Below are 144,179 nucleotides of genomic sequence, written 5' to 3'. Positions count from 1 at the left end.
TTTTTGCATGTGTGCATGTAAAGTATATGTGGTATGTGGTGTGTACGTGTATGTGTGTGTAGGTGTGCATGGCCCATGTACTGTGTGGAGGCCAGAGTAGAATGTTCGATGTTCTCTTACTGCTCATTTGTGTGTTTCTTTCCTTGAAAGGGGTCATTTCTTTAACCAGGAGTTTCTGTTCACCAGCCAGCCCCAGCTCTTCCCCCACAGACTGGTGTTACAGACATGAATGACCATGCCCAGCTCTTTATGGAGCTTCAGAGAGTTGAAACAGGTCATCTGGGGCCCAAGAGGCCCTCATGTTTAAGCAGCCAGCACTCTTAACTGCTTGGACCATTTCCCAACCCAATTATTGTTCTTTTGAAGGAAAAAAATATTTTCATAAGACTTTGATTTTTATGAGGGTAAGGTTCTGCATCTGTGATCATAAACTGTAGGATTTCCTATTATCTGCTTTCTCTGTGGCATCCATTGGCCATGAGACTCAGCGTGGGACCAGGATGCCAGAAGGAAAGAAAGAGAAGACTGGGGAAGCAGAGAAAGCTGGTGAGGAATTTGGCTATGTGGACTACAGTGATGTTAATAATAGTTGTGGTGGTAGCAAATACCTAAAAGCCAGGTCCTGTGTGTAGGCAGCATTCTAAGCATTTGTATGTTGGATCTCATTTTCCCTTTCATAATGACCATCAAAGGTAGGGACTATTTTATGCCCATTTTAAAGAAGAGCAAATGGAGTCTGTTGCCCACACAGTGGTATAAGTGGAACAATTTACCCCAAAGGAAAGATGAGGAACAGAAATATGGGTGGGAATAAATTCCTGCAGACAGATGCAGACTGATGTTGAGTGTTGAGCTCTTTCATTTGGATGGGATTGCATGACCAAGGAAGGCTAGAAACCCTGAGGTTAATGCCTCTGCCTGTTTGTCAGATGTCCACCATGTGTTCTCAGTCCTTGGACCTAAGCCAAGGCAGGGTCTCAGAGGAGTGTGGTGCTTAAATGTACTGATCCAATGCCAAGTTCATCCAGCTTGGGAGGTGGAGGAGAGTGTTTACTTTTAGTAGCTGACTCTCCATCTCAGACACCCAGGGTAGATACCTTCAACTTATTCTAGTTTTCAGGGAAGGAAGGAAGGACAATAGAGTTATGGTCTTCCCTATCTGCTGGGTTATATATTTAGGGAGTTCATCCAAGAGGACAAACAATGGGACATTAGAACTGAGATCATTTAAGAGGCAGAAAAGTTAATTCCCCTTCACCTTATCCTCTCTTCCTCTCTCTGACTCCAGAGCCAGAAAAGAAGGGAACAAGATATTGGGCAGCTGCCGGTGAATTGGAGCTGTGGTGGTTGCTACATGCAGCATACTGAGAACTATTCTTATAGGCAGAGTCCAAAATTTGAACTGGTATTTCAGAAATTTCCAATCCTTTTGGCTTTTTTCCCCTAGATAAAATGCGTAACTAAGCAAGAGGATAAAGATGTACCTTATTCAAATCTTTCAACTTGGTCATACAAGTAAGTTTTCTTTCACTTCTGATAATGTATCTGTTGAATTCACATTTCTATTATTTCTTATGTTAAAAGGTAACAAAATCACCTGATAAACTTTTTGTAATCACTTTAATTTTACTTCTCTCTCTCTTTTTTTGAAGCAAGCCCAACAAACTAGCCTTTTCTTAAATAAGAGAGAGAGAGAGAGAATTGGCACGCCAGGGCCACCAGCCACTGTAATGGAACTCCAGACGTGTGTGCCACCTTGTGAGCATGTATGACCTTACACACTTGTGTAACCTTTGTGCATTTGACTTATGTGGGATCTAAAGAGTTGAACATAAGTTCTTAGGCTTTGAAGACAAGTGCCTTAACTGCTAAGCCATCTCTCCAGAACTTGTTTCTTTTTTAAAGCAATCAGTCCTCCTTGTATATGCGTGTATCCATGTACATATGGGTTCATGTGTGGGAGTGTGCGCATGTGTGTGTCCCTGTATGATGGTGGAGGTCAGAGGAAACTTCTGGTCCAGCCAACTGTGTTACCTGACTCTGTTGCTATTGATCTTTTATATGGTTTATTCATTCCTCTGTCAGCTCTCCTTTACTTCAGAGGAATACGTGAAGGCAGACAGCACAGTTTTTCTCAATCTCTTTCTTTAAAGACACAGCTTTTAAAAATACAAAATACATTTCAGCTACCCTCTCTGTGGAGATTACTGGACTTCTTTGGAAATTCTATAGGAGCATCTTCCAATATTCTTCAGATTCTGCAGAAGAAATCATTTTGGCTTTCTTTGTTCTTGACTCTCAGAATTAATAATGGAGATTGGAAGCATTAGCAATAAAGACTTTGAAATTTATGAATTCTAATTAAGTGTAGGATGTCAGGGGTTGAAGTGTAGAGGTCAAGAGCATTTCAGATCTTGGAATAGAGGAGATGCAAGGTTAGGAGGTACAAGATGGGGCTTCGAGGGTGTGGCAGAAGGTGGATGACAAAGTCTAAGGAGTTATCAGCCTATGGCCATGTGCTGTTAGTGGTAAGGGACAGACATGGGTAAGAGCTGGGCATGACTGTGTGGCATGGGATGAAGGTAAATTTGAGGTGATTTCCCATCTTTGACTTCAGGTTGGGGCGGGCGTCTCATACTCATTTAGTTACACAACACTCAGCACCAGGTGCTCTGTGAGAATAAGAACCTCCTTCTACTACCTCATTCTCTTTCACATTAGCTAGCCCAGTACCCGTCGACTAAGTAAATGAGTGGATGAATAAAGCATATAAGACTCCTATATGCCAGCTTTATTTTTAACCTCATTGAATTCACTCCTTGAAAGTGTTCTTCACTGGTGCAGTTACACTGTGGGACACCTTCATATATGAAGGTGATTGGAAATAGACTGGATAGTGAAGACACTATTAAGGTATCTTGGAGCACACCCTTCTTCTGGGTTAATATGTTCTATTTTCTGAAATTAAAATATTAATTGAACCACTAAGCAGATAAGAATACCAGAGTTTATTTTTTCCTTTTGCCCAGGTTTAAGTCTTTTCCACAACAGTACATAAAAGGGCACTGGACATGACCATCAGTGCTCTCCATCTGAGCTCTTAAGAGGTCACCATGGCTCTTAAGACTCCTATTAATTTATCTACAGCCAGTGTTCTCTCTTTCCAGGTGACCACATTTGATCATTTACTTCCTTATCCCCTACATCTCTGATGCATAGCAGATGACTTTAACTTAAATCCAGACTTAACCAATGATTGGTCTTGGGAAATAAGCTTGAGCACATAACAAAATCTTCTCTTGGACCCAATTTCTTCATTGTAAAGGTGGCATCTCTTTTCTTAATTGATGTGGAGTTTGAATGAGATAAGGTATAAGGAGCTCAACTTAGAGTCTGATATCAATACACGCCTGTTTTCACTCTATAAAAAATAGCTCTCTGGTCCTTGTCCTTTCCAACTCTACTTGCCCCCAGCTTGTGATATGTCCAGGACTCCTAACAGCTGTATTACAACCTTGGAAGTAGTAAATTTTTTTAATTAGAGATTCAAGAGTACATCACCTAAATTAAGCAAGCCTTACTTATCTAAATGAGACTGAAGATGACCCTGTAATTTCAGACTTACAAACCAGCTGGAAAACAGAGTCACACTCAAAGGAGAGTGGGAAGAAAAGTATTAGCTACAAAGAATGGCCCTCACCCTGCACACTTCTCTATCTGGCTGCATCCACTATAACAAAGTAGTAAATGTAAGTAAATTTAGCAGCCAAAGCAAAATAGCAACCTGAAGAGAAATTTGTAGGAACTCTGGATTCAGTCACAGTGTGATTACCATGGGATTACTACTGTTGTCTGACGTTGGGAGCAGTCTTGTGCAATTGAGTCCTTAACTTGTGTAACTCAGGCTAACTGTGCATAAGAAGTGTCAGAACTGAAGTAAATGGTAGGATAGGAAACTGGTACCTGCAGAGAATTGGAGTACTGTTGAGTGTGGAATGCTCACACACTAGATATCAGAAGTGTTGTGAATGAAGAAATTATTTTTCCTTTTAGATGAAATTCTGTTTGACTACCAAATAACTTAGGAAATGAGGCTAAATTATCTATGAAGGGCAAAATAAACTTCCTTTTCAGTCTCATTATAGTGATGAAATAATAGTATGCATAGCCCAGTTCTAAGTCATGCATTCAAGTAGACCACTTAGATGGAGATAAAATTTTCTCCATTGGTTCCAACAGCTGTTTTGGTGAGAAACTACAAGTCTGGTAGCTGAGAGGGTGAGATTGGGCCACATTGATCACACACTACCTTACTTAGTGTTAATGCTTTTCAAAGGAGGAATATAATTTATAGAAAAACATAGATTATTATTAAATAACAGTGGTGGTAAAAAATGTTAATTAAGACCAAAATGATGAGCTCTAGAAAATCCACTGATGTCCATTAGTTACCATGCTATAAGAAACAAGTAATCTATCTATATATTTTTTTGGAGGTAGGGTTTCATTCTAGCTCAGGCTGACCTGGAATTCACTATGTAGTCTCAGGGTGGCCTCAAACTCATGGCAATCCTACTTCTGCCTCCCGAGTGCTGAGATTAAAGGCATGCACCACCACACCCAGCATTAGTAATCTATATTTTATGGTGGGTATCTAAATTGAAAATGCTCTCTGACAATTCATCTCAAAGGTATATTATCTGTACCATTTGCTCACCATATGCATCTGAGCATTATCTTAGGGATCCTTAAGTAACTTCTTACATGATGAGGTTCTTTGTAGTATTAAAAACAATGAGTCTTTGTTAATACGTATACAGGACAGAATAATATGCAATCATTGCAAACCATATTTTTAAAGAATTTATAGCAATATAGGAAAAATTTCATATTACAATATGGGTATAATAAATTCAATATATGATATGATTTACAGAGTATAAATGAGAAGTAAACAGAAGAAAGAAGAGCTGAAAAATATATTAGGAAGTTGTTTTTCTTTTATTGTAAAATAAAGTAAATTTTACCCTTTAAATGTTTCCTATGTTTTGTATTTATCTTTGCTATTTCATTTTCCCCCTTTGCCTGAAGTCTTATACTGATGTATAGCTTTAAAAAAGCCAGGACTATAAACTTAACCTTCCCTTGTGTTCCTTTTGCCCTCTCTGTGTTGAGTAATCTGGGGTCTAAGAGAAAATGGTGTGGTGTTGGAGGGGGATTCAGGCTGAGGAATCAGAAAGCATGAAGGCTAGAGTTATGACTTGGGCTAGCTACCTAATCTCTCTAGGTCAAAAGTTTACTATTTTAAAAGCAAAGGTATTACATAAGATTATCAGAAAAATCAACTGGAAGTGGTCATTTGAGAGGTCTCCTGTGGCTTATAAATGGATGGATCCTCTATCTGAGCTTTGAGAACAGATCATTCAGATTGTGACAGATTTCCAAGCCAGAGAAGAGATTTCCAAAGTATAGTGTCTCATTACATTTTTCTTCCTGTAGGAGAATGCCAAAGTATAGCTTCTCACTACATTTTTCTCATTGTGGCAACTTTCTTTAAACATATCTAGACATTTGACAAATGCAACACTCAGAGCAAAAGACTGGATGATGTAAGAGGATGGACAGGCAACCTATTAGCATTCATGTGGATTCTACCCGTCTACTGTGTCAGGATATAATAGAAATTGAGGTAAGAAACCAGTTCCAGTTTTTGTAAGTTGTCAATATCTACACTTTCACTTTTCATATCATTAGGCATGATTCAAGGTTTGGCAATAAGGATGTTAAATGCACAGAATTCCTGCTTTCAAGATGCTGTAAGGATACATTAGAGGATTGGAGGCAGACCTACCTAACGTAGGGTACAGAGAGCTAGAATGGAGTTATAAGCTGGATGCTACAGGAACACAGTGGAAGGCCTTATAACATAACCTAGGGCAGGGAAGAGATTGCACTCCTTACAGAGATGAAAGCTATCAGTGCTTAGCTTTGAAGGAATTCACTGGAAGAGACTGTTTAAGATGAAGGCCATTTTCCTAGTGTTTCCTGTAGAAAACTCGGTCATGAGTGAGTGAGCATGCTGGATCAGGAAATTTAGTTGGTAAAGTGATAGCACACAGTAGTGGAGAAGGATAGGCTCTGAAGAATGTAGATGAGTTGGCAATATCCTCATGATGATAATAAAATTCTTAGATTTTATTCTGGATGTAAAGGGAGCCTTGGGCATTTAGAAATGGGTAATGAGATGATTAGATGGTTGGCTTTTAAGCCACTAGGACTACTATGTATAAACAATAAATATATGGGTAAATATAAAGCAGAAGAGACTGGCTAGGAAGTAATGAGAACATAAACTTATTTTTTGAATTGACTCAAGTCTAGTGCTAAGAAAGGTGAATGAGGCACAGCTAGAGCTCAGAAAGGTTTTGGGAATGTTTGAATATAAATAAAAGAATGAGTGGATGACTATGGATCAATGCTAAGGAACAAGATTTGTTTAGAAATGGTGACTGATTTTGGGATTATGAAATGGACTACTAGGCTGAGGTGAGGTTTTAGTAAGTAGGGGAGGACATACAGAAAGTCAAGTAAGTTGGGATGGAAATAGAAAAGTTCAATTTTGAGGAAATGTCCATTTGAAATGAGAAGTCAAGAATTAGAAATATCACTAAAAAAAGTGCAGAAGGATTTCAAGGAAATTGTCTATAAGTAGTTATCTTTAAAGAAATGATGTACAATTAAAATAAATTGAAAAATAAAATATGCTGTTATGTATAATGTATGTTTATATTTTTTCCTATTTTCAAATTTTGATTAGCATATAATGATTGCACATAACAGGGCATAGTGTGACATTTCAACACATGCATACAGCAGGCACTGATCAACTCATGGTAATTAGCATGGTTATCTACTTGTCATTTCTTTGTTTGGAACCTTCAAAATCCGCTCTTCTTTTCTTTTAAATTAGTTTTGTATTCAGCAAATACAGTCAGTTTGGCACCATTATTAGGCTCATCTATGACCTACCCCCTCCCCATGGCCCCTCCTTGTTGAGGTATATGGGTCATGCATTGTGGAGTTAGCCCACAGTTATGGATAGGATAAATGTCTCTGCATATCATGACCCAACATGTGGCTCTGACATTCTTTCCACCCCCTCTTCCACAAATTTTCCCTGAGCCATGTTGGGTTCATTTTTGGTCTGCTTCAGTGATGAGGTGTTGGGGGACTCTGGGGCTCTGGCTCTCTGGTTTGGTAGGGGTTGATTTTTCTCTGTGTTGGTCTCCTTCCCCCTTGTGCTGGTATCTGGTTCATCAGGAAAACAGCACCCTTTCTTATTTTGCCAATTTTTCTTCATTTCAGCCAGGGCCCTTTTGAGTTATGATGGGGTGGCTCTCTCCTTATGTTCTACATCTATCTGAAAAAGAGAAGCAGAGAGCCGAGTGTGACAGCACACGCCTTTAATCCCAGCACTCGGGAGGCAGAGGTAGGAGGATCATCATGAGTTTGAGGCCACCCTGCACTCCCTAGTGAATTTCAAGTCAGCCTGAGATAGAGTGAGACCCTACCTCAAAAAACCAAAAAAAAAAAAAAAAAAGAGAGAGAGAGAGAGAGAGAGAGAGAGAGAGAGAAGCAGATTCTCCAACAGAGAGTAGGTTAGCACCAGGACAAATGAGATAACCCTTACTCTTTTTTTATAGAGAATTTAATACGTGTAGGCCCTCTTGTAGCCCATGATTGATGGTAGCTTGATAATGGAGAGTGGGGTTATGTTTGGATGTGGTTCTGACTTGTTTCCCAGCTCAAGCTATGGGTCCTGTACCACTGAGGGGATCAGTTAGTCAAATCAAGAGCAGTTGGTTCCCCACCATGGCTGTGTGCCACTATTTCACTTGTGTGGGCATCACAACAGGTTATTTACTGCTAAGTAGGTTAGACCATGAGTTGCTTAGACAGATATTGGTCATTTTCCCCCAATCGCCCATGTAGCACCTTCTGGCATAGACTCCCTGACTGTCTGGGGACTGACTGTCTTCCAACTTCCAGCCATGCCATTTCATTTTACATGTCAACAGCATAAGGTGTCTTCAGCAGTAAGGTCTTACCACTAACCTTTGGTGGGTCATCAGGTACTCTGACAGAAATCTGTCTTTTTTTAGGAAACCTTGTATGTCTCTCTGATCAAAAGCTCATTGTGGATGATGGCCACATTCTGGTACTGGGAATTACAGGGCAGTGCCCACTGACAGAAGGAGGTAAAAGATAAATAATATACAAGAGTTAGAGAGAAGAGAGAGAGAGAGAGGGAGGGAGGGAGGAAGGGAGGGAGGGAGGGACGATGTAGAAGATTAAGGTCAGTTTTCATCATACCCTCTCTGGTGTCTTGTGGTTCAGGTGTTCCCTGTAAGGGCCTGGTGAAGGTTCAGCCATTTCAAAATCCTCTCTTCTAAGTCTTTGTAAAATATATAATAGACTACCAAGAAGTATAATCAGAGAATTATGTTGTAAGACAGCATTATAAAATGTTTTCAAACTGAAAAATAGACCTATGGGCTAGGGAGATGGTTCAGTAATTATTATGTATTCATATCTTTCTGTATGAAATATATTAATACATATTTTAGGAAAGCAAGTGGTCAAGAATAAAGTACAAAAAATACAGGAAAAATTTTGTGCCAAATCCAAAAGTGTTCTTTGTACATTGAAATTCTGAGAACTGAGATGTGGCTCCTTACATCTTGAAATTTTTCCAATTGCCTGAAAAATATAGTGGAAATAAAGATTTATAAGAATTTTCAAAAAAAAGGGAAAATGTTTTGCTGTTTAAGCATGAGTGCCTGAGAGGGCTTGAAAGCACTTGAGAGTGATTTCCCAGAACCCACACGGGTGTGGCCATGCATATGCCTATGTGTAACCCCAGTCCGTACTGCAGGAGGAGAAGGGCAATAGGGAAAACTGGAGAATCACTGGTGTTTGCCGACTAAAAAAATGGAAGCTCTTGGTTCAGAGTGAGACTTGTTTGAAGTAAATGCATGAATTAAAGAGAAGGGCACTCAAAGTTCTTTGTGGTTTCTGCATGCGTGTGCAACATACATGCATCGGCACATACACACACGCACACACCACACATCACACACCACACCACATATATTTTATATACACATGTAGGAAAATATTGCTTTTCTAAAAAGGAGACATAAAGGGTAGAGAAAGGAAGGGAGGAGGATACTTAATAGGTTGATATTGTATATATGTAATTACAATGATTGTTATGGGGAGGTAATATGATGGAGAATGGAATTTCAAATGGGAAAGTGTGGGGGTGGGGAGGGAGGGAATTACCATGGGATATATTTTATAAGCATGGAAAATGTCAATAAAAATTTTAAAAAAAGAAAATATTGCTTTTATGGTTTAAAAAATAAACTATTATGTATCAAACAGTAAGATGTATTTTGATACGTACTTCTTTTATCTGTTACTTAACTCTGCTGCTGACCAGAAATGCAGAATAAGAACTGTATTAGTATTTTTGCTCCTTGTTTTGGGATTCCGGATTTAGTTAATCATATCTCATGAACACAATTCCCATACTACCAGTTCCAATGAATGTTTTGAAAGTGAAAGTAACAAAATGTTCTTGTGAACTCTCTTGCTGTAGGCCAGAATTCATGGACAGTCCACGAAATATCACAGAAATTTTCATGCTGGGACTCTCACAAAATCCCCAGGTACAAAGAGCTTTATTTTTGCTCTTTCTGTTTGTCTACCTGGTCTCTGTTGGGGGTAACCTTCTTATCATGATCACTATTATCTTTAGCCCCACCTTGGGCTCCCCTATGTATTTTTTCCTCTCATACTTGTCTTTTATTGATACCTGCTATTCCTCCTGCATGACTCCTAAACTCATTGCTGACTCCTTGCATGAGGGGAGAGCCATTTCTTTTGAGAGCTGCTTGGCCCAGTTCTTTGTTGCTCATTTATTGGGAGGAACTGAGATCATTCTGCTCACAGTGATGGCCTATGATCGCTACGTGGCCATCTGCAAGCCCCTGCACTACACGACCATCATGACCAGGCACCTCTGTGCCCTCCTGGTGGCGGTGGCTTGGCTAGGAGGCTTCCTGCACTCATTGGTTCAGCTCCTCCTGGTCCTTCAGCTGCCCTTCTGTGGGCCCAACGTGATCGATCACTTTGTGTGTGACTTATATCCTTTGCTGGAGCTGGCCTGTACCAACACCTATGTCATTGGTCTGCTGGTGGTGGCTAACAGTGGTGTGATCTGCCTGCTGAACTTCCTCATGCTGGTTGCCTCCTACATTGTCATCCTGCGCTCTTTGAGGTCCCACAGTGTGGAGGGGAGACGCAAAGCCCTGTCCACATGTGGGGCCCACTTCACTGTTGTTGCCTTGTTCTTTGTGCCTTGCATATTTATTTACATGAGGCCCTCAACTACGCTGTCCATAGACAAAATAGTGGCTGTGTTTTATTGTATTTTGACACCCATGTTCAACCCCCTGATTTATACTCTGAGAAATGCAGAGGTGAAAAATGCCATGAAGAATCTGTGGAAAAAGTGAAGAATCTGACTTAGGGAGACAGCTTGCCTGGCAAGAGTGCTTGCAAACATGAGGGGCTTCAGACCACCTTAGTTCGTCTATCACTTGTGTACATAGCTGGTATTAGCCACACATGCCAGTAATCCCCATCTTGTCAGAGCAGACACCAGAGGAGCACTGGGGTTTGCAAAATGAAAGCTCTTGGTTTAGATTCTGTTTTAAGGAAACATGTGGATTAGTAGTTGAGGACATCAGATACTGATATCTATGAGACCTGTGGGATTTTTTTAAAATTCAGGATAACACTGCTATGAATGTTTGAGTTTTTTCATAATATAGCCATGTCCAAAATTTTTTACCAGGAAAATGATTATATAAAAATCAGTTTAGGGCTGGAGAGATGGCTTAGCGGTTAAGCGCTTGCCTGTGAAGCCTAAGGACCCTGGTTCGAGGCTCGGTTCTCCAGGTCCCACGTCAGCCAGATGCACAAGGGGGCGCACGCGTCTGGAGTTCGTTTGCAGAGGCTGGAAGCCCTGGCGCGCCCATTCTCTCTCTCCCCCTCTATCTGTCTTTCTCTCTGTTTCTGTCGCTCTCAAATAAATAAATAAATTAAAAAAAATCAGTTTAGTTTCTTCTTATCAGTTTACCCTAAACTTAATAGCATGGAGGAACAATCTCTATCTTATTCACCCAAGTTTAAGAAGGAACTTCTTCAGTGGGGAATAGTGAGTGTCTGGTGAATGGAATCCTTTTGTTGAATATTAGTAACCTAGTTCTCCAAAGTGGGCACAGAATATGGATTCCATTAGTCACTGGTCATTCACTTTTATCTGTTTTGTATCTACTAGAGTATCAGAGGAATCGTTAGCTTGGGACATTGACAATATAGCATATTAAATTAGAAATGATAGACTAAATCATGGAACTATATAAAGGCTGTTCTACACTAAAATTAACATGTCTATATCTATAGTTATTATCTATCTATGTATCTATCTATCTATGTATCTATCTATCTATCTATCTATCTATCTATCTATCTATCTATCTACCTATCTAAATTATAACATAAAGTTGAGAAATAAATTCCTACACAGTGTGTACAGGTAACACCTCACCACACACAAATGATCAAACAGTGGTTTAGTGCTAGGCATTGCTCTTTTTTTGCATTGCTCACTTTTTGAACAAGATTGCGTATTATCCTCACAACAATTGGCATGCTTTCCTTTTTTTAATATAAAGAGACAGAAATAGAAACTGAGTTACTTAAGCAAGGTCAAGCTAGGATGTATATGCAGATTCTTATCTTTAAGTCTAATTTTGTCATATTACATATGCTTCATGATGTGCTGGTTTCTCCCCGGTTGCTCATGTTTTCCACTCTTGAGCTTCATTTTGTTCACAACTCTGTCAATTTTTGATATTCTTGTTCAGATTTAAAGTCCAGAGCCATTACTAAGCATATAACCAAGGAAGCATGGATTCTACTTAAGGTACTTGGCAAAGCATTCATCCTGATTACACGCTGGCCTGCAATCTGAATGTCTCACTATAACTTGAGCCTTCTGAGTTCTCTGATCAGCTGTCATAGGTCTTCTACTTGAGGTCTGGACTGAGTTGACACCATGATGAAAGGAGATTTTATTTCTTTTCAAAGGTTCCATTGGCTAAGATAATAAAGAAACAAAGTGAAAACACTCACTAGGTGCAACAACATCACTTATGTAATGACATTGGATAGTTTTCCTGGATTCGTTAGCTCACAATTTCACTGTTTTACACGTAATGCCAGAAAACTATGCTGATTTTCAGTTTTATGTCTCATTGTACACTAATTTAATCAATTTACTTAAACAGTATATTTGTCTCTGTTTGTTGTCATATAAATATTTTCAGTGTAAGACAGAAGTTAAAATGCAGCTTTGAAACAACAGGGCTGTAAATCCCAGTGCTGTAAAGTTCAGTATGTTATCTGTATATGTAGGCATAATCAGCTAACTGTTTAGAAGTAAGTCTGTCATAACAGTAGCAGTCACTAACTCTGTGGTTGGAATCTATTTTACTTGCTAAATTTTCATTTAGATTTTGTGTTATTTTTATTTGCAAGGGTGTGAGATTTTTTTTTGTTCAAATCAGTAAAGACATGTAAAAACAGAGCATGCTATAATTTGTAAGTCAACTGGCTTAGATCAAAATAAAAACATCAGATGCCCTCCTAGTTTCTGGGAATAAAGCACTGGATACAATCACACTAAAATCTCTGTTTTCAAGGAATGAATTACTATATGCAATTTCCTTGGTCTGGGAAATTTATGTGTGGGCAGAGGATTTGGCACAAGTATCAAAGGTCAATGCTTACTTAATTGCTTCCTGTTCTTATATGAGGTGACTTCTTATGTCAAAATAGATGCACCTCTCTGAAAACTATGTTCTGTAGAGCTTACTGTCAAGCACATTATGTGATTTTCTTCATACATTATATTAGAATATTTTTACAAATTATTATGACCCATGCTTCTGGTAATCACACCATTACACATCCTGGAGATAATTTAAAATGAAAAATACTTCTGGAAAACAAAGTTTTATGATGTTACATCATAAGTCACGTGAGAATAAAACAATGTCACATTCTAGCATGAACCAACTTAAATAGTGCTATCTCCAAGGTTGTATGACTGAATTTCTTCAGTATCTTTCAAGTTTCTCCCGTTCCTGCATCTCTGTAGCATAGTCGTGGGGCCGCTGTCCATGGTGCTTACTTTGGCTAGGCACTTTTTTTCTTTCAATTTTTCTCACTTAACCTCTACATCAAGCTATGTCTCTCAATGAAAGATAAAAGGATCAAAAATTCCTAGGGGGTTACATATTGAGAGGTGATTTTCCCTGACACCTTATATATATATCATTTACATCTATTCTTTCCTAAAATTGATAGATTGTATTGATGGTAGAAGAAATATATTTTACCAAATAAGGTCAGATACACTGAATGTGTTTAGACATAATATTAAAAATATCTAGGATACAATCCAGCCTTACTATAAAAAAGAACTGGGAAATATCAACTTGCAAAGGAAAATACAATCAATAGATGCTGATCTAGTTATGATGCAAATATTGGAATTACCAAACACTAAAGCAACTACTATAGCCATGCTACCAGTTATAAAGGGAAAACACACTTGAATTAATGGAAAGACAAAAAAGTGAATGAGGGCTGGAAAGCGGCTTCGTGGTTAAGGCATTTTCCTGCAAAGCCCAAGGACCCAGGCTTTACTCCCTAGCCCCCATGTAAGACAGATACACAAGGTGGTACATGTGTCTGGAGTTCATTTGTAGTGACTGAAGGCCTTGTCACACCCATTTTTTCTCTCTCTTTCTCTTCCTCCTTCTTAAATAAATATTTTAAAGAGATATTTTGAAAAGGATAATTAAATAAAAATAATAAGAAGAATCAAATTAAAATTTTGGAAGTGAAAGATAAAAATGAGGATAAAAATTTAGAGTGAAAATGGTAAAAGAATTAGTCACTTGAGGATAAATCAATAGAAATGATTGACTGTGCTCCACACATGGGAAAGATAAGATTAAGAAAAGGTGAACAGAGACTCAGAATTTCTGGAGCAATATCAAAATGTGTAATATTAATATCACGAGTCTCAGAAAAAGGGAAGAAATAATATAGTTCAGAAAAAACCCATTGGTTAAAATGTCATAAATTTGGTGTCAGATATATAATTATAGCTTCAAAAATCTTAGCAAACATCCAACTGAGGAAATTCTAGGGTTCCACCCCAGATACATTATAATGAAACTGGTAAAGACAAAGGCATTTCACAAGATTCCTCTTGTTAACTATTTTTAGTTTTGATGTCATTCTGGTCAGAAGAGATACTCTGTATAATCATGGTTTTCTTACATCCTCTGAGGCTTGCTTGTGGTTTCATGTATGATTAATCATGGAGAACGCTCTGTGTGAGCTGGAGAAGAAAGCACATGCTGCTACTGTGGCATCCAGTGTTGTCTGCCTGCCTGTTTCATCATTCTGGCCAGGGGCTTCCTTTCTTACTTATCATCTAGATGATCTGCCATTGTTGATACAGAACAGGGAAGCTCCCTGCCATCACTGTACTGAAATCTATGTTTTCACTCAGGTCTATTAATATTTGATTTATATATTGAGGTATGTTCATTGTGGTTGCATATATATATTTATAACGATCACATCCTCTTGATAAATGGACACCTTTGTCTTGATTCAATGATCTTCTTATATCTTGTCACAGTTTTTATACTTTGTTCTTTTTAATAATTTCATACATGTATATAATGTATTTTGAGAATTACCTCCCCTTTTCTTTTTATCCCCTCACACCCTATTGCGCCTCTTCTTTTCACCTAGCCCCCTTCCTACTTTTGCTTTTTTTTTTTTTTTTGTGCCCCAGTGAGTTTAGTTAGGGATGCTTGGGTGAGCATGGATTATTTATTGCAGTATAGACAACTTACCAGTGGCTGAACCACTGAACATGACTTTTCCTCTCCCAGCAACAATTAACTGCCAAGAGCTCCTTTGAGAAGAGTGGACCTCATGGGTCTCTCCTTCACCCAATGTGGAATGTTGTCTGGCTCAATTTTGTGCAGGAAGCCACAGATGTTGAAAGCTCATGAGTGTACAAGAGACAACATTCTACAGCATTTCTCCCCCTTTCTTTCTACTCTTACATTCTTTCTGCCCACTCTCCCATGTTATTCCTTGGAGGGAGTGAGAGACAATTAATGCATATTCTCTCTCATATGCCGATCCTAGCTTCCAATGTTTAGATTTGTGTGTTTAAGTTAGAACGATTGTCTGTAGAGTTCAGGAGGTTAGAAAAGAGCCATGGGGAAAGGAGAAGAAGTAGTCGAACACGTGCAGTGTGAAGGCCGAGTGGGGAACAGTGGGGAGGAAGACAGTTTGAACAGGAATCAGGGTGGAGGAATGGTGGCGAGGAGGCAGTGGAGGGAGCATTAACCAAAACTAAAGATGAATGAAAAACATTAGAATCTGAATACTCTGTAAACCAATTAAGGTGTAACTAAAAAAGAGACTGAATGAAGGTGCTCTTCATGTAGATAAAGCTGCACCCAGAAGTATACGTTATTAAAACAAAAAACCGAGAACTGAGTGTGAGACCCCCTCCCCGTGAGTCATTGATCAGTGACCACTAAAACAATACACGCTGATGTGGGATAAAACAATACTATCACTCTTGATTGCTCACCAAACTAAATGGTATGTCCATTACTAAATACACTATACATTTTATTTATTTATTTATTTGAGAGTGACAGGCAGAGAGAGAAAGAGGCAGATAGATAGATAGATTGAGAATGGGCACGCCAGGGCCTCCAGCCACTGCAAAGGAACTCCTGACACCTGCGCCCCTTGTGCATCTGGATAACGTGGGTCCTGCGGAATCGAGCCCCGAACTGGGGTCCTTAGGCTTGACAGACAAGTGCTTAACCGCTAAGCCATCTCTCTAGCCCACACTATACATTTTAGTTATAGGATGTAGAGAAGCGAAACTGGATCTGAGGTGTAAGTTGCCTCCATTCTGACCAGCTTTTGTGGCAGGAATGGAAGGAGCTGTGCTGGCTGCTGGATGAGAAGAGTCATCACAAGGCTTACCCAACTGGTGACCGTGGGTGCTCCACAACCAAACAGCCAGACAAGATGAGCCCACTGTCGCAACAGTGAATAACTATTATAGGGTAACTAACTACTTCTGATTGGATTAAAGGCCCATTCCACAAGAGGTAATTCATTCTGGTACTGTGAACCTGGACAAAACTACATGTCTAGGACAGTGACAGGTTCTAAGGGGAAACCTGTATTTTTGTTATGCTGAATGGACATGATGCTTCTAAGTGTTTATATTGATAGCCACAGAGTAATACTGTTTTGCCTTGATCAGAGAAATTTCTTTTTGTGCTGGGCAGTGCTTAATGCAGAGATGCAAAGTAAGAACAGTAAGTGACTATTGTCTGCTCAGCCCTAAACAAGACTACTTTCTTATTCTTCCCTTTTTTCTCCTACTTTTAAAAATAGTTTTTGAATAAAAGTTTAGTACTTTGGTTTTCATTTTCTTTTTAAAAATTTATTAGAGAAAAAGGTAGAGAGAGAAAGAATGGGCATACCAGGGCCTTCAGGTGCTGCAAATGAATGCCAGACACGTGCGCCCCCTTGTGCGCATGTATTGCATTGCAAAGCTTGCATCACTGACTATGTGGAACCTGGAGATTGGAATATGAATTCTTAGGCTTCACAGGCAAGAGCCTAGACCACTAAGCAATCTCTTCAGCTATTGGTTTTTATTTTCAAGGAACATCTTCTTCCATCCCTTTACTTCCAGTCTACAAATGTTCTTGAATATTTGAGGAGAGACTCCTGTAGGCAGCATACAAATAGGCCTTTTCCTAAACCATTCAGATATTCAGGACGATTTGATTGGACAACTTACAATTCAAAGGAATTATCAGAAGATTCATAAGTGTGTAAAAAATTAAGTAATGTATAGTGAACACCCAGTGGGTCAAAGTGATAATAAAACATATCCAGGAGGTGAGGACTTCTGATCAAAGTGGCAGACTCAGAACCACGCCACAGCTCCAGTGCTGAGATCAGAAAGCATCAAGAACTGAGGACAAGCACAATCTACCAACAAGACAAGAACAGATCGCTGACTTCTGGCAGATGAGCCGCCCCTCACACAGCAGCCAGGGCCCAGGTGAAACCACGGAGAACCTGGCCAGACAAGCGAGTACGCTGCATCCACAGAGAGCCTGATAATTGGGCCAGGGTGATGCAGATAGACACTGAGGACACTCAAAACACACCAGTGCAGAAATCCAGAAGCTTCTGAGAGCTCAACACTAAAGTAGAATGAAATCACACCCCCGGAGGATCAGGGAAGTTTGTGGAAGAGGAGGCAGAAAGAATGTAAGAGCCACAGGTGGGAAGGACTATCCAGAGACCCAGCCCTCCCCACAACGAGAGACTGCTGCTCTCACAGCTCATAACCTACAACTACATGGTGAATATCAGCAATCCCACTAAGAATGGCCCTTAGTGGAGTGGGAACAGGGAGAATGAAATGATCGGACCAACATATGATGTGTCCATACAAAGTTTCTACTTGATAAAAATGTAGGAAAAAATCATATTCAAAAAATAAAATTGGAAGCACAACATACCAACACTTTTGATTATGCTACATTATAATGACAGAAAATTTACATGTACTTACTAGGAACCATACCACAAATTCTAAATTTTGATCTTTGAAAAAAGAATTTTAATATTTTGTCACTTATTTATTTGAGAGAGAGTGAGACAGAGGGAGAGAGAGAGAGAGAGAGAGAGAGGGAATAAGAACGGGCACTCCAGGGCCTCTATGCACTACAAATAAACTCCAGACCCCTGCACCACCTTGTGCTTCTAATTTCTGTGGGTACTGGGGAATCAAAACTTGCTCCTTAGGCTTTGCAGCAAGTTCCCTAATATCTAAACTATCTCTCCAGTCCAATTTTGATCTGTTTTAAAATAATTTATTTATTTACAAGGAAATAGAAAGGAGAGAGCGAGAGTGAAAGAGAGAGAGAATGGGCACACCAAGGCATCCTGTCAGTACAAATGAACTCCACATACACCAGTTTGTGTGTGTGAATTTATGTGGACACTGGAGAACTGGACCCATGACTGCAGGCTTTGTTACCAATGCCTTTAACCACAAAGCCATCTCCCCAGCCCTAACTTTTGATCTTTTTTCTGAAATAATGATGGGTGCAGTGATTTGTAGCTTCTAGTTAGCCACTGTTCATGAGGTAAATGACCCGTGTTCTGTAGTGTGCTGTCCTTCCAGCCTAGTTAGATATTATGTCTTGTGATTTCACATTTGTCTACAAAATGATTGTGTATATATGCAATGCTAAACAATTTATTATGAAATAGTCTGTTTAGAAAACTTTTGCCCAACTCTAGGCTGCGTAAGTGTTCTGAGAATGCATAAGGCCATGGTTGTCATTGGAATATTTTTGACTTACAATGTTTTCAATTTATGATTGAATTCTTGGAACATAACCCAATTACAATTCTAGAAGCACCCTTATACATATGTCAAAGCACAACATGGCTTCATGGAGTTTTCTGAATCATTAGTTTCTACGCATATTTGACATAAGGAGACAACCATTAGCAGTTTCCAATATCCACTTAGAAAACCAATGTGTATCTCCACCCACTCCTCTGTTCTAACAACAGGAGTTGGCCATGTAGGAGGAGCACTGCAGTGGCATTTCACGGTGGCTGATGTGCTTTCCTGGTGACTAGAGCAGAGGACCTCTTCTGCTTCTTGTATGGCCAGTAGTCATGTTCTGTCCTGAAGTGATTATTCAAGGCTTATTTGGTTGTCTATCATTTTCATATTTATATATGAAATAAATGTTATGATAGAATAAATATGCAAGAGATTTGTTGGGGATTTAGGGAGTAAAGGTGGGAATAAGGCAGGTTTGACTCTTATGAAGAAAAGAGGGGAAAAAAGGAAGGAAGGAAAAGTTCCAGATTTCAATGTAGTTGTAAGAAAATTTTGTCATGACTGGAGGGATTCTGGGTTAAGTTAAAAAGAAAAGAGTTTATACTCCTAGAGACTGGGGTTAGAGAAGGGGATTTTGAGGAAAGTGAAGAAGGTTGTAACTGTCTTGAGTAGAAGTGGGAACATATTCTGGGTGAAGAAATACTGTAGGATTACTGAGCAAGGTTGCTGGGCCTTTTAAAGTAAGGGGAATAAGTTGGTCGCAGACTGAATCTTCTCTATTTTGTCACTTTTAGGATCTTTTCGGTCAGGAAACAGAAAGTTTGGAGAAGGCTTAGAAGGGGATGCATCAGTACTGGATAATTCCCTGATGCATATAAACAAGAGGACTGGAAACGTAAATGGTCACACACTTCATGAAGGAATGTTTGCTACATTTATCAATGATTATTAATCACATTTAGGCCTCTGGACCAGAAATTCCATTACGTATTCATGAAGTTCTTTCCCTGTTGAATTAATTCCTATATGAAGATTTTTTTTTTTTTTGCTCAGATGGGAATGTGGATTTATAGAGAGAAATGTGCCAGTCAATCCTATTAGCATTAAAATGCAAGTAAAATTAGCTCAGCAACACCATTTATTTGATTTCTTAAATACTTGTTTTCTAGCCTACTTTGATTTGGAGGTGTATACCTGTGGATGCTACTCCTTTCATGTTACAGGTTCTGGGTTACTTGGAAATAGGACTGTCTATTCACCTTGATGTGCCTGGCTTTTAGCAAAATATTATCTTATGTGTAGTAGGGTCTGAATAAAGTAAATACAGAAGGGTGGAAGTGGTAAAAACGTGATTCAGTTTGTTATGACCCTAGTTCACTCCATCTTTCAACACCCTGCACTGTAGAGGCGTGGGGAATGGCCAGCGATTCTGTTCTCAGCTTTGTAGAGGGGAGTTGAAAGCGATGATGTAGTGAGAGGGCACCTCCCCGTGCCTAGAACGGAGTGCCCCATAAACACTGGTGATGGTGTTTTGTTGTCAGTGGCTTCCTTTGCCATCAGCTCCTGAAATACCTACACTCTCTCTTCTTCTTTTTTTTTTAATTTTATTTTATTAGTTTTCTTTTCAGCAAATACAGGCCGTTTGGCACCATTGTTTATGCTCATGCATGATCTACCCCCTCCCAATGGACCCTCCTTGTTGAGGTAAATGGGTCGTGCATTGTGGAGTTAGCCCACAGTTATTGGCACGATAAATGTCTCTGCATATCATGACCCAACATGTGACTCTGACATTCTTTCCACCCCCTCTTCCACAAAATTTCCCTGAGTCATTTCTTGATAATGTCTGGACTGCCCCTCTAGACACAAGTTGGACGCAGAGTAATTTAAGAAGCAGAGTAGAAGTTTCTTTCTTGGGAGACCAAACTGTATTCACAGGGAGTAATTAACTGATGGGCTCAATATTGTCCCAACAACCGAAGTTGCTCCCAGGACTGCTCTAGTCGGTGATCCTATGAGGGGAGGGAAGTGGTCTCCCTCAGAGACACAGAGTGCATGCAGGGTTATAGCCCTGAGCTACTTTTCCGCCTCATAAATAGCTCTTTACAGCAGCAAAGGGGAAAGATTGGCTCTGTCAGTGCTCCTGAATGTTCTTCTTATAAAGCTGAGTGAGCAAGCTGCTTTCCATCCCTGGTTTCTCCTCCTGAAGATTAGCTGCAGTGCTTTTCTGACTTGCCAAAGCCAGAGGAAGAAGGCAGTGGGGGTGGCGGTTATACAGGACAAGACACAGCTTAGCACCAGGAAGGATCTAGAGCCTGGCTACGCTTCTGCCTTAAACCACACATGTGGCTTTAGATTAACTGTACTGCATTTTTCTGAGTCTCAAATAAAAGAAGATGATTTTCAGCATCATCATGTTCTTCAGCAAATAAAAAGAAAGTGGAAGATGAAAACAAATTCCTAGCTACGTATAAGTGAATGATCCCCTTTGGGCTTTACACTTAATTCAATGGAATCAAGAGTATATAATTTTCACCTCAGGTAACTTTTTTTTGCTACTGTTGTTTAAAAATATTTTATTTATTGCTTATTTGCAAGGAGAGAGAGAGAGAGAGATAATGGGCTGCCAGGACCTCTTGCCATTGCAAACACAACTCCAGATGCATGTACCACCTTGTGCATTTGACTTTACATAGATATGGAAGAATTTATCCCAGGCCCTCAAGCTTTGTTATCATGTGGATTTAACCATTGAGCAATCTCTCCAGCTCTGTTTATGTTTTTTTCCCATTAATTATGTACACAGTGCATATTATACAACCATGTTGGTTCTTTTTCTCTTAAGTTTTATTTTTATTTATTTACTTGAGAGAGGGTGGAATGGAGGGAGGGAGGGAAAGAGAGAGAGAGAGAGAGAGAGAGAGAGAGAGAGAGAGAGAGAGAGAGAGGGAGAATAGGCTCAACAGATCCTCTAGGCACTGGAAATGCATTCCTACATGGCTGTATGTGGGTACTGGGGAATCAAACCTAGTTTTGCAGACAAGCACCTTTCACCATAGAACCATTTCTCCACCTCTTAGGTAAGTTATTTATTTATTTAGTTCGTTATGAGAGAAAGAGAGAGATAAAGATAAATGGAGAGAAAAAGAGAGAGAAAGAGAGAGGGAGGGAGAGAGGGAGAGAGAATGGGTGCACCAGGGCCTCCAGCCACTGCAAATGAACTCCAGATGCATGTGCCACCTTGTGCATCTACCTTACGTGGGTCCTGGGGAATGGAGCCTTGAACTGAGGTCCTTAGGTTTCACAGGCAAGCACTTGGCCACTAAGCCATCTCTCCAGGCCTTAGGTAAGTTTTTTAATTGATGGCAACTATATAATCAGTGTTTCACTTCAATGTATAAAAACAGTGTGTATTACATCTAGGACATTTTTTTGAGGTAGGGTTTCACTCTACCTCAGGCTGACCTGGAATTCACTATGTAGTTCCAGGCTGGCCTAGAACTCACAGCAATCCTTCTTCCTCTGCCACCTGAGTGCTGGGCTTAAAGGCATGTGACACCTCACCTCTGGCTCTCATCTAGGATTTTAAAAACATAAAACTGAAATTTGGGATCACATACCTGGAGTTTAAGATTGTTTCCAGGTTTAACATTCCATGATGTTGAAATGTAAGGAAATTGTGAAGGTACTGTGTTATCCTCAGATCTAATCAATGTAAGTTTTCAATGATCTATTTTTATTACATTTAGTTTTCTGAGACAGAGTCTTGATACATATCCCTGGCTGGCTCAGTGTTCACTATGTACCCCAGACTAGCTTTGAACTCATGGTGATCCTCCTGTTTCAACCTCTTGTGTTCTGGATCACAAGCACACACTACAAAGCCCTGCTTGATAATACGTTTTTTGCTAATATATATTTAAAATAAAGGAAGAAAGCAACTCAAATAAAAATAAAGTGATATAATTTCATTGGCATTTTCATTAGATTCCTCAGAAAACTTGTTTTGAATAACCCAAACAGGAAACTTTGTCTTTGCATGTAGTACCATGCACATCTGGCTTCTGTGGGTCCTGGGGAGTTGAACCCAGGTTCTTTGGCTTTGCAGGAAAGTGCCTTAACTTCTAAGCCACCTCTCCAGCCCCTATATATGTATTTTAGAATCAAAGGTAGGATAGGCACAGGCTTTCCCCTAATATCATTATATTCTGACATATAGGATTATAATTTATAGCTAATTAAGGTATGCCTTCTGAGCTAGGCATGGTAGTGCATGTATGTAGTCCCAGTATTAGGAAGGCTGAGGCAGGAGGGTAAGTAGCCTGAGCTATTTAGTGAAATTCTACCTTAAAAAAAGTGAAGACAACACAGAGCACCTATTTTTTGTCCCCTTGTAGTTTCCATTATCCAGCCAAAAAACAGATACTCATGTAGTAGAGTGATTAAGTTCATTTTATTACTATTTGTTTTACACCCAGTCCTCTCCATAGACTGTAGGCGTAGTACATGGACTTTTGCTAAGGCAAAGTCAAGCGAAATACAGATGTAAGTAAGATATATAAAGGAGATAATAGAAATTAGGTTTACTACTTTAGATGGGATGCTGTCCACACCAGGGCATGAGTAAGGTAAAGGAGTCAGGAGAGGAGTGGGATTCTTGAGACATCTTTAACTGCCACCTCCTCAGTTTCTTCAAGTCCTGCTACAGTTAATATTGCCTTCAGCAAGACTATCTAAAAGTAGATAAAAATACTCTTCAAAGTCCAGGTAGAAAGCTGAAATTCAAAAGGTATGAGCCAGATAAACAGAGATTTAGGAGCTCCTAAATATTCTTTCTCACACACCATCCTGTTTATCCTGAAAACAGAAATGCAATCCAGTTTGAATTAGAAAGTCAATGTTAAATGTTCAATTTCAGCCATAACAAAAATTGCAAATTGGAATGATTGTTATAATTTTCATCTAGTAACTGTAATATTTAGTTCCCAGAGAAACAAAAGACATATACTCACATTTTATGGGTAAAAGAATAAATTGCTATAAGATTTTTGGACCACCGTGGGTTAAGAGGGACACAGGGAACTGGGTGTGTCAAAGCAAACTTTGCAATCATTTCCATCCCCTGGAATTAATTCCTTTATTTATTTATTTTACTTTATAGACACTACTGCACCTGCGCTTTCAGTACATTCAGGATCTATGGAAATACCACACAATATTACAGAATTTTTCATTCTGGGACTTTCACAGAAGCCAGAGGTACAGAGAGCTCTCTTTGTGGTCTTCCTGATTATCTACGCGGTCACGGTTTGTGGCAACATGCTCATTGTGGTCACCATCGTTTCCAGCTCTAGCCTCGCTTCTCCCATGTATTTTTTCCTTTCTAACCTATCCTTTGTTGACACCTGTTATTCTTCTTCTTTGGCCCCTAAACTCATTGCTGACTCCTTGCATGAGGGGAGAGCCATCTCTTTTGGTGTCTGCTTAGCCCAGCTCTTTGGAGCCCATTTTCTGGGAGGAGTTGAAATCATTCTGCTCACAGTGATGGCCTATGATCGCTACGTGGCCATCTGCAAGCCCCTGCACTACACGACCATCATGACCAGGCACTTCTGTGCCCTCCTGGTGGCGGTGGCTTGGCTAGGAGGCTTCCTGCACTCATTGGTTCAGCTCCTCCTGGTCCTTCAGCTGCCCTTCTGTGGGATCAACGTGATCGATCACTTTGTGTGCGACTTATATCCTTTGCTGGAGCTGGCCTGCACCAACACCTATGTCATTGGTCTGCTAGTGGTGGCTAACAGTGGTGTGATCTGCCTGCTGAACTTCCTCATGCTGGTTGCCTCCTACATTGTCATCCTGCGCTCTTTGAGGTCCCACAGTGTGGAGGGGAGACGTAAAGCCCTGTCCACATGTGGGGCCCACTTCACTGTTGTTGCCTTGTTCTTTGTGCCTTGCATATTTATTTACATGAGGCCCTCAACTACGCTGTCCATAGACAAAACCATGGCAGTATTTTATGGTATTCTGACTCCTATGCTGAATCCACTCATTTACACTCTGAGGAACGAAGAGGTAAAAAGTGCCATGAGAAGGTTCTTCACACTGCAAGAAACTGAAGGTAGGTAATGAGTGGTAAAATGAAAAATATAGGTGACTGTAAACGTGGAACAACCAAAACTTGTTTTTTACTGCTGTGTTTCATCTTATTCCATCTATCTATTCGTCCATCTTCATAGACTTTTCTCTTGAATTTTACTTTATTATAAAATTAGCTGTATAAAGTTCATATAGACTAAGTTCTCAATATTCCTATTTCAGAAATAAGGAAACTGTTGTCTGATGTGGTCAATTTGCTATTTGATCAAGGCTGTATAGTTTTACAACTCAAAATCATTACTCTTGATCCATTAGCCCTGTCTTTGGGTGGCAATCCATTTGAATCTGTGTGACAATTAACTGGGCTGAGGCAAAAATAAAACTTTCATATTATCCGTGTATAAGCAGTTCTGTATACATCCAAGACTGTTTTCTTTCCTTCTCCTCACCTGTTGTAACATCATCAGTGTGGCATCTACACTACAGCAGATGGTTAAGGGCTTGGCTCCAAGCTCTGTGATCTGAGATAGATGACTCTTAGTTAGTCTCAGTTCCTGTGATTATTAGTTACATGACTTTAGTAAGTGAAAAAAAACTATCTATATGGTCTTGATGCTTTAAATTAAGACTATAAATATTTTAGATTCCACATTTAAGTGAGATCATGCAGCACTCATCTTTGTATGTCTGGATTATCTTACTTAGTACACTCTCCATGTCTATCCATGTTGTAACTATTGAAAGGATTCCCTGTATTTTTCAAGGGAGGGTTTTATTCTAGCCAAGTCTGATCTGGAATTCACTCTGTAGTCCTAAAATAGTCCCAAACTCACAGCGATCTTCCTACCTCTGTCTCCTGAGTTCTCAAATTAAAGGCATGCACCACCACGTCCCATGGATTCCCTACTTTTTAAAGGTATTAATTATAACCTCAATAAAACTGGGGAAAATGTAAAGGCAGTTTATGTTTCAAAGTGTTATTTTGAGAATTAAACTAGATCATGTAGATGTTTTTAAAATACAGTTTCCCATACATAGGAAACTCCTAACATGTTTGATATTGCTGTGTCGACCTCAGTCCTTTCCTCCCACAAAGAGATTGCTTTATTTTCTCTTACTAAGTTTGAAATGTCCATTGTCTTTATAGCAGAACACTTGTTTGGTGAGGGATAGAGAATAAATAGCTTTTCTTCTCATGTGTTACAACTCTTCCTGTCTCACACTCCAAGGTAGTCTCATGCTCTGGAATCTGGAAGACATACCCATGTTTACATCATCTTTTTTATTTTACCATATACCTTGTAACTTTTTGCCTTTTAAGATTATAGGCTTCCATATTTTATAATAGCTTTATAATTTGCTTGAAAATCTGTATTTCAGCTTGTTGAAATCATCTACTTTTATTGTTTTTTTGAGGTAGGGTCTCACTCTGTCTCAGGCTAATCTAGAATTCACTATGTAGTCTCAGGGTGACCTCAAACTCATGGTGACCCTCCCACCTCTGCCTCCTGAGTGCTGGGACTAAAGGCATGTGCCACCACGCCCGGCTTAAATCCACTTTTTGGTTTTGGGGGCTTGTGTGCTAGTGTATTGCACCCTCCCACCTGCTTATGCTGAGCCACCCACAGGCCCATATCCACTTTTGTACTATGAAGAAAACAAGCTAGAAATTAATATGAAATGTCTTCAATATAAGAAAACATTTTCAAAACTTAACTTCAAGAATAAACAAGGTTTGGCTATAGAATGTCTTCTTACTTCATCCTGAAACTTCTGTATCTAATAACATGAAACATGAAGAGTTTTAAAGCAAAATATGATCTTCTTTAACTTTTCACATTTTGTTATTAATCATACAATATTAATTGAGTACATTACATTATATTTATTATAATAATATACAAATTATATATAATAATTATTTGTATAATTGACTATTTTATGTACATTAATAATAGCTAGGTACAAGTGAAACTGAATTCCATAGTTGTTTACAATGATGCCATCAGTGAGACTTTGGATTCAACCCTATAAGAAAATGTAGAGCCATTTGTGAGTTCAAAAATAAAACTAAATTCCTGTTTCATATGACATCAAAATTAAATTCCAAATGAGAAAAACCTACTTATTTCAAGAATCACTTCTGAGAAATCATTAGAAGAAAGTATTTGGTGATACATTCATGATCTAGCCTAAAGAAAGTTTTCAGAAATGAGATGATAAATGGATTAACAGATGTAGCTCTTTAGTAAACAAACTACTTCTAAGAAGATAAGAAGATACCAGTCCCTACCGGAGAGAAGATATTTGTAACAAAAATGCAGAATACAAAGACAAAGTTAGAGTCAATAGCTGATATGTGAATTTACAGTTTGTATTAACATTGTTAAAGATACCCAGCCTCAGCTTAAGACTAACACATTTGATAATGTGAATATAGTCAGACAATGTCAGAGATGAGTCAGCTTTCCCACACCCCGCTGGTAACCGGCTTAATTACCCAGGACCCACATAAGCCAGATGCACAAGGTGGCGCATGCATCTGCAGTTGGAGATGCATCTGGCTGGAGACCCTGGCACACCCATTCTCTCTCTCCCTTTCTCTCTGTCTCAAATTAAAATAAATAAATAAATAAATAAATAAATAAATAAATAAATAAATAAAAATCAAACTGATTCACTTCTACACATATATTTGGAAAAAGTCCTCATATGACTACTGGGGAGACCAAAGACTTGTCAAATTGATGAAAAAAAAAGCATGTTGCCTTCTCAGTGTGGAGACATCTTTATCACTCCCTCCAAGGTTCAAGAGTCATAAGGAATGTAAGAACCAGAGTATGCGGAGGAACACTTTGGGACAGTATCTTCTGGACGTGAAATGTTATGTCATGATCTTGCAGCTGTTGTCTCTGCCTCCATGCAGTCCCTGATAATTGAGCTCATTAACATTTCTACATGGAGGAGGGCGGAAAATTTTATCAAACTAGAAGAGGGTCTAACTGGAAAGAGTAAGAGGCAATGGCTCTGTGCATAATGATCTGGCTCTAACAGTCTTTCCTCCCTCTTCCACAAATTTCCCTGAGCCATATTGGGTTCATTTTAGGTCTACTTTAGTGATGAGATTTTGGGAGCCTTTGTGTCTCTGTATATCTGGTTTGGTAGGAGTTTGAGTGTTCTCTGTTATTTCCTTCACCATTTTTCTGGTACCAGGTTCACCAAGAACGCAGCACTCTTGCTCATTTCCCCACTCTTGGTTTCAGCTGGGCCTGTGATGAGGTGCGACAGGCTGATTCTCTTCTCAGGATCTGCGTACAACTGGAAAAGAGAAGCAAATTCTCTAATGGAGAGTGAAGTCAGCACCAAATAAATGGGACAATTGTTATTTTAGAGAGAATTTAATAGGTGTAGGCCCTCTTGTAGCCCATGGTTGGTAGGAGCTGATAATGTAGTGTGGGGTCATTTTTTGGATGTGGTTCTGACTTGTTTCCCAGCTCCAGCTATGGGTTCCATTCCACTGAGCAGTTCAGTTAGCCAAATCAAGAGCAGTTGGTTACCCACCATGGCTATGTGCCACTACTGCCCTTGTGTGAGCATTGTCTTAGGTTATTTGCTGCTGAGTAGCTTAGACCATAAGTTGCTTAGACAAATGTTGGTCATTTCCCCCCAGTCACTCATGTAGCAGCTTCTGGCACTAGATGAACTAACTGTGTGGGGACTGACTCTTCCAACTTCAAGCCAGTTCATGTCCCATACCAACAGCATATGGTGTCTTTAGCAGTAGGGTTTTATCATTAACCTTTGGTGGGTCATCAAGTACTCTGACAGAAATCTGTCATCTTTTGGGAAACCTTATAGTTCTCTCTGATTAACAGCTCATTGTGGATGTTAGTCACATGCTGGTACTAGGGGTTTCAGGCCAGCACCAAGGAAAAGAAGGAAGAAAAAGATAGGTAATATAAGTGAGAAGATAGAGTAGAGAGAAGAGGGAGAAAGAAAAGGGAGAGAGAGAGAAACAGGAGATTAAGGTTGGTCTTCATTGTATCCTCTCCAGGGTCCTGTGATTCAGGTGTTCCTTCTAAGGACCTGATGAAGGTTCAACTAGTTAGTCTGTCTTTTAGGATTGCTGTTTGGGTCCAATTTTGTGTCTCTCTCCCACATCCTTACCTTCCCCTGCTGCCCCAACCTCCCAAATATCTGGGCCTCGAGATGCTTATTAGGTATGTCAGTATCTCAGGTAGGTTCAGGTTAGGAGTCACAGATGAGTGAGACCATGTGACAATTATGTTTCTGTGATTGGGTGGGTTCGCTGACAATGATCTATTCCAGGTTCAACCAAATTTCATTGTGTCATTTCTCCTTACTGCTGTGTAGAATTCCATTTTGTAGATATACCACATCTTGGTTGGGTTGATTCTAGCTGTTATGAGTTGAGCAGCTTTAAATATGATTGAGAAAATTTCTCCGAACTGAGACATGGAGGTTTTAGGATACATTCTCAGAAGGGGAATAACTGGGTCTGTTGGTAACTCTATAGTCATCCTTTCTAGGAGTCTCCATATTGCTTTCCATAGTGATTGTACCATCTTACATTCCTATCAACAATGAATAAGGATTCCTATTTCTCCACATCCTCTCCAGCATTTGTTTTCATTTGATTTTTTTAAATGTTTGCTATCTTTACTGGGGTAAGGTGGAATCTCATAGTTGTTTTCATTTGCATTTCCCTGATGATTAGAGATGATGAATATTTTCTGAAGTGTCTGTTTGGCATTTGTATTTATTCCTCTGAGAACTGTTCTTTGCCACATTTTGTGAGTGGGTTGTTTGATTTTTTTAGTGGTTAGGTTTTTGAGTTTTTTGTAGATTCTAGAAATTAGGTCTCTGTCAGTTGTACAGCCATCAAAAGTTTTCCCATTCTGTGGGTGGTCTATTGGTCCCCTGGGGGAGCCCTAGCCTGCTGGCCTCGGTCTGTGCAGTGTACATGTATGTGGATGAGAGGGTGGAGCTATGGTGGTCTGCTGACTCAGGTCCATGCATGGGGGTGAGGGGCGCTGGTGGCCAGTGGGATGGTGTTTGCTCTGGAGGTCCCCTGGGGGTGTGCTAGACTACTGGCCTGGGTTTGTGCACTGGGGTGGGGGAGGCGGCAGTGAGTGTCCCCAAGCCTGGAGGTGCCCTAGGAGCTATGCAGGCCTCCTGGCCTGGGTCTATGCATCGTGGTGGGGAACAGCAGTATATAGGGTGGTGTTTGGGAGCCTGGAGGCATGGGTGGGGTTATGCTGACTTGCTGGCCTGGGTGCACGTAGGGGGATGGGTGACGTAGGGTGACAGTCAGTGGGATGGCGTTCATGAGCCTGGAGGAACAAGAGGAGCTGTGCTGGCCTGCTGGCTTGGGTTTGCACGCAGGGGTGGGAGGTGCAGATAGTGCATTATCATTCTCCTGGGTGGAGCTGCGCTGGCCTGGGTCCGTGCATGGGGAGGGGTGGTTGGGGGCAGCAGCGAGTGGAGGCATTCTCCAGCGTGGAGGTGCTGGTAGAGCTATGCTGGTCGGCTGGCCTGCGCCCCCTTGCCTGTGTTCACTGCAGGAAGAACCTGAGGCTGGGAGTACGGCTAGGACGGATGCCTGAGGAGATTGGGGACCTGGTGGGCTACCCTAGAGTGTGGGAATCAGCTGATTCCCTTCTTTGATCCTTGCACCCTCCCACGGGAGGGCTATTAGAGTCTGCTCCCCCCTGGACGACCCAATGAGCCCTTCATGTCTTCCCTTTCCTTTCCCAGGAAGTGCGGTGTGGTTAGGCGGATGCCAACTTGACCTGTAGTCCCCTAACTCAGTTCTTGATGGCTGAAAAGCTGTTTTGTGTTTACAAAACACATTTTATTTGCTCATTCCTCTGCTTGTGGATATGTACGTCAGTTCTCTAACTTAGCTACTGTGAAGAGTGCTACAAAACACATTCATGTGAATGTGTATCTGCATATTTTGACTTGGAGTCCTTTAGATCAATACTGGGGAATGGTATGTAGCTGGTCATATGGTCCATATTTTGATGAACACCTCCTTGAAGACATACTATTCTATGCTCCCTTAATATGCTTTTTCTTTTTTTAAATACACCCTTTTACTAAATGCAGTCATTGATCTGTTTCATGTTTATAATTAGGCCAGAAATAGGACTGTGTGGGCCTTTGGCTCTTTAGTGGTCATGAATGCTTTTTAAAAATATTAAAATTTCTGTGTTATGAGTATATTGGAATAAGTATAATCCAAATGGTATTTATATTGTATGTATTTTTTCTTCTTATCTTAGGGAAATTTAGTTTTATCAAGGCTTCTAGGAGCATTGTGACCTCTTGATACTGCTGCTACTGTGTCTTAGCAAATATTACAGTCCAGTCCTTTGTTATGTATTAACAAAAATTGTTTCCATCAATAGAAGAATGGATTAAGAAAATGTACGCTTTCTCACTGGAATGTTATTCAGCCACAAAATTAATGAAATCCTACAGTGGAATGTTTAGCAAAGAGTAAGAAATCTTTATCAGACTCCCTCCCCTAAAGTTCAGGGAACACTGTGGGAAGGATGGTAGAAGAACATTAGAGCCAACGATGATGAGGAGGAGAACTTTGCAACACTGTCTTGCAGACACAAAGTGGCCATGGCACTTGGCATCACAGCTGCTAAGGCTACCTACAGAAGCCCTGCATAAGAGGATGGAAAATGATGACATCACAATAGAAGAAGGGCTTGTTGGAAAGAAGAAAGGAGTCAGTGGAGAGGGGATTTAGGAGGGGGATGAGGGAGGGATTGGTATATTGTTCTTATGTATGAAGGCTGTTAAGAAAACGTTTAAAAGAGAATGAAATCCTAACATTTGTCGCAATATGGGTGGAACTAGAGGACATGGTATAAGGAAAACAAATCAGGTGCAAAAAGCAAAATGTTGCATGTCCTCAACCATATATCAAATGCAAGATGTTTGATCACATAGGGAGTGAAAGTGGAACAGTGATGTCTACAGACTAGAAAGGAGAAGGACAAAAGCTGCGAGGTGAGATACTGAGCAGCAAATACACTATCACAGAAACAAGAAATTCCCAGTACAGCAGGGGTCATGGTTCACAGAAACTACTCACTTTATACTGAAGCAGAGAAGATAAAACAACAAATGAGAAAAATTTAATGGATGGAAATAGTTGTTGCCCTGATTTGGTCACACAAAAGGTCTACATGTACTCTCACACTATACCCATAATAAACACAATTATTACCCAATTAAAATTTGATACAGAGAGGAAAATTGACTATCCAAAATTTAATTTAAGAAGAACAAATCTCCATGAGTCAGGGCTAGATATTTTTATCTAAGAATAAAAGTTATAGGACTTATTTATCACCAGATTTCATTATTTGGTCCAATAGTCTTATCATAACTCTTTTCATCTCTTTGTTTCTAAGGGTATAGATTAAAGGGTTCAACATGGGTGTTACTAAGGTACAAAACACAGTCACAGCCTTCTCCATGGGGAAGGAAGTACAGGGTCTTAGGTACAGATATGAGCAAGGTACAAAGAATAAGATGACCACAGTGATATGAGAGGCACAGGTGGATAGAGCTTTGCGACGCCCCTCAGAACTGTGATTCCTAAGGGAGCGCAGGATGATGACATAAGAAGCAGCTAGCATAGAACAAGTGAGAAAACACAGTGACCCGCTGTTGGCAGCAATTAGGGGCCCCAGAGTGTGAGTGTCCGTGCAGGCCAACTCCAGGAGCGGAATTAAATCACACATAAAGTGATCAATAGTATTGGGGCCACAGAATGGCAACTGTGCCATAAACAAAATCTGTATCCCTCCATGAATGAACCCCAAAATCCCCGCTGCCCCCACCAGGAAAATACACACAGGTCGGCTCATGATGGTCATGTAGTGCAAGGGCTTGCAGATGGCTACATAGCGATCATAGGCCATGGCAATTAACAGGATGATTTCAGCTGCAGCAAAAACGTGTTCAGCAAAAAGCTGAGTCATGCAGCCATTAAAGGATATGGTGCTGTTTTTTTTTTTTTTTTTTTTATTTCTATTTCTCTCCAGTGTCTGTTTCTATTTCTCTCCAGTGGTGCTGTTTTTTGAGATTAAGTCCAGGATCATCGTGGGTGCTATGGAAGAGGAGTAGAAACCATCAAAAATGGACAAGTATGACAGGAAAAAGTACATGGGAGAACCCAGGGCTGGGCTGATGAAGATGGTGACTGAGATGAGCGTGTTACCTGCCAGGGTGATCAAGTAGATGACTAAACACACAAAGAATAAGAGTTTCTGCAGATCTGGGTCTTGGGTCAAGCCCAGGAGGATGAATTCTGTTACATTGCCCATCCTTCCCATCCATTCATTCAAATTGTAGGTATATGGGGATGTGAAAAAAATTTATGAAGTTATAGTATTTTTAAATTCAATACAAAACACTTCATTATCTCGTGAATTCTGGTTCCTGAAAGGGATGGTACACTTTTACTCCTACCTCTGTAGATAGCATAGAGTTTTAGAGATGAGCAGTAGTAGGTCATGTGACTAATAAACACTACAATACAACAGTGTTTTTGTAACTATTTTCTTATGTTCCTCTGAATAGTCACAAACATGGCTTTCTCTCATTGTAATGCTTTTTAGACCAAAAATCAATGTCAATTGTTTTGAAGTTATACCTGTCTATTAACAAGCATATTTAGGGTTATGAATACAATATGGTATTAAATTCGGGTTGTACTGCATAATGAAGATACAAGTCATGTTAAAGCCATACAGCCTGGGTTCACTGGCCCATGCCGCCCTGTCATATCACACACATAAGGGAGAGGTACAGAGGTGTGCACAGAGATTTTCCTTTCTGGAATCAAGGAGCTATCATCACGACAGCAAATTGGCATACTGTATTCAGCAGCTCTAGATGTTAGACCGGGGTCTCTAAGGTCCCTTCTTACATGGTCTTTTTCTCTCTATCTTTGGTTGTTCATATCCAGATGGTACAAAGTCCTGTTTAAAGTTTACATATTCCATGGGCATGCTGCCACACGCCTTTAATCCCAGCACTCAGGAGGTAGAAGTAAGATGATCACTATAAATTCAAGGTCAGCCTGGGACTACAGAGACTATTCAAGTCAGCTTGGGCTAGAGTGAGACCCTACGTCAAAAATAAAATAAAAGAGGGCTGGAGAGATGGCTGAGCGGTTAAGCGCTTGCCTGTGAAGCCTAAGGACCCTGGTTCCAGGCTCGGTTCCCCAGGTCCCATGTTAGCCAGATGCACAAGGGGGCGCACGCGTCTGGAGTTCGTTTGCAGAGGCTGGAAGCCCTGGCGCGCCCATTCTCTCTCTCTCCCTCTATCTGTCTTTCTCTCTGTGTCTGTCGCTCTCAAATAAAAAAAAAAATTAAAAAAAGAAAAGAAAAGAAAATGTTCACATATTCTGAAAACAAATCGTCCTTGTGGTTAAATTTTTCTTGCTTATGTGATTGTCTTCAGGACTTCAGAATTTTCTACTCTCCCCTTTCATTTTATAATTGCAATTACGTGAGATATGAAGTTAACCTTCATTTCCTATTAAAATGAGATGGTTATCTAAGATCATATACTTTTCCATTTTGGTATAAAACCAGCCAACATAAGATGAATTTTGGGTTTCATTGCTAACTGGAACAAACATTGGAGTTATACAAAAAGTGTTATTTTCTTTTAAATGATGTAGATGTGGATTTTCCAGAGTAAGTTAGTTGTTACCAAAAAGTAGGAGGGACGTTAATATTCTTGTGCCATTTTATTCTTCTCTCCTCAAACCTTTCTAAAAGTCACACTGCACAACCGCCCCCCTTCCCCACATACACATACCTACCCAAATTTCTTGGTATAGAGGTCAGAATCATGATATCTCAGTTCAGTGAAACTGAAGAAAACTACACATTTCTTTCAGGAAAATTAGTCCCTGAGTTATTTTCTTTGTCTAGGTGGCTCTTGAAGGTGATGACTGATAATCCTTCTCAGTGAATTGAGTTCACAAAATCTAACTTTAAAGCATCAACATGGCTGTCACAAAAAGGAGAGAACTGTACAAATCACAAACACAACTGTATTAAATAGTCAGGGGTACACAACAATCACAGTCTTTAAAAAGTGATGTCAATCACATGCCACAGTATCTCATTTGACAACACTGCAGATGGCATTCCATCAAATAGTATTTTCACATGATTTGCCCACATCTAGAATTCATAGCAAAATACTCAAATTCAAATCAAATATATAAGTACTAAATCTACTTTAGCAAGAGTAATTAAGCTAAATCAAGTTATTTTGCTCAAAACATAGATAAAAATAAGATTACTTTTCACTGACCTGTGTTTAATTTACTGTGGATTCCTCTGCTTTAAGATTGAGCGCAGGCATTGTTGGTTTTATTTTTCTCTCTGCATAGACAACACATTTCCAATGGTCTCTGCAAACCAACACTGTAATTATTATCTATATAGACAATTCTCTAAGTTTGATAATTTTGTTTACTTTTTTTTTCATTATCAGTCAAGATTTAATTGGAAAATGAACTACTTCAGTAAGGAACTTTGATAGTTTTAAGATTAAATTCTGATTCACTTTGTTGCTTACATACTTGTATAATCTTTGAATTACACTCAATCCAAAGTATATATACTGGGGAAAAAGCCAAATTACTCATATCTAAAAACTGTGTATTCAATTGCAAATGTATAATGAATCAAATCAGCTTGATTGGACGTTGTTTTCTCTACCAATGTGGGCAAAGCTCTCTGTTCCCTCAGTAGCATCCACATTGTGGAGAGAGAATTCCTTTCATCCCAGGGAATGCTGGAATCCTATCAAGATTAAGAGTATTGCCTCTTAAACAAATCTTCCTCTTGTTGATACATGCTCTGCTCTCATCATGGTTCACAAACCCTCCTTGTGATTCTTCCTTATTTCTAAAAGGTTTAAATTGATTTTCATATATTGCACAATCTCTTAACCCTCTGCCCTCTCAGAGGACTTGTAATTGTTTGTGCTGAAATCTTTGCAAAGACAGGAGTCAAGGTCATTTGTTTTCTCCCACTTGGGTCCCACAAACATCATCATCAGTGGCTAGTTTTAGAAATGCAATTAGGGTGCATTTAAAGATGTGTCTAAGCTGTAGTTTGAGTTATAATTTTGAAAACTTCCCGGGGCTTCTTTCCTAATTGCAACATGATTGAGCCTGGCCTAGAATATGCAGTATTTATAGGACTCATTCATCATCCAAAGAATGGATTTCTCTCTGAACACATGGCTGTCCTGAATGAGATGGTTGTTTTAGGAATAATAAAATGCAACAGTTCAAGAATATGCACCTGATTTGCATTAGAAATGGTGACAATTCAATCAGTGACCCCTTCAGTTAAAGGAAATAGATGGCAGGATTCCCAGCACCAAATATAGGACAGAAGTTGTCAGAAGTTACAGAAGTGTCAGCCTTTTTAAGAGTAATTCCCAGTGTGCCATTCTTGCACTGAGTTCAGGGTGTGCATTTCCTCTCTGCTGCACAAAGAGGACACAATGCTTCAGACAGGGGCTAGTGGGGAAATCCTACACTGCCAAGCCTTCACATACAGACGTATTCACAGGGAGGGAACAGACCAGAACTCTAAACGTTATTTCTGGAGTTTAAAAACATTTTATTCAAGAGAGAGAGCTGGGCATGTTGGCGCATGCCTTTAATCCCAGCACTCGGGAGGCAGATGTAGGAGGATCACCGTGAGTTCAAAGCCACCCTGAGACTACAGAGTTAATTCCAGGTCAGCCTGGACCAGAGTGAGACCCTACCTTGAAAGAGAGAGAGAGAGAGAGAGAGAGAGAGAGAGAGAGAGAGAGAGAGACAGAGAGAGAGAGAAGGCAGATAGAGAGAAAATCAGCACACCAGAGCCTCTATCCATTGCAAATGAATGGCAGATATATGCACCATCTTGTGCATCTGCTTACGTGGATCTTGAGGAATCAAACCTGGGTCCTTGGGTTTTGCAGGCAATCACCTTAAGTGCTAAAACATCTCTCCAGCTCTAGAGTTTTTGATTTAATCTAGAGTTTTCATTTAACCTTTTACAGATCTCGGTTGACCACAGGTGACTGAAACTAGAGAAAAACCACAAAGGCTTACTCTAAGTATTTAAATGCTAAAAAATACTCCTAATTATGTATATGTTACATTTAATTTATTGCCTCTTGAGTTTTTCAAATTATATTGAGCATTTAAGATAAGATCTACCATTTTACCAAAATTTTGAGAATACAGGATGGTACTATTGGACCATGTTCAACCCAGTATGGATCTCCAGAACATCTTCATGTTGGACAGCTGAATCTTTATACCTGTGGAATGGTCACTCTGAGTTACCCATTTTTTCTAACTTAAGACAACTAAACTTGTGCTCTCTGAGTCTAGATATTTCAGATAACTCATGTTAGTAGACTAACACTGTATTTGTCTGTCTGTAACTGGATTATTTCAGTTAATTTACATTTCTCATGATTTTCCAGATTGTGGCTGGAAAAAGGAATTCTTTTTTTCTGACTACATAGCATTCCATTGTATGTATATCCATACCATATTTTCTTTCCATGGTCATCTAATAAAATGACATCTAAATTATACTACCAATTGACTATCATGAGTCATGATCCAATGAGCATATCGGGTACTACCTCTTACATTCTGTGGTTTCAATTCTTTTGGATTGAAATAGGATTTGTGCTTTGTGTGATAATACCATCTTTAAGTTATTCTGTACGAATCCACACTGTTTTCCATAGTCAAAACACCATTTACAGTTGCTCAGGACAGCTTGGTTCCAGAACATGCCAGAAGCTAAGTCTACATGGGCTGGCCTGGCTCTGGGGAAAATCTAAAGCCTGGTGGTGGATAGTCCTAGAGAACACACCACTTGTGCAGCTGTGGAGCCTTGGGCATTGCCCAGAGCAAGCCTGAAGCCCTTCTCCCTTCTCTCTTCTTTCTGCATGGCAGGGGACTGCTTCCATACTATTCTAACTGGGTCAGGGGAAGCGAAGTTCGTGGACTCCATACCTTTCTCCCTTATCTTCTTCAATGCAAACATGATTATTCTGGGTCATCAGTTTACCTTCTGAAACCCCTCCCAGAAGATTTTCAGATTCGGTCTGTTAACCCGGGATGCTTGATCCTACGATAAAGGCCTGGCCCTTCTCCTTGCCTGTGGGCTCCCAATGTTCCAAAAGTTCACCTGCCTCTCTGTGGGATTGTCTCCTGGACAATCTTAATACCACTGACTTAAAAGGAGACATAAAGTCCACGTGCCTCATTTTGACTGCATGTAAATGACCACAATATGAAATTGGACCAATGGTTCTGGCTGGACTGAAAATGGCACATTTGGTTTCCAAATTATTAAAGACCTGGATAACTTCATAGACTGGAATGGAATGGCAAGGGACAAGAAGTGTCCCTTATTTAGCCTTTCTTCTACCTCTCTTCTGTCCCTGTCTTTGCCCATGATCTTTTCTCACCTAGGTCCTAGTCTGTGATGAAAACTCCTTCATTGACTCATTACCTCCAAGGAGCCTCCCTTCCATCCTATGATGACCCTTCCCTTATACCCCATTACCTGCCTTGTCATGTCCCCCAATTCCCTCAGCCACCTCAATGCCCTTGATTCTTTCAGCTTGGCAACTCACTTACCACCTCTCCCCGACCAACCCACTACTTTCCAAGCACTCACAGGAGCTGCTTTGTGCTGACTTTCCCTTCCTTCACTGTTCTTTGCCTGGCCTTCACCAGTCATAGGCACTCTTGCCCTCTCTTGAGAGGCAAGTAGTGAGGGTACTGTGCAATCCATTTCCCCTTCTCCATGTCTGGTCTGACTCAAGTGGGGAACTCTTTGGGTACTTTTCTGAACATTCCACTCAATATCCAGTTCATATTGTCCAGTCTTTTAATCTGACATTGTATGACACTTACATTTTCCTAATATCTACCCTTTATACTGGATGAAGAGGAACACATTTTGAGGTTGTCCAAAACTCATTTTGACCATCTTTATAGTTGGATGCCAGCCCAGAAAACAGTATACACCATGGCTGGTCCCATGCAGGGCCCTAATTGAACTTATTAACTGGGAGATGAGTGACTTGCCTGAAGGCATCACATGACCAAATGCCTCCTGATAGGATAGAAACAGGCTGATAGGTAACCAATTAAGAAAAACTTAGAGAGATTACTCAAGAATCTATGGAAAACCTGGCCTTCTCTCCTCAAGATTAGAACATAGTAGCATCACCTCTGTATTCCCTGAGGACCAATCTTCAGTTACAGCTTTATCTCAAATCTGTCCCAATATTTTCAAAATGTTACAATGCCTAGAAGAGAGTCCACATACTTCAAGAAGGGACCTTCTCTATGAGGCCTTTCAGGTGTTTTAATAAAAGGAAAAGCATAATCTCTAAAAACCAAAAGGATTCATTTAAAATATCAGCTGTCTCAGCAGTCCAAGTTTCATCCTGAGAGTCATAAGGAAATGACTGACAACCAGTCCCCTGCCAGCTGGTAGCCTGTTTCAATGTGGTACTTGAGGGCACTAGGCAAAAGCATGCCCTAACCCAAGGCCATCTTCACAGCCACTCCCACTCTGCAGCCAACGGGGGACTGGAAGATGGACAGTCCGTACCCGGGGTCTTACTCACATCTGAGGTTCCTTACAATGTCTGTTTCCTCCTTCCTTCTTCTGTCTAATGATCTTCCCTCTTTGTTGGTGCTAACAACAGATGACTGTAGGTGCTCAGGATCCCTTCCCCTACATCAAGTGAGTCCATGGAGCCCAAGGTGGTCATGAGGTAGCAGGTAAGAACATTTTTTTTCTTGGATATTGGGGCGAGCATATCTTTTTAACTGATTATAAGGAATCCACTTAAGCATTCTTCTGAGACTTCTCAGTTATAGGCTTGAAAGTCCAACAAGAATCACCATCTCACTCTCCTACCTGTTTGCTCCCTTTATAGGATTATTTTTGAACATTCCGTTCGGTCATTTCTAATTATCCCTTCCCTCTACTGCATGGGACCTTCTCCACAAATTAGCAGCTGCTGTCCATATCTGTATTGGTTAACAATTCCCAATTCGTTTTTTCATGCCGTATTGAAGCACCCACCCCCAACTCACTGCACTCATCCCGGATGGATCACTAATTGTCCCTGTGATCTGGGGTAGTAGCCACCCTATCAAACTTCCCATTAAAAATCTTCCTTTAAGACCCTTCCCACTCTATCACTGTTACTCCCCACCACTCAGCCTAGAGGGCTCCAGGGCCTTGAAGCATCCACCTTCTGCCTTATTTCTGTTGATATTTCAATTCTGAACAATGCACCTTTTTTTGTTTGTTTGTTTGTTTTTGTTTTCTTGAGGTAGGGTTTCACTCTAGCTCAGGCTGACCTGGAATCACTATGGAGTCTCAGGGTCTTGAGCTCATGGCAATCCTCCTACCTCTGCCTCCCACATGCTGGGATGAAACGCGTGTGCCACCAAGCCCGGCTGAACAATGCACCTTTGATGGTTTGAATCAGATGTTCCTCCTAAGCTCATGTGTTCTGAATACTTGGTTCCCAGCTGATGGTAATTTGGGAGGTGGAGCTTACTGAAGGAGACATGTTATTGGGGGCAAGATTAATGGCATTATAGCTGGCCCTCTTTGCCAGAACTTGGCTCATTCTCCGGCTTCTGTTTTTTACCTGCTATGGCAGAGGTGATGAGCCTCTGTGCATGACATGCTTTCCTTGTCATCATGATCCTTCCCCTCAAGAGTGTAAGCCTGTATGAACAATAGCAACAACAAAAAAACTTTTCTCCCATTAGCTGATTTTGTTCAAGTACTTTATTCAAGCAATGAAAAAATAACTAGAACACTCCCCATATACTTCCCTTCTTTAAAAAGTATTTTATTAATGATGATGGAGAGAGAGAGAGAGAGAGAGAGAGAGAGAGAGAGAGAGAGAGGGAATCAGCAAGCCAGAGCCTATAGCCATTGCAAATGAACTCCAGATGTATGCACCACCTTGTGCATCTGGCTTATGTGGCTACTGGGAAATCGAATCTGGGTCCTTAGGCTTTGCAGGCAAGCACCTTAACCATTAAGCCATCTGTCTAGCCCCAATACTTCCATTCCTGCTATAAAAACCGAATTGTCAATACTGTTTTTTACAGGACTTTTGCCATTTTTTTCATTTTGTATTATTATTTTTAATTTGATTAAATAGTTTAATATTCAGTAAATACAGTCAGTTTGGTACCATCGTTAGGCTCATCCAAGACCTATCCCCACCCCTTGGCCCCTCCTTGTTGAGGTAAATGGGTCGTGCGGTGTGGAGTTACCCACAGTTAAGGGTAAGATAAATGTCTCTGCATATACTGACCCAACATGTGGCTCTGACATTCTGCCCCTTCTTCCGCAAAATTTCCCTGAGCCATGTTGGGTTCATTCTTGGTCTGCTTCAGTGATGAGTTGTTGGGGGCCTCTGGAGCTCTGGCACTCTGATTTGGCAGGAGTTGGTTTTTCTCTATGTTGATCTCCTATCCCCTTGTGTTGGTATCTGGTTCATCAGGGAAACGGCACTCTTGCTTGTTTCGCCAATTTTTCTTAGTTTCATCCGGGGCCCTATTGAGGTATGATGGGGTGGCTTTCTCCTTAGGATCTACATCTATCTGAAAAAGAAAAGCAGATTCTCCAACAGGGAGTAGGTTACCACCAGGAAAAATGAGATAACCCTAACTTTTTTTTTATACAGAATTTAATAGATGTAGACCCTTTTATAGCCCATGATTGTTGGTAGCTTGAAACTACAGAGTGAGCTTATGTTTGGTTATAGTTCTGACTTGTTTCTCAGCTCCAGGTATGGGTCCCATTCCACTGAGGGAATCAGTTAGCCAAATCAAGAGCAGTTGGTTCCTCATCGTGGCTTTGTGTCACTATTTCACTTGTGTGGCCATCACACAGGCTATTTGCTCCTAAGTAGGTTAGATCATGCGTTGCTTGGACACATATTGGTCATTTCCCTCAGTTGTCCATGTAGCACCTTCTGGCACTAGATGTGCTGACTGTCTGGGGACTGACTCTCTTCCAACTTCCAGCCATGCCGTTCCATTTTACATGTCAACCATATAAGGTGCCTTCAGCAGTAGGGTCTTACCACTAACCTTTGGTGGGCCATCAAGTACTCTGACAGAAATCTGCCTGTCTTTTAGGTATCCTAAATTAATCCTGACACAATACCAACCTACCCTCTGGTTCCTGATCTCTATTTCCTCCCTTTTCATGTTTCCTCATCTACCACCCATCTTCAGTCCTTGATCTCAAGGATGGCATCTTCACCATCCCTTCACCCCTTTGTCTTCACTTGGAGCTGCCCTGAATCCCATCCCTCTCAACACTCACTTGGACAGTTAGTTCTTCCTGAAGGGAGTAGGCACAGCCCCCAGTTCTTTGGTCTGATCCTACAAACAGGCTTATTTTCCCTTCCCTTGTTTCTCTTTCCTTCCTACAATATAATTCAGTGTGGATGAACAGCTTCTTTGCTCATCCTCATAGGACCTCTACCAAATTCATACCATTTCTCTCTTTAGCTTCTTGGACAACCAGTAATGTTAGGTATCCAGGTCCAAAGTTCAGCACATATGCCCCTGGGTAACTTACCTGGTGTTAGTCATTAACCTGTGGAATTCCTGACCACTGGAAACTGTCCATTTCTGTGGTTCCCTGCCCCAAAACTAAAGGATATTTCCTTTCCTTCTAAGGCTTTTTTTTTTTTTTTTTGGCTTCTGAGTTTCCAATGTCATTATCTTTGCCAATCCCTTGCATGATGCAGGAAAAGGAGACCCTCCTGAGCATCTAGTGTACACTACAACCCCCCACAAACAGGCTTTATCCCAGGTTCCAGCCCACTCTCTCACTTAATTCTGCCATCATCTCCACCTCTATCTCCATAGTGTCCCAAAGCAAGCCATAGTTCCTTTAGCTCAACCAGTGGGAGACTGACAAATTTTTGGCATATTTTTCCAAACAATTAGATTCTATTTATAAGGGTCAGATCCCCTGCCTTAAGGTCCTGGACACAGGCTCCCTTCATATTGCAGAAGCCTTAAGTATTACTTTTCACCACAACCTTTGCCTTCTCTTCTCATCTATTACCCAATATGCTCAGCCCCTGTGCCCTGTCTTCCACCTCTCTTTGGTGCCTCTAATCTCTCCATTCTGTTCGTCTTCATCCCTCAGTGTCGCTGAACCTCTGCCTCCTCTTAATCCTGCCACTCTACTCACTCCAAACCCTCCCCTCCCTCCTGACCTCCAGCATTCCTGCACTGACATCTTAGACTCTATGACCATCCCATGGACAACATATTCCAGAAGTGCAAGACTGGTTTTTAGGTGGGAGCTCCTCTAAAGAGCCTCCCTACCAGGCTGGTATGCTGTTGTGGAGGGATACCAAGACACAGAATTCACTTTCCACAATGAAAGATCTTAGAGACCAATCCTCTCCCATCCCTGGCACTACCTCTCAGCAGGCACACTCATAGCATTAATTAGAATGTTCACTTTAGCCGAGCATAAACGTATGAACATATATACACTCCAAGTATGCTTACAATATTGTTCACTCAAATTCACTGATTTGGAAGAAATGGAGATAGCTCATGTTCAAGGAGACCCCAAGTGCAAACGGCAAGATTATTGCAAAGTTTCCAAGAGTCAGATTTCCCATTCACTAAAGTTGCTATTATCCATTGTTAATGAAACAAGAAAGACAGAAGCTAAGCTATATTTCATGTGGCTGTAGGCCAATATTTGGGCTCAACACACTGTCTTGGTCCGGGAAATACCACAGTGACCAGTGTCCTATGGCCATATCACCCTGAGCACCCTGATCTCAGAACACCCCACAACGCCCTTTTCTACTCGTCACTTGTCCCACCTTCTTACATTCGCACAGATCAATAGTAGGAAGGAGAAACCTTTAGGGAAACCTTCTGCTATCTTTCAGGAAAATTGTTTCTGCCCTCCCAGGTAGAAGACTTCCTCAAATAAATCCACACTGAATTGAAAGCTAACTCTCCCTCTCATTCAATTCCTTGAAACCCATATTCACTTAAACCCTCACCTGAAACTACTTTCAGAACTACATCTCTGAGTTGCATCGTATACCAGAAAACTAACCCTCAAACCATTCTTAGCCCTGGCTTTTCCACTTAGCAGTTCTGAGGTCATCTGCCTGCAGAGCTCTGCAACTTGATTCCACTCGCAAGCACCCTCGTAAATGACACCAGTACTTTCTGGTGCTGGTTGACACCTTCTCTGTCAGGACGGGTAGAGGCATTTCCTACAACTAACAGACAGCCTTCCATAGTCATAGCAAAGCTTCCAACCGAGATAACTCCTTGGTTTGGGGACCCATCCTCCATCCAGACAGATAATGACCTCAAATTTGTATGTCAAATTACACAGGCCATTAGCAAAGCTCTTAATGTCACATGGAAGTTCCACTGTGCTTGGGGTCCTCAGTCATCAGGAAAGGTGGAGCACAAAAATGGCCTTCTAAAGGACACCCTCACCACTTTTCACTCCAGCTTCATGGGGACGGGATCACCCCTGCTTCTTGTCTTATTCAACTCAGGGCCCTCTCTGACATTCCCCAACTACTTGGTCTCTTCGAACTGACATATGGCAGCCTCTTTTTGCATTCCTTACCTCTACCTCCTTACTTAATTCACCTACCTCACTAATAGATCTTGCTGAGCCATTTCTCCATACTATATGCTCTTCTCTGGATCATGCTGATTCCTGCCTACCCAGACGCATGGCTCAGTGATGCACCTCCATACTTCACTACAGGTTAGAGACTATGGTTTCCACCACACAAATGTGGACTTTCTCCATTCAACATGAGAGGAATCCTTCAAAAATTTTCTGATCACATCCATAGCTGCAGAACTCCAAGAATTGGGCTGTAGAGATGGATCAGAGGTCAAAGTCACTTACTTTCAAAGCCTGATGCCTGGGATTCTTTTCCACAGTGCCCACATAAAGCCAGATGCACAAAGTGGCAATTCTGAGCAACAAAAATAAGGGTGGCGATGTCACCATACCCAATTTTAAAATATATTACAGAGCCATAGTAACTAAACCAGCATGGTACTGGCACAAAAATCTACATGTAGATCAAGGGCATGGAACAGAATAGAGGACCCAGATATAAGCACACCCACCACATTATTGACAAAACTATTCACTGGAGAAAAGATAGCCTCTTTTATAAATGGTGCTGGGCAAACTGGAAATCCATGTGTACTAGCATGAAAAGAGATTATTATCTCTCTCAATGAAACTTTGAACCTGCTAGAGGAAAAAGTAGGGGCAAGACTTTAATATATAGGCCAGGACTTTCTGAATAGAACCCTAGTTGCTCAGGAAATAAGATCACAAATCAACGACTGGGGCCTCATGAGATGAAAAGCTCTGCACAATGAAGACACTGTGAATAGAGCCAAGAGGGAGCCTATAGAATGGGAGAATATATTTGCCAGCTATATACCAGACAGAGCATTAATATCTAGGATATATAAAGAACTCTCAAGACTAAATAAGAAATTAAACAACCCAATCAAAAACTGGACTATAGAGCAGAGTAGAGAATTCTCAAAAGAAGAAATACAAATGGCCAATTAGCATCTAAAACATCTTCTACATCCTTAGCCTTCAGGGAAATGAAAATTATAGAAATTTGAGATTCCATCTCACTCATGTCAGAATGGATACCATCAAGAAATCAGGGCCAGAGGGCTGGAGAGATGGCTTAGTGGTTAAGCGCTTGCCTGTGAAGCCTAGGGACCCTGGTTCGAGTCTCGATTCCCCAGGACCCACGTTAGGCAGATGCACAAGCGGGCACATACATCTGGAGTTTGTTTGCAGTGGCTGGAAGCCCTGGCGCACCCATTCTCTCTCTCTTTCTCCCTACTTCTCTGTGTCGCCTTCACAGAAATAAATAAAAATAAACAATAAAACATTTTAAAAAAAAGAACTCAGTGCTAGAGAGATGGCTTAGTGGTCAAGGGCTTGCCTATGAAGCCTAAGTACCCTGGTTTGAGGCTCGATTACGCAGGGCCCACCTTAGCCAGATGCACAAGGCGGCGCATTTTTCTGGAGTTCATTTGCAGTGGTTGGATACCCTCGCATGCCAATTCTCTCTCTCTCTCACTCTCTTTCTCTGCCTCTTACTTTCTCTATCTGTCACTCTCAAATAAATAAATAAAAACAAAAATTTTAAAAAAATAACAAAAGAAATCAAATGACAATAAATGCTGGCAAGGTGTGGAGAATGAGGAACATCTTTGCATAGTATATTCACAAACGACCTGTTGCAGTCAGGTTTACATTGCTGTAGAAATCACCCAACCAAGAGCAGCTTCTGGGAAAAAGAGATTTATTTTGGCTTACAGGCTCGAGGGGTAGCTCCAAGATGGCAGGGGAAACCGATGGCATGAGCAAAGGGTGGACCTCACCCCCTGGCCAATATAAGACAGACCACAGCAACAGGAGGGTGTGCCAAACACTGGCATGGGGAAACTGGATATAAAGCCCTTAAGCCCGCCCCCAACAATACACTCCCTCCAGGAGACATTAATTCCCAAATATCCATCAGCTGGGGAACTAGCATTCACAACACCTAGGTTTATGAGGGACACCTGAATCAAACCACCACAACTCATGTGAGCCAGATACACATCGTGGCACAAATCCAGTAGGATATCTGATACTTGTCCATGAGCAATGATAAAATCAAGGTAGCGGGCAAACCCATCACCTCAAATAGTTTCCATTTCTTCCATCTAACACTGTACCCATGAGCTATGCCTCCTGTTTCCATTTCTTACTACTGGGAAGATTCAACATTTTCTCTCCTACCTACTACTACTACAGGATATTTTACCTGCAGTCACACCACTGGGCCATAGACCTTACACCTCCTCTCTAACTGAATCTCGTTCTCTCCGATCTCAAAAGACATTTCCAAGGTAGAGGAGGGAAATGAAAACCTGAGGTGATACTGAGGCCCAAGGAAAGTGTCAAGTCCAGCAGCCTGGTCTCATTCCTCTCTTCCCTGTCTTTGATTTCTGGTCCAGCTGCAAACATCAGAGTGAGGCTCAACAGTGACCTCTAGCTGGTTAATCTTTCAGTAAGAACATTGTTGAGTTGGAGGGAACAGTGGAAATTCTGCCCCCAAACTACATCATACAAATTTCCACATTGGGCCAGAAAACAAAGCCCAGAAACTTGGGGTTGAAAGCCAGAAAACTCTTAATGGTGAGGTTATGAATTAGTGAGATTTTCTCCATAGAATAATTTCTGTTTTCTATTTTTTTGCAATAGAAGTGTAGTTAGAACAAAACATCATGCTTGACAGATTAATTCTCTATGTAGTTATACTCATGCATTTTTTTTAAGTTTAGTGATTTTCTTAGATTATAGACATAACTTAAGAGAAGGAAGGCAGAGCTCTTGCCCAAGGAGACTAGAGGGGTGCCTGGAGTGGAAACGTCCTCAGGTATTTTTGTCATTGTTTTGGTTTTCGAGGTAGGGTCTCACTCTAGCCCAGGCTGAGCGGGAATTCACAAGGTAGCTGTAATGCACAAGGTAGCGCGCGCATCTGGAGTCCCTCTGCAGTGGCTGCAGGCCCTGAGGTGCCCGGCCTCTCTCTCTCTCTCCCTCTGCTTGTACATGTATATATTAAAACCTATGATATTTTCTTTCCCTGACTGTTCATTTCCAGTGCTCAGCCTGGCTCTCAGGTCTCCGGCGGCCTCTCTGACCAGGGAAGGAAGCCCGCACAGCCCCAGGACGTTCACTGTCAACAGGAAGGAGGCGGCTCGGCAGGAGGCCAGGGTTAGGGTCCTTCCTCCCCGGAGCCCCGCTGCTCAGGTGACCCCGTCCCGGGCAGCAGCCGGGCCCCGCCCGTGGCGTTGCCTGGGAACCCGCGGGCGTGGGCGTCCGGGCTCCGGGCTTCCGGGCCGCGCGGGCGCTGGCGGGGCCGGAAGCGGCGGGAGGAGCGCTTTGGGTCTCGGGCGCACGGCGGCTGTGTGGGCAGCGTGCCCGTCGTGGAGCCGCTCCTCTGCTCTCCTCGGCGCCGCTTCCCGGGACCCCGGCCGTGGGGACGGTGCGTGCGGTCCGGTCCCTCGCTCGGCAGCCGCGGAGACCCGAGGAGAGCCGGGGTTCTGCCCGAAGTCCCCGCACGACTCGCGCCCTGGCCGGGGAGAGCCGCCTCCCGCGCAGCTGCGGCTTCACCGCGGCCCCTGCCGACTGCTCCGCGCCGTCCGTCCCGCCGGGTCGTTTCCGGAGCGGCCGCCGGCACGTGCTGCGGCCGGTGCTGTCCGCGCGCCCGGGGCGCTTGGGGACGAGCGGACACCGGGCCTGCGCGCGGCCCCTGATCGTGGCCCCGGGCAGGGGCAAAGCGACCCGGTTCCCGGCGGTGAAGTCTGCGGTGGGATCTCTCAGGCTAAGGTAGGCTCCCCGTACTTCGGCCCCCGTTTCTTAGCTCCCTCCCCCCTCTGCCCCGTCTCCAACTTTTCCTTGCGAAGAGGGTTTTCCCGCTCGGAACCTGATGGAATATATATGTGTGTGTATATATATCTATGGCGTTGACAGTACTTTATTTTTAAAAGTAGTTAGTATTGGGTCTTACAAAGTGTGGGCAGAAAATTAACATCTATTTTGGAAACGTAAAGAACTTCATGTGAAATGTAAGTTACTCAGAAATAGTCCGAATTAACCCCTGGGTCTATTTCTCATGCTTCAAGCGGTTCTGACTTTTCTGCTTGAAAACTGGGTTCCATCTGTATGTGTTTTGAAGCCTGCTTTTCCTCCTGGACTTCATGGCCACGTTCCAGGGCTGCACCTGCCTAACTCTTCGCAGCTGTACACGTGGTCTGCTCCTCTCCTATGCACTGCACAGACCAAAGCGGCCTTGGAAGAAACCCCCAAACCTTCCCCTCTTCTCTGAAGTTCTATAGTGCTCCTTTAAGTAAAATTTTGGTTCCTAACTTGAGCCCTAAGTAATTCTCTCTGTAAAATGTGTGGCAATCCTCAAAGTAGAAAAAAACCCAAAGCAACCAATTTTCTCTTTCTCCTTCCTGCTCCATATAAGGAATATATTTCTCGTAACATCTGCTGTACGTTCTGTTGTTTTCTTTTTTTTTAATTTTTAAAATTTTTATTAGCATTTTCCATGATTATAAAAAAAATCCCACCGTAATTTCCTCCCTCCCCACCCCCTACACTTTCCCCTTTGAAATTCCATTCTCCATCATATTACCTCCCCACCACAATCATTGTACTTACATATATACAATATCAACCTACTAAGTACCCTCCTGCTTTCCTTTCTCTTCCCTTTATGTCTCCTTTTTAACTTACTGGCCTCTACTACTAAGTATTTTCATTCTCATGCAGAAGCCCAATCATCTGTAGCTAGTATCCACATATGAGAGAGAACATGTGGCCTTTGGCTTTCTGGGCCTGGGTTACCTCACTTAGTATAATCCTTTCCAGGTCCATCCATTTTTCTGCAGATTTCGTAACTTCATTTTTCTTCACCGCTGAGTAGAACTCCATTGTATGAATGTGCCACATCTTCATTATCCACTCATCAGTTGAGGGACATTAGGCTGGTTCCATTTCCCAGCTATTATAAATTGAGCAGCAATAAACATGGTTGAGCACGTATTTCTAAGGAAATGAGATGAGTGCTTTGGATATATGCCTAGGACTGCTGTAACTGGGTCATATGGTAGATCAATCTTTAGCTGTTTTAGGAACCTCTACACTGATTTCCACAATGGCTGGATCAGATTGCATTCCCACCAGCAGTGTAGAAGGGTTCCTCTTTTTCCACATCCCTGCCAACATTTATGATCATTTGTTTTCATGATGGTGGCCAATCTGATAGGAGTGAGATGGAATCTCAATGTAGTTTTAATCTGCATTTCCCTGATGGGTAGTGATGTGGAACATTTTTTTAGATGCTTATATGCCATTCGTATTTCTGCCTTTGAGAATGCTCTATTTAGCTCCATAGCCCATTTTTTGATTGGCCTGTTTCATTCCTTATTAGTTAACTTTTTGAGTTCTTTGTATATCCTAGATATTAATCCTCTATCAGATATATAGCTGACAAAGATTTTTTCCCATTCTGTAGGTTGCCTTTTTGCTTTTTTCACTGTGTCCTTTGCAGCGCAAAATCTTTGTAATTTCATGAGGTCCCAGTGATTAATCTGTGGTTCTATTGCTTGAGCAATTGGGGTTGTATTCAGAAAGTCTTTGCCAAGACCAACATGTTGAAGGGTTTCCCCTACTTTTTCCTCTAGCAGTTTCAGAGTTTCAGGTCTGATGTTAAGGTCTTTAATCCATTTGGACTTAATTCTTGTGCATGGAGAGAGAGAAGAGTCTATTTTCATCCTTCTACAGATATATATCCAGTTTTCCCAACACCATTTGCTGAAGAGGCTGTCTCTTCTCCAATGAGTATTTTTGGCATTTTTATCAGATATCAGGTGGCTATAGCTACTTGGGCTTACATCTGGGTCCTCTATTCTGTTCCACTGATCTACATGTCTGTTTTTGTGCCAGTACCAGGCTGTTTTTGTTACTATGGCTCTGTAGTATAGGTTAAAATCAGGTATGGTGATACCACCAGCCTTATTTTTGTTGCTCAGTATTATTTTAGATATTCGAGGTTTTTTTGTGATTCCAAATGATTTTTTGGATTGTTTTTTCTATTTCCATGAAGAATGCCTTTGGAATTTTGATAGGGATTGCATTAAATGTGTAGATTGCTTTTGGTAGGATTGCCATATTCACAATATTGATTCTTCCAACCCAGGAACAGGGGATGTTTTTCCACTTTCTAGTGTCTTGTGCAATTTCTTGCTTGAGTGTTTTAAAGTTGTCATTGTAGAGATTCTTTACTTCCTTGGTTAGGTTTATTCCAAGGTACTTAATTTTTTTTTTGGATGCAATTGTGAATGGGAATGATTCTCTGATTTCACCCTCTGTGTGTTTGTTGTTAGCATATATGAAGGCTACTGATTTCTGTGTATTTCTTTTGTATCCTGCTACATGGCTGTAGGTTTTGATCAGCTCTAACAGTTTGCTAGTAGAGTTTTTAGGGTCCTTTATGTATAGAATCATGTCATCTGCAAATAATGATAACTTGGTCTCTTCCTTTCCAATTTGTATCCCTTTTATGTGTGTCTCTTGCCTTACTGCTGTGGCTAAGACTTTCAGAACTATATTAAATAAAAGTGGGGACAGTGGACTCCCTTGTCTTGTTCCTGATTTTAGTGGAAAAGCTTGCAGTTTTTCCCCATTTAGTAATATGTTGGCTGTAGGCTTGTCATAAATAGCTTTTATTTTATTGAGATATGTTCCTTCTATTCCCAGTCTCTGTAGGACTTCTATCATGAAGGGATGTTGGATTTTGTCAAATGCTTTCTCTGCGTCCAATGAGATGATCATGTGATTTTTGTCCTTCAACCCGTTTATATAATGTATTACATTTATAGATATGCATATGTTGAACCATCCCTGCATCTCTGGGATAAAGACTACTTGGTCAGGGTGAATGATGTTTCTGTTATATTCTTGTATTCTGTTTGCCAATATTTTGTTGAGGTTTTTTGCATCTTTGTTCATGAGGGAGATTGGTCTGTAATTATCTTTTTTTTTTTTTTTTCTATCGTTGCATAGTTTTGGTATCAGGATGATGCTGGCCTCATACAAGGAGTTTGATAGAATTCCTTCTTTTTCTCATTTCCCGGAAAAGCTTAAGAAGCAATGGTGTTAGCTCTTCCTTAAAGCTCTGCTAAAATTCAGAAGTGAATCCATCTGGGCCTGGGCTTTTTTTAGTTGGGAAATTACTGATAACTGTTCGGATCTCCATGTTTGTTATAGGTCTATTTAAGTGATTAATCTCATTTTGATTTAATTTAGGTAGGTCATATAAATCAAGGAAATCATCCATTTCTTTCAGATTTTCATACTTTGTGGAGTATATTCTTTTATCGTATGTCCCTATGATTTTTTGAATTTCTCTGGAATCTGTTGTGATGTTACCTTGTTCATCTCTGATTTTATTCATATGTGTCTCTTCTCTCTTTCTTTTGGTCAGATTTGCTAAGGGTTTATCAATCTTGTTTATCTTTTCAAAGAACCAACTCTTTGTTTCATTAATTCTTTGGATTTTTTGTTTGTTTGTTTCTATTTCATTAATTTCTGCCCTAATCTTTATGATTTCTTCCCACCTACTGATTTTTGGTTTGCTTTGTTCTTCTTTTCCCAAGGCTTTAAGGTGAAGCATTAGGTCGTTTGCTTGCGACCTTCCTAATTTCTTAATATAGGCACTTAAGGCTATAAATTTACCTCTTATAACTGTGTCCATTGTATCCCAGAGATTTTGATATGTTGTGTTCTCATTATCGTTTGACTCTATGAATGTTTTGATTTCCTTCTTGATTTCTTCATTGACCCATTCATCATTTAGTAGTGTATTGTTTAGTTTCCATGATTTTGTGTATGCCCTATAGCCTTTCTTGCTGCTGATTTGTAGTTTAATTCCATTGTGGTCAGAGAGAATGCAAGGAATTATTTCAATTTCCTGAATTTGTTAAGATTTGCTTTGTGTCCTAATATATGGTCTATTTTAGAGAATGTTCCATGTGCTGCTGAAAAGAATGTATATTTTGCAGCCTTTGGATGAAATGTCCTGTATATATCTGTTAGGTCCATTCCTTCTATGACCTCATTTAGTCCAGATGCCTCTCTGTTTATTCTTTCCCTGGATGACCTGTCAATTGATGAGAGTGGGGTGTTAAAGTCACCCACCACCAATGTGTTTGGTGTTATCTGTGACCTTAGTTCTAGTAGTGTTTGTTTGACGAATTTGGGAGCCCCCATGTTAGGTGCATATGTTTAGGATTGTAATGTCCTCCTGTTGGAGTGTGCCCTTAATCAATATAAAGTGACCTTCCTTATCTTTCTTGACTAACGTCGGACTAAATTCTACTCTGATATTAGGATAGCAACCCCTGCTTGTTTTCTAGGCCCATTTGCTTGAAACACTGTCTTCCAACCTTTCACCCTAAGATAATGTCTATCCTTTGTAGAAAGGTGAGTTTCTTGGAGACAACAAATTGTAGGATCCTGCTTTTTAACCCAGTCTGCAAATCTATGTCTTTTCGTTGGGGCATTGAGACCGTTGATATTAAGAGATATTATTGAAAGGTGTGTATTTATGTTTGCCATTTGTGTGTGTGTGTGTGTGTGTTACTGGTTCTACCTGTGCTGTGTTCTGTTAACTGGTATTTGAGTATAGCTTGTTTTTTCTAGGTTCCTTATATGTGTGCTTTTCCTTTTCTTCAGCATGGAGGATTCTATCAAGTATTTTCTGTAGAGCTGGTTTTGTCTTCAAATACTCCTTTAACCTGCTTTTGTCATGGAATGTCTTTATTTCTCCATCTATTTGAATGGATAACTTTGCAGGATAAAGTAACCTTGGTTGACAGTTGTTATCTTTCAGAACTTAGAATATATCACTCCAAGCCCTTCTGGCTTTAAAAGTTTGTGTTGAATAATCTGCTGTAATCCTGATGGGCTTGGTTTTGTAGGTAACTTGATTTTTCTCTCTAACTGCTTTCAATATTTTTTCTTTGGTTTGTGTGTTTGGAAGTTTGATTATAATATGGCAAGGAGAGGTTCTTTCTGGGTTTTGTCTGGCTGGGGTTCTAAAGGCTTCCTGTATCTGTATTGGCACCTCTTTCCCAATTTGGGGGAAATTTTCCTCTATGATTTTGTTGAAGATGCCTACTATGCCTCTGGAGTGGAGTTCTTCTCCTTCTACTATGCCCTGAATTCTTATATTGGATCTTTTCATAGTGTCCCGAATATCTTGAAATTCCCACTCATACTTTTCTATAAGTTTGTCTTTCTCTTTGTTGGACTGCATTAGGTCTGCCACCTGGTCTTCTAGCTTAGATATTCTGTCCTCTCCCTCATCCATCCTACTGTTGAGATTTTCTACAGAGTTTTTTATTTCATTAACTTTGTTCTTCATTGCTAGTAATTCTGACTGGTTTTTCTTTATTATTTTTATTTCCATATTTATGTCTTGTATTGCCTTCTTTATTTCATTAAATTGGTGTCCTGCCTCTTCTTTGATTCCTTTGATTTCCTCTTTGATTTCCTCTTTGATTTCTTCTTTGATTGTTTTCATGTGTTCTTTGACCTCTTTGAACATATTTATAATTATTCTTTTGAACTCTTTCTCAGGCATTTCCTCTAACTCTTTCTCACGGGAGGACATTTCTGATGCATTAATACTTTTAGGTGGATTTATATCGTCTTGCTTTTTAGTGTTTCTTGTGTTATAATGTATATATTTTTGCATCTTGGATTAAGTTAATGCTTGGATTTTCTAGCTAGCTGTGTATTCTTAGCTGTATCAATTGATTTGATGTAATATATTTTCAGGGTAGGACCTTAAGGTATTAGGTGTGGCTCTTAAGACTCTCAGAGTATCTACAAAGATGTTCTTAGGGGTTGAGTTTCCCTGCTATAGGAGTATTCAAGCAGGCTGAGTGGAATAAAATACAGGTAGATTCTAAAATTTAACTAAACACTGTACACATTCAATCAAAAACAGCCCCGAGTATGTATGCAAGAGTAGTTATTATAATGACCAGATCCTCTATCAACAAAGAGGTTTAGATTTCTGGTCTGTTGAGGGATCCAAGTCAGCTTGTGACCATGTGAGACCCTTCCCTGGTGCAATCCCAGTTACCTTGGGTGATTTTGGTCTCAGTCAAGTTGCTGCCTGGGTCGTCGGGCTGCTATTCTGATTTCTGGAGCTGGGCACTTGCTTTTCCTACGGGGCAAAACCGAGCCGCTGCTGCTGCCTCTGCTGCTGCCATAGCTGCCACCACTGGAGCCACCACCGCTGCTGAAGCTGCCGCTGCTGTGTCCACCGCCGCTGCTCCCCCCGAAGCCGCTGCTGCGGGATCTGCCGCCACTGCCGCTCCTGGGTCCGCTGCTGCTGGGGCCGCTGGTACTGGTGCTGGAGCTGCTGAAGTTGCTGCCAAACTCTGCTCCTGCTTGGGTCCCGCTGTCAGCCCAAGTTGGCGTGGCCCGGTCCCAGGCCGCTGCTGTGTTCGCTGGAGCTGGGTTCTGGCAGTGGGGAGCGGAGGGAGCCGGGGCTGCTCTGGTTGTCTCGCTGCTCCACGTGTTCTTCTACCTTGCGGTCTTCTCCTCCGCTGCTCGCTGCCGCTCTCCCCTCACGTTTCCCGTGTTGCGGAGAGCGCGGTGTGAGGGGAAGCGCCCGCACCTGGCTTTTCCTGCGGCTCCCGCCGAGAGTCTGGCGGCTTTCTGCTGCGCCGCGGCCGAGCTGCCGGAGCCGCTGTTCCCGCCTGTGCGGGCTCTGGATGCTCTATAACTCTTCTACTTCTCCGCTGCCGCCTCAATTTCCTATACACCTCACTTTTTAGTAAAAGTGTGTATTTTGCTGAGTTTTTTTGGTCTTTTTCCCCCCTAGGCTGCTTTGGCGTGGTACCTACGCCGCCATCTTTACCGGAAGTCTAAAATAAAATATTTTTTAAAAATTTACATATTTCAAAAATAGTTGAGTGCAACAGAGATAACTTAGGAGTTAAAGTACCTGCCTGCGATGCTTAAGAACCCCGGATCGATTCCCCAGGTCCCATGTAAGCCAGATGCACATGGAGGCCCATGCTTCTGGAGTTCGTCTGCAGTGGCTAGAGGTCTTGGTGTGCCCATTCTAATTAGTGCCATTAGTCTTCCCATGAAGTGTATGAGGTGAACGTTGTTTTTAACCCCCATTGCAGGGATGAAGAACCTGAAGTAGACAGTCATTCCAAGACGTAATCAGAACTCACAACCCTTAAATGGTGGAACCACAAGGAGAGTCCAGATGTGGAACCATACTTCGTGACCACGGATAGGCCATCTGTACCCAAAAGAAGAGCAGATGTGGGAGCAATGTGAGGGCATGTAAGTCATCTGAGGAGAGGGAGGGGTAGGGAAGGGAGAGGAAGTTTAGCAACACTGAGGACATGGGCCTCGACATAACAACTTACCCTGCTTACAGTCTCATTTCTAAGGCCAGCACAGACACGTTTCCTTAGCCATGCACACAGGTGGTTGTATTTTTCATAATAAGTATAACTGTTATTGATTACCATTGTAGATGACCCTGAAAAGGTGGAACAAATTACAAAACAGAGACGATGATCAACGCTTCCACAACACCCTTAGAATTCCAATTAGATTTTGACCTAAGGGACTGGGAGGCGGCTCAGTGAGTGACACCATTTCATTGTGCAAGCATGGTTTTTTGTCTCTCTCTCTCTCACTCTCTCTCTCTGTTTGCAAATAAATAAATAGCATTTTTAAAAAGACATCGGGGGCAGGAGCGATGGATCAGTGGTTAAGGGTTTGCCTGTGAAGCCTAAGGACTGCTGTTTGACTGTCTCGGTCCCATGTAAGCCAGATGCACACACTGACACAAACACACAAGGTCGCACATGTGCACAAGGGCACGTGCGTCTGGAGTTTGACTGCAGTAGCTGGAGGCCCTGGTGTGGCAATTCGCTGTCTTGCTCTCACTCTCTCTTTTGCTCTCTTACATTAAAATGATTAGAAATAAGGACATGTGGAGGCACACCACTGAGTAGATGGTTTTCCTGCAGCAATATGACAGACAGAAGTTTTCTGGGCCATGTACTGTGGCCTGTCCTCCACCAACTAAGCCCTGGATTGTCATTACACTTGAGGCTCTGGTCACCAACTTTCCTGGCAGATTCTAGGGAACGTAGCTAACAGAAGGCAAATGGCCGAACCAACTAAACCCTGGATGACTGGGGTTACCTCCCGAGTTTAAGAAAGGGACGGGAAGCTGATTTTGGTGGTGCACGCCTTTAATCCTAGCATTTGGGAGGCAGAGTAAGGAGGATCGCTGTGAGTTCAAGGCCACCCTGAGACTACATAGTGAATTCCAGGTAAGCCTGGGCTAGAGTGAGACCCTACCTCAAAACACAACAACAACAAAAACAGGAACAAAAAAGAATAATGAAAGGGAAGAGAAGCCTAACTTTGCTTCTTGAAACCCTGTGCCTTCCATGATGTGCAGAGAAACAAAGACCAATGAAACAAGAGGAGCAAAGGCTCCTGTCTCAGAGCTGGTGGTAGCAGGATGTTCACCACCATCAAGTACACTTGGCAGATCTAAGGTTAACTGGGGAAGTGTGGAACTTCTGATGGAAGGAACAAAGAAGCCTCTGGGCCTTGGTCAGAAGCTATTGCAAGAGGCGCTGCAAGCTGGCCCACTGAGAGAAAGACTCTGTGTGATTGGTGAAATTGCCTGGCTGTGTTTGGTTGGGCTTACATTGGAAATAGTGACAGAAATTAGGGTAGCTTTGATGGTTTGATTCAGGTATCCCCCGTTAACTTAGGTGTTCTGAAAGCTAGGCTGCCAGATGATAGCCATTTGGGAATTAACACCTCCAGAAGGCAGTTTATTGTTGAGGCAGGCTTATGGGTATTACAGCCAGGTCCCCCTTGCCAGTGTTTGGCACACTCTCCTGTGGCTATTGGCCACCTTATATTGGCCAGGGTTGATGTCGACCCTCTGCTCGTGCCGTCATATTACCCTGTCATCATAGAGCTTCCCCATTGAGCCCAAAAGCCAAAATAAACACTTTTTACTCCCAAGCTGCTCTAGGTCCGGTGTTTTGTGTCAGCAATGTGAACCTACCTGCAACAATAGCTGTCACTTGTTACTCAGTGCTGACCCTTTGGAGCCTGTGGTTGCAGTAGGTACTGTTTACCTTTCAGGACTACTGTGTGAGACAGCAGTGTGAGAGCCTGCAAGGGCAGCCTGTGGCAGGCTGGCTTCTGGCCATTGATCTGGGCCAAACCTACTGTTGTGGGCACAGCACTGCAGGTTGTGGGGCAGAGATCTACTTTTTAATGTGATCCAACCATGAGTTTCGATGTTTATTTCTAAGAGCTTATACAATGGAAGCCTACGTCACTAGTGCTGCCAGATAAAAGAGAGGGTGTGCAGCCCAATTTAAACTTCATATCCGCAGCACTGGAACATGTATATAATAATGTTACTCATTGTGTATAGAGGGTGTGCATCTAATTGAGTAATTGTGTGTTTGTGTGTCTGTGTGAGAGAGACATGCATGAGTTTACAAGTACACGTGTGTGTGTGTTTGCAGGGGTGGGCTTGATTACCTCCATGCGACTGAGAGAGATCCTAGCTCTGGCCCTTATGGCTAGGTGTCTGTGTTTTGCTCACTGAGCCATCTTGCTTCCCCTGAAAATCATGTTTGTAATTGCTAACTTGGTGCCCTCACCCAGGGCTCATCCTGTTTCTTCTTGAAGAAAGAATGAAAACTTCTAGGCTCCTCAAGAGAGCTGGAGAGATTGCTCAGCAATTAAGGTCACTGGTTTGTAAGGCCTAATGGCCTGGATATGGCTCCCCAGTACCCATGTAAGGCCAGATGCTCAGACTGACACATGCATCTGGAGTTCCTTTCAGTGGCATGAGGTCCTGGCATGCCTTTTCTCTCTCTCCTTTCAAATAAATAAAAATATTTTTAAAAAATCAAGATAATGTCCTTTGAAGAGATGGGAAGTACCTCAAAGGGCTCATCCACAGAACTGGGATAGGGATCCACAGGCCACTCTGCACTTCTGATACCCCAAGCAAGTCTCCTGGGCTGTAGACACCATGCTCCAGATTACCGAAGTTTCTTTGTCCCACAGGATCACACGGCACCCCAAATACAGCCGAATGGACAGAAAGTACCTGATGCTGGGGACCAGCCTCCTCCTAAGGCTTAGTAAGTGATCACACTTTCCTCTTTCCCTCTAAGAAACCCACTTCAGTCAAGGCAGCTACGCCCCACCCAGCTAAGCGAATATGGAATAAAGAGGACAGGAGGGGACATTAGTGCTTAGGGGCAGTTTGTCTCAGCCCATTCCGGGTTTGTTCAGAGACGTTTTTGCCATAATTTTATATTTCAAGCTAAGCAAGTTACGCTTGCAAGTCAAAGACAGCTTGTGGTTTGGCATTTTTTAAGTCCCCAACCCTGTTCCTTTTTTCTTACTGTCACTTTAGTGATTAAAACATCATCTGTTCTATTCAGTAGAGCTTCAAGTCATGCAAACCAGCAAAATGTCAAGTTCAGAAACTTAAAAGTCCTTAGGGAGAGTCAAGCTCTACACTGTAGCCTCAGTTCCCCCAGTGAGGAAGTCCGGCTGGACACGAGCTCTGGGGATCCACACTCGGGCCCTCATGCTAGCACAGCAGACTCTTTAGGCATGTGGCCACCTCCGCAGCCCAGGACAAGATTTCTTAAAGGCACTGCTGAGCTCTCTGTAACGTCAGAGACACACAAAGACCAAAAAGTGAAAGTAGAAACTGATAAATTTAGCAGTGACCCTGGTTTCTGCCATAAATCAATTTGCTGACACCCATGTGAATGTGATGCTCTGTGTTCAATCACGGTCTTCAAGGTATTGGGAGTAGAAGGCACATGCCAAGGAAACCCATGGCTAGTAGTTCTACATAAAGCTAGGCTCACAAAGGACTCTTTTAAATAACGTATATTATTTTATTTATTTGAGAGAGGCAATGAGAGAGAGGGTGGGTGGAGAGAGGCAGATAGAGAGAATGGGTGTGTCGGGGCCTTCAGCTGCTACAAATGAACTTCAAATGCATGTACACCTTGCACATCTGGCTTACGTGGGTCCTGAGGAATTGAATCTGGGTCCTTTGGGCTCACAGGAAACACCTTAAACAGTAAGCCATTCCTCTAGCCTTCACAAAGGACTCTTAACTGCAGAGTGAGGCCAATGAGTGATAGAGCCTTTCTGTACATGGAAACTGTCTGATCAGAAGCCTTGGTACTAACTGAAGGGAACAAAGCCATCCAAAAACATCCAATGGAAATCCAGAATTCTGTTCTCTTCATGTGGTTTCTAAACCAGAAGTCATACTTACCTACACATGAATTCCGAGTTGTTTTTGTGGATCATTAAAAGAACTCAAATAGTGGGTTAGGGGCGGCACTGGTGTCTCAGAGATTAAGGTACTTGCCCGCAAAGCCAAAACCCAGGTGCGATTCCCCAGGTCCCACATAAGCAAGAAGCATAAGGTACCACATGTGTCTGAAGTTCATTTGTAGTGGCTGGATCCTGGCATGCCCATTATCTCTTAGTCTCTACCTGCCCCTTTCCCTTCCTCCCTCTAATAATTATATATATATATTTTTTCAAATAGAGGGTTAGGGAATGTAGCTTAGTTGGTAAAGTGTTAGCCTAGAGGTCTAAAAAAAAAAAACAAAACCTTGGCTTTTATGCTCATTCCCAAAAAAAACTGTGCTCAGGGTCACATTCCTGTAATGGTAGCACGTGGACTTACAAGCAGAAAGATCAGAAATTCAAGGTCATCCTTGACTGTATAATGAAATTATAGCCACCATGACCTACATGAGAACCTGTCTCAACAAAATCAAAGATGTGAAATATATACTCCAGCTTAAAACTATCTTGAGTTTATGGTGTCCAGAACTTGCTTAATAGAAAGACTATAAATCCTCTCTGGAAAATTTGTCTTCAACTCTCTCTTCAAGCTATTCTCACTAATAAAATTCCCAGAGTAAGCCATCACATTGATGAAGAGTTAACAGACCCACATAGACACAAGGAAGCAATACACCTAGGGTAAGAGATGCAGAATGAGAACAGCAAAGACTCTGGTTGTAGAGGAATTTCTGACCCAAGGTTTGTACATCCTGGGAAAGACCTGTAATTCCAGCACTCAAGAGGGGACCTGGATTCTGAACTCAAGTCCAGCTTGGGCCACAGGGTAAGAACTATTAGGCATAGAATAATATTTTCATCATTAAATCAAAGAGGAAATTTGAAACACAAGCAAGGAGCAAGAGACTACAAAAATAACCCATTAGATACAATAAAGTATCAAGTAGAATTGGTAAAATAGAAAAATTAAGAACTGTAATTTCAAAATGATGAGTGAATTTGTAGCCAAGGTATACAAAGCCAATGGTAGAATTAGTGAAAATGGAAATAGCTTCCAAAAAATATCTAGAAATTTAAAGAGATGTAAATATGAGAGACAAGGGGAGAGAGAGGAGTGAAAGGCTAGGTCAGCCCAGGGTTGATTGGACGTACCGAAAGGAAGGGAGGAGGCTAAAAAAGGTAACGTTTGAAGGGGTATTGGGTAAGAACTTGCCCCAGATCTTTACAAGGTGGAAAGTCAGCAAGTATACAGGAGGCCCCCTCTGAACTCGCTTAATCAGCACTGTCCATGTGTTTGACTGCAGGACTCCCTTTAATGGAATAGCTATAACCACAGTGGATACCAAGATGTTTTCTTAGGGAAACAGCGCTGGCCCTTGTTGCAGATACCATCTCAGCAGCTCGGCTCCATTGTGTCCCTTTCCTGATCCTCTACAGGATTATGAGCCCAGTTGAGGCGATTTGAAGAACTGCTGCCCCAGGTGTGTAGCTAACACTGGTGATGAAGAATTTCAAGGAGCAGCACTGGAAGAAGTTCTGTGCCTCCATGAATGAGACCCAGCTACCCTTTGAGCAGCAACAGAAGCAGCTAGAGAAAAAGAAGATGCATTGAAGGAGGAGGAAGGTGATGGGTGGGGCAAAGTTCAAGGGAAGGAGAGAATGCAGGTGAGGGATTATTACATGGGGACTCAGATACAGGAGGCATTGGTGAATTGATAACCAAGTCAAAACTTATTCAGGAAACCCCTTGTTGTATCATGTAAAGGCCTGCTGGGTCTGGTGGGCTCATAGTCAGTGCAACCAGTAATGAAATAGGACATTGCTCCTGGTCTCAAGTCTGTATCTAAGTCCCCCTGAATTCTGATTTGATTGAAGGCCGAGAATTTCCAGAAGCTCCATCCAAATCTTGGACACCCCAGATATTCTCAAGAAATGAAGTCACTGCACATAGTGGAGGAAAAAAGGCAGGAGAAGCTGGAGGGCACCCTCAAGTTATACCAGGAGGAGCTGGAGGTCAGTGCTGCCTTGGTATCCACACTCCACATTTAGAGGACTGTACCACCATCTAACAAAACGTCCTTACTTGTTGATGGCCACCAGAAATGCGAAGGGGCCCCTTAAGTGGTTCCTGGGTCAAAGCACGCACAAAGCAAGAGGACTTGATAGGTGACATGGTACTTACGGAGTATGCAGCAGTCAGCTTCAGTTGCTTGGATGCACTTACAAACCAGGTACAGTTATATGGGGAAGGAAATTTATTTGAAGCTTACAGATCCAGGGGGAATTCCATAATGACAGAAAAAGTGGGCCCCATATTACAGTACCAAGCAGACAGAGAAAAGCCACCACCTGCTCCAAAAATAAGTACACTTCAAGAACCCCAGGCAAAGCTCAGACACATTGTATCTCTTTAGACTGGAATTCCAAATCCACTCCCACATGTGAGGGCTGGACCCTAGGATCAGCCCAGTGACACTTCCTCCAGCCAAGCGGCTAGAGATCTAAATTACCAGCTTTGATACATTCCTGAATATATTGGAGGACATGCATTCAATGTACCATATTCCACCCCAGCCCCCAATAGATTTATTACCATCCACATTTTAAATTCTGTTCAGTCTCAATTCAAAGGCCTCCATAGACTTTACCAACTTAAAATAGTTCTAATGTCATAAGTCTCATCTAAGATTTAGAAGAGTCTCTTAGCCATGAGTCTTATAATATAAAGGCACAGAGTCAACATTAAACATTTTCAACTGCTGTAAGGCACAGCAAGGAGAGACTGGAACAATGCAAACTCAAGAGCCATCAGGTAAACATCAAACTTCTGCAACTCAAGTTTGATATACATCAGTCAGATGTGTCCGGATATTCCTGTTCCACCCTTCTAGCTGGGATGACAGGCCAGAGAAAACTTCCATCCCTAACCAGCAGTCTCCATGGTAGTCCTTGCACAGTCCTGATAGATCCAAAACAGCTTCAGATCTCCATGCAAACTACAGCCCATCTTCCAGTGAGTGGGTTTCCCATCCTGTCAGGGTCATCAGGACCTGTCTCACAGCTACTGGAACCATGTACACTTCACCCTTCCATGTATTTCTCATTCTTACAAAACCAATAACCGGGTGTGCAGGACACAGCCATATCCTTAATTCAGAGAGAAAATAAAGCAGTGATTTGTAGAGCGGGTTTATTCCTTACAAATACCTCCTTTCAAAAGAGTTTGCATTCCTGCCATTCAGTATTTCTGGGGTGGGATTATCTCAGGCATTCTCCCTGGTGTTTTAATATAATGGAGTTGGGCATCTTCCTTTAGATTGCTAATGTTTTTGACAAGAGCAGCTCTGTGTGCCAATAACTTTAAATTTGCTTGAGTTTTTCCAATTTTGAATCTTGTGTCTCTCAGTCCCATATCTTTAGCCAAGCGTATCAGTCCATGACACATTTGACCTTGATCAAACTCTCTGGGGCTTGGCAGCAGAGCACAGCCAACGCTGGTATCAGTAGACTAGTTTCAACAAGGTTTTCTGCAATATTTCCTTCCCTTTAGAAAGTTCATAAGCCAAACCTCCAAGTCTAGTTCTCTCTTCACTTAGCATTTTCAGACTCTCATTAGAATAGTCCATAAAACACGGCTTACCACTCCAGAAGACATCTTTAGTTGCAAGTGATAAGTTTCTCATTCCTCCAGCAAACAAGTTCAAAAAGAACAAAATCCACCTAGATTCATTTCAGCAAGTCTCACTCCTCACAACCTATTCTATAGCAGTCAGCTTCCGCTTTGGGTATGAACTGTCAAACCAACACAGTTAACGGAGGAAGGAAATTTATTTGATGCTCACAGATGTAGGGAAATTCTGTAATGACAGAAGAAGTTGGTTCCTTTTTACTGGACCAAGCAGACAGAGAGAGAAGCCATCGCCAACAGACCAGCACAAGCAAGCACACTTCAGGAGCTCCAGGCAAAGCTTGGGCACTCCGCCTGTCTTTAGACTGAAATTCCAAATCCTTCCCTACACATTAGGGCTGGATCAGCTCAGTGTGGCTGCCTCCAGGCAGGTGGCTGGAGGTCTAAATTACAAGCTTTAAATTTTTATATATATTCAGGGAAGTATAGAGCCAATAAAAGACACCTACATGGCTAGAAATCCCTCATGGAGGTTCTGGGAAAAAAAAATGTGGAACGAAGAGAGAGAAAAGAAAGTTCAAGGAGCTCCTGGTATGTGGGGAGTCGGAAGGGATAAAGAACCCATATGGAGAATAAGGGCTAGGGTGCTCTTTGGCTCAACCCAGCTGGGCCTAGGTCAAGCCAGCCCAGGCCCAGCTGAGGAAAAACTCACCCACAGCTGGAAGCTCCCAAGTGGACAGAGAGCACGCCCTCCCCTTGGAAAGGTACTTATAACTCTCTAGTGGTGGGCTGTTGTCCAGCTCAGGTGAACCAGAGGGACAGCTGGTTGGTTAGGGCTAGGGGCTGTCTCAAGAAGAGATTAGCCCTGACACCAAGTTCTAGGGCGCTGAACTTGACCAACCACAATGTTTAAATGCTATGAAAGCCCTGCCTCCCAGGAGGGGTCCTGGTTGTTTGTGGACAAACAGGTCTAAGTAAATAGGCAAGAGATAAGAAGAGAGATAATTTTTGAATTCTAGCAAGTGCAAACTGCCCTGGCTTCTTACCTTCAGGGGTCCAGTCACCCTAACTGTACTCCATTTCATGAGAACACATCCTAACTGTTGTTAGAGGACAGGGGTTGAAACCTTGACTGAGGAACATATTTATTTTATTGAGAGCCTTAAAGACAGTTTTTGTAACCCTTAAACCATCACTAATTAGAATCAGTGAGCTGTTAATGAGTGAGGCCTTAGCCACAAGACTCATTTTGTCTACTGGTTAAAACCTTGACATCAAGTAAACATATTTTAGATCTATCATTTCTCAGTGGTAAACTGGCTATATGTCCCTTGTCCATTTCTCTCCTTTTATGAATACAGGAGCAAATCTGTTGGGTGCAGGTGCACATGTGTGTCCATGCATGTGGAGGATGGAGGACAACCGTGGGGTCATTCCTGGGAGTACTACCACCTCCTTTGAAATCATAGGGCCTCTTTCCTGAATCTCACCAGTAAACTGGCTGACCAACAAGTCCCAGGGATCATCCTGTCTCCCCTTCCCCCGCCCTGGGACTGCAGGCACAGGCCACCACTCTAGGCATTTTTGTGTAGGTCCTGGGTCTTCACACTCAGGGCCTTCTACTTGCAAGGAAGGACAGACCCTCCATGGCAGTTTCTCAAGACTTTCTTGATTCTGTGATGAGTCAGCTGCTGAGTGAGACTCTGGACTCTGTGGATCAGAATCTGGCTGACACATCGGTCAGAACGGCTACTTTGAGGGCGGCTCTCCAGTGAGTTCTCCGCAGACACAACCCTGCCTCTTTCAGCCAGCCTGGCCAGGGAGCTCTTCTTCCTGAAGTTTGCCCTTACCCTGTTTCCTGCAGGAATTCATCAGGAAGTATGGCCGCCTTCCCATCGCCAGCTTGGCCACTTTCACAGAGACGTTCCTGCTACAGCTAGATGAAGTGATCACAACTGACGACATCCTAGTTGCACGTAAGTGGTGCCAGAGCCTCTTGTTCTGCTCGCTGAGGGAAATGAGTGGTACGATGGGGGACAAAGAAGTATCTGTTGTCCCTCAACCAGGGGAAACAGTTATATGGGATTTTGTTGTTTTTTAATTTTTTTTTTATTCTTATACTTATTTGAGAGTGACAGAGAGAAAGAGGCAGAGAGAGAGAGAGAGAGAATGGGCACACCAAGGCCTCCAGCCACTGCAAACTAACTGCAGACGCATGCACCCCCTTGTTCATCTGCCTAACGTGGGTCCTGGGAAATCCTGCCTCGTTTCAACCGCTAAGCCATCTCTCCAGCCATGTTTTATTTTATTTTTGTTGTTTTTGTTTTTCAAGATAGGGTCTCAACCCTAGCCCACAATTTGCTATGTAGTCTCAGGGTGGCCTCCAATTCATGGTGATCCTCCTACCTCCCTCTGACCACCAAGTGCTGGGATTAAATGCGTGCACCACCACGCCCAGCTTAAAACAATGTTTTGGTCAAAGATAACTATAGGGAAAAAAACAGAACAAATACAGTAACGATTTTCATTCTGTTAATGTTAAGAATTGGAAACTTCAGGAGAAATAGTGGCATTTCCTGAGTCCCAAATAAATATGAGGTACAGTCTCACTGTAGCCCAGGCTGACCTGGAATTCACTATGGAGTCTCAGGGTGGACTCAAACTCATGGCCTCGGATTAAAGGCATGCGCCACCACACCCAGCGAGGAAATGAATTCTTTACAATGTATGAGTCAGAGAAAGTGTGACTATCCCTGTGGTACAAAGAATTGTCACATGTTTTTCAAGGGGATAACTACCAAAGACATGACCAAAAGCCATGTGAAAACAGTCATTTCTGGGCATCTTCTTCATAGCAAGTGCAGGGCAGCTGCAATAACCATTGTACACGTGACTGGGTGACAAACAGGACTGACACACACATCAGACACTTGAGCTACACAAGGACCAGCAGGATGGTTAGTCTATTTATTGATAATGAAATACATCAGACAGATGCCCCCAAATAAGCTTTCCTACTGGGGTCATCCCTGCTGCAGAAGGTAAAAGGTACCACTTGTGTGTGTTTGGTTAGAATGGAGGCCTCACCCCAAATGCCTCTAAATGGCTTTGCATAGAGAGTGCTGGGCCCGCGGGAAGCTTTTAAATAATAACAATATCATAATCCTTGTAGTAAAAAGGGATACAGGGCTTGTCACAGGAGCTGAGACGGTTCTGGCCGGTATCAATTTGGCCTGGCAGATTCTCCTGGCCCATGCCTTCCAGGTGTTCCTGTGGGGAGGAAAGAGTGAGCAGGCTCAGGGTGGGCAGCTCCTCCCACCTAGGCCTAGCCTCACCCCTGCTCCCCTGGGCCATCTCTCCTGCACTCTGGGTCTGGGCCTCGTGCTGAGGCCTTTCCACACGCAGGCTGTGCAGCTGCTGGCCGAGGGCCTCCTGCTCTGAGGCCAGCTGAACACAGGCAGGGCGGCCTTGCAGGGATCGGACATCTTGGGTCTGAGAACAGGTCCCAGAGGGAGGCAGGAAAGAGGGAAGGGGTGCCCAGGGTCCAGCTCACCATGGCTTCTTGGCTGCTTCGGTCCTCAAAGGTGTTCAAGTCTAACTGAGTAGCCTCCTGCTCCCGCTTCAGCTCCTCTCCTCCTGGGGAAAGACAGCAGGTTGTGCCCCCTACAACATCACCACACAGAGTGAACTTACTGTCGCCGAGGCTGTCCTTGACTCTCTGTGGGCACTGAAGTGACAGGCCAAAGCCTCCTTAAGGGGATCCATTCTACTCAGCCATGAGTCCCTCAGGATTCATACTTCATGAGTGCTCACTCATCTTCTAGGTGGTTCGGCTGGGCCACCAGAACATGTAGCTGCTGCTTGCCTTGTATCACTTCCTGGACCTGTTCCTACAAGGTGGGCAAAGAGAAGAAGACACAGTGGAGCTGGTTGCATGGTTCTGCAGTTAAAGGCACTTGCTAGCAAAGGACGCCCATCCAATATATTCACACTTTTGGTTAGAGAAGCGTCTATTCTCAGCACTATCCCACCCTCCAAGGTTCAGAGACTTGGTGAAAGAGAGAATGTCTGAGGCCAAGGAAGAAGACTACATTCACTACTGTCTTCAAGACACTGTGCAACAATAGGAAGGGGAAACGGATGACATCAACACAGGAGAGACACTGGTTGGAAAGAAGAAGAGATCCAGTGCAGGGGAACTAGAAGAAAAGGGAGGGGGAAGAGCGGTTTAATTTTAAAAACGAAAGATAGGTGTTACTCTTCTGTACACAGGCCTGAGCAGTTCCTTCCCTTCTGACCCTTGGTGCAGTGAGAGAACGCTTCCTGCCTGGGTGGGACAGCAGGAGCAGAAGGTACTTTGATTTCTGAGTCTCTCCTATCCAGTGCCTTCTCTTACCCCTAACAACAGTACGCTGAGTCACATCAATCCTGTAGCAATGCCTCATGGCTAGTCACATGAAAACATGAGAGGGGAGGGAAAAAAGTGGAACCACAGGCAGGAGCTCTACTGAGCTCAGCACGATCCCCACACACTGTCCTGCCAAGGTTATGGACCATTAAAATGCTGCCAAAATGATCTTAGTGGGTCTAAGCAAGGGGTGGGGACTCGGGCATGATCCTGTTTGTATTCTCATGGTGGTGGTAGAAAGGGGATGAGGGTTTGCTGCCCAAGCTCAAGCATTCCCCGCACTCTGGATCCAAGAAGGCTGCTGTACCATCAGCTGTGCAGTGGGTTTCTCATGAGGAGCGGCCTCTGCAGCCTTGCCTTGTTCAGGCCCCACACAGCCTTCAATTCTCACCTCCTGAAGATCTGTGGGAAGGGCGGGGACAGTGCTGTGAGGGTCATGCCACCGCTGCCCTGTGGATGTCCAACCCGACGCCAGCACTCCTGTGGGCACGTCTATCCCCTGTCCTGCCCGAGGCTCTACTTACTACCATGTTGGTCAGAAGTGCTGCCATCCTGGGTTCCCGGGAGCCCTGGAGTGGGCTGATAAGCAGTATTCAGGAGGGATCCAAAGAACTTCCACCAGCCCTTCTTTTCCTGTCTTGGTCCAAGCTGCTGCCGCGCTGACAACTTGATCTGAGGAGAGAGGCGCTCAGTGCCAGCCCTGCACTTGCCCAGCCCACCGACGTCTCAGGGTCCTACCTGCATCTCCTTCTCCTGCTTCAGAACACTAATGCAATTCTCTTTTTCTATGGCATGTGCCTTCATCGATGCCCTCTGGTGCTGAGTGACGGCATTGTAATCGTCTGTGTGGATGGCACGCAGATGAATAGACTCAGACCATGTAATATCTGTGGCCCATCATCCCATGTGCAGCCCCCTGACGTGGGCCTGGTTCCACTCACCAATGCTGTCAGACTCTGAAGAGAGCAGCACACACTTACGGTAGACGTCCTCCATGAGCTCCTTCAGCTCCAGGACACATGCTTCGAGCATCATGATTTGCATCTGGGACCAAAATAGGAAATTTCAAGTGTCAGTGGAATCCACAGCTGGTCCTACTTTCCCAGTGCCTTGCAGGGACCAGGAAGGAACAGGAGTGGCACCTCCTCCCACTTGCGCCCAGCCTCACCAACATCTCACCTGCGCCTCCTGCAATTCCTGGTGGGTTCTCTGGGCCTCCATCTTGGCCTGGGCCTCGCTGTGCTGCAGCAGGACCACGTGCTGGCTCTGCAGCACCAACTGCCTGTGCAGCGCCTCCTGCTCACCTCTGAGGCGATCATAGGCAGCCCGGAGCTGCGGGTGGCACCCTTCATAGCGCTGCAGGTGGGTCAGGCACTGGTGCAGCTGCTCCTCAAGATCACGAGCCTCCTGGCTCTTCTGATCCACCTGCAGCAAGGGCATGAGGTCAGGAGGGCACAGGGGGACGCAGGGAGGAGAGGAGGGGTAAGGGAGAGCCCGGCTCACCATGGTGTCTCCACTACATAGGGTGTCTGTGACAATCAGACCAGTCTTAGCAATGTCAGCTGCCACCTTGGTTTGGGCCTCCGTATACTTCAGCTGGTCCCCAATCAGGCCCTGAGGTGCAAACTGCTCGTGCAGGGTGTAGTTTTCAAACTTGAGCTGCTGACAGGCCACCCGGAGCTGCTGAAAGGCCGCTGCATATCTGTGCTTGAGGGCCAGGCACTGCTCCCTCTGCTGCTGCAGATCCTGAACCTCTTGGCTCTTCTGATGGACCTGCAGGAAGACGGGGGAGTGAGGGATGCTGGCCGCCTCCAGACTCTCCGTGGATAAATGGGAGCTCAGAGAGCCCATGTCTCCCGCACACATCCTCACACCTCATCATCTTCCGTGACATTTAGACCCCGCCTAGGGACGAGCAGAGGCAGCTAACCCATGCTTCAGTGCCGCTCCCTAATCTCTAACAATTTGCACAATTTTTCTCATTGAATCCTCAGCAGGAAAGTTCACCCCTGGGCTTGAGTGATGGCTTAGTGTTTAAGCGCTTGCCTGTGAAGCCTAAGGATCCCGGTTTGAGGCTCGATTCCCTAGGACCAACATTAGCCAGATGCACAAAGGGCACATTCATCTGGAGTTCATATGCAGTGGCTGGAAGCCCTGGAGTGCCCATTCTCTCTCTCTGTCACTCTCAAATAAATAAATAAAAATGAATAACAAAAAAAAAAATTTAAAGTTCACCCCTAAAGTGGAGACTCCAGGCTTCTGCAGGGTCAAGGAGGAGCCAGGGATCCCACCTCTAACAGTCAGAGAAATATTCACAGGTCAGTTGTTCCCTAGGGTACAGCTGATCTGTGGTGGGCTCTACACTGTCTATCCAGCGCCTCCAACTGTCTCCTGGCCCATTTCTTGGCCAGCAACGAGTGGCTAGGCAAATGCATGAGGAAAAGAAACAGTTGCAATTTGGGGAGTCCAGGTTATTATTCAGAATCCCATTAAAGGGTGTAAATTATCTTCACTTACAACTCAAGTCCATGACCATGTAAGAAAAGTTTTATACAGAGAGGAATTATATGGCCTGCCTGGACTTATAAATGGAATGTGTAAAAGGTGGTCTTTCCACCAGACAGAGTGGGTCATATCTATAACCTAATATTTACACAAATTCAAGGCCAGCCTCAGCTACATAAGAGTTCCAAGTCCCCCTGGGCTACATTGACACCTTATCTCAAAAAATACAAACTAGAGCTGGAGACATGGGTTTGTTGCTAAGACTGGAGAAGCCTAGGAATCCAGATTCAACTCCCCAGAACCTACATATGTCAGAGCACATACACCTAGGGTTAGTTTGCTATGACTCACCCATTTTCCCTTCCTCCTCTCCACTCTCTCTCAAATAAAAATAAAATTCTTTTTTTAAAAGTCCTGTAAGCCAGGTGTGGTGGCACATGCCTTCAATCCTAGCACTCAGGAGGCAGAGGTAGGAGAATCACCATGGGTTCGAGGCCACCTTGAGACTACATAGTGAATTCCAGGTCAGCGTGGGCTAGGGAGAGTCTCTACATCTAAAAACCAAACAAACAAATTAAAAAGTCCTTTAAGTTAAGGTCTTCAAAATGATCCCTTGTTCCTCGTTTGATTAAAAGAAAAATACAGGGCTAGAGAGATGGCTTAGTGGTTAAGCGCTTGCCTGTGAAGTCTAAGGACCCCGGTTCAAGGCTCGGTTCCCCAGGTCCCATGTTAGCCAGATGCCCAACGGGGCGCATGCGTCTGGAGTTCGTTTGCAGAGGCTAGAAGCCCTGGCGCGCCCATTCTCTCTCTCCCTCTATCTGTCTTTCTCTCTGTGTCTGTCACTCTCAAATAAATAAATTAAAAGAAAAGAAAAAAAAGAAAAATACAGAATACACAATGAAAACTTTCAGTAATGGCCCTTTAAAATTAAACAGAAAATTTTTAGCACTTAAGATGTGTTCCTGTGAAGTTTACTGACCCAGGTGCAATTCTCTGGTTTCCATGGAAGCCAGGTGCACATGCATCTGGTGTTTATTTGCAGTGTCCAGAGGCCTTGTTGCACCCATTCTCTTTCTCTCTCTCTCTCTCAAGTTTCTTTCTTTCTCTTTCCCTTTCTCTTCTTTCTGTCTCAAATAAACTAAAAAATAAATAAATAAATAAAAATTGTGGGCTGGAGAGAGGCTTTAGCCCTTACAGTGCTTGCATGCATAGCCTGTGGACCCATGTTTGAATCTCCAGGTCCCCATGTAACCCAGATGCACAAGTACATGCAAGCATGCTAGATTGCAAATGTGCACAAGGTGGCGTACCCATCTGGAGTTTGATTGCAGTGGCTGGAGGTCCTGGCACAACAATTCTCTCTCTGTCTCGCTCAAGCATTTTTTTAATTTAAAATGTATCAATATTTTGTGGTCAGGTTTCCATTAAAAAAAAAAAAATCCTTTCTGGAGAATTCTATGCCAAGACCAGAAGGAGGATCCAATTCAGCCAGCTCTTAGCACAAGGCTACCCTCAAGGATGCCACAGAGGGTTTGGACAAGCTGGGGCTCAGAGGCAAGGACCCCCTCCTCACCTGCTGCTGCAGCTCCTCCACCTGAAATACCACAGATCGCATTTGGCCTGGTTCAGCTCGTTAATTTTCCTGTGTCCAGAGACAAAGCAGAAAGATAGGAACAGAGAACATTCAAAACCACTCTTGGGACTGAAGTGTGAGTCTGGCCACACACCCCACTGGACATTGGCACGTGGAGATTGAAAGGTGACAGGGCATTGTGGCACACGCCTTTAATCCTTGCAACCAGGAGGCAGAAGTAGAATAATTCAAGGCTATACTGAGATTACATGGTAATTTCCAAGTCAACCTAGGATAGAGTAAAACACTACCTTGAAAAAAAAGAAAGAAAAGTAAAAAAAGATACAATGTACAACAGAGCTGTTCACAAATGACAGGACCCAGAGAGGACACTTGTGACCATAGACCACCATGAGTCACATGGTGGGACTACAACTTGGCTCTACACATGGCCAAAGCTGTCCCCTGGGCTTCCCGCCATCCCCATAAAGTAATCCCCCAGACTTCCCCCTCCCATCCCTCCTTACTTCATCTTGTCCAGCTCCAGCTTGAGGGCCTCTCTCTCTCTACAGACATCAGGACACTGCAAGTACAGAAAGCTCACTCAAGACCAAGCAAGCACAGGAGCGAGCAGATGCACCAGTGGCCGTCCAGTAACTGTCCAGGTGACACTCCTGCACCTGCCATCATACTGGACATTTTCCCTGGCATATCAAGCCCACGGCCATATTTCTTGTGTGTTTTGTTTTCAGACGGGGGTTTTCCTATCTTGCCGTGGTTGTTCTCAAACTCCTGGCCTCAAATAATCCTCATGTCTCAGCCTCCCCAGTAACTGGGAGTAACGAACTGAACCACCATGCCCAGCCTGCATCATGATTTTCTATAGACTTGGGATCAAACTGAAGTCCTTGCACACGCCAGGCCAATGATTAACAGTCTCGGTCCTCTGCTGTTGATTGTTTGGTGTGGTTTTATAGAGACGGACACCGCCAGGCACGGTGCTGTATGTGTTTAATCCCAGCACCCAGTGCTATAGAGTAAGTCCCAAATCAGCGTGGTTACAGTGAGACCCTGCCTTGGAAATTATCCAACAGACAGACAGAGAGGGGACAGGGAGCAAGACTCATTCCTTCGAGGAAGAGGATGGGGTGAGCAGACAGGACTGGGCGGAAGAGGAAAAGGCACAAACCTGAGCAGAGGCCACACTACTGAGATCGCCCTTGGGACAAGGACCACCACCAGGACACGCAGGATCATCAGCGGCTGGTGCCGGAGCAGTGTGCTCTCTGGGAGGCTGTCAGGAAACAGAACACAGGACTACGTGACACAGAGGTGCCTCACTGCCATAGACAGCAGAGGAGAGACAAGCAGGATAGAGCCGCTTTGGGGCAGGGACCATCACACAGCTGGGAGCTGCTGGGAAAGTGGACAGGGCTCGCTCAGCCTCAGGTCTCTTGCAGGGCGTTGGACCGCACAAGCTCACAGCAGGACTGCAGAGCCTCTTTCCTTAACACCCAGGAACCGTGCTCCTCCTCTTCTGGCCTGTGACCTCCACAACAGGTTCAAGCAAGTGCCCAAGTCAGGAAGGCACCCAGCCAGTTTGTGTCCCCAAGCAACCTCCTCTAGGGTCCTGCTGATGTGACGGAGCACATCCATGCTCCACATCACTATGTGTCCTCTCCTTCGCCTTCCTGCCCCACTGTCCCCAAGCGCTGGCTGTGTTTGCTGATTCAGAATCAGCCTGGGAAGGCAGACAGCAATGCCTGCCCTTGGCTCTGGACTATCTGGAGTTCCCATGGCTGCATACCTAGGAACACCATGCCAGGATTTATCCTGTGCAGCCACGTGCATGCTTTTCCCTCTTGCCAAAGGACCTATTTGTTGACTGGCCAAGCAGAGTCACTCTCTTGTCTCTGGCCTAACTCTTAGAACAGCTCAAGATGAGAGATCTAAACTCAAGGGACCACATGGACAGAAAATGGGAAACTTGTGATTTCAATATAAAAATGTCCCTGTACCTCATGTGCTTTTAAATACATGGTCCTCAGCTGGTGGCAGTTTGGGAAGGGCGTGGAGCCTTTGGAAGGTACAGCCTTGCGGGAGGAGTGAGGTCAGTGGGGAAGAACCCTGGGGTTTATTAGTGCAGACCTACTGGGCGTTCATAGCTCGCCTAGTTACTCTGCTATCTCCCTGTTGATATGTGACAGTGTGAGTCAGTGTCCTGCTTGTGCTATGCTTTTCACACCGTGGTGAAGCTTCCACTGCAGTCATGAGCTGAGATGAACCCTTTCCTCTCATATGCCACTTTTGCTCAGGTGTTTTGTCCCAGCAACAGGAACTTCAACACATGCGATGCCAGAATCCCAGACTGCCCGTGGAGACGGGTCTGGGGAGGAAGTGCTTTTCAGGAAGAGGGCTTCCTACTTTCTGCACTCTCCACCCCCAGCCTCAGAAAACCTCAGACTTCCCTCCATTGAATAGGTGCCTTGATCCTGCCTTAGCCAACTAATGATGAGCTGAACAATGCAGGTTATTATACCCATAGACAGAACGTCATCAAATGTGAGGAGCCATGCGAGCATGACACACTTAGCCAGGGACACTCCCAGCATCTTGCGTTCCTACTGATCTCTAGGACTGAACACAGGTCACTCAGAGGGTAAAAAGTATTTTTTGAGCTTCTATCTCTTATCTCAAGTTCTGTTTAATATGTAGCTCAGTCAGGCCTCCAACTCGAGATTCTTGTCTCCACAGGCCACCAGTCACAGTAGTTTAGTTAACAGAAAAGTTTTGTGAGTGACCAAGTTACTCCATATTGGTATGGGACAAAGACTTACAGAGTTTTGAAACAGTGCTCACTCCCCTCCTAATATACCATCCTATCTGTAAGAAATTATTTTCATCTCTCCATAGCTCTACATTTCTGGAAATCTCTTCAGATCAGCTCCACTCAGGAGACGGCAATCATAGTCCTATGTTCCTGGAGTAGCAAGCTCGCATGGGGAACAGTCACTTATGCAAAAGTCTCACTTCCATAATAGAGGGGCCCGGCTGCACACAGATCTTAGGGCATTAAAGATTCCTCCAGTCCTGCCTGCCCCCTCCCCCATATGCTACACATGGCCCGACAAGTCACAGCACCTGAGAAGTCCAGTATTCCTGGCCACGTTCAGCCTTCTTGTCAGTGAAAGAATGGGATTTCGGCTGGAAATCCATGGTCTGCTTCTTTCTCGGTTGGTTTCTCCACAACCAACTCCAAAAGGATTCAGGCCATGCAGGGGCCTGTTCCTCTACATTCGTAAATGTCTCCTCAGGAATATTAATTATGAAATGGGCGCCAACATCACCTCCAGAGGAGGCCATCTCAGAGCCCTGTCGCCACAGGTCCTGTCCTCCTGGGACTCCCTGTAACTATGAAAGGTGCCTGCCTGTGAGCTCAGCTGTGAGGTCATAATGCCGCCGGTGACCTCACTGCTCCCATGGTCCCCAGCTCTTCCTGTGGGGACCAGTAACTGCTGTTCTGTTCTGTTGCCTCCTCTTATCTTGTAGCTTTTTTGGCTTATGAGCCTTTACTAGCGAGCCCAGAAGCCTTGAACTTGCCATCCTCCTGCCTCAGGTTTCTGAGTGCTGGAATTACAGCATGTGCCACCTCGCCTGATTGTTCCTTTATTTTGCAGCTGTTTCGCTACGTCCCTTGGCTATTAGGAGCCCAGTGAACATGAAGCACTGCCCTCTCTTTGGTTACAAGATTAAGCAGAGAGTTCTTTTCACCATTCTGTTTAACTCCACACTGATTAGTAGTTCCTCAAGGGGAAAATTAATAGCCTCAATTACTAAATACAGAGTCACTTTCTCATATCCTCAATTGAAACCAAAAAATGGAAGTTTTCTTTAAATCACAAACTTCTATGGTCCAATGCCCGTGGGAAGGTCCTAGTGTGTGGGATATCTCTCATCAGTTCCCAGTTCCCCAGATGAGTGGCTACAGTCCCTGGCATGCACATTCTCTCTCTCCAACCTCTCTCTCTGCAACAAAATAAATAAAATAGTTTTAAAGGATTAAGTAAAAATTATCAATGGTACTAGGGAATAAATTTTAAGAAGGTCACTGTTCTTAAGAAATCGGGTAGGTTTTACCACTAAAACCATTTCTTTACACAGTTATTTCAGTAAGGTTTATTTTGCTTTCAATACTGTTCACCCATGTAGTATACCATGCAGTGCATTTTAGTTTCTTTAAATGCGTGTGTAATTGTCACCACTACAAAAGTAGCCCGTCATTCCATCCTCTCCCAGCTCTAAGCTGACATTTGTGCCACCTCGCATCTGGCATCTGGGGAATTGAATTGGGATCCTTAGGCTTTGCAGACAAATGTCTTAGTCATTCAGCCACCTCTCTGTCCTGTTGTTTTTTCTTCATTATTTTTGAGAAAAAGCAAGAGAGAAAGAGAATGTGTGCACCCTCTCTTGCCCACGTTCAACACTGTTTGCTTGCAGCACTGCGTTTGGCTATATGGGACCAGGAGATTCAAACATGAGATCTTAGGCTTCATAGATAAGTGCCTTAACCACTAAGCCATCTCTCCATCCCCATCCTGTTTATACTTAATTCTAAGCGGCTGACTTTTGACAACAAGGCCCCTTTGTCTTCCTGGGGAACCCCAATGTGATGGGCTGAGTTCACGTTCCATCAGAGCCAGTCCTCCCATTGCACATACTCACAAGGCAGGAGATGTGGTAGTCATCTGCCTGGCTGATACTCTAGGATGCTGCTGCTGATGTGCTCAGCACACTGGTCAAAGGTTTCATGCATGCATTCAGGCCTGGTGATGGGGTGTTTCTCTTTCTGGTGAAATTCCTGTCAGAGAGAGGTGGTCATGACTGGATGAGTAACCTCCCTGGATGACTCTGGTCCTGGTTCCAGACTCCACCGCCCACCTTCATCTGTACACTCTCTGGTCTTTCTCTGAGCATACTCTCTGCCCTTGTTCGCCCCTCTGCATCCTATGCTCACCTCGCATGGCCACTGGTGGACCTTTATTTTGAAGGAGTGAATGGCAAACTTCAAGACAAAGTCCTTGGTAACTCAACATGGGATAGGGCTGTCAGGGTACTAGAAAGCATGAAGCTGGGTGCACACTGTGTACACAACGCTGGATGAGCCACAGGCCTGCCCTGCAGGACCCAGCCTGTGGGGCACAGCCAGAAGTCCTGGGTGCATTCTGGCCTGGCTGGAGGAGGGCCCATAAGTAGGGCACTACACAGGTTGCGCCCACAACCTCTCCCAGATACCAGTGTGCTGCCATCTCCCTGTCGGCCTCCTAACGGCTTCTGGGTGCGTTTGGGGCAGAGGTTGCGCTTACTCAACTTGGCATGACTAGTACCCAACATGTAATGCTCTACAAGAAATGCCTGCTGTCTGGTTAAGCAAATGAATAGAATAAAGAGATGATGACACAATGAATGGATTTGGTTTCTACAGTGAAAACCCAAATGGGCAACAGACTGTGGGATGGTCTGAGAGTGTGGGATATCTCTTATCATTTCTGCAGAATGCCAACCCAGAGAAGGTGGGGCTGGGCATCCAGTGTGGCAAAGGCCTACGGGCAGTGGCCGACAGTCATCATTTGGTCACTGGTCTACCACAGGAGATGCTCATAAAATCCCTGCAACACACACAGCATAGACCTATGAGGGGCCTCATCTAGACAAGCAGCATAGATGGAACCAAGTGACAGAATATCGTGAGCCTCTTCCTTTGGCTCTGTCACTTCTAGTCATTACTCCTATCTGTCCAGGGTACTTGCAGACCCTGATTCCTCTCCTGCCTGCAAACTCATCTTGTTCACATTGGTTCTTGTCATTTCCAATTCCAGCTCCATGCCAATTTCCCGATTGTCTGTTTCTCCTTCCCTGAGTGGCCCTCAGCCCTAATCTGGTGGAGTTGTGAATTGATTACTTTGCCTGGCTGGTTAGCCTCCTTGCGGCTCTCTAGCCAGGCTCCCAATGTTTACAGTACTGACTGGCAAGTAATAGATGAAACTTCAGTACCTGGGTGTCCTATAGAAGAAAAGCAGAGCTCTGCAGAGAATCAACCGCCCTAGTCTGCCAAAACAAAGCTTAAGCTTAACCAATGAGAAATACCCAATTAACCTGGTCATGGCATTGGTAACCTCCCCATGGGGTAAAATGACAGAAGTAGAGAGAAAAAGAGTCAGGATTTCCATGATGTTGGAATATCACCAATGCCCAGGAAAAAGGGCATGTTAAGTTGTGACGTTTCCTGAGTCACTGTGTGGATCAGCCAACTTTACCTGCAAGGTTTCCTAGCTCTAGCAATAAGATACCCCAGGGTTCCAGGCTCCCAAGAAGGAGTGCTGTGTGGAAGGCTTCCTCATTAGGAGAAGTGAGGCTACATTGTAGAGCTCTTAATTTTCTGAACTTGAAATTTTGCTGGTTTGCCTGACATGAAGCTCTACTGAATAGAACAGATTATGTTTTCATCACTACAGTGACAATAAAAAACAAGAAATTGCGTTGGGTATTAAAAATAATCCCAAACCACAAGTTGTCTTTGACTGCAACCATAACTTGCTTAGCTTGAAATATGAAATTTTGGCAAAAATGTCTCTGAACAAACACGGAATGGTGGAGACAAACTTCCCGTAAACTCTAATGTCCCCTCCTCTCCTCTTTATTCCTTATTTGCTTAGCTGGGTGGGGCGTAGCTGCCGTGACTGAAATGGGTTTCATGGAGGGAAAGAGGAAAAGTGTGATCACTTACTCAGTCTGAGGAGGAGGCTGGTCCCCAGCATCAGGTACTTTCTGTGCATTCGGCAGTACTTGGGGTGCCGTGTGATCCTGTGGGACAAAGACACTTCGGTAATCTGGAGCAGGGTGTCCACAGCCTAGGAGACTTGCTTGGGGGATCAGAGGTGCAGAGTGGCCTGTGGATCCCTATCCCAGTTCTGGGGATGAGCCCTTTGAGGTACTTCCTGTGTCTTCAAAGGACATTATCTTGACATTTTAAAATTGCAAGGAGAGAGTGAAAAGGCATGCCAGGGCCTCATGCCACTGAAATGAACCCAAGATGCATGTGTCAGTCTGTACATCTGTCCTTACATGGGTCAGCACTGATTAACAAGTGATAGCTACTGTTGCCAGTAGGTTCACATTGCTGACACAAAACACCGGACCAAGAGCTTGTGGAAAAGTGTTTATTTTGGCTTACGTGCTGGATGGGGAAGCTCCATGATGGCAGGGAAAAATGATGGCATGAGCAGAGGTGGATATCACCCCCCCCCCCCAGCCAACATAAGGCCCATAAGCCCACACCCAACAATACACTCTCTCCAAATTGCTATCATCTGGGATCCTAGCATTCAGAACACCTAAGTTTATGAGGGATCCTGAATCAAACCATCACAGCTACTCTAATTTCTGTCACTATTTCCAATGTAATGCCAACCAACCAAAGCCAGACAACTTAACCACATAGAGTGTCTTTCTCTCAGTGGGCCAGCTTGCAGCGCCTCTTGCAATAGCCTCTGACCAAGGCCCAGAGGCTTCTGTGTTCCTTCCATCAGAAGTTCCGCATTTTCCTACATGCCCTTACATTTGCTAAGTGTACTTGATGGTGGTGAACATCCTGCTAACACCAGCTGTGAGACAGGAGCCTTTGCTCCTCTTGTTTCATTGGTCTTCGTTTCTCTGCACATCATGGAAGGCACAGGGTTTCATGAAGCAAAGGGAGGCTTCTCTCCCTCCCCTCTTTTTTTGAAGTAGATTCTTACTCTAGCCCAAGCTGACCTGGAATTCACTATGTAGTCTCAGGGTGGCCTTGAACTTACAGGGATCCTCCTACATCTGCCTCCTGAGTGTTGGGATTAAAGATGTGTGCCACCACACCCAGCTTCCCTTCCCTTTCTTAAAATCAGGAACTAACCAGGGTCATCCAGGGCTTAGTTAGTTTGGCCATGTGGCTTCTGTCAGTTATGTTCCCTAAAATCTACCAGGAAAGTTGGTGACCAGAGCCTCAAGTGTAGTGACCTCTCCAGGGCTTAGTTGGTGGAGGACAGGCCACAGTATATGGCCCAGAAATCTTGTGTCAGTGATATTGCTGCAGGAAAACCATCTACTCTGTGGTGGGACTCCACATGTCCTTATTTCTAATCACGAAACACAACTCTCAGCACATGGGTTTGTATCCCTTTGCAGGATGAATCAAGCCTAAATAAAGACAGTACCAGGACAGACGCCACCCATGCCCTCGGTCCCGGGAGTCCAGAGAGGGAAACCTGGAGACCTTCTGAGGACAGAGACTGGGTCATAGGGGCTGTCCTTGGCCCTTTCTGGTGGCACATGGGGTTGGTTTTGGGGCAGGGAAAGTCTGGGAGGTCGTGCATCCCTACCTGCCTGCTGAGGTGGCATATGCTTAGAGGAGACGGCCACAGGAGTGCAAGAATGCATCCTCAACATCCTTATCCAAGCATCAATGCTGTAGTCTAGTCACTGCTCTACAAACCATAAACCAGTCTTCCCCATCCACCTAGCAAGGGAACACGCCCCAGCTCATGCCCTTTGCGCCTAGCAGGTAGGCTACTTACATGCCTGGCCCCTACCCAACACCCCACGCAGGAAACCATGTGGTATATGGATAGGAAATGAGAAGCTAAAATGCTTCTACTGTGCAGAGGCAAGAGTTTGTCCCAAAGGGCCCCTTCAAGGTCAACCATCAGGATAACCACTGTCTCTTGATAACAGGTGATATGCTCATAAGGGAATCCAGCGAAGTCATAGGCAGAATATAGAAACCATCTTTGGTCTAGGTACCAGCTCTGTAGGGCAATGTGTTCAAAGGAAGGACAGAAGCCTACATGGATGTACACAAGGGGACTAAGTGTCATCAGAACATGAAAAAACGGGGACATTTAGTGTATACTTCATGCTCTGTGGATATTTGAAATTTTCCCCAGAATCATGTGCACTATATAAGAATAAGCAGTACAGGGCTGGAGAGATGGCTCAGTGTTTAAAGGTGCTTGCTTGCAAAGCCTGATGGCCTAGTTTTGATACCACAGAAAGCCAGATGCACAAGGTGGCACATGCATCTGGCCTTGGTTTGCAGCGGCAAGGGGCCCTGGCAGAACTGTGCTTTTCCTCTCTCTATGAATTCCTGTCTCTGTCTCACTATCTCTGTTAATAAAAAATATTCTTAAAAAACAATAAGCAGTACAGAGAGAAAAGGATATTTTCCTCAGTGGAGACACAACTCTGCACCCCTGGACTGACGTGGGAGAGAAAAGGCAGAGAAGGGGAGGAGGGAGCATCTAAGGGTGTCTGGGTCTCTGCTTCTGCAGGCACCTTGGCCAGGGTATATGTGAAAGGGGACTGAGACGTGCATTCAGGGTGGAAAACAAGCATGCAGACACCCAGACATCTGTTGACCAGAAATCTGGGGACACTCAGAACCATGTTCCTACCAACGTCTCCTCGGACTTTCCATGACTTAGATATGGGGCAAGAGGTTAGGTGCTATGGTCAAAACAGCAGCAAGTGACATGTCAGACAGAGGTGGTTACTGGGAGGACAGAGCCCTGTTTCTATCATTCATCTTGCTCTGAGTTCTGAGTCCAGTGAGGGACGCCTGGTGACGCTGCAGGGGGATGGGGTCCCAGAAGCCAGTCCTGAGCCCTCACCCTTGCTGACCTCTGTGTGCTTGCCTGTGGTTGGTGGGGAGGTATCTCTTCTTTTTACTAAGGTAAGTAGGGGGACCCACAGATGCCTCACCCTCTCATGCTGTAGGAATCCTGTACCCAGATGTCAGTTTACTTCGGCTCTATGATTCTTGACTCTGCACATGGGAAATCTACAGGCACTCACGGCTTTCTCTCCTGTTCGGTCTTGACACTTTTCTATCTTGCTCGGAAGCTGCTGCAGAGATGTGTTTAATCCATCAGTTTGAAAATTGCTTCTTGCCACCTGCAAAATCAAAGTCCCAGGATTTCATATTTACAACCTGTGCTTATAATGTATCTGTTATTAGGGCTAGAGAGATGGCTTAGTGGTTAAGACACTTACTTATGAAGCCTGAGGACCCATGTTCAAATCATCAGATCCCACATAAGCCAGATGCACAAGGTGAGGTAAGTGCAAGGTTGTACATGACCCCTAGGTGGCACAAGCACCTGGAGTTTGACTGCAGTGGCTGAGGCCCTGGAGTGCCACTTCTCTCAGTGTATGTATGTGTGTCTCTCTCTCCAAAATAAAAAATGTAAATCTGCCTTCTTAATTTGCATGTGTGTGTATGTAGACTTCCCAGGTCTCTTGCCATTGCAAGTACATACTGGCGCAGCTTTCAGTAGGGGCTGTGGCATTGAAGCTGAACGTAGAGACCCTGAAAACAATCACCTTTAACCTCTACGCTGTCTCCCTGGTCCATGAATAATTTTTGCGATCAAGGGAAATGTTAGTAAAACATGTCAAGAAAACTTGTTAAATATCGAGAAAAGAAATTGTTGGGGAGAATACATAGTAGTATCAAAATAAGTTCCAAACCTGTATTTTTGGGCTGAAGAGATGGTGCAGTGTTTAAATTACATGCCTGTAAATCCTAACATCCCAGGTTCAATTCCCCCGTACCCATGTAAAGCCAGATACACAAAGGGCACATGCGTCTGGCTTCGTCTTCAGTACCACAGGCGCTGACATACTCACTTTCTCTGTCTGTGTCATTCTCTCCCTTTCTCTGCATAAAAACATGTAGGTAAATAAAAGCTGTATTTTCCTAAGCTTAAGTGAGACTGGCACCCAGTGTACGGTTAGGTTTGTAAAAGTCACCAGACTGTAAAATGATCCTTGGCACATCCCTGCTCTGGTGCAGAGCTCTGGCTACACCCGAGGACAAAGGCAGTGTCCCAAGCACTGGGCAGGCATCATGACAAGAGGGGAACTCCACCAGTATCTCTCTGAAAGGAACAGTGCCGGCAAAGCCACGGCAGGAAAGGCCTCCCGAAGGCGCTTCTGATGCTTCTTTAATGAGTCTACACTTTACAACTCTGCCAAAGTAGCGAAGACCAGTGTGGGTGTATCCTCATGTTCTCATACACAGACTTTGACCATGAGGAACTGGACAGATGGCTCAGCTGTTAAAGGAGCTTCAGTACAAAACTTGTTGGCCTGGGTTCAATTCCCCAGCACCCCATAAAGAGTGATGCACAAAGTGGTGCATGCCTTAGAGTTTGTCTATACTGGCAGGAGGCTCCGGCACACCTATACTCACTCTCTCCATTTCTCTGTGTGTCTACCTTTTTTCTATCCCCAAATTTATAAAAATATCTTTTAAAAGAACAATTCCAATATATGACAAAATCATTTTTTTGATGCAAGCCAAAAGGAATGGCCTTTTTAATGTAAGAGAGCAAAAGAGGGAGAGAGAATAAGAGAGAGAATTGCCACACCAGGACCTCCAGCCACTGCAGTCAAACTCCAGACGCACATGCCCTTGTGTACATGTGTGAACTTGTGTGTTTGTGTCACTGTGTGCATCTGGCTTACATGGGACCGAGACAGTCAAACAGGAGTCCTTAGGCTTCACAGGCAAAGCCTTAACCACTGATCCATCTCTCCTGCCCCCAATGTCTTTTTAAAAATGCTATTTATGTATTTGCAAACACAGAGAGAGAGAAAAAAAACCATGCTTGCACAACGAAATGGTGTCACTCACTGAGCCGCCTCCCAGTCCCTTAGGTCAAAATCTAATTGGAATTCTGAGGGTGTTGTGGAAGCATTGATCATCATCTCTTTTTTGTAGTTTGTTCCACCTTTTCACGTTCATCTATAGTGGTAATCAATAACAGTCATACTTTTTACAAAAAATACAACAACCTGTGTGCATGGCTCAGGAAAGGTGTCTGTGCTGGCCTTAGAAATGAGACTGTAAGCAGGGTAATTTGTTATGTCGTGGCCCATGTCCTCAGTGTTGCTAAAGCTTCCTCTCCCTTCCCTACCCCTCCCTCTCCTCAGATGACTTACATGCCCTCACATTGCTCCCACACCTGTTCTTCTTTTGGGTACAGATGGCCTATCCATAGTCACGATGTATGGTTCCACATCTGGACTCTCCCTGTGGTTCCACCATTTAAGGGATGTGAGTTCTGGTTACGTCATGGAATCACTGTCTACTTCAGGTTCTTCATCCCTGCAATGGGGGTTAAAAACAACGTTCACCTCATACACTTCAGGGGAAGACTAATGGCACTAATTAGAATGGGCACACCAAGGCCTCTAGCCACTGCAGACGAACTCCAGAAGCATGGGCCTCCATGTGCATCTGGCTTACATGGGACCTGGGGAATTGAACCGGGATTCTTAGGCATCGCAGGCAGGCACCTTAACAGCTAAGGTATCTTTCTTGCACTCAACTATTTTTGAAATATGTAAATTTTTTAAAAATATTTTATTTTATTTTTTGACTAGAGAGAGGAAGACAGAGACAATGGGCATGCAAAGGGATCTAGCCAATGCAAACAAACTCCAGATGATGCCCTGCCGTGTACATCTGCCTGACATGCGCTCCTGGGAGTCCAATCAAGGTCCTTAGACTGGCAAGTGCTTTAAGCACTAAGACATCCTTCAGCCCTAAACTAATTTTATTTGGTATTTTCTACCAGCAGTGATAAGGTAACTAATACATTGTATACGAAAATTATAAAATAAGTGCAAGATAATGAAATGAAAGTGAATTCTGCTTCCTGATTGTTCAATGAGACTAACTGTCTTGGTCTTAATGCAGGAACTTCTCACCATGATGGGCCATATATCTTTTATTTTTTTTACATTGTGTTTATTTTTATTTATTTGAGAGCAACACAGAGATATTGTAATAAGTAAAATTCAAACCTCAAGGAATAGATACAGCAGGAGATAAAGCACAGTCACCAAAAGATGATGTGAACAAATCAGGAAGAATGGAGCTAAAATATGTGAGCATCAAATAGACATCTGGAGGACAGACATTCCTGACATGTTAATTATGATTCTGATTCTTACCCAGGCATGGTGGCATATGCCTTTAATCCTAACATTCTAGAAGCATAGGTAAGAGGATCACTATGAGTTCAAAGCCAGCCTGGGACTACAGAGTAACTTCCATGTCAGCTTGGGCTGCAATCATAAACCAACCTTGAACACAACAACAAGTAAACAATCATAATAATGATTATAATTCTTTAGAATCTTCCAAATTTTCCTTAAAGTAGAATATTATAGACAGAAAGTAATAATACTTGCCCTGCATGGTGGTACATGCCTTTAATCTTAGCATTGGAAAGGCAGAGGTAGCAGGATTGCTGTGAATCTGAGGCCAGCCTGAGACTACATAGTGAATTCCAGGTCAGCCTGGGCTAGAGTGGTACTCTACCTCCCCCAATCCCTCACTAAACAAGAAAAGAAATTAACAATACTTTAACAGGTGCATGCCTTGCCAACACTGCCGTGACTGGTGCCCCCCGTGACTCGTGGATAGAAATGGACACTGTCCAGTGTGGTGTGATGGTTAATCTTACTGTCAACTTGACTGGACTTAGAGTCACCCAGGAGACACACCACTGGGCATGTCCGTAAGGGCATTTCCAGAGAGGCTGAGTTGAGGGGGAGAGACCCACCCTGATGGTGGTCAGTAATATTCCATGAGCTGGGGATTGGAGGGAATGAAGAGTGGAAGAGGAGGAATCCACTTGCGCTCAATCATGCATCATTTCTGCATCTTGACTGCAGTCCCATTATGACCTGCTGACTCAGCCCTGCATCTCCTGTCATGATGAACTGTATCCCTTCAAACCATGAGGAAGAAAAGCCCACTCAACTTAGGTGACCACATGGTAGCTTCTCCAGGGAGCGCCTTTCCTTGCCCTGGGCAGCTCCGTCTCTCCCACAGCAGTTCTTTGCTGCTTCTTTACTTATTTTTGAGGGAATGAACCCACAGCCACTTGCACACTAGGCAAGGACCTTGCGTAGCTTGTGGGGTGCTGGGTCAACCCAGGGCTTTGTGCATGCTAAGAAGCCCTCTACCAACTGAGCTACATCCCCAGCCACTAGTTTCTCGTAAAACATCAGAAGGTATATGACTTCGGAGCCTGGGTTGCTACACAGTGTCCTTGGCTGGGATTGAGTAGTGACTACACACTTGTCATTATTTTACACATGTCTTCAGAACACTTTCTCTTATACATGTGCAGAGCATTGAGTTTGGGATCCTTGCTCAACGAGAAGTCTCATATAAGAGAAAGGCCCTTTGCCATTCTGTCCACATAGAATTTAAGTAATGGTTTTGTGGACACAATTTATTGATGAGTCACTTGGAAAACCTTGAAGGGGAGCTTTACTCATTAAGTTCATGTTACACACAGTGAACAGGAGGAGACAAGGGGTGAACAGGTTGAGGTGAAGCAGAAGAGGCTGAGGTGATCTGTGTGGTAAAAGGGGAGGCAATGAAAGTCATGTAGTTGATGGGTAACTCCAGAGTAGGCTACAGGGATATACGAACAGGAAGGCAAAATTCAAACTTATTGCTGGGCTGGAGAGATGGCTTAGTGATTAAGGTACTTGCATGTGAAGGCAAAGGACCTAGGTTCAATGGCCCAGGACCTACGTGAGTCAATGCACAAGGGGACGCATGCATCTGGAGTTCAATTATAGAGGCTGGAAGTTCTAGTGCACCCATTCTCTCCCTGTCTGTCTCTGATAAACAATTTTGTTTTAAAAAGCCTCATTGCTATAAAGAGAGAAGTACATCCTTCCTAACTAAATAAAACAGTACATTCCTGTCTTTCTAATCATCTCTATGGAGAGTGAGCCACTGTAGGACCAAACTTACATGAGGGACACATCCACAATAAACAAAAGAAACAATGTGCCACTTGTGGCCTTACTTGATCCTTGTATAAATTCTCTTGATCTTCCTCCTCCTCCTCCTCTGCTCTCTGTTCTTCCTCCTCTTTTATTTCTTCCTCCTCCTCTTGCCCTTCTTCTTCCTCCTCCTGTTTTTCTTCATTCTCATCTTTCTTCTCATTTTTTCCTCCTCTTTCTCTTCCTGCCCTTCTATCACCCTCACAATTTCTAGGGCACGGTATGGTTCTAAGTCATTCTCTCTTTCTCCCTGCGTTTCTTCCGGTTCTTGCACACCATCTTCTCTGGACTCCTTCATCTCAACAAACCATGGGAACAGGTCTGTCTGGCTCAGCCCCGCTTCAGCTATGGAGGAGTCTGTTTCTTGACCTTTTTCTTCTCTCTCTTCAGCTGGCCTATCAGAACCTGACTCTTGACTTAAGCTTCCTTCACCTCTGTTCATTTCCAGTTGAGCCTCTTTCCTTTTCTTCGGTATCTGCAATCTCTTTAGGATGTGCTCTTCATTGGCTTCTGTTGATGACCAATATGAAAGCAAAAGGACAGGAAATGATCATGTTGCTTGGATTGGGTCTCCAACCGACCGATGTACGAAGGGACACCAAGGAGACATGGACTTAAATTGTAAAAAAGTGAGCTGGTTGCCTGAATCTGAAAATCACATCCCCAGACAAAGTCTACGAGGAAAAACACAAGTCCCTGAAGGACCAACAATGACTTTCTCCTGAATGCCAGGACAGTCCTAAGGCACTGTGTCTCTTTAGGTAAAAGGGCCTCCTCTCCCCTTGAATACTGGATACTCCATAGTGAATTCCAGGCCAGCCTGGGCTAGAGTGCGACCCTCCCTCACAAACCAGAAAAAATAAATAAAATCATGTATCTATGTTAATTCTACATGGTCACTGAAGTGAAATATTGCTCCAACTACAGAATAATTTGCACTGTAAAAACAAGTCCCCTATTTTAAAAACATTATATTACTGTAATTATCCACGTGTTTGAATGTGTATACCCATAAAAAGAATTGCTGGGCAGAAATGAGTGGAATATATATTTGCAGGAGCTGATGTTTCTTTTATTTAACCAAGACCACATTTGTTCCAGAAAACAATTTGTGTGTGTTTGTTTTTGTTTTCTGAGGGAGAGTCTCACTGTAGCTCAGACTGACCTGGAATTCACTATGTAGTCTGAGGGTAGCCTCCAACATACGGCAATAATCCTCCTACCGCTTCCTCCCAAGTGCTGGGATTAAAGGTGTGCACCACCTGTTCAAATTTTTCAAAGAATAGTTCTTGACTTTTTATTGCTTTGATACTCCTCCCTTTAAACTCTGCAAAATTATCTCTGGAAAATTCTGTGTCTGCCCAAAGCAAAGCAGCAAAGGACCACAATATTCTCCAACACTGGAACCAGAGTTTTTAGCTGAAGCTTGCTGGGCAAACCCTGTGCAGGATAGTGTAACCTTGAGCATGAACCCAGGTTTCCCTCCTTTTCTTTGGGGTTCTGCTCAGGCTACCTTGACTTCATGTTCTACAGAAAAGCCATGGTCTTTTCCAGCTGTAGCCTCAGTGCTTCTTCATGACTTTGTTGCCTCATTTGGTCCAGGAGCTTATCAAGATAGATCTACTGGTTCGGGCAGTCTCCCTACCTCCTCAGGGAAAAAAACCCACCAAGAGGAGCACAGGTGAAATCTCAGAGCTTGATGTGCAGGGATCTTATGTCTAGCACTGACGTACAGACAGCTAGGCAGTCCTGGTACTTGCTTTCTACAAAAAGGATACCTACCAATGGGTTGGAGAGATGGCTTAAAAGTTAAGGCACTTGCTTGAGATGCCTAAGGATCCCCAAACTCCCCAAAACCCACTGAAGCTAGATGTACACGGTGGCACAAGCACACAAGGTGGCACACATGTCTGGAACTTGACCCCAGTGCCTACAGGCTCTGGGGTGCCAATTCTCCCTCTCCCTCATAAAAAAGGACACCAAGTCGATAAACGACCTTATTCTTTCCAGCACACACATCCAAGTTTTCTGTTCCTGGAATGTTCTTTCCTGACCATTTAACTCCTCCAGAATGATACCCCTTCCTCTTTATTTAAGTTTTCTTTTGTTTATTTATTTATATAACAGAGATCGAGAGTGTAAGAGGCAGAGAGAGAGAGAGAAAGAGAGAAAGGGTGCACCAGCGCCTCTAGCCACAGCAAATGAACTCAGGATGTGTGCGCCCACCTGTGCATCTGGATAACGAGGGTCCTGGGGAATCAAGCCTCGAACCAGGGTCTTTAGGCTTCACAGGCAAGCACTAAACTGCTAAGCCATCTCTCCAGCCCGCTTCTTCCTATTGATAATGAGATTGGGGCTAGAAAGATGGCTTAGCTGTTAAGGCACTTGCCTGCAAAGCCTAAGGACCCAGGTTCACTTACCAGGATCCATGCAAGCCAGATGCATAAGGCAGTCGTGAGTATGGAGAAGGTCATTTGTAGTGGCTAGTGGCCCTGGTGCACCCATTCTCTCCCTCTCCCTCTCTCTAATAAAAAAAATATTAAAAAAAAAAAGAAACTAAGAAAATGTGACTGATATCCTAACAGATCCCAAATGTGAGAACTTGGATCTATTCCCTGTGTCCTCTGGAAAGATACATTGCACCTGGTCAGACCACCTATATGAGTTACAGACCTCCACTACTGGAATTCAACAGTCATATCAACTGAAGAGTTGGCACCTGGACTGGAAAAGCTCATGCTGGCACAGGCTTTGGCGATTTGAAGCCACCTGCATTCACCACTCTTGCCTTGCCCGAAGGGGGCTTACCTAGTGTATTGGGGGTCTAACCAGCTGGACCTCCCGAGAAACTACTCCTAAAAGGGAGACCTGTTCTTAGTGAACTTTACCTCCCAGTGGACATCTGTAACTCGGAATTCGCTCCAGGCATCAATACACCTTGCCCATCAGGTATAATTCCAAAGACAATTGTCACATTCCTCTCTTGGAAAATTATGCACAAAACGGCCTTTCGTTGTGTGTATGGCAGCATACCACAACTCATGAAAACCTTCTTTAATGACTTCTTGATTTTTAATTTTTCCTACATTTTATTTATTTATTTAAAAGAGGAAGAGTGGGGGAAGAGACAGATATATAAAGACAATGGGTACACCAGGACCTCCAGCTATGCAAGCCAACTCCAGACACGTGCCGCCTTGTGAATCTGGCTTAAATGGGTATGGGGGAATCAAACCTGGGTACTTAGGAATCACAGGCTTAACTGCTAAGCCATCGATCCAGCCTTTATCTCCTGATTTTTACCATCTTCAATATTCCCTATTCTGTCCTGTTTCTTGTGCCCTCTCTTATTGACAGGTTTGATTCCAAGACTCAAACAAGCGGCAACCTGGTTCCAAAGCTTCGCTACTCCCATCTAACTCCATGACCAAGGAGGTTTCAGTTTCCTCATCTCTTTATGTTTTAAACAGAGTATGTTACATTTGGGATCTGTCTTTAGCTCAGTTTTGCTTATGTTGTTTTGTTCCTTTAGCTCTTTGGTTCTGTCTGTCTGTCTGTTTTCATCTGAACCCTGCCTGAGCTCCCTGAGGTAGCCTGCAGTTGGAGTTTGGCCCATTCCTCATTCCCTGTTGGGTTCCTCAGAGTTTGGCTCACCGGGCTCTCCAGGTGGGTCTTCTGCCGATGGCGTCCCTTCCTCTTCTCCAGCTCCCCCTCTTGCATCGACAGTGCGCGCTGGTGCTCTTCCCACAGCTGCACAGACCACGGGAAGTATGTGAAGAGGTCCAAGCTCTGCCACTTAGTCTGCTTAGCCAAAGCCTCAAAGGAGTTCTACCGTGGAAGGACCAAGAGAAAGGTGCTTGAAGGACAACTGGCCCAGCCATGAGGAGGGCCCACCCATGAGAGCTCCTTGTCTCCAAGGACAGAAGTAACCACATGGCGACCATTTTTCAAGGTTGGCTCTGGGTACCCCTGTGCTCCTAGGTGATGCCGTCATGGGGTCGCACCACCTCACTTATCTCAGTCTGGGCCTCCTTCCTTCTCCTGACGTCATTTCATAGCACAGGGGCCAACCTCACCCCTACTGTTAAAGCCTCATTCATGCACCATCACACACAGTGGGGCTGGGTGCATGGTTCCCGGGAAAGGGTTCAGTGGAAGCAGAAACCTGGGTGGAGAACATCAGGTCGCAGCCCGTGGTCCCACCTCCCACGACTGCAGAGAGAGGTGCCCACCTTGCATTCTCGCACATGCAGCAGGCACTCCTGCCAGGTCTTTTCATACAGGAAGAGGATCAACTCCATGCGGTCCATGTGGTACGTGTCTCCAAGGACAGAAAACAAACAGGTTATCCACTCTTCTAGAAGGAAGAGGGAGTTAGAAAGAGGGGCATCCTATTGTGAAGGGACACAGCTCCTTCTCAGGAGATTGACTCCACAATGATGAAATTTTAGTGCGGAGCCACCAGAGGTGCCATTCAGGTCAGGGACTGGTATCTCCCTCCTCAGAGTCCCTAGCACTCCAAGAGAAGGACCTCGCAGGAGGATCGCGTCTCTGTGCGTGGGCTTCACACTGAGTCTTTCTCCAGTCCCTGAGGACAATGACAGCTGCTACGGTTTGAATCAGGAATGTGGCTGACCGGCGCACCCTCTGAACGCGTGTTCCTCAGCTGGGGGCATCACTGTGAGAGGCTGTGCAGCATTTGAGAAGGCGGCAGAAGTAGGTGACTAGGGGAGAACATGGAAGGTCATGGCTCTGCTCCTGCTTCCCACGCCCGCTCTACTTCAGGAACGAAGGAATCTCTGCCACAGGCTCCCACTCCACACACGCAGCCATACCTCCTCCATGATGGAATGCAATCCTCTGACACCAGGAGCCAAAATAAGTCTGCCTTCCTTTCACTTATTCTGCCAGGTGTCCCGTTGTAGTAACAAAAAAGGCACTAACACAATACCATTGGCTCATGGGGTGTGACGAACTTCAAGGAAAATGTGGAAATGCTGGGCATGGTGGCGCACGCCTTTAGTCCCGTTTCGGGGGAGGCAGACATAGAAGTGCCGTGAGTTCAAGGACATCCTGAGATGACATAGTGAATGCCAGGTCAACCTGGGCTAGAGTAAGACCATACCTCAAAAACCAAAACATAAAATAGAAAAGGAAATGTGGAAATGGGCAAGGCATGGTGGTGAAAGCCTCTAATCCCAGCTCTATGGAGGCAGAGGAAGGAGATCATCCTGGGTTTGAAACCATGCTGACACTACATAGTGAATTCTAGGTCAGTCTGGCATATAGCAAAACCCTACCTCAAAAAAATAGATTGTGTAAAGCTATGTGTAGGAATTTTTCCCATAAACTGCTCTGGAGAAAATCAATCTTGTGGATACACGGTCTCTATTGCAACCACTCACTCTGGTGCAGTGTAAAAGAGGCCAGAGACGGTGTGTAAAGAAATGAGCATGTCCATGTTCCAGTAACGCTGACCTCTAAACCAGGCAGCTGGGCCCTGGGCTGTTAACTGAACACACCTGTTACACAGCAGTCTAAACATTACCATTTATGACTGAGCACGTATGGTCCGAGCCTGGACTGCACTATGACTGTACATCAACCTCACAAGACAGGGGCTATCACTACTGCTGACACCATGACATTCCCTGTCTTCCCCAAGGTCACATAAGCAGGATGGAGTTTCTGACTGCACGACTCTCATGGCCCCTCCTAAGATCTGTTGACATCTATGAGAGTCAATCCTGAGCCCAGAAGGCTCTATTCACAGAACATCTTGGATCACCACTAATATCCCACCACAGGTACATTAGGATACGTGTTCTGTACAAAAGGAGGCAGGTTTGAATACCCAGGGACTTGAAGTCACCTGGAAAGCAAGGTGGAGCCAGGCCTCAGTATGCTTTCTGTTTTGCAGGGAAACCCACACTTGGTCTGCAAAGTATGGAAATGGATGCTTTTCTTGACCTTCCACTGAAGAGGAAATGTACTTTGGAAGGGTGGGCTGTATCCCCCCGAAAGGTGGTCACCTCCCAGGCCCAGCGCCTCAGATCGTGGCCAAACAAGAACACTGAAGGGCGTGTGGCCCCTGGCAGGCATTGCTCTGACTCCATTATTACACTTCAGGCTCTCAGGAGACAAAGTCAGCTACTAGCTTCATGTGGCAGGAGCACACGGGGCATGGTGTCTCAGGTGGTTGGGCAGCACGTGGACCTGGACCCTCGGCCGGGGGCCTGCAGCTGCTCCCAACTCTTGTTCTTCTCTGCCCTGCGTCTGCCCTGGAAACGGCTGCCCATGGGGTAGTGGAATCGAGGGCTATCTCATTGGGCGATGGGTACTACTGTGCAAGGTGGGTTTACTTCCTGTTTGATCATAAAGAAAAGAGGCACTCATATGGGGATGGAGTTAAGCTAGGAAATGCCTCAGGGAAGAAGAAACCAGCTGGAAACCTGCCACGGTGAAATCACCCCAGAGAAGGGAGCAGCATTCTTCCTAGAGATTGGCCACTTTGGGTCGGCCATTGGTTGCCCCCACCTTCCTGAGCAGAGTGCTCAAAAACAGGCCTCTGGAGTGGGTGGGGAGCTGAGCAGAGGACTGCAGTGGGAGTGACAGGCTCTTTCTTAGAGGAGCTCCAGCAGACACCACTGTCTGGGGGCTCTCCTGCCTCCCGCTTAATGGAGGGTGGCTTACCAACATTGTCCATGGGTGGCTACACTTCTCGGGCCGCAATCATGTCCTCATTCTCATGCATTTTCTCCCTCCTGGCTATTCCCTTTCCCCTGAGGAAACAAGCTGAGATCAAGAATGGGCCCTAGCATCTAACTCCACCCACATTAGCACAGGCAGTGGCAATATCCCAGCCTTCCTGATTCCAGAGGTCCCCAGATAGTGCTCAGGCTCCCCACAAAAACTGCCTGGGAGGGAGACTCAGGCCAACAGTCCCCGCAGCTGGAATTGGAAACTCCTTCCCTGGTCCGTGGGGATGTACCCAAGCTATTGTCCATAAGGGAAACGGAGGAGACCACAGCACTGCCATTAGGTTCATCCTGCAGCCCATCCCATGAGGCAACCAGGAACCCTTTTCCAGCAAGGGGAAGGGGCATGGAGTCGCCACTGTCCGAAGCAGATATGGGACTCTCAGGGCCATCCTCATGACACCAAAGAGAATATAGCTTGAAGCCAGATACAAAGAACTGAGATGTCCCAGCATGGCGTCTCATCAGGCAGACTAGGGTGGAGTGTGACATGAGCTCTAGAATAAAGTCCATGATATCCATGTATGAGATACAACCTAAACCTTGAAGGCCTGGGCCATTCCCAGTCACCACGTAAGCAATGTTTTCCTGCCATCTTCTGTGAGTCCTCATGCAGAACCAGCGAGGAGAATTGGGGGCTGAGGAAGGTGAGTTGGTGACCCCATCACTGAGTTACAACTGATGGGAGAAAGTGAACGGAGGAAGCAGAGGGAAGCAGGCACTTCTCAGTGCCAGGCACGCATGACCTCTGCGAAGCTGTATGAGTAGGCCTCACAGCAGCCATTAGCAGGCAGGATGGAAAAAACAGAGGATGTTAGGGGGACGCGGGCAGGGAAAGGACTCCCTCCCTCAGGACTCTGGTTGAGGCCTCTGTCCAGCTGAGAACAGGATTTCCAGCACAATGAATGACATGTGTTTAAGGCCTTTTACTTTCCCATCTGAAAAAATACAATTTTCTAGGCCTCTGACCAGAAACACCCTTTAGAGAAAAGGAGATGTCCTAAACCACAGGTTTTAACTCCATTCAAGGCACTTCAAGAACCACCCTATAATCTCATTCACCACAAAGAGAAAGTAGAACAGAAAAGCAAAAGGTTTCTTAGCAACCCTTTGACATGCAACTTGAGAGCCAACACAAGGGTGACTGTGGCTAAAGCGAGGCTCTCAGTCGTGACTCCTCCAAGGGGCCCACCCCACGCTCTCAGCTGTGCTTTACCCGTTCTCACCATCTTTCTGTGTTAGCAAATCAGCTTCATACTGGGGCCTCCTGAACTCCCTGTGGCGAAGCTGAGCATCATGGGTTTTACCTGAGACAAGGGCCCTAAAAGACAAGGAAGTCCTTGGGCTGCTGGAGGCAACAGCTGGGGTTTTGTCTGGGTACCTGCCGCCTCTGACAATGCTGGCAGGCTACAGACACATCTCTGTTCCAGCTCAGGGCCTAGAGCTGCGCTCAGGTTGTGTGTCGAGGACAGACTATGTCTGTGCCAGCAAGTCAGCATCCACAAGTGCCTTCCCTGAAATTCTGTCCTGAGGGCACCTGCAACTCCTGACCTTGCCAGTATCTGGATAAGTGTCCTTAGGCTGAGAAGTGGGGAGCACGGGCCCCTCAGGAGACAGAGATGTTAGAAATACCCAGTCTGGATGAAAAGCAATCAGATGAAATGTGTCAGGAGCCCTGTGGGAGCCACAGTCACAAGGCTGCCATATGGTCCTCTAGGGGCCAAGGAGGACCTTGGACAGGCCCAAGCTGCCTATGTCTTAGGACATGAGGCAGGGGACCAAAGCTTGTATGGGCGTGTGGGTGGGCAGCTGTTATATCCAACTGTATGTAGGTGAGTGGGCGGGGGGGGGGGCAGGATACGCTGAGATTTATGGCTAGTGCTCTCTTAAGGAGCCTTGGGAAGCCTCGCTCCTGCTACTTCCTTCCAAGTAGCTAGACAAATAGGTTGTCCCCTCATTGATTTTCCCCTAGTTGAAGAGTCTGTGCTTAGCAAGTAGAAATGGTATGCTTAGGAATCTGAAGTTTAACTTCTGCACTGGAAAGTTCACGAGGCATGCCTCATCTTCCTGCCCCTATCTCAGAGAACAGCACCTCCCCTGTCCACCCAGTAAGAGACCTCAGACTACTCAGAGCCCTCTCTGACCCTGCAATCCACCACTGGGCCTGGTGGGTTCCGCAAAACACACCAAAATCTACCTCCCTCCGTCCCACATCCTCCACCAGCGCTGCATAAATGACTACAGTGGCCTGCCTCTTCTTGGTCCTCATGGTCACTTCTGCTCAAGCTTGTGCAAATCAGCTCAAAGTCCACAAGTCTGAGGGGCTGACAAAGCCTCTCTCTGCCTTGCCTCCTACCCTTTTTCTCTCTCCAGGCCCACTGCCCTCCAGCTTCTCAATTGACCAAGAACACTGTTCTCAGAGCCTTGACCCCATCCTTCTCTTCCCACAGCCTGTGGGCTCAGCGGGGCACCTCTTCAGAAAGCTTTCCTGACCTCTGTCCACTGAGTCAAGGCCTTCTACCCATGGGGTTGATGTGGCCCCTTAATACGGTGACGAATTCAAGTTCGATAAGCAGGTCCCCACCAACATCTGGGCTGGGCACCAGCGAAGTTCATTTTGGGGACTGGAGAGGTGATTAGCAGTTACAGGCACTTGCTTGTAAGCCTGATGGCCTGGGTTTGACTCCCATGCACCCATTTAAAGCCAGAGGCACTGAGAGACCCATGTGTCTGCAGTTCGTCGGCAGTGGCAAGAGCACTAGCGTGCTAATACTCAGTCTCTCTGACTTCCTCTCTCTCTCTAGTACATAAATATTATTGAGGAAGAGGCGAGGGAATCAACCTTTCCACGTAGGTGTGATTACCTTCCTTTTTAAAGGAAATACTTGAGGACTGGAGAGAAGGCTTAGTGGTTGAGACACTTACCTGCAAAGCCAAAGAAACAAGGTCTGATTCCCCAAGACCCCTGTAAGCCAGGTGCCCGAGTTGGTACACGCATCCGCAATTTGTTTGCAGTGGCTAAAGGACCTGGAGTGCCCATTTGCTGTTTTTTCTCTACCTCCCCCCCTCTCCCCCGCCCCTCCCTCCCCCCCCCTTTCACACACACACACACACACACACACACACACACACACACACACACACACGGAGCTTTTTTCTCTCTGGCCTTCTCTCTCTCTCAACTGAATCAACAAATAAAACCACTTAAAGGAAGTCCCTGAGACTCCATTTCTCCTCAGCACCCATCTTTCTGAGTGTCAACACTGGGAGACCTGCAGTGTGGTGCCTTGGCAAGACCTACCTGTGGAGAACAGGGTTGTCTGTGAGCCAGTTGTTGGGGAGGCGGCACATCCACGTCTTTGCCGAGGGGTCACTGTTTCCCCTTCAGGAATGCCCATCTTCTTCATCATGGGTGTTCTGCCATTTGGGGGGAATCACAGGGTTTTCTGAAGCTTGCTTCCTGGTGGCTGCCAGGGACTGGACTACTTGTACCTAAAGCCATGGGAGACGGGAGGTAGGGGACAGATAAGCAGAGCTTCAAGTGCCCACAGCCCCTCAAGCTGGCTGTGTCTGACTGAGAAGGACCTGAGGGAACCTGTCACAAGGAAGGCACTCCATCCTGTGCACATCCTGCACAGGCAAACAGCCACATCAAGGAAGGCATGTTTTAAGAGCTGTACATGAGGATCGAGATGATGATAAACTCACACTTCTTTGTAACCATAAGAAATTGAAAACTTTTTTCAGTGGTTGGAAATTGGTGGAGTAAAATGGTATGCCCCTGGGATATAATGTGAGGTGCTCCTTAAAGGCGAGAATTACAAAGAATTTTTTGTGAACAGATGGACATCCTTATAAGATGCATTCTTGAACATATCCATACATTTAAACGATAAATTAAAAAACACAATCAAATCTACACAGTATTGTTTCCAATCTCAAAATGTATTCAAGAAACAACAGGGGGACTTCCGGTTAAGGTGGTGGCGTAGGTACCACGCCAAAGCAGCCTGGGGGAAAAAAGACCAAAAAAAACTCAGCAAAATACACACTTTTACTAAAAAGTGAGGTGTATAGGAAATTGAAGCAGCAGCAGAGAAGTAGGAGAGATCCAGAGCATCCAGAGCCTGCACAGGCCTGCAAAAATGGCCCCGGCAGCTCCTCCAACTGCGGCGGCGCACCAGAAAGCCGCCAGACTGGCCGCAGGAAAAGCCAGGTGCAGGAGCTTCCCCTCACACCGCGCTCTCCGCAACTCAGGAAACGTGAAGGGAGAGCGGCAGTGAGCAATGGAGGAGCAGACCGCCAAGGAGAAGAACATGTGGAGCAGGGACAGAACCAGAGCAGCCGCGGCTCCTTCCCCTCCCCCACTGCCTGAGCCCAGCTCCAGCAAACAGAGCAGCAGCCCGAGACAGGCCAAGCCACCTTGAGCCGACAGCGGGACCAAAGCAGGAACAGAGTCTGGGGGTTACACCAACGGCTCCGGTAACAGTGGCCCAAGCAGCAGCAGACCCAGGAGCGGCAGCAGTGGCAGACCCAGCAGCAGCAGCTTCAGGAACAGCAGTGGCTCCAGAAGTGGCAGCTTCAGCAGCAGCAGCAGCAGAGGCAGCACCAGCAGCTCCAGCTGCTGACAAGACCCTGTAAAGGCAGCTTTCACATCAGCAGTTCCAGCAGCAGGGGTGCTGATCTGCAGGGCCACAGTTGCCAGGCTTGGTTTGCCCCGCAGGAAAAGCCAGTGCCCAGCTCCAGAAATCACAACAGCAGCCCGACGACCCAAGCAGCAACTTGACTGAGACCAAACTCATCCAATGTAACTGGGTTTGCACCAGGGAAGGGTCTCACTTGGTCACAAGCTGACTTGGATCCCTCAACAGACCAGAAATCTTAACCTCTATGTTGATAGAAGATCTGGTTGTTATAATAACTACTCTGGCATACATAATTGGGGCTATTTTTGACTGAATAGGTACAGTGTTTAGTTTAGAATCGACCTGTATTTTATTCCACTCAGCCTACTTGAATACCCCCATAGCAGGGAAACTCAACCCCTAGGAGCACCTTTGTAGATACTCTCAGAGTCTTAAGATCCACATCTAACACCTTAAGCTCCTACCCTGAAAATATATAGCATCAAATCAATTGATACAGCTAAGAATACCCAGCTAGCTAGAAAACCCAAGCATTAACTTAATCCAACATGCAAAAATACATACATATAGCACAAGAAACACTAAAAAGCAAGACAATATAAATCCACCTAAAAGTATTAATGCATCAGAAATGACATCCAGTGAGAATGAGTTAGAGGAAATGCCTGAGAAAGATTTCAAAAGAATGATTGTAAATATGTTCAAAGAAGTCAGAGAACAAATCAAAGGAGTCAAAGAGGAACTTAAAGAGGAAATCAAAGGAATCAAAGAAGATGCAGTACACCAATTTCATGAAATAAAGAAATAAGGCAATACAAGACATAAATAAGGAAATAGAAATAATTAAAAAAAAACAGTCAGAATTACTAGCAATGAAGAACACAGTTAATGAAATAAAAAACTCTGTAGAAAATCTCACCATACAATGGATGAAGGAGAGGACAGAATATCTAAGCTAGAAGACCAGGTGGCAGATCTAACACAGGCCAAAATAGAGAAAGACAAACTTATAGAAAAGTATGAGTGGAAATTTCAAGATATTCGGGACACTATGAAAAGATCAAATATTAGAATTCAGGGCATAGTAGAAGGAGAAAAATTCTACTCCAAAGTCGGCGTCTTCAACAAAATCAAAGAAGAAAATTTCCCCCAAATTGGGAAAGTGGCGCCAATACAGATACAGGAAGCCTTTAGAACCCCAGCCAGACAAAACCTGGAAAGAACCTCTTCTCACCATATTATTAGGAAACTTCCAAACACACACACCAGAGAAAAAATATTGAAAGCAGTTAGAGAGAAAACTCAAGTTACCTACAAAAGCAAGCCCATCAGGATTACAGCAGATTATTCAGCACAAAAAAAGCCAGAAGGGCTTGGAGTGATATATTCCAAGTTTTGAAAGATAACAAGTGTCAACCAAGGTTACTTTATCCTGCAAAGTTATCCATTCAAATACATGGAGAAATAAGGACATTCCATGACAAAAGCAGGTTAAAGGACTATTTGAAGACAAAACCAGCTCTACAGAAAATACTTGATAGGATCCTCCATGCTGAAGAAAAGGAAAAGCACACATACAAGGAACCTAGAAAAAACAAGCAATACTCAAATACTAGTTAACACAAGAGAGCACAGGTAGAACCAAAACCACACAAAAAAAAATGGCAAACATAAATACACACCTTTCAATAATATCTCTATATATCAAAGGCCTCAATGACCCAACAAAAAGACTTAGGTTTGCAGACTGGGATAAAAAGCAGGATCCTACAATTTGTTGTCTCCAAGAAACTCACCTTTCTATTTCTACAAAGGATAGATATTATCTTAGGGTGAAAGGTTGGAAGATGGTGTTTCAAGCAAATGGGCCTAGAAAACAAGCAGGGTTGCTATCAAATATCTGACAAGGTAGACTTTAGTCCAACGTTAGTCAAGAAAGATAAGAAAGATATATTGATTAAGGGCACACTCCAACAGGAGGACATTACAATCCTAAACATATATGCACCTAACATGGGGGCTCCCAAATTCATTAAACAAACACTATTAGAACTACGGTCACAGATAACACCAAACACAGGAGTAGTGGGTGACTTTAACACCCCACTCTCATCAATTGACAGGTCATCCTGGGAAAAAATAAACAGAGAGGCATCTAGACTAAATGAGGTCATAGAAGGAATGGACCTAACAGATATTTACAGGACATTTCATCAAAAGGATGCAGAATATACATTCTTTTCAGCAGCACATGGAACATTCTCTAAAATAGACCATATATTAGGACACAAAGCAAATCTTAACAAATTCAAGAAAATTGAAATAATTCCTTGCATTCTCTCTGACCACAATGGAATTAAACTACAAATCAGTAGCAAGAAAGGCTATAGAGCATACACAAAATCATGGAAACTAAACAATACACTACTAAATGATGAATGGGTCAATGAAGAAATCAAGAAGGAAATCAAAACATTCATAGAGTCAAACGATAATGAGAACACAACATATCAAAATCTCTGGGACACAATGAACACAGTTATAAGAGGTAAATTTATAGCCTTAAGTGCCTATATTAAGAAATTAGGAAGGTCGCAAGCAAACGACCTAATGCTTCACCTTAAAGCCTTGGAAAAAGAAGAACAAGGCAAACCAAAAATCAGTAGGTGGGAAGAAATCATAAAGATTAGGGCAGAAATTAATGAAATAGAAACAAACAAACAAAAAATCCAAAGAATTAATGAAACAAAGAGTTGGTTCTTTGAAAAGATAAACAAGATTGATAAACCCTTAGCAAATCTGACCAAAAGAAAGAGAGAAGAGACACATATGAATAAAATCAGAGATGAACAAGGTAACATCACAACAGATTCCAGAGAAATTCAAAAAATCATAGGGACATACGATAAAAGAATATACTCCACAAAGTATGAAAATCTGAAAGAAATGGATGATTTCCTTGATTTATATGACCTACCTAAATTAAATCAAAATGAGATTAATCACTTAAATAGACCTATAACAAACATGGAGATCCGAACAGTTATCAGTAATTTCCCAACTAAAAAAAGCCCAGGCCCAGATGGATTCACTTCTGAATTTTAGCAGAGCTTTAAGGAAGAGCTAACACCATTGCTTCTTAAGCTTTTCCGGGAAATGAGAAAAAGAAGGAATTCTATCAAACTCCTTGTATGAGGCCAGCATCATCCTGATACCAAAACTATGCAACGATAGAAAAAAAAAAAAAAAAAGATAATTACAGACCAATCTCCCTCATGAACAAAGATGCAAAAAACCTCAACAAAATATTGGCAAACAGAATACAAGAATATAACAGAAACATCATTCACCCTGACCAAGTAGTCTTTATCCCAGAGATGCAGGGATGGTTCAACATATGCATATCTATAAATGTAATACATTATATAAACGGGCTGAAGGACAAAAATCACATGATCATCTCATTGGACGCAGAGAAAGCATTTGACAAAATCCAACATCCCTTCATGATAGAAGTCCTACAGAGACTGGGAATAGAAGGAACATATCTCAATAAAATAAAAGCTATTTATGACAAGCCTACTGCCAACATATTACTAAATGGGGAAAAACTGCAAGCTTTTCCACTAAAATCAGGAACAAGACAAGGGAGTCCACTGTCCCCACTTTTATTTAATATAGTTCTGAAAGTCTTAGCCACAGCAGTAAGGCAAGAGACACACATAAAAGGGATACAAATTAGAAAGGAAGAGACCAAGTTATCATTATTTGCAGATGACATGATTCTATACATAAAGGACCCTAAAAACTCTACTAGCAAACTGTTAGAGCTGATCAAAACCTACAGCCATGTAGCAGGATACAAAAGAAATACACAGAAATCAGTAGCCTTCATATATGCTAACAACAAACACACAGAGGGTGAAATCAGAGAATCATTCCCATTCACAATTGCATCCAAAAAAAAAAATTAAGTACCTTGGAATAAACCTAACCAAGGAAGTAAAGAATCTCTACAATGACAACTTTAAAACACTCAAGCAAGAAATTGCACAAGACACTAGAAAGTGGAAAAACATCCCCTGTTCCTGGGTTGGAAGAATCAATATTGTGAATATGGCAATCCTACCAAAAGCAATCTACACATTTAATGCAATCCCTATCAAAATTCCAAAGGCATTCTTCATGGAAATAGAAAAAACAATCCAAAAAATCATTTGGAATCACAAAAAACCTCGAATATCTAAAATAATACTGAGCAACAAAAATAAGGCTGGTGGTATCACCATACCTGATTTTAACCTATACTACAGAGCCATAGTAACAAAAACAGCCTGGTACTGGCACAAAAACAGACATGTAGATCAGTGGAACAGAATAGAGGACCCAGATGTAAGCCCAAGTAGCTATAGCCACCTGATATCTGATAAAAATGCCAAAAATACTCATTGGAGAAGAGACAGCCTCTTCAGCAAATGGTGTTGGGAAAACTGGATATATATCTGTAGAAGGATGAAAATAGACTCTTCTCTCTCTCCATGCACAAGAATTAAGTCCAAATGGATTAAAGACCTTAACATCAGACCTGAAACTCTGAAACTGCTAGAGGAAAAAGTAGGGGAAACCCTTCAACATGTTGGTCTTGGCAAAGACTTTCTGAATACAACCCCAATTGCTCAAGCAATAGAACCACAGATTAATCACTGGGACCTCATGAAATTACAAAGATTTTGCGCTGCAAAGGACACAGTGAAAAAAGCAAAAAGGCAACCTACAGAATGGGAAAAAATCTTCAACAGCTATATATCTGATAGAGGATTAATATCTAGGATATACAAAGAACTCAAAAAGTTAAATAGTAAGGAATCAAACAAGCCAATCAAAAAATGGGCTATGGAGCTAAATAGAGCATTCTCAAAGGCAGAAATACGAATGGCATATAAGCATCTAAAAAAATGTTCCACATCACTACCCATCAGGGAAATGCAGATTAAAACTACATTGAGATTCCATCTCACCCCTATCAGATTGGCCACCATCATGAAAACAAATGATCACAAATGTTGGCAGGGATGTGGAAAAAGAGGAACCCTTCTACACTGCTGGTGGGAATGCAATCTGATCCAGCCATTGTGGAAATCAGTGTGGAGGTTCCTAAAACAGCTAAAGATTGATCTACCATATGACCTAGTTACAGCAGTCCTAGGCATATATCCAAAGGACTCATCTCATTTCCTTAGAAATACGTGCTCAACCATGTTTATTGCTGCACAATTTATAATAGCTGGGAAATGGAACCAGCCTAATGTCCCTCAACTGATGAGTGGATAATGAAGATGTGGCACATTCATACAATGGAGTTCTACTCAGCGGTAAAGAAAAATGAAGTTACGAAATTTGCAGAAAAATGGATGGACCTGGAAAGGATTATACTAAGTGAGGTAACCCAGGCCCAGAAAGCCAAACGCCACATGTTCTCTCTCATATGTGGCTCCTAGCTACAGATGATTGGGCTTCTGCGTGAGAATGAAAATACTTAGTAGCATAGGCCAGTAAGTTAAAAAGGAGACATAAAGGGAAGAGAAAGGAAAGCAGGAGGGTACTTAATAGGTTGATATTGTATATATGTAAGTACAATGATTGTGATGGGGAGGTAATATGATGGAGAATGGAATTTCAAAGGGGAAAGTGTAGGGGGTGGGGAGGGAGGGAATTACCGTGGGATTTTTTATTTATAATCATGAAAAATGCTAATAAAAATTAAAAAAATTAAAAAAAAGAAAACAACAGAACCTACAGCAGATGTTACGAGAAATATATTCCTTATATGGAGCAGGAAGGAGAAAGAGAAAATTGGTTGCTTTGGGTTTTTTTCTACTTTGAGGTTTGCCACAGATTCTACAGAATTACTTAGGGCTCAACTTAGAAACCAAAATTCTACTTAAAGGAGCACTATAGAACTTCAGAGAAGAGGGAAGGTTTGGGGGTTTCTTCCAAGGCCGCTTTGGTCTGTGCAGCGCATAGGAGAGGAGCAGACCACGTGTACAGCTGCGAAGAGTTAGGCAGGTGCAGCCCCGGAACGTGGCCATGAAGTCCAGGAGGAAAAGCAGGCTTCAAAACACGATACGGATGGAACCCAGTTTTCAAGCAGAAAAGTCAGAACCGCTTGAAGCATGAGAAATAGACGCAGGGCTTAATTCGGACTATTTCTGAGTAACTTACATTTCACATGAAGTTCTTTACGTTTCTAAAATAGATGTTAATTTTCTACCCACTCTTTGTAAGACCCAATCCTAACTATTTTTTTAACTAAAGTACTGTCAACGCCATAGATATATATACACACACGTATATATTCCATCAGGTTCCGGGCTGGAAAACCCGCTTCGCAAGGAAAAGTTGGAGACAGGGCAAGTGGGGGAGGGAGCTAAGAAACGGGGGCCGAAGTACGGGGAGCCTACCTTAGCCTGAGAGATCGGACCGCAGACTTCACCGCCGGGAACCGGGGCCACGATCCAGGGGCCGCGCGCAGGCCCGGTGTCCGCTCGTCCCCAAGCGCCCCGGGCGCGCGGACAGCACCGGCCGCAGCACGTCCCGGCGGCCGCCCCGGAAACGACCCGGCGGGACGGACGGCGCGGAGCAGTCGGCAGGGGCCGCGGTGAAGCCGCAGCTGCGCGGGAGGCGGCTCTCCCCGGCCAGGGCGCGAGTCGTGCGGGGACTTCGGGCGGAACCCAGGCTCTCCTCGGGTCGTCCGCGGCTGCCGAGCGAGGGACCGGACCGCACGCACCGTCCCCACGGCCGGGGTCCCGGGAAGCGGCGCCGAGGAGAGCAGAGGAGCGGCTCCACGACGGGCACGCTGCCCACACACCCGCCGTGCGCCCGAGACCCAAAGCGCTCCTCCCGCCGCTTGCGGCCCCGCCAGCGCCCGCGCGGCCCGGAAGCCCGGAGCCCGGACGCCCACGCCCGCGGGTTCCCAGGCAACGCTAGGGGCGGGGCCCGGCTGCTGCCTGGGGCGCGGTCACCTGAGCAGCGGGGCTCCGGGGAGGAAGGACCCCAAACCTGGCCTCCTGCCGAGCCGCCTCCTTCCTGTTGACAGTGAAAGTCCTGGGGCTGTGCGGGCCTCCGCCAGAGACCTGAGAGCCAGGCTGAGCGGTGGAAATGAAAAGTCAGGGGAAGAAAGAAAAGCATAGGTTTTAATATATACATGTGCAAGCAGAGGGAGAGAGAGAGAGAGGGGACGGGCACCTCAGGGCCTCCAGCCACTGCAGAGGGACTCCAGATGCGCGCGCTACCTTGTGCATTACAGCTACCTTGTGAATTCCAGCTCAGCTTGGGCTAGAGTGAGACCCTACCTCGAAAAACCAAAACAATGCCAAAAATACCTGAGGGCGTTTACACTCCAGGCACCCCTCTAGTCTCCTTGAGCAAGAGCTCTGCCTTCCTTCTCTTAAGTTATGTCTATAGTCTAAGAAAACACTAAACTTAAAAAAATGCATGAGTATAACTACATAGAGAATTAATCTGTCAAGCGTGATGTTTTGTTCTAACCACATTTTTATTGCAAAACAATAGAAAACAGAAAATAATTCCATGGAGAAAATCTCACTAATTCATAACCTCAGCATTAAGAGTTTTCTGGCTTTCAACCCCAAGTTTCTGGGCTTTGTTTTCTGGCCCAATGTGGAAATTTGTATGATGTAGTTTTGGGGCAGAATTTCCACTGTTCCCTCCAACTCAACAATGTTCTTACTGAAAGATTAACCAGCTAGAGGTCACTGTTGAGCCTCACGCTGATGTTTGCAGCTGGACCAGAAATCAAAGACAGGGAAGAGAGGAATGAGACCAGGCTGCTGGACTTGACACTTTCCTTGGGCCTCAGCATCACCTCAGGTTTTCATTTCCCTCCTCTACCTTGGAAATGTCTTTTGAGATCGGAGAGAACGAGATTCAGTTAGAGAGGCGGTGTAAGGTCTATGGCCCAGTGGGGTGACTGCAGGTAAAATATCCTGTAGTAGTAGTAGGTAGGAGAGAGAATGTTGAATCTTCCCAGTAGTAAGAAATGGAAACAGGAGGCATAGCTCATGGGTACAGTGTTAGATGGAAGAAATGGAAACTATTTGAGGTGATGGGTTTGCCCGCTACCTTGATTTTATCATTGCTCATGGACAAGTATCAGATATCCTACTGGATTTGTGCCACGATGTGTATCTGGCTCACATGAGTTGTGGTGGTTTGATTCAGGTGTCCCCCATAAACCTAGGTGTTGTGAATGCTAGCTCCCCAGCTGATGGATATTTGGAAATTAATGTCTCCTGGAGGGAGTGTATTGTTGGGGGCGGGCTTAAGGGCTTTATATCCAGTTTCCCCATGCCAGTGTTTGGCACAACCTCCTGTTGCTGTGGTCTGTCTTATATTGGCCAGGGGGTGATGTCCACCCTTTGCTCATGCCATCGGTTTCCCCTGCCATCTTGGAGCTACCCCTCGAGCCTGTAAGCCAAAATAAATCTCTTTTTCCCAGAAGCTGCTCTTGGTTGGGTGATTTCTATAGCAATGTGAACCTGACTGCAACAGGTCGTTTGTGAATATACTATGCAAAGATGTTCCTCATTCTCCACACCTTGCCAGCATTTATTGTCATTTGATTTCTTTTGTTATTTTTTTAAATTTTTTGTTTTTATTTATTTGAGAGTGACAGATAGAGAAAGTAAGAGGCAGAGAAAGAGAGTGAGAGAGAGAGAGAATTGGCATGCGAGGGTATCCAACCACTGCAAATGAACTCCAGAAAAATGCGCCCCCTTGTGCATCTGGCTAAGGTGGGCCCTGCGTAATCGAGCCTCAAACCAGGGTACTTAGGCTTCATAGGCAAGCCCTTGACCACTAAGCCATCTCTCTAGCACTGAGTTCTTTTTTTTAAAATGTTTTATTGTTTATTTTTATTTATTTCTGTGAAGGCGACACAGAGAAGTAGGGAGAAAGAGAGAGAGAATGGGTGCGCCAGGGCTTCAGCCACTGCAAACAAACTCCAGATGTATGTGCCCGCTTGTGCATCTGCCTAACGTGGGTCCTGGGGAATCGAGACTCGAACCAGGGTCCCTAGGCTTCACAGGCAAGCGCTTAACCACTAAGCCATCTCTCCAGCCCTCTGGCCCTGATTTCTTGATGGTATCCATTCTGACATGAGTGAGATGGAATCTCAAATTTCTATAATTTTCATTTCCCTGAAGGCTAAGGATGTAGAAGATGTTTTAGATGCTAATTGGCCATTTGTATTTCTTCTTTTGAGAATTCTCTACTCTGCTCTATAGTCCAGTTTTTGATTGGGTTGTTTAATTTCTTATTTAGTCTTGAGAGTTCTTTATATATCCTAGATATTAATGCTCTGTCTGGTATATAGCTGGCAAATATATTCTCCCATTCTATAGGCTCCCTCTTGGCTCTATTCACAGTGTCTTCATTGTGCAGAGCTTTTCATCTCATGAGGCCCCAGTCGTTGATTTGTGATCTTATTTCCTGAGCAACTAGGGTTCTATTCAGAAAGTCCTGGCCTATATATTAAAGTCTTGCCCCTACTTTTTCCTCTAGCAGGTTCAAAGTTTCATTGAGAGAGATAATAATCTCTTTTCATGCTAGTACACATGGATTTCCAGTTTGCCCAGCACCATTTATAAAAGAGGCTATCTTTTCTCCAGTGAATAGTTTTGTCAATAATGTGGTGGGTGTGCTTATATCTGGGTCCTCTATTCTGTTCCATGCCCTTGATCTACATGTAGATTTTTGTGCCAGTACCATGCTGGTTTAGTTACTATGGCTCTGTAATATATTTTAAAATTGGGTATGGTGACATCGCCACCCTTATTTTTGTTGCTCAGAATTGCCACTTTGTGCATCTGGCTTTATGTGGGCACTGTGGAAAAGAATCCCAGGCATCAGGCTTTGAAAGTAAGTGACTTTGACCTCTGATCCATCTCTACAGCCCAATTCTTGGAGTTCTGCAGCTATGGATGTGATCAGAAAATTTTTGAAGGATTCCTCTCATGTTGAATGGAGAAAGTCCACATTTGTGTGGTGGAAACCATAGTCTCTAACCTGTAGTGAAGTATGGAGGTGCATCACTGAGCCATGCGTCTGGGTAGGCAGGAATCAGCATGATCCAGAGAAGAGCATATAGTATGGAGAAATGGCTCAGCAAGATCTATTAGTGAGGTAGGTGAATTAAGTAAGGAGGTAGAGGTAAGGAATGCAAAAAGAGGCTGCCATATGTCAGTTCGAAGAGACCAAGTAGTTGGGGAATGTCAGAGAGGGCCCTGAGTTGAATAAGACAAGAAGCAGGGGTGATCCCGTCCCCATGAAGCTGGAGTGAAAAGTGGTGAGGGTGTCCTTTAGAAGGCCATTTTTGTGCTCCACCTTTCCTGATGACTGAGGACCCCAAGCACAGTGGAACTTCCATGTGACATTAAGAGCTTTGCTAATGGCCTGTGTAATTTGACATACAAATTTGAGGTCATTATCTGTCTGGATGGAGGATGGGTCCCCAAACCAAGGAGTTATCTCGGTTGGAAGCTTTGCTATGACTATGGAAGGCTGTCTGTTAGTTGTAGGAAATGCCTCTACCCGTCCTGACAGAGAAGGTGTCAACCAGCACCAGAAAGTACTGGTGTCATTTACGAGGGTGCTTGCGAGTGGAATCAAGTTGCAGAGCTCTGCAGGCAGATGACCTCAGAACTGCTAAGTGGAAAAGCCAGGGCTAAGAATGGTTTGAGGGTTAGTTTTCTGGTATACGATGCAACTCAGAGATGTAGTTCTGAAAGTAGTTTCAGGTGAGGGTTTAAGTGAATATGGGTTTCAAGGAATTGAATGAGAGGGAGAGTTAGCTTTCAATTCAGTGTGGATTTATTTGAGGAAGTCTTCTACCTGGGAGGGCAGAAACAATTTTCCTGAAAGATAGCAGAAGGTTTCCCTAAAGGTTTCTCCTTCCTACTATTGATATGTGCGAATGTAAGAAGGTGGGACAAGTGACGAGTAGAAAAGGGCGTTGTGGGGTGTTCTGAGATCAGGGTGCTCAGGGTGATATGGCCATAGGACACTGGTCACTGTGGTATTTCCCGGACCAAGACAGTGTGTTGAGCCCAAATATTGGCCTACAGCCACATGAAATATAGCTTAGCTTCTGTCTTTCTTGTTTCATTAACAATGGATAATAGCAACTTTAGTGAATGGGAAATCTGACTCTTGGAAACTTTGCAATAATCTTGCCGTTTGCACTTGGGGTCTCCTTGAACATGAGCTATCTCCATTTCTTCCAAATCAGTGAATTTGAGTGAACAATATTGTAAGCATACTTGGAGTGTATATATGTTCATACGTTTATGCTCGGCTAAAGTGAACATTCTAATTAATGCTATGAGTGTGCCTGCTGAGAGGTAGTGCCAGGGATGGGAGAGGATTGGTCTCTAAGATCTTTCATTGTGGAAAGTGAATTCTGTGTCTTGGTATCCCTCCACAACAGCATACCAGCCTGGTAGGGAGGCTCTTTAGAGGAGCTCCCACCTAAAAACCAGTCTTGCACTTCTGGAATATGTTGTCCATGGGATGGTCATAGAGTCTAAGATGTCAGTGCAGGAATGCTGGAGGTCAGGAGGGAGGGGAGGGTTTGGAGTGAGTAGAGTGGCAGGATTAAGAGGAGGCAGAGGTTCAGCGACACTGAGGGATGAAGACGAACAGAATGGAGAGATTAGAGGCACCAAAGAGAGGTGGAAGACAGGGCACAGGGGCTGAGCATATTGGGTAATAGATGAGAAGAGAAGGCAAAGGTTGTGGTGAAAAGTAATACTTAAGGCTTCTGCAATATGAAGGGAGCCTGTGTCCAGGACCTTAAGGCAGGGGATCTGACCCTTATAAATAGAATCTAATTGTTTGGAAAAATATGCCAAAAATTTGTCAGTCTCCCACTGGTTGAGCTAAAGGAACTATGGCTTGCTTTGGGACACTATGGAGATAGAGGTGGAGATGATGGCAGAATTAAGTGAGAGAGTGGGCTGGAACCTGGGATAAAGCCTGTTTGTGGGGGGTTGTAGTGTACACTAGATGCTCAGGAGGGTCTCCTTTTCCTGCATCATGCAAGGGATTGGCAAAGATAATGACATTGGAAACTCAGAAGCCAAAAAAAAAAAAAAAAGCCTTAGAAGGAAAGGAAATATCCTTTAGTTTTGGGGCAGGGAACCACAGAAATGGACAGTTTCCAGTGGTCAGGAATTCCACAGGTTAATGACTAACACCAGGTAAGTCACCCAGGGGCATATGTGCTGAACTTTGGACCTGGATACCTAACATTACTGGTTGTCCAAGATGCTAAAGAGAGAAATGGTATGAATTTGGTAGAGGTCCTATGAGGATGAGCAAAGAAGCTGTTTATCCACACTAAATTATATTGTAGGAAGGAAAGAGAAACAAGGGAAGGGAAAATAAGCCTGTTTGTAGGATCAGACCAAAGAACTGGGGGCTGTGCCTACTCCCTTCAGGAAGAACTAACTGTCCAAGTGAGTGTTGAGAGGGATGGGATTCAGGGCAGCTCCAAGTGAAGACAAAGGGGTGAAGGGATGGTGAAGATGCCATCCTTGAGATCAAGGACTGAAAATGGGTGGTAGATGAGGAAACTTGAAAAGGGAGGAAATAGAGGTCAGGAACCAGAGGGTAGGTTGGTATTGTGTCAGGATTAATTTAGGATACCTAAAAGACCGGCAGATTTCTGTCAGAGTACTTGATGGCCCAGCAGAGGTTAGTGGTAAGACCCTACTGCTGAAGGCACCTTATATGGTTGACATGTAAAATGGAACGGCATGGCTGGAAGTTGGAAGAGAGTCAGTCCCCAGACAGTCAGCACATCTAGTGCCAGAAGGTGCTACATGGACAACTGAGGGAAATGACCAATATGTGTCCAAGCAACGCATGATCTAACCTACTTTGGAGCAAATAGCCTGTGTGATGGCCACATAAGTGAAATAGTGACACAAAGCCACGATGAGGAACCAACTGCTCTTGATTTGGCTAACTGATTCCCTCAGTGGAATGGGACCCATACCTGGAGCTGAGAAACAAGTCAGAACTATAACCAAACATAAGCTCACTCTGTAGTTTCAAGCTACCAACAATCATGGGCTATAAAAGGGTCTACATCTATTAAATTCTGTATAAAAAAAAAGTTAGGGTTATCTCATTTTTCCTGGTGGTAACCTACTCCCTGTTGGAGAATCTGCTTTTCTTTTTCAGATAGATGTAGATCCTAAGGAGAAAGCCACCCCATCATACCTCAATAGGGCCCCGGATGAAACTAAGAAAAATTGGCGAAACAAGCAAGAGTGCCGTTTCCCTGATGAACCAGATACCAACACAAGGGGATAGGAGATCAACATAGAGAAAAACCAACTCCTGCCAAATCAGAGTGCCAGAGCTCCAGAGGCCCCCAACAACTCATCACTGAAGCAGACCAAGAATGAACCCAACATGGCTCAGGGAAATTTTGCGGAAGAAGGGGCAGAATGTCAGAGCCACATGTTGGGTCAGGATATGCAGAGACATTTATCTTACCCTTAACTGTGGGTAACTCCACAATGCATGACCCATTTACCTCAACAAGGAGGGGCCAAGAGGAGGGGATAGGTCTTGGATGAGCCTAACTATGGTACCAAACTGACTGTATTTACTGAATACTAAACTATTTAATCAAATTAAAAATAATAATACAAAATGAAAAAAATGGCAAAAGTCCTGGAAAAAACAGTATTGACAATTCGGTTTTTATAGCAGGAATGGAAGTATTGGGGCTAGACAGATGGCTTAATGGTTAAGGTGCTTGCCTGCAAAGCCTAAGGACCCAGATTCGATTTCCCAGTAGCCACATAAGCCAGATGCACAAGGTGGTGCATACATCTGGAGTTTGTTTGCAATGGCTATAGGCTCTGGCTTGCTGATTCTCTCTCTCTCTCTCTCTCTCTCTCTCTCCATCATCATTAATAAAATACTTTTTAAAGAAGGGAATTATATGGGGAGTGTTCTAGTTATTTTTTCATTGCTTGAATAAAGTACTTGAACAAAATCAGCTAATGGGAGAAAAGTTTTTTTGTTGTTGCTATTGTTCATACAGGCTTACACTCTTGAGGGGAAGGATCATGATGACAAGGAAAGCATGTCATGCACAGAGGCTCACCACCTCTGCCATAGCAGGTAAAAAACAGAAGCCGGAGAATGAGCCAAGTTCTGGCAAAGAGGGCCAGCTATAATGCCATTAATCTTGCCCCCAATAACATGTCTCCTTCAGTAAGCTCCACCTCCCAAATTACCATCAGCTGGGAATCAAGTTTTCAGAACACATGAGCTTAGGAGGAACATCTGATTCAAACCATCAAAGGTGCATTGTTCAGCCGGGCTTGGTGGCACATGCGTTTCATCCCAGCATGTGGGAGGCAGAGGTAGGAGGATTTCCATGAGCTCAAGACCACCCTGAGACTCCATAGTGATTCCAGGTCAGCCTGAGCTAGAGTGAAACCCTACCTCAAGAAAACAAAAACAAACAAACAACAACAACAAAAAAAAAGGGTGCTTTATTCAGAATTGAAATATCAACAGAAATAAGGCAGAAGGTGGGTGCTTCAAGGCCCTGGAGCCCTCTAGGCTGAGTGGTGGGGAGTAACAGTGATAGAGTGGGAAGGGTCTTAAAGGAAGATTTTTAATGGGGCACAGTGGGAATTTTGATAGGGTGGCGACTACCCCAGATCACAGGGACAATTAGTGGCTCCATCCGGGATGAGTGCAGTGAGTTGGGGGTGGGTGCTTCAATACGGCATGAGAAAACGAATTGGGAATTGTTAACCAATACAGATATGGACAGCAGCTGCTAATTTGTGGAGAAGGTCCCATGCAGTAGAGGGAAGGGATAATTAGAAATGACCGAACGGAATGTTCAAAAATAATCCTATAAAGGGAGCAAACAGGTAGGAGAGTGAGATGGTGATTCTTGTTGGACTTTCAAGCCTATAACTGAGAAGTCTCAAAAGAATGCTTAAGTGGATTCCTTATAATCAGTTAAAAAGATATGCTCGCCCCAATATCCAAGAAAAAAAATGTTCTTACCTGCTACCTCATGACCACCTTGGGCTCCATGGACTCACTTGATGTAGGGGAAGGGATCCTGAGCACCTACAGTCATCTGTTGTAGCACCAACAAAGAGGGGAGATCATTAGACAGAAGAAGGAAGGAGGAAACAGACATTGTAAGGAACCTCAGATGTGAGTAAGACTCCTGATATGGACTGCCTATCTTCCAGTCCCCCGTTGGCTGCAGAGTGGGAGTGGCTGTGAAGATGGCCTTGGGTTAGGGCATGCTTTTGCCTAGTGCCCTCAAGTACCACATTGAAACAGGCTACCAGCTGGCAGGGGACTGGTTGTCAGTCATTTCCTTATGACTCTCAGGATGAAACTTGGACTGCTGAGACAGCTGATATTTTAAATGAATCCTTTTGGTTTTTAGAGATTATGCTTTTCCTTTTATTAAAACACCTGAAAGGCCTCATAGAGAAGGTCCCTTCTTGAAGTATGTGGACTCTCTTCTAGGCATTGTAACATTTTGAAAATATTGGGACAGATTTGAGATAAAGCTGTAACTGAAGATTGGTCCTCAGGGAATACAGAGGTGATGCTACTATGTTCTAATCTTGAGGAGAGAAGGCCAGGTTTTCCATAGATTCTTGAGTAATCTCTCTAAGTTTTTCTTAATTGGTTACCTATCAGCCTGTTTCTATCCTATCAGGAGGCATTTGGTCGTGTGATGCCTTCAGGCAAGTCACTCATCTCCCAGTTAATAAGTTCAATTAGGGCCCTGCATGGGACCAGCCATGGTGTATACTGTTTTCTGGGCTGGCATCCAACTATGAAGATGGTCAAAATGAGTTTTGGACAACCTCAAAATGTGTTCCTCTTCATCCAGTATAAAGGGTAGATATTAGGAAAATGTAAGTGTCATACAATGTCAGATTAAAAGACTGGACAATATGAACTGGATATTGAGTGGAATGTTCAGAAAAGTACCCAAAGAGTTCCCCACTTGAGTCAGACCAGACATGGAGAAGGGGAAATGGATTGCACAGTACCCTCACTACTTGCCTCTCAAGAGAGGGCAAGAGTGCCTATGACTGGTGAAGGCCAGGCAAAGAACAGTGAAGGAAGGGAAAGTCAGCACAAAGCAGCTCCTGTGAGTGCTTGGAAAGTAGTGGGTTGGTCGGGGAGAGGTGGTGAGTGAGTTGCCAAGCTGAAAGAATCAAGGGCATTGAGGTGGCTGAGGGAATTGGGGGACATGACAAGGCAGGTAATGGGGTATAAGGGAAGGGTCATCATAGGATGGAAGGGAGGCTCCTTGGAGGTAATGAGTCAATGAAGGAGTTTTCATCACAGACTAGGACCTAGGTGAGAAAAGATCATGGGCAAAGACAGGGACAGAAGAGAGGTAGAAGAAAGGCTAAATAAGGGACACTTCTTGTCCCTTGCCATTCCATTCCAGTCTATGAAGTTATCCAGGTCTTTAATAATTTGGAAACCAAATGTACCATTTTCAGTCCAGCCAGAACCATTGGTCCAATTTCATATTGTGGTCATTTACATGCAGTCAAAATGAGGCACGTGGACTTTATGTCTCCTTTTAAGTCAGTGGTATTAAGATTGTCCAGGAGACAATCCCACAGAGAGGCAGGTGAACTTTTGGAACATTGGGAGCCCACAGGCAAGGAGAAGGGCCAGGCCTTTATCGTAGGATCAAGCATCCCGGGTTAACAGACCGAATCTGAAAATCTTCTGGGAGGGGTTTCAGAAGGTAAACTGATGACCCAGAATAATCATGTTTGCATTGAAGAAGATAAGGGAGAAAGGTATGGAGTCCACGAACCTCGCTTCCCCTGACCCAGTTAGAATAGTATGGAAGCAGTCCCCTGCCATGCAGAAAGGAGAGAGAAGGGAGAAGGGCTTCAGGCTTGCTCTGGGCAATGCCCAAGGCTCCACAGCTGCACAAGTGGTGTGTTCTCTAGGACTATCCACCACCAGGCTTTAGATTTTCCCCAGAGCCAGGCCAGCCCATGTAGACTTAGCCTCTGGCATGTTCTGGAACCAAGCTGTCCTGAGCAACTGTAAATGGTGTTTTGACTATGGAAAACAGTGTGGATTCGTACAGAATAACTTAAAGATGGTATTATCACACAAAGCACAAATCCTATTTCAATCCAAAAGAATTGAAACCACAGAATGTAAGAGGTAGTACCCGATATGCTCATTGGATCATGACTCATGATAGTCAATTGGTAGTATAATTTAGATGTCATTTTATTAGATGACCATGGAAAGAAAATATGGTATGGATATACATACAATGGAATGCTATGTAGTCAGAAAAAAAGAATTCCTTTTTCCAGCCACAATCTGGAAAATCATGAGAAATGTAAATTAACTGAAATAATCCAGTTACAGACAGACAAATACAGTGTTAGTCTACTAACATGAGTTATCTGAAATATCTAGACTCAGAGAGCACAAGTTTAGTTGTCTTAAGTTAGAAAAAATGGGTAACTCAGAGTGACCATTCCACAGGTATAAAGATTCAGCTGTCCAACATGAAGATGTTCTGGAGATCCATACTGGGTTGAACATGGTCCAATAGTACCATCCTGTATTCTCAAAATTTTGGTAAAATGGTAGATCTTATCTTAAATGCTCAATATAATTTGAAAAACTCAAGAGGCAATAAATTAAATGTAACATATACATAATTAGGAGTATTTTTTAGCATTTAAATACTTAGAGTAAGCCTTTGTGGTTTTTCTCTAGTTTCAGTCACCTGTGGTCAACCGAGATCTGTAAAAGGTTAAATGAAAACTCTAGATTAAATCAAAAACTCTAGAGCTGGAGAGATGTTTTAGCACTTAAGGTGATTGCCTGCAAAACCCAAGGACCCAGGTTTGATTCCTCAAGATCCACGTAAGCAGATGCACAAGATGGTGCATATATCTGCCATTCATTTGCAATGGATAGAGGCTCTGGTGTGCTGATTTTCTCTCTATCTGCCTTCTCTCTCTCTCTGTCTCTGTCTCTGTCTCTCTCTCTCTCTCTCTCTCTCTCTCTCTCTCTCTTTTTCAAGGTAGGGTCTCACTCTGGTCCAGGCTGACCTGGAATTAACTCTGTAGTCTCAGGGTGGCTTTGAACTCACGGTGATCCTCCTACATCTGCCTCCCGAGTGCTGGGATTAAAGGCATGCGCCAACACGCCCAGCTCTCTCTCTTGAATAAAATGTTTTTAAACTCCAGAAATAACGTTTAGAGTTCTGGTCTGTTCCCTCCCTGTGAATACATCTGTATGTGAAGGCTTGGCAGTGTAGGATTTCCCCACTAGCCCCTGTCTGAAGCATTGTGTCCTCTTTGTGCAGCAGAGAGGAAATGCACACCCTGAACTCAGTGCAAGAATGGCACACTGGGAATTACTCTTAAAAAGGCTGACACTTCTGTAACTTCTGACAACTTCTGTCCTATATTTGGTGCTGGGAATCCTGCCATCTATTTCCTTTAACTGAAGGGGTCACTGATTGAATTGTCACCATTTCTAATGCAAATCAGGTGCATATTCTTGAACTGTTGCATTTTATTATTCCTAAAACAACCATCTCATTCAGGACAGCCATGTGTTCAGAGAGAAATCCATTCTTTGGATGATGAATGAGTCCTATAAATACTGCATATTCTAGGCCAGGCTCAATCATGTTGCAATTAGGAAAGAAGCCCCGGGAAGTTTTCAAAATTATAACTCAAACTACAGCTTAGACACATCTTTAAATGCACCCTAATTGCATTTCTAAAACTAGCCACTGATGATGATGTTTGTGGGACCCAAGTGGGAGAAAACAAATGACCTTGACTCCTGTCTTGGCAAAGATTTCAGCACAAACAATTACAAGTCCTCTGAGAGGGCAGAGTGTTAAGAGATTGTTCAATACATGAAAATCTATTTAAACCTTTTAGAAATAAGGAAGAATCACAGAGGAGGGTTTGTGAACCATGATGAGAGCAGAGCATGTATCAACAAGGGGAAGATTTGTTTAAGAGGCAATACTCTTAATCTTGATAGGATTCCAGCATTCCCTGGGATGAAAGGAATTCTCTCTCCACAATGTGGATGCTACTGAGGGAACAGAGAGCTTTGCCCACATTGGTAGAGAAAACAACGTCCAATCAAGCTGATTTGATTCATTATACATTTGCAATTGAATACACAGTTTTTAGATATGAGTAATTTGGCTTTTTCCCCAGTATATATACTTTGGATTGAGTGTAATTCAAAGATTATACAAGCATGTAAGCAACAAAGTGAATCAGAATTTAATCTTAAAACTATCAAAGTTCCTTACTGAAGTAGTTCATTTTCCAATTAAATCTTGACTGATAATGAAAAACAAGTAAACAAAATTATCAAACTTAGAGAATTGTCTATATAGATAATAATTTCAGTGTTGGTTTTCAGAGTCCATTGGAAATGTGTTGTCTATGCAGAGAGAAAAATAAAACCAACAATGCCTGCGCTCAATCTTAAAGCAGAGGAATCCACAGTAAATTAAACACAGGTCAGTGAAAAGTAATCTTATTTTTATCTATGTTTTGAGCAAAATAACTTGATTTAGCTTAATTACTCTTGCTAAAGTAGATTTAGTACTTATATATTTGATTTGAATTTGAGTATTTTGCTATGAATTCTAGATGTGGGCAAATCATGTGAAAATACTATTTGATGGAATGCCATCTGCAGTGTTGTCAAATGAGATACTGTGGCATGTGATTGACATCACTTTTTAAAGACTGTGATTGTTGTGTACCCCTGACTATTTAATACAGTTGTGTTTGTGATTTGTACAGTTCTCTCCTTTTTGTGACAGCCATGTTGATGCTTTAAAGTTAGATTTTGTGAACTCAATTCATTGAGAAGGATTATCAGTCATCACCTTCAAGAGCCACCTAGACATAGAAAATAACTCAGGGACTAATTTTCCTGAAAGAAACGTGTAGTTTTCTTCAGTTTCACTGAACTGAGATATCATGATTCTGACCTCTATACCAAGAAATTTGGGTAGGTATGTGTATGTGGGGAAGGGGGGCGGTTGTGCAGTGTGACTTTTAGAAAGGTTTGAGGAGAGAAGAATAAAATGGCACAAGAATATTAACGTCCCTCCTACTTTTTGGTAACAACTAACTTACTCTGGAAAATCCACATCTACATCATTTAAAAGAAAATAACACTTTTTGTATAACTCCAATGTTTGTTCCAGTTAGCAATGAAACCCAAAATTCATCTTATGTTGGCTGGTTTTATACCAAAATGGAAAAGTATATGATCTTAGATAACCATCTCATTTTAATAGGAAATGAAGGTTAACTTCATATCTCACGTAATTGCAATTATAAAATGAAAGGGGAGAGTAGAAAATTCTGAAGTCCTGAAGACAATCACATACGCAAGAAAAATTTAACCACAAGGACGATTTGTTTTTAGAATATGTGAACATTTTCTTTTCTTTTCTTTTTTTAATTTTTTTTTTTTTATTTGAGAGCGACAGACACAGAGAGAAAGACAGATAGAGGGAGAGAGAGAGAATGGGCGCGCCAGGGCTTCCAGCCTCTGCAAACAAACTCCAGACGCGTGCGCCCCCTTGTGCATCTGGCTAACATGGGACCTGGGGAACCGAGCCTGGAACCGGGGTCCTTACGCTTCACACGCAAGCGCTTAACCGCTAAACCATCTCTCCAGCCCTCTTTTATTTTATTTTTGACGTAGGGTCTCACTCTAGCCCAAGCTGACTTGAATAGTCTCTGTAGTCCCAGGCTGACCTTGAACTTATAGTGATCATCTTACTTCTACCTCCTGAGTGCTGGGATTAAAGGCGTGTGGCAGCATGCCCATGGAACATGTAAACTTTAAACGGGACTTTGTACCATCTGGATATGAACAACCAAAGATAGAGAGAAAAAGACCATGTAAGAAGGGACCTTAGAGACCCCGGTCTAACATCTAGAGCTGCTGAATACCGTATGCCAATTCGCTGTTGTGATGATAACTCCTTGATTCCAGAAAGGAAAATCTCTGTGCACAGCTCTGTTCTTCTCTCTTATGTGTGTGATATGACAGGGAGGCATGGGCCAGTGAACCCAGGCTGTATGGCTTTAACATGACTTGTATCTTCATTATCCAATACAACCCGACTTTAATACCATATTGTATTCATAACCCTAAATATGCTTGTTAATAGACAGGTATAACTTCAAAACAATTGACATTGATTTTTGGTCTAAAAAGCATAACAATGAGAGAAAGCCATGTTTGTGACTGTTCAGAGGAACATAAGAAAATAGTTACAAAAACACTGTTGTATTGTAGTGTTTATTAGTCACATGACCTACTACTGCTCATCTCTAAAACTCTATGCTATCTACAGAGGTAGGAGTAAAAGTGTACCATCCCTTTCAGGAACCAGAATTCACGAGATAATGAAGTGTTTTGTATTGAATTTAAAAATACTATAACTTCATAAATTTTTTTCACATCCCCATATACCTACAATTTGAATGAATGGATGGGAAGGATGGGAAATGTAACAGAATTCATCCTCCTGGGCTTGACCCAAGACCCAGATCTGCAGAAACTCTTATTCTTTGTGTGTTTAGTCATCTACTTGATCACCCTGGCAGGTAACAGGCTCATCTCAGTCACCATCTTCATCAGCCCAGCCCTGGGTTCTCCCATGTACTTTTTCCTGTCATACTTGTCCATTATCGATGGTTTCTACTCCTCTTCCATAGCACCCACGATGATCCTGAATTTAATCTCAAAAAACAGCACCATATCCTTTAATGGCTGCATGACTCAGCTTTTTGCTGAACACGTTTTTGCTGCAGCTGAAATCATCCTGTTAATTGCCATGGCCTATGATCGCTATGTAGCCATCTTCAAGCCCTTGCACTACATGACCATCATGAGCCGACCTGTGTGTATTTTCCTGGTGGGGGCAGCGGGGATTTTGGGGTAATTCATGGAGGGATACAGATTTTGTTTATGGCACAGTTGCCATTCTGTGGCCCCAATACTATTGATCACTTTATATGTGATTTAATTCTGCTCCTGGAGTTGGCCTGCACGGACACTCACACTCTGGGGCCCCTAATTGCTGCCAACAGCGGGTCACTGTGTTTTCTCACTTTTTCTATGCTGGCTGCTTCTTATGTCATCATCCTGCGCTCCCTTAGGAATCACAGTTCTGAGGGGCGTCGCAAAGCTCTATCCACCTGTGCCTCTCATATCACTGTGGTCATCTTATTCTTTGTACCTTGCTCATATCTGTACCTAAGACCCTGTACTTCCTTCCCCATGGAGAAGACTGTGACTGTGTTTTGTACCTTAGTAACACCCATGTTGAACCCTTTAATCTATACCCTTAGAAACAAAGAGATGAAAAGAGTTATGACAAGACTATTGGACCAAATAATGAAATCTGGTGATAAATAAGTCCTATAACTTTCATTCTTAGATAAAAATATCTAGCCCTGACTCATGTTGATTTGTTCTTCTCAAATTAAATTTTTGATAGTCAATTGTCCTCTCTGTATCAAATTTTAATTGGCTAATAATTGTGTTTATTATGGGTATAGTGTGAGAGTACATGCAGACCTTGTGTGTGACCAAATCAGGGCAACAACTATTTCCATCCATTAAATTTTTCTCATTTGTTTGTGTTTATCTTCTCTGCTTCAGTATAAAGTGAGTGAGTAGTTTCTGTGAACCATGACCCCTGCTGTACTGGGAATTTCTTGTTTCTGTGATAGTGTATTTGCTGCTCAGTATCTCACCTTGCAGCTTTTGTCCTTCTCCTTTCTAGTCTGTAGACATCACTGTTCCACTCTCACTCCCTATGTGATCAAACATCTTGCATTTGATATATGGTTGAGGACATGCAACATTTTGCTTTTTGCCCCTGATTTGTTTTCCTTATACCATGTCCTCTAGTTCCACCCATATTGCGAGAAATGATAGGATTTCATTCTCTTTTAAATATTTTCTTAACAGCCTTCATACATAAGAACAATATACCAGTCCCTCCCTCATCCCCCTCCTAAATCCCCTCTCCACTGACTCCTTTCTTCTTTCCAGCAAACCCTTCTTCTATTGTGATGTCATCATTTTCCATCCTCTTATGCAGGGCTTCTATAGGTAGCCTTAGCAGCTGTGATGCCAAGTGCCATGGCCACTTTGTGTCTGCAAGACAGTGTTGCAAAGTGCTCCTCCTCATCATCATTGGCTTTTATGTTCTTCTGCCATCCTTCCCACAGTGTTCCCTGAACTTTAGGGGAGGGAGTCTGATAAAGATTTCTTACTCTTTGCTAAACATTCCACTGTAGGATTTCATTAATTTTGTGGCTGAATAACATTCCAGTGAGAAAGCGTACATTTTCTTAATCCATTCTTCTATTGATGGAAACAATTTTTGTTAGTACATAACAAAGGACTGGACTGTAATATTTGCTAAGACACAGTAGCAGCAGTATCAAGAGGTCACAATGCTCCTAGAAGCCTTGATAAAACTAAATTTCCCTAAGATAAGAAGAAAAAATACATACAATATAAATACCATTTGGATTATATTATACTTATTCCAATATACTCATAACACAGATATTTTAATATTTTTAAAAAGCATTCATGACCATTAAATAGCCAAAGGCCCACACAGTCCTATTTTTGGCCTAATTATAAACATGAAACAGATCAATCACTGCATTTAGTAAAAGGGTGTATTTAAAAAAAGAAAAAGCATATTAAGGGAGCATAGAATAGTATGTCTTCAAGGAGGTGTTCATCAAAATATGGACTATATGACCAGCTACATACCATTCCCCAGTATTGATCTAAAGGACTCCAAGTCAAAATATGCAGATACACATTCACATGAATGTGTTTTGTAGCACTCTTCACAGTAGCTAAATTAGAGAACCGACCTACATATCCACAAGCAGAGGAATGAGCAAATAAAATGTGTTTGTAAACACAAAACAGCTTTTCAGCCATCAAGAACTGAGTTATGGGACTACAGGTCAAGTTGGCATCCGCCTAACCACACCGCACTTCCTGGGAAAGGAAAGGGAAGACATGAAGGGCTCATTGGGTCGTCCAGGGGGGAGCAGACTCTAATAGCCCTCCCGTGGGAGGGTGCAAGGATCAAAGAAGGGAATCAGCTGATTCCCACACTCTAGGGTAGCCCACCAGGTCCCCAATCTCCTCAGGCATCCATCCTAGCCGTACTTCCAGCCTCAGGTTCTTCCTGCAGTGAACACAGGCAAGGGGGCGCAGGCCAGCCGACCAGCATAGCTCTACCAGCACCTCCACGCTGGAGAATGCCTCCCACTCGCTGCTGCCCCCAACCACCCCTCCCCATGCACGGACCCAGGCCAGCGCAGCTCCACCCAGGAGAATGATAATGCACTATCTGCACCTCCCACCCCTGTGTGCAAACCCAAGCCAGCAGGCCAGCACAGCTCCTCTTGTGCCTCCAGGCTCATGAACGCCATCCCACTGACTGTCACCCTACGTCAACCATCCCCCTACGTGCACCCAGGCCAGCAGGTCAGCATAACCCCACCCATGCCTCCCGGCTCCCAAACACCATCCTACGTACTGCTGTTCCCCACCACGATGCATAGACCCAGGCCAGGAGGCCTGCATAGCTCCTAGGGCACCTCCGGGCTTGGGAACACTCACTGCCGCCTCCCCCACCCCAGTGCACAAACCCAGGCCAGTAGTCTAGCACACCCCCAGGGGACGTCCAGAGGAAACACCATCCCACTGGCCACCAGCGCCCCTCACCCCCATGCATGGACCTGAGTCAGCAGACCACCATAGCTCCACCCTCTCCTCCACATACATGTACACTGCACAGACCGAGGCCAGCAGGCTAGTGCTCCCCCAGGGGACTAATAGACCACCCACAGAATGGGAAAACTTTTGATGGCTGTACAACTGACAGAGACCTAATTTCTAGAATCTACAAAAAACTCAAAAACCTAAACACTAAAAAAATCAAACAACCCACTCACAAAATGTGGCAAAGAACAGTTCTCAGAGGAATAAATACAAATGCCAAACAGACACTTCAGAAAATATTCATCATCTCTAATCATCAGGGAAATGCAAATGAAAACAACTATGAGATTCCACCTTACCCCAGTAAAGATAGCAAACATTTAAAAAAATCAAATGAAAACAAATGCTGGAGAGGATGTGGAGAAATAGGAATCCTTATTCATTGTTGATAGGAATGTAAGATGGTACAATCACTATGGAAAGCAATATGGAGACTCCTAGAAAGGATGACTATAGAGTTACCAACAGACCCAGTTATTCCCCTTCTGAGAATGTATCCTAAAACCTCCATGTCTCAGTTCGGAGAAATTTTCTCAATCATATTTAAAGCTGCTCAACTCATAACAGCTAGAATCAACCCAACCAAGATGTGGTATATCTACAAAATGGAATTCTACACAGCAGTAAGGAGAAATGACACAATGAAATTTGGTTGAACCTGGAATAGATCATTGTCAGCGAACCCACCCAATCACAGAAACATAATTGTCACATGGTCTCACTCATCTGTGACTCCTAACCTGAACCTACCTGAGATACTGACATACCTAATAAGCATCTCGAGGCCCAGATATTTGGGAGGTTGGGGCAGCAGGGGAAGGTAAGGATGTGGGAGAGAGACACAAAATTGGACCCAAACAGCAATCCTAAAAGACAGACTAACTAGTTGAACCTTCATCAGGTCCTTAGAAGGAACACCTGAATCACAGGACCCTGGAGAGGATACAATGAAGACCAACCTTAATCTCCTGTTTCTCTCTCTCTCCCTTTTCTTTCTCCCTCTTCTCTCTACTCTATCTTCTCACTTATATTACCTATCTTTTTCTTCCTTCTTTTCCTTGGTGCTGGCCTGAAACCCCTAGTACCAGCATGTGACTAACATCCACAATGAGCTGTTAATCAGAGAGAACTATAAGGTTTCCCAAAAGATGACAGATTTCTGTCAGAGTACTTGATGACCCACCAAAGGTTAATGATAAAACCCTACTGCTAAAGACACCATATGCTGTTGGTATGGGACATGAACTGGCTTGAAGTTGGAAGAGTCAGTCCCCACACAGTTAGTTCATCTAGTGCCAGAAGCTGCTACATGAGTGACTGGGGGGAAATGACCAACATTTGTCTAAGCAACTTATGGTCTAAGCTACTCAGCAGCAAATAACCTAAGACAATGCTCACACAAGGGCAGTAGTGGCACATAGCCATGGTGGGTAACCAACTGCTCTTGATTTGGCTAACTGAACTGCTCAGTGGAATGGAACCCATAGCTGGAGCTGGGAAACAAGTCAGAACCACATCCAAAAAATGACCCCACACTACATTATCAGCTCCTACCAACCATGGGCTACAAGAGGGCCTACACCTATTAAATTCTCTCTAAAATAACAATTGTCCCATTTATTTGGTGCTGACTTCACTCTCCATTAGAGAATTTGCTTCTCTTTTCCAGTTGTACGCAGATCCTGAGAAGAGAATCAGCCTGTCGCACCTCATCACAGGCCCAGCTGAAACCAAGAGTGGGGAAATGAGCAAGAGTGCTGCGTTCTTGGTGAACCTGGTACCAGAAAAATGGTGAAGGAAATAACAGAGAACACTCAAACTCCTACCAAACCAGATATACAGAGACACAAAGGCTCCCAAAATCTCATCACTAAAGTAGACCTAAAATGAACCCAATATGGCTCAGGGAAATTTGTGGAAGAGGGAGGAAAGACTGTTAGAGCCAGATCATTATGCACAGAGCCATTGCCTCTTACTCTTTCCAGTTAGACCCTCTTCTAGTTTGATAAAATTTTCCGCCCTCCTCCATGTAGAAATGTTAATGAGCTCAATTATCAGGGACTGCATGGAGGCAGAGACAACAGCTGCAAGATCATGACATAACATTTCACGTCCAGAAGATACTGTCCCAAAGTGTTCCTCCGCATACTCTGGTTCTTACATTCCTTATGACTCTTGAACCTTGGAGGGAGTGATGGAGATGTCTCCACACTGAGAAGGCAACATGCTTTTTTTTCATCAATTTGACAAGTCTTCGGTCTCCCCAGTAGTCATATGAGGACTTTTTCCAAATATATGTGTAGAAGTGAATCAGTTTGATTTTTTATTTATTTATTTATTTATTTATTTATTTATTTATTTATTTATTTATTTTAATTTGAGACAGAGAGAAAGGGAGAGAGAGAATGGGTGTGCCAGGGTCTCCAGCCAGATGCATCTCCAACTGCAGATGCATGCGCCACCTTGTGCATCTGGCTTATGTGGGTCCTGGGGAATCAAGCCAGGTTACCAGCAGAGTGTGGGAAAGCTGACACATCTCTGACATTGTCTGACTATATTCACATTATCAAATGTGTTAGTCTTAACCTGAGGCTGGGTATCTTTAACAATGTTAATACAAACTGTAAATTCACATATCAGCTATTGACTCTAACTTTGTCTTTGTATTCTGCATTTTTGTTACAAATATCCTCTCCCAGGTAGGGACTGGTATCTTCTTATCTTCTTAGAAGTAGTTTGTTTACTAAAGAGCTACATCTGTTAATCCATTTATCATCTCATTTCTGAAAACTTTCTTTAGGCTAGATCATGAATGTATCACCAAATACTTTCTTCTAATGATTTCTCAGAAGTGATTCTTGAAATAAGTAGGGTTTTCTCATTTGGAATTTAATTTTGATGTCATATGAAACAGGAATTTAGTTTTATTTTTGAACTCACAAATGGCTCTACATTTTCTTATAGGGTTGAATCCAAAGTCTCACTGATGGCATCATTGTAAACAACTATGGAATTCAGTTTCACTTGTACCTAGCTATTATTAATGTACATAAAATAGTCAATTATACAAATAATTATTATATATAATTTGTATATTATTAAAATAAATATAATTTAATGTACTCAATTAATATTGTATAATTAATAACAAAATGTGAAAAGTTAAAGAAGATAATATTTTGCTTTAAAACTCTTCATGTTTCATTTTATTAGATACAGAAGTTTCAGGATGAAGTAAGAAGACATTCTACAGCCAAACCTTGTTTATTCTTGAAGTTAAGTTTTGAAAATGTTTTCTATTTCTTTTTTTTTTTTAGATTTTTTTTAAATTTTTATTTATTTATTTGAGATAGACAGACACAGAGAGAAAGGCAGATAGAGGGAGAGAGAGAGAATGGGTGCGCCAGGGCTTCCAGCCTCTGCAAACGAACTCCAGACGCGTGCGCCCCCTTGTGCATCTGGCTAACGTGGGACCTGGGGAACCGAGCCTCGAACCGGGTTCCTTAGGCTTCACAGGCAAGCGCTTAACCACTAAGCCATCTCTCCAGCCCTGAAAATGTTTTCTTATATTTGAGACATTTCATATTAATTTCTAGCTTGTTTTCTTCGTAGTACAAAAGTGGATATGGGCCTGTGGGTGCTCAGCATATGCAGGTGGGAGGGTGCAATACACTAGCACACAAGCCCCCAAAACCAAAAAGGGGATTTAAGCCGGGCGTGGTGGCACATGCCTTTAGTCCCAGCACTCAGGAGGCAGAGGTGGGAGGGTCACCATCAGTTTGAGGTTACCCTGAGACTACATAGTGAATTCTAGATCAGCCTGAGACAGAGTGAGACCCTACCTCAAAAACACAAAAAAAGTAGATGATTTCAACAAGCTGAAATACAGATTTTCAAGCAAATTACAAAGCTATTATAAAATATGGAAGCCTATAATCTTAAAAGGCAAAAAGTTACAAGGTATATGGTAAAATAAAAAAGATGATGTAAACATGGTATGTCTTCCAGATTCCAGAGCATGAGACTACCTTGGAGTGTGAGACAGGAAGAGTTGTAACACATGAGAAGAAAAGCTATTTATTCTCTATCCCTCACCAAACAAGTTTTCTGCTATAAAGACAATGGACATTTCAAACTTTGTAAGAGAAAATAAAGCAATCTCTTTGTGGGAGGAAAAGACTGAGATCGACACAGCAATATCAAAGATGTTAGGGGTTTCCTATGTATGGGAAACTGTATTTTAAAAACATCTACATGATCTAGTTTAATTCTCAAAATAACACTTTGAAACATAAACTGCCTTTACATTTTCCCCAGTTTTATTGAGGTTATAATTAATACCTTTAAAAAGTAGGGAATCCATGGGATGTTGTGGTGCATGCCTTTAATTTGAGAACTCAGGAGACAGAGGTAGGAAGATCGCTGTGAGTTTGGGACTATTTTAGGACTACAGAGTGAATTCCAGATCAGCCTTGGCTAGAATAAAACCCTCCCTTAAAAAATATAGGGAATCCTTTCAATAGTTACAACATGGATAGACATGGAGAGTGTACTAAGTAAGATAATCCAGACATACAAAGATGAATGCTGCATGATCTCACTTAAATGTGGAATCTAAAATATTTATAGTCTTAATTTAAAGCATCAAGACCATATAGATAGTTTCTTTTTCACTTACTAAAGTCATGTAACTAATAATCACAGGAACTGAGACTAACTAAGAGTCATCTATCTCAGATCACAGAGCTTGGAGCCAAGCCCTTAACCATCTGCTGTAGTGTAGATGCCACACTGATGATGTTACAACAGGTGAGGAGAAGGAAAGAAAACAGTCTTGGATGTATACAGAACTGCTTATACACGGATAATATGAAAGTTTTATTTTTGCCTCAGCCCAGTTAATTGTCACACAGATTCAAATGGATTGCCACCCAAAGACAGGGATAATGGATCAAGAGTAATGATGTTGAGTTGTAAAACTATGCAGCCTTGATCAAATAGCAAATTGACCACATCAGACAACAGTTTCCTTATTTCTGAAATAGGAATATAATTAGTCTATATGAACTTTATACAGCTAATTTTATAATAAAGTACAATTCAAGAGAAAAGTCTATGAAGATGGACGAATAGATAGATGGAATAAGATGAAACACAGCAGTAAAAAGCAAATTTTGATTGTTCCACATTTACAGTCTGTTTTTCATTTTACCACTCATTACCTACCTTCAGTTTCTTACAGTGTGAAGAACCTTCTCATGGCACTTTTTACCTCTTCGTTCCTCAGAGTGTAAATGAGTGGATTCAGCATAGGAGTCAGAATACCATAAAATACTGCCATGGTTTTGTCTATGGACAGCGTAGTTGAGGGCCTCATGTAAATAAATATGCAAGGCACAAAGAACAAGGCAACAACAGTGAAGTGGGCCCCACATGTGGACAGGGCTTTGCGTCTCCCCTCCACACTGTGGGACCTCAAAGAGCGCAGGATGACCATGTAGGAGGCAACCAGCATGAGGAAGTTCAGCAGGCAGATCACACCACTGTTAGCCACCACCAGCAGACCAGTGACATAGGTGTTGGTGCAGGCCAGCTCCAGCAAAGGATATAAGTCACACACAAAGTGATCGATCACGTTGGGCCCACAGAAGGGCAGCTGAAGGACCTGGAGGAGCTGAACCAATGAGTGCAGGAAGCCTCCTTGCCAAGCCACCGCCACCAGGTGGGCAAAGAGGTGCCTGGTCATGATGGTCGTGTAGTGCAGGGGCTTGCAGATGGCCACGTAGCGATCATAGGCCATCACTGTGAGCAGAATGATTTCAACTCCTCCCAGAAAATGGGCTCCAAAGAGCTGGGCTAAGCAGACACCAAAAGAGATGGCTCTCCCCTCATGCAAGGAGTCAGCAATGAGTTTAGGGGCCAAAGAAGAAGAATAACAGGTGTCAACAAAGGATAGGTTAGAAAGGAAAAAATACATGGGAGAAGCAAGGCTAGAGCTGGAAGCGATGGTGACCACAATGAGCATGTTGCCACAAATCATGACCGCGTAGATAATCAGGAAGACCACAAAGAGAGCTCTCTGTACCTCTGGCTTCTGTGAGAGTCCCAGAATGAAAAATTCTGAAATATTGTGTGGTATTTCCATAGATCCTGAAAGTACTGAAAGTGCAGGTGCAGTGGTGTCTATAAAGTAAAATAAATAAATAAAGGAATTAATTCCAGGGGATGGAAATGATTGCAAAGTTTGCTTTGACACACCCAGTTCCCTGTGTCCCTCTTAACCCACGGTGGTCCAAAAATCTTATAGCAATTTATTCTTTTATCCATAAAATGTGAGTATATGTCTTTTGTTTCTCTGGGAACTAAATATTACAGTTACTAGATGACAATTATAAAAATCATTCCAATTTGCAATTTTTGTTATGGCTGAAATTGAACAGTTAACATTGACTTTCTAATTCAAACTGGATTGCATTTCTGTTTTCAGGATAAACAGGATGGTGTGTGAGAAAGAATATTTAGGAGCTCCTAAATCTCTGTTTATCTGGCTCATACCTTTTGAATTTCAGCTTTCTACCTGGACTTTGAAGAGTATTTTTATCTACTTTTAGATAGTCTTGCTGAAGGCAATATTAACTGCAGCAGGACTTGAAGAAACTGAGGAGGTGGCAGTTAAAGATGTCCCAAGAATCCTACTCCTCTCCTGACTCCTTTACCTTACTCATGCCCTGGTGTGGACAGCATCCCATCTAAAGTAGTAAACCTAATTTCTATTATCTCCTTTATATATCTTACTTACATCTGTATTTCGCTTGACTTTGCCTTAGCAAAAGTCCATGTACTACGCCTACAGTCTATGGAGAGGACTGGATGTAAAACAAATAATAATAAAATGAACTTAATTGGGATATCACTCTACTACATGAGTATCTGTTTTTTGGCTGGATAATGGAAACTACAAGGGGACAAAGAATAGGTGCTCTGTCTTGTCTTCACTTTTTTTAAGGTAGAATTTCACTAAATAGCCCAGGCTACTTATCCTCCTGCCTCAGCCTTCCTAATACTGGGACTACATGCATGTACTACCATGCCTAGCTCAGAAGGCATACCTTAATTAGCTATAAATTATAATCCTATATGTCAGAGTATAATGATATTAGGGGAAAGCCTGTGCCTATCCTACCTTTGATTCTAAAATACATATATAGGGGCTGGAGAGGTGGCTTAGAAGTTAAGGCACTTTCCTGCAAAGCCAAAGAACCTGGGTTCAACTCCCTAGGACCCACAGAACCCAGATGCGCATAGTACTACATGCAAAGACAAAGTTTCCTGTTTGGGTTATTCAAAACAAGTTTTCTGAGGAATCTAATGAAAATGCCAAGGAAATTATATCACTTTATTTTTATTTGAGTTGCTTTCTTCCTTTATTTTAAATATATATTAGCAAAAAACATATTATCAAGCAGGGCTTTGTAGGTTGTGCTTGTGATACAGAACACAAGAGGTTGAAACAGGAGGATCACCATGAGTTCAAAGCTAGTCTGGGGTACATAGTGAACACTGGGCCAGCCAGGGATATGTAACAAGACTCTGTCTCAGAAAGCTAAATGAAATAAAAATAGATCATTGAAAACTTACATTGATTAGATCTGAGGATAACACAGTACCTTCACAATTTCCTTACATTTCAACATCATGGAATGATAAACCTGGAAACAATCTTAAACTCCAGGTATGTGATCCCAAATTTCAGTTTTATGTTTTTAAAATCCTAGATGAGAGCCAGAGGTGAGGTGTCACATGCCTTTAAGCCCAGCACTCAGGTGGCAGAGGAAGAAGGATTGCTGTGAGTTGTAGGCCAGCCTGGAACTACATAGTGAATTCCAGGTCAGCCTGAGGTAGAGTGAAACCCTACCTCAAAAAAATGTCCTAGATGTAATACACACTGTTTTTATACATTGAAGTGAAACACTGATTATATAGTTGCCATCAATTAAAAAACTTACCTAAGGCCTGGAGAGATGGCTTAGTGGCCAAGTGCTTGCCTGTGAAACCTAAGGACCCCAGTTCAAGGCTCCATTCCCCAGGACCCACGTAAGCTAGATGCACAAGGTGGCACATGCATCTGGAGTTCATTTGCAGTGGCTGGAGGCCCTGGTACACCCATTCTCTCTCCCTCTCTCCCTCCCTCTCTCTTTCTCTCTCTTTTTCTCTTCCTTTCTCTTTATCTCTCTCTTTCTCTCATAAGGAACTAACTAAATAAATAACTTACCTAAGAGGTGGAGAAATGGTTCCATGGTGAAAGGTGCTTGTCTGCAAAACTACATTTGATTCCCCAGTACCCACATACAGCCATGTAGGAATGCATTTCCAGTGCCTAGAGGATCTGTTGAGCCTATTCTCTCTCTCTCTCTCTCTCTCTCTCTCTCTCTCTCTCTCTCTCTCTCTCTCTCTCTCCCTCCATTCCACCCTCTCTCAAGTAAATAAATAAAAATAAAACTTAAAAGAAAAAGAACCAACATGGCTGTATAATATGCACTGTGTACATAATCAATGGGGAAAAAAACATAAACAGAGCTGGAGAGATTGCTCAATGGTTAAATCCACATGATAACAAAGCTTGAGTGCCTGGGATAAATTCTTCCATATCTATGTAAAGTCAAATGCACAAGGTGTTACATGCATCTGGAGTTGTGTTTGCAATGGCAAGAGGTACTGGCAGCCCATTATCTCTCTCTCTCTCTCTCCTTGCAAATAAGCAATAAATAAAATATTTTTAAACAACAGTAGCAAAAAAAAGTTACCTGAGGTGAAAATTATATACTCTTGATTCCATTGAATTAAGTGTAAAACCCAAAGGGGATCATTCACTTATAAGTAGCTAGGAATTCGTTTTCATCTTCCACTTTCTTTTTATTTGCTGAAGAACATGGTGCTGCTGAAAATCATCTTCTTTTATTTGACACTCAGAAAAATGCAGTACAGTTAATCTAAAGCCACGTGTGTGGTTTAAGGCAGAAGCATAGCCAGGCTCTAGATCCTTCCTGGTGCTAAGCTGTGTCTTGTCCTGTATAACCGCCACCCCCACTGCCTTCTTCCTCTGGCTTTGGCAAGTCAGAAAAGCACTGCAGCTAATCTTCAGGAGGAGACACCAGGGATGGAAACCAGCTTGCTCATTCAGCTTTATAAGAAGAACATTCAGGAGCCCTGACAGAGCCAATCTTTCCCCTTTGCTGCTATAAAGAGCTATTTATGAGGCAGAAAAGTAGCTCAGAGCTATAACCCTGCATGCACTCTGCGTCTCTGAGGGAGACCACTTCCCTCCCCCTCATAGGATCACCGGCTAGAGCAGTCCTGGGAGCAACTTCTGTTGTTGGGACAATATTGAGTCCATCAGTTAATTACTCCCTGTGAATACAGTTTGGTCTCCCAAGAAAGAAACTTCTACTCTGCTTCTTAAATTACTCTGCTTCTAACTTGTGTCTAGAGGGGCAGTCCAGACATTATCAAGAAATGACTCAGGGAAATTTTGCGGAAGAGGGGGTGGAAAGAATGACAGAGTCACATGTTGGGTCATGATATGCAGAGACATTTATCGTACCAATAACTGTGGGCTAGCTCCACAATGCACGACCCATTTACATCAACAAGTAGGGTCCATTGGGAGGGGGTAGATCATGCATGAGCATAAACAATGGTACCAAACGGCCTGTATTTGCTGAAAAGAAAACTAATAAAATAAAATTTAAAAAGAAAGAAGAAGAGAGAGTGTAGGTATTTCAGGAGCTGATGGCAAAGGAAGCCACTGACAACAAAACACCATCACCAGTGTTTATGGGGCACTCCGTTCTAGGCACGGGGAGGTGCCCTCTCACGACATCATCGCTTTCAACTCCCCTCTACAAAGCTGAGAAGAATCGCTGTCCATTCCCCACGCGTCTACAGTGCAGGGTGCTGAAAGATGGAGTGAACTAGGGTCATAACAACCTGAATCACGTTTTTACCACTTCCACCCTTCTGTATTTACTTTATTCAGACCCTACTACACATAAGATAATATTTTGCTAAAAGCCAGGCACATCAAGGTGAATAGACAGTCCTATTTCCAAGTAACCCAGAACCTGTAACATGAAAGGAGTAGCATCCACAGGTATACACCTCCAAATCAAAGTAGGCTAGAAAGCAAGTAGTTAAGAAATCAAATAAATGGTGTTGCTGAGCTAATTTTACTTGCATTTTAATGCTAATAGGATTGACTGGCACATTTCTCTCTATAAATCCACATTCCCATCTGAGCAAAAAAAAAAAAAAAAAAATCTTCATATAGGAATTAACTCAACAGGGAAAGAACTTCATGCATACTTAATGGAATTTCTGGTCCAGAGGCCTAAATGTGATTAATAATCCTTGATAAATGTAGCAAACATTCCTTCATGAAGTGTGTGACCATTTACATTTCCAGTCCTCTTGTTTATATGCATCAGGGAATTATCCAGTACTGATGCATCCCCTTCTAAGCCTTCTCCAAACTTTATGTTTCCTGACCTAAAAGATCCTAAAAGTGACAAAATAGAGAAGATTCAGTCTGCTACCAACATATTCCCCTTACTTTAAAAGGCCCAGCAACCTTGCTCAGTAATCCTACAGTATTTCTTCACCCAGAATATGTTCCCACTTCTACTCAAGACAGTTACAACCTTCTTCACTTTCCTCAAAATCCCCTTCTCTAACCCCAGTCTCTAGGAGTATAAACTCTTTTCTTTTTAACTTAACCCAGAATCCCTCCAGTCTTGACAAAATTTTCTTACAACTACATTGAAATCTGGAACTTTTCCTTCCTTCCTTTTTTCCCCCTCTTTTCTTCTTAAGAGTCAAACCTGCCTTATTCCCACCTTTACTCCCTAAATCCCCAACAAATCTCTTGCATATTTATTCTATCATAACATCTATTTCATATATAAATATGAAAATGATAGACAACCAAATAAGCCTTGAATAATCACTTCAGGACAGAACATGACTACTGGCCATACAAGAAGCAGAAGAGGTCCTCTGCTCTAGTCACCAGGAAAGCACATAAGCCACCATGAAATGCCACTGCAGTGCTCCTCCTACATGGCCAACTCCTGGTGTTAGAACAGAGGAGTGGGTGGAGATACACATTGGTTTTCTAAGTGGATATTGGAAACTGCTAATGGTTGTCTGCTTATGTCAAATATGCGTAGAAACTAATGATTCAGAAAACTCCATGAAGCCATGTTGTGCTTTGACATATGTATAAGGGTGCTTCTAGAATTGTAATTGGGTTATATCCCAAGAATTCAATCATAAATTGAAAACATTGTAAGTCAAAAATATTCCAATGACAACCATGGCCTTATGCATTCTCAGAACACTTACGCAGCCTAGAGTTGGGCAAAAGTTTTCTAAACAGACTATTTCATAACAAATTGTTTAGTATTGCATATATACACAATCATTTTGTAGACAAATGTGAAATCACAAGCCATAATATCTAACTAGGCTGGAAGGACAGCACACTACAGAACACGGGTCATTTACCTCATGAACAGTGGCTAACTAGAAGCTACAAATCACTGCACCCATCATTATTTCAGAAAAAAGATCAAAAGTTAGGGCTGGGGAGATGGCTTTGTGGTTAAAGGCATTGGTAACAAAGCAGTCATGGGTCCAGTTGTCCAGTGTCCACATAAATTCAGACACACAAACTGGTGTATGTGGAGTTCATTTGTACTGACAAGATGCCTTGGTGTGCCCATTCTCTCTCTCTTTCACTCTCGCTGTCTTCTTTCTATTTCCTTGTAACTAAATAAATTATTTTAAAACAGATCAAAATTGGACTGGAGAGATAGTTTAGATATTAGGGAACTTGCTGTAAAGCCTATGGAGCAAGTTTTGATTTCCCAGTGCCCACAGAAATTAGAAGCACAAGGTGGTGCCGGGGTCTGGAGTTTATTTGTAGTGGATAGAGGCCCTGGAGTGCCCGTTCTTATTCCCCCCCCCTCTCCCTCTCTCTCTCTCAAATAAATAAGTGATAAAATATTAAAATTCTTTTTTCAAAGATCAAAATTTAGAATTTGTGGTATGGTTCCTAGTAAGTACATGTAAATTTTCTGTCATTATAATATAGCATGATCAAAAGTGTTGGTACGTTGTGCTTCCAATTTTATTTTTTGAATATGATTTTTTTCCTAGATTTTTATCAAATAGAAACTTTGTATGGACACATCATATGTTGGTCCCATCATTTCATTCTCCCTGTTCCCACTCCACTAAGGGCCATTCTTAGTGGGATTGCTGATATTCACCATGTAGTTGTAGGTTATGGGCTGTGAGAGCAGCAGTCTCTCGTTGTGGGGAGGGCTGGGTCTCTGGATAGTCCTTCCCACCTGTGGCTCTTACATTCTTTCTGCCTCCTCTTCCACAAACTTCCCTGAGGCTCCATGGGTGTGCTTTCATTCTACTTTAGTGTTGAGCTCTCAGAAGCTTCTGGATTTCTGCACTGGTGTGTTTTGAGTGTCCTCAGTGTCTATCTGCATCACCCTGGCCCAATTATTGGGCTCTCTGTGGATGCAGCATACTTGCTAGTCTGGCCAGGTTCTCCCTGGTTTCACCTGGGCCCTGGCTGCTGTGTGAGGGGCGGCTCATCTGCCAGAAGTCAGCGATCTGTTCTTGTCTTGTTGGTAGATTGTGCTTGTCCTCAGTTCTTGCTGCTTTCTGATCTCAGCACTGGAGCTGTGGCGTGGTTCTGAGTCTGCCACTTTGATCAGAAGTCCTCACCTCCTGGATATGTTTTATTATCACTTTGACCCACTGGGTGTTCACTATACATTACTTAATTTTTACACACTTGTGAATCTTCTAATGATTCCTTTGAATTGTAAATTGTCCAATCAAATGGTCCTGAATATCTGAATGGTTTAGGAAAAGGCCTATTTGTATGCTGCCTACAGGAGTCTCTCCTCAAATATTCAAGAACATATGTAGACTGGAAGTAAAGGGATGGAAGAAGGTGTTCCTTGAAAATAAAAACCAATAGCTGAAGAGATTGCTTAGTGGTTAAGGCTCTTGCCTGTGAAGCCTAAGAATTCATATTCCAATCTCCAGGTTCCACATAAGCAGTGATGCAAGCTTTGCAATGCCATACATGCACACAAGGGGGCGCACGTGTCTGGCATTCATTTGTAGCAGTTGAAGGCCCTGGTATGCCCATTCTTTCTCTCTCTACCTTTTTCTCTAATAAAGTTTTTAAAAGAAAATGAAAACCAAAGTACTAAACTTTTATTCAAAAGCTATTTTTAAAAGTAGGAGAAAAAGGAGAAGAATAAGAAAGTAGTCCTGTTTAGGGCTGAGCAGACAATAGTCACTTACTGTTCTTACTTTGCATCTCTGCATTAAGCACTGCCCAGCACAAAAAGAAATTTCTCTGATCAAGGCAAAACAGTATTAGTCTGTGGCTATCAATATACACACTTAGAAGCATCATGTCCATTCAGCATAACAACAAGACAGGTTTCCCCTTAGAACCTGCCACTTCCTAGACATGTAGTTTTGTCCAGGTTCACAGTACCGGAATGAATTACCTCTTGTGGAATGGGCCTTTAATCCAATCAGAAGTAGTCAGTTACCCTGTGATAGTCATTCACTGTTGCGACAGTGGCTCATCTGCCTGGCTGTTTGGTTTTGGAGCACCCACAGTCAGCTGTTGGGTAAGCCTTGTGATGACTCTTCTCATCCAGCAGCCAGCACAGCTCCTTCCATTCCTGCCACAAACGCTGGTCAGAATGGAGGCAACTTACATCTCACATCCAGTTTCGCTTCTCTACATCCTATAACTAAAATGTACAGTGTGGGCTGGAGAGATGGCTTAGCGGTTAAGCACTTGCCTGTCAAGCCTAAGGACCCCAGTTCGGGGCTGGATTCCGCAGGACCCACGTTATCCATTGCACAAGGGGCGCAGGTGTCAGGAGTTCCTTTGCAGTGGCTGGAGGCCCTGGCATGCCCATTCTCAATCTATCTATCTATCTGCCTCTTTCTCTCTCTGCCTGTCACTCTCAAATAAATAAATAAATAAAATGTATAGTGTATTTAGTAATGGACATACCATTTAGTTTGGTGAGCAATCAAGAGTGATAGTATTGTTTTATCCCACATCAGCGTGTATTGTTTTAGTGGTCACTGACCAATGACTCATGGGGAGGGGGTCTCACACTTAGTTCTGGGTTTTTTGTTTTAATAACGTATACTTCTGGGTGCAGCTTTATCTACATGAAGAGCACCTTCATTCAGTCTCTTTTTTAGTTACACCTTAATTGGTTTACAGAGTATTCGGATTATAATGTTTTTCATTCATCTTTAGTTTTGGTTAATGCTCCCTCCACTGCCTCCTCTCCACCATTCCCCCACCCTGATTCCTGTTCAAACTGTCTTCCTCCCCACTGTTCCCCACTCGGCCTTCACACTGCACGTGTTTGACTATTTCTTCTCTTTTCCCCATGGCTCTTTTCTAACCTCCTGAACTCTACAGACAATCGTTCTAACTTAGACACACAAATCTAAACATTGGAAGCTAGGATCGGCATATGAGAGAGAATATGCATTATTTGTCTCTCACTCCCTCCAAGGAATAACATGGGAGAGTGGGCAGAAAGAATGTTAAGAGTAGAAAGAAAGGGGGAGAAATGCTGTCGAATGTTGTCTCTTGTACACTCATGAGCTTTCAACATCTGTGGCTTCCTGCACAAAATTGAGCCAGTCAACATTCCACATTGGGTGAAGGAGAGACCCATGAGGTCCACTCCTCTCAAAGGAGCTCTTGGCAGTTAATTGTTGCTGGGAGAGGAAAAGTCATGTTCAGTGGTTCAGCCACTGGTAAGTTGTCCATACTGCAATAAATAATCCATGCTCACGCAAGCAACCCTAACTAAACTCACTGGCCACAAAAAAATAAAAATAAAACATGCAAAAGTAGGAAGGGGGCTAGGTGAAAAGAAGAGGCTTAATAGGGCGTGAGGGGATAAAAAGAAAAGGGGTGGTAATTCTCAAAATACATTATATACATGTATGAAATTATTAAAAAGAACAAAGTATAAAAACTGTGACAAGATATAAGAAGATCATTGAATCAAGACAAAGGTGTCCATTTATCAAGAGGATGTGATCGTTATAAATATATATATGCAACCACAATGAACATACCTCAATATATAAATCAAATATTAATAGACCTGAGTGAAAACATAGGTTTCAGTACAGTGATGGCAGGGAGCTTCCCTGTTCTGTATCAACAATGGCAGATCATCTAGATGCTAAGTAAGAAAGGAAGCCCCTGGCCAGAATGATGAAACAGGCAGGCAGACAACACTGGATGCCACAGTAGCAGCATGTGCTTTCTTCTCCAGCTCACACAGAGCGTTCTCCATGATAAATCATACGTGAAACCACAAGCAAGCCTCAGAGGATGTAAGAAAACCATGATCATACTGAGTATCTCTTCTGACCAGAATGACATCAAAACTAAAAATAGTTAACAAGAGGAATCTTGTGAAATGCCTTTGTCTTTACCAGTTTCATTATAATGTATCTGGGGTGGAACCCTAGAATTTCCTCAGTTGGATATTTGCTAAGATTTTTGAAGCTATAATTATATATCTGACACCAAATTTATGACAGTTTAACCAATGGGTTTTTTCTGAACTATATTATTTCTTCCCTTTTTCTGAGACTCGTGATATTAATATTACACATTTTGATATTGCTCCAGAAATTCTGAGTCTCTGTTCACCTTTTCTTAATCTTATCTTTCCCATGTGTGGAGCACAATCAATCATTTCTATTGATTTATCCTCAAGTGACTAATTCTTTTACCATTTTCACTCTATTGAGTCCAACCCATGAAATTTTTATCCTCATTATTTTTATCTTTCACATCCAAAATTTTAATTTGATTCTTCTTATTATTTTTATTTAATTATCCTTTTCAAAATATCTTTTTAAAATATTTATTTATTTATTTAAGAAGGAGGAAGAGAAAGATAGGGAAGAAATGGGTGTGCCAAGGCCTCCAGTCACTGCAAATGAACTCCAGACACATGTACCACCTTGTGTATCTGTCTTACATGGGGGCTAGGGAATCAAGCCTGGGTTGTTGGGCTTTGCAGGAAAATGCCTTAACCACGAAGCCGCTTTCCAGCCCTAATTCACTTTTTTGCCTTTCCATTAATTTCAAGTGTGTTTTCCCTTTATAACTGGTAGCATGGCTATAGTAGTTGCTTTAGTGTTTGGTAATTCCAATATTTGCATCATAACTAGATCAGCATCTATTGATTGTATTTTCCTTTGCAAGTTGATATTTCCCAGTTCTTTTTTATAGTAAGGCTGGATTGTATCCTAGATATTTTTAATATCATGTCTAAACACATTCAGTGTATATGACCTTATTTGGTAAAATATATTTCTTCTGCCATCAATACAATCTATCAATTTTAGGAAAGAATAGATGTAAATGATATACATAAGGTGTCAGGGAAAATCACCTTTCAATATGTAACCCCCTAGGAATTTTTGATCCTTTTATCTTTCATTGAGAGACATAGCTTGATGTAGAGGTTAAGTGAGAAAAATTGAAAGAAAAAAAGTGCCTAGCCAAAGTAAGCACCATGGACAGCTGCCCCACGACTATGCTACAGAGATGCAGGAACGGGAGAAATTTGAAAGATACTGAAGAAATTCAGTCATACAACCTTGGAGATAGCACTATTTAAGTTGATTCATGCTAGAATGTGACATTGTTTTATTCTCACGTGACTTATGATGTAACATCATAAAACTTTGTTTTCCAGAAGTATTTTTCATTTTAAATTATCTCCAGGATGTGTAATGGTGTGATTACCAGAAGCATGGGTCATAATAATTTGTAAAAATATTCTAACATAATGTATGAAAAAAATCACATAATGTGCTTGACAGTAAGCTCTACAGAACATAGTTTTCAGAGAGGTGTATCTGTTTTGACATAAGAAGTCACTTCATATAAGAAAAGGAAGCAATTAAGTAAGCATTGACCTTTGATACTTGTGCCAAATCCTCTTCCCACACATTAATTTCCCAGACAGAGGAAATTGCATATAGTAATTCATTCCTTGAACACAGAGATTTTAGTGTGATTGTATCCAGTGCTTTATTCCCAGAGTCTAGAAGGGTATCTGATGTTTTTATTTTGATCTAAGCCAGTTGACTTACAAATTATAGCATGCTCTGTTTTTACATGTCTTTACTGATTTGAACAAAAAAAAAATCTCACACTCTTGCAAATAAAAATAACACAAAATATAAATGAAAGTTTAGCAAGTAAAATAGATTCCAACCACAGAGTTAGTGACTGCTACTGATTTGACCGACTTACTTCTAAACCATAAAATACTGCCATGGTTTTGTCTATGGACAGCGTAGTTGAGGGCCTCATGTAAATAAATATGCAAGGCACAAAGAACAAGGCAACAACAGTGAAGTGGGCCCCACATGTGGACAGGGCTTTGCGTCTCCCCTCCACACTGTGGGACCTCAAAGAGCGCAGGATGACAATGTAGGAGGCAACCAGCATGAGGAAGTTCAGCAGGCAGATCACACCACTGTTAGCCACCACCAGCAGACCAATGACATAGGTGTTGGTGCAGGCCAGCTCCAGCAAAGGATATAAGTCACACACAAAGTGATCGATCACATTGGGCCCACAGAAGGGCAGCTGAAGGACCAGGAGGAGCTGAACCAATGAGTGCAGGAAGCCTCCTAGCCAAGCCACCGCCACCAGGAGGGCACAGAGGTGCCTGGTCATGATGGTCGTGTAGTGTAGGGGCTTGCAGATGGCCACGTAGCGATCATAGGCCATCACTGTGAGCAGAATGATCTCAGTTCCTCCCAATAAATGAGCAACAAAGAACTGGGCCAAGCAGCTCTCAAAAGAAATGGCTCTCCCCTCATGCAAGGAGTCAGCAATGAGTTTAGGAGTCATGCAGGAGGAATAGCAGGTATCAATAAAAGACAAGTATGAGAGGAAAAAATACATAGGGGAGCCCAAGGTGGGGCTAAAGATAATAGTGATCATGATAAGAAGGTTACCCCCAACAGAGACCAGGTAGGCAAGCAGAAAGAGCAAAAATAAAGCTCTGTGTACCTGGGGATTTTGTGAGAGTCCCAGCATGAAAATTTCTGTGATGTTTCGTGGACTGTCCATGAATTCTGGCCTACAGCAAGAGAGTTCACAAGAACATTTTGTTACTTTCACTTTCAAAACATTCATTGGAACTGGTAGTATGGGAATTGTGTTCATGAGATATGATTGACTAAATCCGGAATCCCAAAACAAGGAGCAAAAATACTAATACAGTTCTTATTCTGCATTTCTGATTAGCAGCAGTGTTAAGTAACAGATAAAATAAAATAAGTACGTATCAAAATACATCTTACTGTTTAATACATAATAGCATATTTTTAAGCCATAAAAGCAATATTTTTTTACATGTGTATATAAAATATATGTGGTGTGGTGTGGTGTGTGATGTGTGGTGTGTGCGTGTGTGTATGTGCTGATGCATGTATGTTGCACACGCATGCGGAAACCAAAAAGAACTTTGAGTGCCCTTCTCTTTAATTCATGCATTTACTTCAAACAAGTCTCACTCTGAACCAAGATCTTCCATTTTTTCAGTCGGCAAACACCAGTGATTCTCCAGCTTTCCCTGTTGCCCTTCTCCTCCTGCAGTACGGACTGGGGTTACACATAGGCATATGCATGGCCACACCTGTGTGGGTTCTGGGAAATCACTCTCAAGTGCTTTCAAGCCCTCTCAGGCACTCATGCTTAAATAGCAAACATTTTCCCTTATAAATCTTTATTTCCACTACATTTTTCAGGCAGTTGGAAAAAGTTCAAGATGTAAGGAGCCACATCTCAGTTCCCAGAATTTCAATGTACAAAGAAAACTTTTGGATTTAGCACAAAATTTTTCCTGTATTTTTCTGTACTTTATTCTTGACCACTTGCTTTCCTAAAATATGTATGAATATAATTCATACAGAAAGATATGAATACATAATAACTACTGAACCATCTCCCTAGCCCATAGGTCTATTTTTCAGTTTGAAAACATTTTATAATGCTGTCTTACAACATAATTCTCTGATTATACTTCTTGGTAGTCTATTGTATATTTTACGAAGACTTAGAAGAGAGGATTTTGAAATGGCTGAACCTTCACAAGGCCCTTACAGGGAACACCTGAACCACAAGACACCAGAGAGGGTATGATGAAGACTGACCTTAATCTTCTACATCTTCCCTCCCTCCCTCTCCCACTCTCTCTCTTCTCTCTAACTCTTGTATATTAGTTATCTTTTTCCTCCTTCTCCCAGTGGGAACTTCCCTGTAACTCCAAGTACCAGCATGTGGCCATCATCCACAATGAGCTTTTGATCAGAGAGACCTACAAGGTCTCCTAAAAGAAAGACAGATTTCTGTCAGAGTACCTGATGACCCACCAAAGGTTAGTGGTAAGACCTTACTGCTGAAAACACCTTATGCGGTTGACATGTAAAATGAAATGGCATGGCTGGAAGTTGGAAGAGAGTCAGTCCCCAGACAGTCAGTGCGTCTATGCCAGAAGGTGCTACATGGGCGACTGGGGGAAAATGACCAATATCTGTCTAAGCAACTCATGGTCTAACCTACTGAGCAGCAAATAACCTGTTGTGATGCCCACACAAGTGAAATAGTGGCACACAGCCATGGTGGGGAACCAACTGCTCTTGATTTGACTAACTGAGCCCCTCAGTGGTACAGGATCCATAGCTTGAGCTGGGAAACAAGTCAGAACCACATCCAAACATAACCCCACTCTCCATTATCAAGCTACCATCAATCATGGGCTATAAGAGGGCCTACACGTATTAAATTCTCTATAAAAAAAAGAGTAAGGGTTATCTCATTTGTCCTGGTGCTAACCTACTCTCTGTTGGAGAATCTGCTTCTCTCTCTCTCTCTCTCTCTCTCTCTCTCTCTCTCTCTTTTTTTTTGTTTTTTTGAGGTAGGGTCTCACTCTATCTCAGGCTGACCTGGAATTCACTAGGGAGTCTCAGGGTGGCCTCAAACTCATGATGATCCTCCTACCTCTGCCTCCCGAGTGCTGGGATTCAAGGCATGTGCCATCACACTCGGCTCTCTGCTTCTCTTTTTCAGAGAGATGTAGAACATAAGGAGAGAGCCACCCCATCATAACTCAAAAGGGCCCTGGCTGAAACGAAGAAAAATTGGCAAAATAAGAAAGGGTGCTGTTTTCCTGATGAACCAGATACCATCACAAGGGGGAAGGAGACCAACACAGAGAAAAATCAACCCCTACCAAACCAGAGAGCCAGAGCCCCAGAGTCCCCCAACACCTCATCACTGAAGCAGACCAAAAATGAACCCAACATGGCTCAGGGAAAATTTGCGGAAGAGGGGGTGGAAAGAATGTCAGAGCCACATGTTGGGTCATGATATGCAGAGACATTTATCCTACCCATAACTGTGGGCTAACTCCACAATGCATGACCCATATACCTCAACAAGGAGGGGCCATGGGGAAGGGGTAGGTCATAGATGAGCCTAATAATGGTGCCAAACTGACTGTATTTGCTGAATACAAAACTAATTTAAAAGAAAAGAAGAGCGGATTTTGAAGGTTCCAAACAAAGAAATGACAAGTAGATAACCATGCTAATTACCGTGAGTTGATCAGTGCCTGCTGTATGCATGTGT

At 43.2% G+C, this 144,179-nt stretch overlaps 6 protein-coding genes, 1 long non-coding RNA gene and 2 pseudogenes across 10 annotated transcripts; 4 read left to right on the top strand and 5 right to left on the bottom strand.

Moving 5' to 3' along the window:
- The first annotated feature begins 9,674 nt into the window (after positions 1-9,674).
- LOC123462994 (olfactory receptor 140) lies at positions 9,675-10,583 on the top strand. Its single transcript, XM_045157831.1, has one exon. The coding sequence runs from the start codon at positions 9,675-9,677 to the stop codon at positions 10,581-10,583; it is 909 nt and encodes a 302-aa protein (XP_045013766.1).
- Positions 10,584-23,842: 13,259 nt separating this feature from the next.
- On the top strand, positions 23,843-31,094 carry LOC123457733 (olfactory receptor 4C3-like). The gene is made up of 3 exons (XM_045142125.1): positions 23,843-24,735; positions 28,045-28,070; positions 31,048-31,094. The coding sequence occupies exons 1-3, from the start codon at positions 23,843-23,845 to the stop codon at positions 31,092-31,094; spliced, it is 966 nt and encodes a 321-aa protein (XP_044998060.1).
- A 1,030-nt stretch (positions 31,095-32,124) lies between these two features.
- LOC123457695 lies at positions 32,125-33,123 on the bottom strand (annotated as a pseudogene).
- A 15,165-nt stretch (positions 33,124-48,288) lies between these two features.
- LOC123463770 lies at positions 48,289-93,092 on the top strand. 4 transcript variants are annotated; one of them, XR_006639169.1, is made up of 7 exons: positions 48,289-48,336; positions 55,725-55,890; positions 58,675-58,751; positions 61,260-61,579; positions 61,831-61,968; positions 65,448-65,559; positions 92,897-93,092. It is a non-coding gene; the product is annotated as an uncharacterized LOC123463770 (long non-coding RNA). The 4 variants fall into 4 exon arrangements; XR_006639174.1 differs by lacking the exon at positions 92,897-93,092 and adding an exon at positions 67,168-69,436 and having other exon boundaries at positions 61,393-61,579; XR_006639164.1 differs by lacking the exon at positions 92,897-93,092 and adding an exon at positions 67,168-69,436 and having other exon boundaries at positions 61,260-61,436.
- On the bottom strand, positions 66,537-73,357 carry LOC123463601 (golgin subfamily A member 2-like). Its single transcript, XM_045159836.1, has 12 exons — positions 73,259-73,357; positions 72,597-72,652; positions 72,070-72,138; positions 69,495-69,764; positions 69,171-69,416; positions 68,933-69,035; positions 68,730-68,833; positions 68,516-68,663; positions 68,299-68,393; positions 67,401-67,473; positions 67,137-67,219; positions 66,537-66,853 (listed from the first exon to the last, which is right to left on the bottom strand). Exons 3-12 carry the CDS (start codon positions 72,109-72,111, stop codon positions 66,725-66,727), a joined length of 1,293 nt encoding a protein of 430 aa, XP_045015771.1. The 5' UTR covers positions 72,112-72,138; positions 72,597-72,652; positions 73,259-73,357; the 3' UTR covers positions 66,537-66,724.
- LOC123463723 (coiled-coil domain-containing protein 180-like) lies at positions 86,873-97,236 on the bottom strand. The gene is made up of 4 exons (XM_045159883.1): positions 97,036-97,236; positions 91,209-91,297; positions 90,631-90,804; positions 86,873-87,486 (listed from the first exon to the last, which is right to left on the bottom strand). The coding sequence occupies exons 1-4, from the start codon at positions 97,142-97,144 to the stop codon at positions 87,463-87,465; spliced, it is 396 nt and encodes a 131-aa protein (XP_045015818.1). The 5' UTR covers positions 97,145-97,236; the 3' UTR covers positions 86,873-87,462.
- Positions 97,237-120,026: 22,790 nt separating this feature from the next.
- On the top strand, positions 120,027-120,955 carry LOC123463629 (annotated as a pseudogene).
- Positions 120,956-128,600: 7,645 nt separating this feature from the next.
- LOC123463739 (olfactory receptor 4C3-like) lies at positions 128,601-129,563 on the bottom strand. The gene has a single exon (XM_045159884.1). It carries the CDS (start codon positions 129,507-129,509, stop codon positions 128,601-128,603), a length of 909 nt encoding a protein of 302 aa, XP_045015819.1. The 5' UTR covers positions 129,510-129,563.
- Positions 129,564-140,768: 11,205 nt separating this feature from the next.
- On the bottom strand, positions 140,769-141,617 carry LOC123457732 (olfactory receptor 140-like). Its single transcript, XM_045142116.1, has one exon. The coding sequence runs from the start codon at positions 141,615-141,617 to the stop codon at positions 140,769-140,771; it is 849 nt and encodes a 282-aa protein (XP_044998051.1).
- Between the last annotated feature and the right edge of the window lie 2,562 nt (positions 141,618-144,179).

This window comes from Jaculus jaculus, chromosome 1 (assembly GCF_020740685.1).
Source record: "Jaculus jaculus isolate mJacJac1 chromosome 1, mJacJac1.mat.Y.cur, whole genome shotgun sequence".
Taxonomy (NCBI): Eukaryota; Metazoa; Chordata; class Mammalia; order Rodentia; family Dipodidae; genus Jaculus; species Jaculus jaculus.
Note: the sequence above shows the minus strand (reverse complement) of the source record. Positions and strands in the feature narration are given on the sequence as shown.

Excerpts from the sequence above, each read along its gene's own strand:
- LOC123462994 (XM_045157831.1), top strand. The coding sequence starts at position 9,675 with ATGGACAGTCCACGAAATATCACAGAAATTTTCATGCTGGGACTCTCA.
- LOC123457733 (XM_045142125.1), top strand. The coding sequence starts at position 23,843 with ATGGAAATACCACACAATATTACAGAATTTTTCATTCTGGGACTTTCA. Across the intron at positions 24,736-28,044 it reads GTAAAAAGTGCCATGAGAAG|GATCTGCGTACAACTGGAAA; the intron begins GTTCTTCACACT and ends TTCTCTTCTCAG. Across the intron at positions 28,071-31,047 it reads CGTACAACTGGAAAAGAGAA|GGAAATTTAGTTTTATCAAG; the intron begins GCAAATTCTCTA and ends TTCTTATCTTAG.
- LOC123463601 (XM_045159836.1), bottom strand. The coding sequence starts at position 72,111 with ATGCGATCTGTGGTATTTCAGGTGGAGGAGCTGCAGCAGCAG. Across the intron at positions 69,765-72,069 it reads TGGAGGAGCTGCAGCAGCAG|GTCCATCAGAAGAGCCAAGA; the intron begins GTGAGGAGGGGG and ends GTCTTCCTGCAG. Across the intron at positions 68,834-68,932 it reads TTCAGAGTCTGACAGCATTG|ACGATTACAATGCCGTCACT; the intron begins GTGAGTGGAACC and ends CCATCCACACAG.
- LOC123463723 (XM_045159883.1), bottom strand. The coding sequence starts at position 97,144 with ATGATGAAGAAGATGGGCATTCCTGAAGGGGAAACAGTGACCCCTCGG. Across the intron at positions 90,805-91,208 it reads TGCATGTGCGAGAATGCAAG|AACTCCTTTGAGGCTTTGGC; the intron begins GTGGGCACCTCT and ends CTTCCACGGTAG. Across the intron at positions 87,487-90,630 it reads AGACCCACCTGGAGAGCCCG|AAGCCAATGAAGAGCACATC; the intron begins GTGAGCCAAACT and ends GGTCATCAACAG.
- LOC123463739 (XM_045159884.1), bottom strand. The coding sequence starts at position 129,509 with ATGGAAATACCACACAATATTTCAGAATTTTTCATTCTGGGACTCTCA.
- LOC123457732 (XM_045142116.1), bottom strand. The coding sequence starts at position 141,617 with ATGGACAGTCCACGAAACATCACAGAAATTTTCATGCTGGGACTCTCA.